The sequence below is a fragment of the Pleurodeles waltl genome, chromosome 4_1, assembly GCF_031143425.1.
Source record: "Pleurodeles waltl isolate 20211129_DDA chromosome 4_1, aPleWal1.hap1.20221129, whole genome shotgun sequence".
Taxonomy (NCBI): Eukaryota; Metazoa; Chordata; class Amphibia; order Caudata; family Salamandridae; genus Pleurodeles; species Pleurodeles waltl.
This window is the reverse complement of record NC_090442.1, coordinates 994951735-995095913: the sequence shown is the minus strand read 5'-3', so window position 1 is coordinate 995095913 and position 144179 is coordinate 994951735.

Below are 144179 nucleotides of genomic sequence, written 5' to 3'. Positions count from 1 at the left end.
CTCATCACAAGCCGGCTGTACTACGGAAACACCCTCTACGCCGGAACCACAGCCAAGCTACAGAAAAGACTACAACGCATCCAGAACGCCTCCGCCCGACTCATCCTGGACATCCCTCGATGCAGCCACATCTCCGGCCACCTGAGGAACCTGCACTGGCTCCCCGTCAACAAGAGGATCATTTTCAGGCTCCTCACCCACGCACACAAGTCTCTCCACAACCTGGGTCCCAAGTACCTCAACGACCGCCTGACCTTCCACACGCCCACCCGCCAGCTACGGTCCGATAGCCTCGCCCTCGCCGCCGTACCACGCATCCGAAGAACCACCGCCGGAGGCAGATCCTTCTCCTACCTGGCGGCCAAGACATGGAACTCCCTCCCCATCCACCTTCGGCTGACCCAGGACCACCTCGCCTTCAGGAAACAACTCAAGACCTGGCTATTCGAGCAGTAGCGGCCCCCTTCCCCCCAAGCGCCTTGAGACCCTTCCGGGTGAGTAGCGCGCTATACAAATGCTATGATTGATTCATTGATTGATTTGAATAAATACTGTTTGGGAAGGGAAGAGGCATCCATCAACATGGATGTTTACTAATATAACAATATTCTCTATAGTAGTAACCCACTAGACTATTTAGTAATAGTGGAAAATGGAAACACAAGACATCTAATGGGCTACAAGGGTACTGTATTGGACTGTACAAATGAACTCACATATGCAACACTAGTAATGATAACCTGCTATGCAGCTTGACACATTATCCAGTTTTAAGCTTCACACATCGAAAAGTCAAATTATTTCCATATACTTACAAGTTTGACCTGTCAGCCTTCCCCCTCAAACTTTTTGCTTTCTACCTCTATTTTGGCTGATCTCATTTTTTCTTGCCTTTGGACTCTGTGCACTATTATCATGCTAACCAGTGTTAAGGTGCATATGCTCACTCCTTAAAACATGGTAACACTCGCTTATCCCCAAGTGAAATATTTACTTTACTTATAGGTCCCTAATAAAGTAGTACTACATATACCCAGGCCCTGTAAATTAACTGCTGCAAGTGGACCTCCAACACTTATTGTACCACTCACTTAAATAGCTCTTTTAACATGTCTCAAGTTTGCCATTTCCCTGTGTGGGCAGTTTTAAACTGATCATTCAAACTGCCAAAATAAACCTTTTGGCAGGGCTAAACCTTCTTTTTTAATACATATAAGGTACCTAGAGTAGGCCCAGGATGGCCCTGATGGCAGGGTGCATTGTATCTAAAAAGTTTGACATTTACTTTTATGATTTACATGTCCTTTCACTCTTAAAGTTGATTTTCACTAGAGCACGGCTGTTCATTTTTGAAGGAGAACACTAAAGTTACCTAATTACAGTTAAGAAGCGTTAAGGTCCAAATGGGAACAGGTAACCAGTTTGTGTTTATGTCTTTGGAATTGTAATGAAAAATCCTCTCTTATGTTAAAGTTGGATTTTAAATTACAATTTGAAAAATGCCACTTTTGGAAAGTTGGCATTTTCCTGTCCTCGCTATTTAGTGCCTGTAACCTGTCTCTCGTTTACATGACTGGGTGGAGGTGATAGCTGGGCTTTGTTTATTACTCCTAGACAGCCACACACAATAGAGAGCTTAGGTAAGCCTGGAATGGCCATCACTGGCAGGATAGGAGAGTAGAGCTAGGTGCAGCCCTAATTACACTTTAATAGACTGTGTCCTGCACCCACACAAAGGGCTTCATAACCCTTATAGTTAGTCTGGAGTTAAGGCAGGGGAGGAAGGAAGCCTGTGCACTTGAAGGAGAAACCTCTAGAATCTTCTCCCACTTCAAAGGAAGGCCAGGTATAAATATTGAACCTCAAACACCAACTCTTCTGTGCTGCCTGAATGAACTGGTACTCTGCTGGATTGCTGCTCTGAAGGACTGCTGCCCTGCTGTGATGAACTGCTGCCCTCTTGCCTGGGAGAGAAGGACTGGACCAGCATCTGTTGAATCCAGGATCCTAGAGTGACTCCAGGGGCTAGTTGGCTGGCCTCCTGACTACAGCCTCAGGGACAGAAGGCTCCAGGTGGTGCCACATCAGTCCTGGACCCTAAAGGTGCTCTGCCAGCCCATCTGTGGACGCAGCAGAACTGATGCATTTTCTCTGCTACACGCCACAATCACGAGCGGAATCTATGCTATGTGGGATGTCTCAGTGCAAGGGCTACGCATCAATCTCACATTCTGCATTAGATCTGCCACCTGTGGGAAAGCTTTTCTGATGCAGGCCCTTGCATCTCATATATCTTGTCAGCAGCAGCCCCAACAACACAGGTTCTGACATCATAGTCTCACAGCTCCTTGGAACCAACAAATCATCTCGGCTGTGGAATGCATCCCTTACGCTGGACTTCACTTCACAAGCCCTTGTTGAGAGTATCCTCTGTGACAATGCAGAACCTTGCATAACAGGTTCACAGGACCTCCAAACCAACACATTGCCTTGGCTGTGCAATCCAATCAGCATGGGAATTCGCAATGCGGCACAGGACCTCACAACGCTTTGCAAAACAGATTGAAGGTACAATGTCTCAATATTTGAAGGTACTCTTGGTCAGTGGGTGAACTGGTTCCCTGTAGCTGGCCCACGCTCCATTGTGGTCGGACTGAACTTGCTACTTTGTCCTGGTCTAGCATGTCCAGATATCCACAGTTAGTGTTTTTTGCATTTTGTTCATATTTTCACTGAAATATTTAAGATTTCATACCTCTGGTTCTACTGATTGGATTTTTGTCATTTTGGTCTTGTTCTATTTATTAAAATTTACTGTGTTCTAAATCTGGTGTAGGGTCCCTTTGTGGTGTGTTTTCACTGGGTTACTGTATGAAGGCCTGCAGAAATACTTTACACATTGCCTCAGAGTAAAGCCTAACTACTCTATGACAAAATACCAGAGAGTTAAGCACAGCTTAATTTAGGGTTACTTGGGACTTCACCATGATAAGCATTGTGGTTCCTGCTTGAGCAGGGCTTCACCCTCCCCAACCACTGACGCTATTTCCTGCACCAGAATATGAAGGTTGTTTTGAGTGGCAGGTAGTTCAATAGTCAGAAGTGGTACTGACCAACAAATATCAATACCTATTAAAAGAATATGTTGAGGTGTGGAAGGAATGTTATTTGGTAAAAAGATGGGATAATCTACCGTTGACAGCCTTTGGCCAAGCTAATTTAGTTAAAATGTCTGTCCTACCAAAAATGTTAAGTTTTGCCAGTATATGATGATAACAGTTTTTTCAAGCAGGCAAACTATGATATCACAGTACTTGTCTGGAATTATAAAAGACCTAGACAGGCCTTGTCATTTCTTCAATTGTTTTACTCAATTTTCAGTACATTACTGGGGAATCCTAGGGAAGCAGCCTAGCAAGCACAATGATGCACACATACATAACCAAGAACTATATAAATAATATTTTTACACTCCCATGTCACATTATTTTCTGCTGAGACTGTATAGCCTCAGATTGTGACAAGAGCCTTTTAGTTGTCAAACAATAACTGTATCTATCAAGATCTGGCATGCGATGACTAAATTACAGAATGTGCCCTATATGCTTGGTAGTACGGCTCTGTGGCACAATCCAAGGCAATCATCAATATCTGAAATAATGAGAAATGGAAGCTGATAGAATAACATACTCAAGTAACACAGCATCTATTTAATAATGTGCAATTACTGATATCATGCTTTATTATGCCTGGATCAGAAAATGTTGCCAGGACCTAGGAATAATAGACAGCGACTGGAAAGTCACATGGAGTTCGTCGCTAAAATATGGTAACAGGTAATGCGTGAGGAATATATGTCTGAATAGGCACTCTCCAAGAAGGTGGGGAGAGGACAATCTTTAAAACAAGCATGGACAAGTTTTAGACAAGAGGAACAATGGGAGGGAAACTACTCAAATTCCCAGTTGAATATATGGATTGATTATCTGCAGGGCTTTTTTTTGTACTTTTGCGACGGAAGTCAACATATCATTTTAACTTTATTTTAAGAACGTATTCTATATAAGGTAGATGGCAATTAATGTAATGGAAAAAAAATTCTGCTCATTAAAAACCATATTTATAACAAAGACATTATGGGGGTCATTCTGACCTCGGCGGTAAAAGGCCCTTACCGCCGGTCAGAAGTCCGCCATTCTACCGCCGCGGCCGCGGTAAACCGCCACGGTCATTCTGACCACCAACTGTGAAACCGCCAAAAACCCGACATCCACGGAAGGCCGCCTCATCAGCGGGCAGCGATAAACTGGAGATGACCAAACCTCCACCGCCACGCCAACACAAACACGCCCATGCCATTCTGACCCACGAATCCACGCGGCGGTCTTTCAACCGCGGTATTCCATTGGCGGTACACACCGCTGCGCTCAAAATATACACACAGCTCCAAAACACAGCCACATTGGACAATTTGAAATACACACACCTGATACACATACAAACTCCACTCCCACACACCCAATTAACTATGAAACACACACCCACTTCACCCACAAACCCCTACAACCACAAATATCTGAGAGAAGGCGCAATACACTGAGAGAGAGCACAGGGAACGCAAAGCACAACACACACAGGAACACAACATCATCACCCACACTACATCTAAGCACACATCACCACGCACATCACCACAAACACCACCCCACACCTCATCCACACCACCCCATGGCACCCCAAAGACACCCCAGGTTCTCGGACCAAGAACTCAGGGTCATGGTGGAGGAAATTATAAGGGTAGAGCCCCAGCTCTTCGGCACACAGGTGCAGCACACCACTATAGCAAGGAAGGCTGAGCTATGGCAAAGGATCGTAGACAGGGTCAACGCTGTGGGACAGCATCCCAGAAATCGGGAAGACATCCGAAAGCGATGGAACGACCTACGGGGGAAGGTGCGCTCGATGGTGTCGCGACACAACATCGATGTGCAGAAGACTGGCGGCGGACCCCCACCCACTCCACCCCAATTTACAGCATGGGAGCAAGAGGTAGTAAACATCCTGCATCCTGATGGCCTCGCTGGAGTACACGGAGGAATGGACTCTGGTAAGTCGAATCTCAACTACTTCACCCCCCCCAACCACCAGCATGCCAACCCACACCCCCACCCTCACCCCCAATCTCAAACCCCCAGCACACATCCTCCCTGCCAATGTCTCACCAGCACAACCCACCCTAAACAACACCAACCTCTGAATGCCAACACAAACCATAGACACCCATCACCAAAGCATGACCATTGCACATACCCATACACCCCCCCCAACCAACCTCACAACACCTCCCACAAGGGAATGCCAGCACTGGGGGACAAGGGCACTCAAAATGCACGCCATGGCACACACAAAAACAATAACCACACTATTTTACCCCTGCAGGGCCCGAACGGCAACACACCGCCACGGAGGGTCCAGATTTGTCCATCCCACCCCCAGAACAGGCACCCAGTGAGGACAGCAGCTCTGTCGACCTTGAACCTGATGACCAGCCCGGACCATCGGGGACCTCTGGACAGTGGGTTCCCCACACACAGACCCAGGCCACAGCAGACCCAACCCCCTCTGGGAACACCAGCACAGCTCCCACCCAGCGGGCCCATGCCTCTGTCTCCAGGACAGGTCAATCAGTGGTGTGTCTGCCACTACAGGGCACCCAGGCTGACCCAACACCCCAACAACAACAGGGACCTGGGGGCAGTGGTAGTGGGCACACTGTCCAGGGGACAGAGGCCCGGGGAAACAGGGCAACTGGGAGGGCTGCTGTGCGACAGGGGGGGGAGGACATGCCCAGGGAACCCACTCTCCAAGAGGCCCTCACCACCATCATGGGAGCATACCACCACTCCCAAGAGACGATGGCGACGGTACTGGCCAGGTTCACCGAGATCCAGGCACAGCAGAAGGAACGCTACATGGGGTTCAGCAATGAACTCCGGAACATCGCTACCGCTATGGGGACCATAGTCCAGGCCCTCAACCGGATAGAAACCACATTGTGGGACCATGTGGCACCACAAAGGGCCCCTGTCACTAGCCAGGACCAGGAACAGCCTACCACCTCCACCGGCGCTCGTGGACAGGAGGCCCCACCACAACGACAGGCCACCAGAACCCCACCTCCTTCTGAAGAACAATCACCCCGCAAGAGGAACCTGAGATCTCACAGGAAGACAGAGTAGGATGCCAACACCCCCGCCAGCCTAAGATCCCCCCGGATGTCATTCCACTGTCCCACATCGTCATCCTGTCCAACCTTGAACTGCCCCTGCTCCATCCTTCCACAGGCATATGGACAATGCACCTGTGCGACCGAGAACTGGACTCTGCCATGGACATTACTCCACCCCCACCCATCACCGTTTTCATATCATGTACCAATATCTAGCACTAAAAATAAATCACTCATTGCACTGAAATCATTCAGGAGTCAGCCTGTATTATTTACAAATGTATAACACATTACTGTTCAATCATGTTCAGTCAACTTTGTGATGAAAACATACCGATGTCAATAAGCATTAGTCCATGGGCTAACCAAGCAGAAGTCATGCAGTGGGTCATACAGCACTGAAAAGGGAAGGGAAAATCAAATATCAGTTTAAAAGAACTGGGGGGAAATACAAAAAGTAAAGATGCAGGAGGCTTTCAGGAAATGTTAAATGGCGAGGGTGATTCCTACCTGTGTGCTACTGAAAATACTGTTGGATAACTGTATCCCTGTTGTCTGTGTCGTCCCCGTCGTCTTCCTCCTCTTCACTCTCCACAGGCTCCACAGCTGCTACAACACCACCATCTGGACCATCCTCCTGCAGGAAGGGCACCTGACGCCGCAATGCCAGATTGTGAAGCATACAGCAGGCCACGATGATCTGGCACACCTTCTTTTGTGAGTACATCAGGGATCCACCTGTCATATGCAGGCACCTAAACCTGGCCTTCAGAAGGCCGAAGGTCCTTTCTATGATCCTCCTAGTTCGCCCATGGGCCTCATTGTACCGTTCCTCTGCCCTGGTCCGGGGATTCCTCACTGGGGTCAATAGCCAAGGCAGGTTGGGGTAACCAGAGTCACCTATTAGCCACACACGGTGTCTCTGTAGCTGTTCCATCACATACGGGACGCTGCTATTACGCATAACATACGCGTCATGCACTGACCCAGGGAACTTGGCATTTACATGGGAGATGTACTGGTCAGCCAAACAGACCACCTGCACATTCATAGAATGGTAATTTTTCCTGTTTCTGTACACCTGCTCATCGTCTTTTGGGGGTACTAAGGCCACATGGGTCCCATCAATGGCACCAATGATGTTGGGGATATGTCCAAGGGCATAGAAATCACCCTTCACAGTGGCCAAATCAACCTCCTCAGGGAATACAATGTAGCTCCGCATGTATTTCGTCAGGGCAGACAACACTCTTGACAAAACCTTAGAAAACATAGGCTGAGACATCCCAGATGACATGGCCACTGTTGTTTGGAATGAACCACTTGCAAGGAAATGGAGTACTGACAGAACCTGCACCAAAGGGGGAATCCCTGTGGGTTGGCGGATGGGGGACATCAGGGCTGGCTCCAGCTGGGCACACAGTTCATGTATAGTGGCTCGGTCAAGTCGGTATCGTAGTATAATATGGCGTTCTTCCATTGTCGACAGGTCCACCAGCGGTCGGTACACGCGAGGATTCATCCTTCTCCTCGCAAGTCCCAGCGGACGGTGCCTAGGAAGGACAACATGGAGTACAGAGTCAAGCAAATCACAGGTACGTTCACCACAGCTTGCATAGCACACGGTTATCTATGTATTGAAAGGTGTGTATGTGTGGCAATGCAAGGCCTAGGCCTGTGTGACGCAGTTGAAATTAAGCCATGTGGGCCCTTGAAATGGCGGCTGCCTGACCTGTGAAGTGGGACAATGGGAGGTGAGGTCAATGCACTGGCGTGGCACACCGTGGCTGTAGGTGGTCGAAGACCGCTGTACGAAGCCGCATTGGTTAACATTGAAGCCTATGGGTTTCAGGAGCCAATGACGAGGTGCGCCGGCGGTCGCGGTACGCACCGCCGCGGTACGCACCGCCGCGGTACGCACCGCCGCGGGCGTGACCGCCATTTTCTATCTGATTAATCACTCGAGACCTGATCTTCCACAGGAGAGGACCTATACTGCAAGTGCTGCTGTGACCTCGGTCTGGAAGTGACAATGGCTGCTGCGACTGGGGAAAGGGCCCCTGCCTTCACGTCCGAAGAGTTGGAGAAACTTGTGGATGGGGTCCTCCCCCAGTATGCGTTACTCTACGGTCCTCCAGACCAACAGGTAAGTACACTGGGTGCACATTGAATGGGCTATGCCTGTGTGGAGTGGGGTGGATGTAAGTTGGTGGGGTGGGGAGCGAATGAGGAGTGCAACGCACGACAGATGAGAGCATGTGCCACATGGCAAAGTTGGGGAGGGGGGGACATTCACATCTAACATGCAGAAAAATGATGGAATTTCATTTCCCACCCTGTACATGTCAACTAGGTCAGCGCCCATCAGAAAGTCGACATTTGGCGTGCCATCGCCAAGGAAGTCCGGGCCCTGGGGGTCCACATCAGACGGGGCACCCACTGCCGCAAGAGGTGGGAGGACATCCGCCGCGGAACCAGGAAGACCGCCGAGTCACTGCTGGGGATGGCCTACCAACCTAGGAGGGGTGCCAGTCGTACCCTGACCCCCCTGATGTCCCGGATCCTGGCGGTGGCCTACCCTGATTTGGATGGGCGCTTGAGGACATCACAGCAGACACAAGGGGGTGAGTATCAGCACATTCTGCTATCTTTATGCGCAGTGGAGGTGTCTGGGTGGGGGAGGATGGTTGTGGGTGTCATTAGGCCAGGGCGCTTTCTGTAGTGTAGGCCTCTCCTTTAGGCATGGCCCTGTGCCCCCGCCCTCCACGTCTGTAGGGTGCCAAGTACAGCTATCCATGGTCCTGCATCACCCATGTGCGCGTTTGGTGTCCCTATACCTGTTGGCCTAGTCAGAAGTACTGAGTAGTGTACCCCGATTGCGCGGCTTAGTGCATGAGGCTCCTGTGTGTGTCCTCTCCACCAACGGTGTTGACAATGCATGCACTCAACCTGTTTTTATTTCTCCCCCCACCCTGTTTCTTCATCTTCTTGTGCATGTGTGCATTAGCATCATCAGGCGGAGGAGATTTGGCATCGGAGCACGAGGGAGCTGCAAGTCACAAGGCCCCGGTGGGCCGTGGTACAGACACCGAGGGCACCAGTGATACGGAGGGCGACGGGAGCACCACAACGGGGACCGGTGGTGACACCAGCGACACCGACACGTCCTCGGAAGGGAGCTCCCTAGCGGTGGCGGCAACATCCGGGTCCCCCGCCTCTACAGGTACAGCCGCCACCCAGCGCACCAGCCCCGCCCTCCCAGCAGCCCCTCAGCCTACGCTCCGTGCCCGCTCGTCCAAGAAGGCGGCCGTCTCCTTCGCCCCAGGCACCTCAGCCCCTGCCCCAGTTACCCCTGCTGCCCTCAGTGAGGAGGTCATTGACCTCCTCAGGACACTCATTGTTGGGCAGTCTACCCTTTTGAATGCCATCCAGGGGGTAGAAAGGGAGGTGCATCGGAGCAATGCCTACCTGGAGGGCATTCATTCGGGTCAGGCTGCCCATCAACGATCGTTCAATGCTCTGGCCTCAGCACTGACGGCAGCCATTGTCCCTGTTTCCAGCCTCCCTCTTCTAACTGCCTCCACCCTGTCTCTGTCTCCTGTTCCTCAGCCTATCCCATCCACACCATCAGACCAGCCTGCACACACCTCGACACCCAAGGGCAGCTCATCCAGACACAAGCACCAGAGATCCCACAAACACTCACCCAAGCAACACCCAGATGCAGACATACCAACAGTCACTACCACCTCTGTGTCCCCCTCCTCCTCGTCTCCCTCCTCCCTCCCTGTGACGTCTACACTCACACCTGCATGCACACCGCCATCAGCCAGTGCTTCCATCACCAGCACACCCTCCAGTACAGTCCGCACACGTGCAGTCACCACCCCCACTGCCATTTACACGTCCCCTGTGTCCTCTCCCACTGTGTCTGTCACCCCCTCTTCCAAGACACACAAACGCAGGCAGCCACCCACCCAACAGCCATCCACTTCACGACAGCCTACGGCACAATCACCTGCACCCAAAGACAGCACACCTGACTCTCCTACAACCACCTCCTCTTCCTCCACTCCCATCACCACTAATCCCACCCTTTACCTTGGTCCTAAAAAAGTTTACCTCTCCAATCTTAACCTCTTTCCCTCCCCTGACCCACCCCCTCCATCTGCTAAGAGTCCCAAGAGCACCTCAGCCACCACCAGCCCAGCTTCGAGTGTCACTGTGGTGCATGGGTTCTGGAGTCCACCCTTTGCCAGCAGTGACACTTCTCTCAGCAGCAAGGGGACAGCCAGCCCCCCCCCAGGCAAGTCAAGGGCCGCCGTGAGAGGACTGACACGGCTGCCCCCAAGGACCAAAGTTCTGCCACTTCACCTGCCACAACATCCCGGGGAGGTAAGGGCCAGAGAGCCTCTTCTAAGGAGCGAAAGGGCAGCAGGGCGGAGAAGTCAGCCAGCAGGAGCGCGGAGCAGGAGGGCCCCACAAGCCCAATCCCGGCTGTAAGGGAGGACACCAAAGGGCCCAGGACTCCGTCACCGAAGGGTCCTGCAACTGCACGGTCGGAGGGCGACTGAGCAGGGAGTCCAGGCCAGGTCTGGCTCCCTTGAATTACTGGACAAGCACCGCTGAACAGGGCCCCGCCGTGCAGAAGAGCACCGCTGAACAGGGCCCTGCCGTGAAGATAGGCACCGCTGAACAGGGCCCCGCCGTGCAGAAGAGCACCGCTGAACAGGGCCCCGCCGTGCAGAAGAGCCCCGCTGAACAGGGCCCCGCCGTGAAGATAGGCACCGCTGAACAGGGCCCCGCCGTGCAGAAGAGCACCGCTGAACAGGGCCCCGGCATGCAGAAGAGCACCTCTGAACAGGGCCCCGCCATGCAGAAAAGCACCGCTGAACAGGGCCCCGCCGTGCAGAAGAGCACCGCTGAACAGGGCCCCGCCGTGCAGAAGAGCACCGCTGAACAGGGCCCTGCCATCTCAAGCACCGGTCCGCTGGGCCCCGCCGTCTCAAGCACCGCTCCGCTGGGCCCCGCCGTCTCAAGCACCGCTCCGCTGGGCCCTTCCTGTCAAGCACCGCTCCACTGGGCCCCACCGTCTCAAGCACCGCTCCGCTGGACCCCGCCGTCTCAAGCACCGCTCCGCTGGGCCCTTCCTGTCAAGCACCGCTCCGCTGGGCCCCGCCATCTCAAGCACCGCTCCGCTGGGCCCCGCCGTCTCAAGCACCGCTCCGCTGGGCCCCGCCGTCTCATGCACCGCTCCGCTGGGCCCCGCCGTCTCAAGCACCGCTCCGCTGGGCCCTTCCTGTCAAGCACCGCTCCGCTGGGCCCTTCCTGTCAAGCACCACTGGCACAATGACAGTGCCGGATCTGTTTCGAGTTACTGTTCACGGTTCACTGTGCCCACCATGCCTCCTCCTTGACCAGTGGAGACTGTTATCCACCTGATGGACTGTGGCTTTGCACTCCCCAGGATTGAACAGTGGGCAAGCCACCCACTGTAGAGACATTGAGAGACTGTGGCTTTGCACTCCCCAGGATTGAACAGTGGGCAAGCCACCCACTGTAGAGACATTGAGAGACTGTGGCTTTGCACTCCCCAGGATTGAACAGTGGGCATGGTGTCCCCTTCGTGGATCTGGCGTCGTGGACTCATGTGGCTGTGGTGCCCCCCCTTCCCTTCCCCCTGAGGTGCCTGTAGTTTTGTCATCAGATGCCCCTGCAGTGTTCTCTCCAAAGGACTCAGGTCTCCTGTGTGGGCTTTGCCCTTGTGTTTATACACTTTGGCCCACGGACACTTAGAATGCCATCAAATTTGCAGGACTAATTGCCTCGGTTTCTCGATTGAAGAAAATATATTTTATTTTATTTTATTTTTTTTTATTGCTATTTGATCATGAGTTATCAGAGGCTATTTTTTACATAAATTTTGATTCACAATTTATTTATGTCTTTGCATTTTTCGAGGGGGTTTGGGTGGTGTCACTGTGACTTGTTGCTCTGCATTGGTGTGTACATAGTTTGGGGGGGTGTGGGGGTCGCATATGTGTGTGCTGTAACCTTTCCTTCTCCCCCCTCCCCTGTGTCGTAGGTGCAGTACTCACCGTTGTCGTCTGCGCCGGAGTTCGTACTCGTGGTAGATGAGCAGGTAGACGAGAGCAGGTAGGATGTTTAATTCGGGTTCCATGCTGTCCTCCGTCCTCGTGGAGTGCATAGAGGTGAGGGTTTTCCCGTTCGTAGTCTGTTTCCGCCGTGTTTTTATCGGCGGTGCTCCCGCCCCGGAAAAGGTGGCGGATTGGTGAGTTGTGATAGGGTGGGCGGTACATTGTCTGCCGCCTGTCTGTTGGCGGTGACCGCTGCGCTGTTTGTTTGTACCGCCGTGGCGGTCGGAGTGTTAATGTGGCGGTCTCTGTTGGCGGTTCCCGCCAGGGTCAGAATTCCATTTTTTGGACCGCCGGCCTGTTGGCGGGTTGGCCGCCGCTTTATCACCGACCGCCAGGGTTAGAATCACCCCCTATATTTGGGATCCTTTACCCTCCCAGGACAGACATAATCCACAGTAGCTACATGCACACCTCATCCAGATAGGGGTCCACTAACCAACTGAAGGAAAGTAGGGAAATGTGGATAGAGGTAGTAGTGATATACAGACAATTTAGAGAAATGGACCTTCAGCAGTGACAAGCTGAGGTCACAGGTACTGCTCAAACACCTAAACATGCACAGGCCACTGCCTTTAATCCACAGACCATAATACATATATTTTTGAACTAGTTTATCCTCACTCAGCGTCGGTGGAAAAACATTGTATAATGAATATATGTCTGTGCCTCCTAATGATGATGGTGTCAAATCCACAGCAATGGAGAAGCATATTTGCAACCAAACACCACATATGGCATTACTTCAATAGGTGTGTTACCTGAGGTTCTAAAACAAATACAGGAGGTGCATGGGGCCTCACATGAAATATACCTGAGAATGAAACTGATAGGCAACATAGAAACCATAGCAGATACACTTATAGGCCAAAGATATGCAATGACTTGATAAAATTAGAAAGAAGTGGAGTTACCAAAGATTATCTTTCAAGTTTATGCCTTAATTGGAAGACACAACCTGGTGTCAAGACTATAAGAGACTCAAAAGTCAAATCTGAAAATGAAACAAACCTGAAAGAAATGAAATAGGAAACACATCAATCCCATGGGCACAGATTAAAATAGTTAATACAATTTTACTATAAAAAAAGAAATTCCATTACCATGATTTGCTTACCCATTCTGAATCTAGAGATGTCCGCCGGCCCATATGATGTCTCTTAAATTGGAAAGGAATTGCTGTGACAGTGGTTCCTGTCAATGGATTAAACGTTTGACAGACTGCTCAGTCAACACGATGGTACTGTCCATCAAACTTATAACCTGGTTTTTGTTTTTATTTTCAAAAACAAAACCCAAAGCAGGATTTTGCTTTTGAAAATAAAAAAGACTAAGGACCCCATCACCATGGCAATTGTCTTCCATGGTGTGGGGTAATTTTTCAGTTTTCGCTGCCCTTACCACCTAGCAATGACGGATAGTGCAAACTAGCCATTTTATCGTCCACTCTCATTCTGTTGGATGGTCAAATAGCCAGTCAGAGACAGAGATGGAGAACTCACCCTTGCTGATAAACTGAAGCTCCGGTCAACTCTAACTGAGATGGGCAAAAATTCAGTTTGGCGGAGGGGGTTCACATAACTATAACATCACTTTATCCTTTTCAGTCTAGTTCTGAGTTTTTTTTTTTAAAGTAAACTAAGATATTATTACTAGACCTAATTATAACATCACTTTAAACAGTTTTTTCTGTGAATTTCTGTACGTTTTTTTTCATAAAGTAACGATATAAAGATATGTCATTTTAAGTAAGGCAGATCTACTGACATTATTAAAGAGTCAGAAAAACAAAATATAAAAAGCTGGCCTAATGGCTTTAGCAAAGGGACAGTATATCAAACTGTATGAAGCAGGCCTATTACCTTTGTAAAAGGTCACCAGAATAAGTCATATTCCAAAGTGATCATTATGATACACACATGGCAATGCATGATAAATATTTTCTCAAAGATATTCAAAATAAACCATTTCTAAATGAAACAACTCTAAATGTGTGGATGAGTCTTTCTTTAACACTCGTCAGGCACAAAATGCAGCCAAAGAATCAACCATGTGGGGTCCTCGCACTTACGCTGAAGAGCATACATATCCCTCTTGAAGTGCTTTAAAAACAATGTTAAGCTCTTCTGGGGTCATGCATTTAATGACTGTTTAAACAAATCCTGTGTCACAGTTCCGGGCGAATCTGAGCAGGACTTTGTTTGGGACACCCCTTAAAGTCACTGAATATCCTAAGGAGGTAGTATACTGGGTCAGAAGAGCAGCTAAAGGCATACACGGAAAGGACAGCTATGGACAGGCACAGGAAAGTAAAAGCAGAGCAACCCTTGTGTGAACAAACAGGAAACAGATTACTAATGGACAAACACACTGGGGTTGTACACAGAGTAGGGCGCAGAACCTCCCACAGTGACAGGGAATGTCAATGCCTCTGCGCAGTTTGCTCTTAGAGATAGTCACCCTGCCAGCCCCAACGAAAGGAGGCAGCAGAAGTGATTCTGTCTCTGGACCCTAGAGCACAAACAAGGATAGTACTTACATACACAAGACACGCTCTTGTGGGTCCAGCTGGAAACACAGTGGCGATTCCTGAGAAAACAGCAATAGCACATTGTCACTGTTAGGCACGAAAGACAACGTATAACACTAGACAAGGATGGGGTCTGGAATTGCCTCCTGGAAACCAGGAGCCAACCACAGTACAAAGGAGGACACTTATACACCTGTGAAGAGTGATAGAACACTTACCAGACACAAATAACCAAGAAGAAACGGAAACAGAAGGGACCAAACTAAGAGGCAGAGGCATGAACTGGGAACAGGGTCAGGCTGAAGCAAAGGTGGGATTAGGACTTGAAAACAGTGCGCAAACTTCTGGCTGGAACAGAGATAGGACTGGGAAACTGAGAGCAGGCTCTGGCTAGAACAGGCAAGGACAGGGCTGGAATACAGGGAGTAGGCATGAGCAGTAAACAGGACTGGGAAACAGAGCAGGTTCAGTCTGAAACAAGGCAGGAGCAGGGCAGAGAAACAGGGAGCAGGCTCTGGAAGAAACAAACAGGTACAAGGCTAAGAGATAGGGAGCAGACTCTGGCTGGAACAATCAGGAGCAGGGCAGAGAAACAGGAACAGGTTCAAGCTGGAACAGATCAGGAACAGGAACAAAACTGGAACACCATCTGATAAGGGGTCTGTAACACAAAGGAATCGAACTACAATGCACGACGGGGATCTTGAGGAAATGGCTGCTTATAAGCAGTTCCAAGCTGGGCTGCACAGGAGAGGTCTCAGGTGTGTGTAGTTTCAGACACTTGCAAGTCCTGGAGGAGAGGATCCGGTGAAAAGGAGCAACTGGAATTCTCCCACAGAAAACAATGGGAAACTGAATCCAGGATTTCCTGACTACCAGGCTGCGCATTATGGGATTTGCAGTCCCAGGAAGCAAATGTAGTACTACACAAATATACCATGGCCAAAAGAGAAACAAACCGGAGTCAGCAAGGGACTCTAGATAACTGTTCAAGGTGATTCCCAGGCTTCTGACAGTCCCTGTACAGCGCCCCGTAGAGATGGGACAACCGAGTTGTAACATCCTGAGGGGCTGCTGTGCTTCTTGCAGCCCCCCACAACACTGTGGTAACATGCTTGTGGTGCCCCTGATTGAGGAACCACAAATAAAAGACAAAACTAGGTCTCCAATTCTCCTACACATGCTGGAGCTGTGAGAATGAAACAGGAGACTTCAAACACATGCTAATGGAGTGCATCTCCACCTAAAAGTTCTGGCAGGACATCAGAAATACAATATCTCAAATACTTCATACGAAGCCGATTCCTGCTTTAGCCTCTATTACACTGGGCATCCTCCCTAAAGACATTAAACAGGCAGTAAACAAAGAGGACGACCTCCCATCGGCCATTTTAGTTACAACTGGCCCTAAAGGCATCCTCAATGAATAGAAAGACTCATCCAAACTATCCCCCACATGGTGGGAATGGGTCCAATTCACCAGAACTGCCAATAACTCACTAAATGTATACTTGAAGACAACACCAATGAAGAATGGTAAACTCTGGTGCAAACTAGACAACTTTATGTCTCACTTATCCAAGTAACCACGATCATCTGATCACTTGATCATTCATGAATTCACTCACTCATTTTCCCGCTCTTCCATCCTCTTCCCACTCTCTCACCGCCTCCTCTCCCTACCCACTCTCCCATGTACTCCATAATTTTCAGCCCTTATCAGCTTTTTCTTCTCCTCTCTCTTCTCTGCTCTTTTACTCTGTCTCATTCATCTACAATTGAGGTACCGTAACTATTTACAACAACATCAAAACTGCTCCATCACAAAACATACACTGAATAAGCTCACCTCACCATCGCAAACAAATACACTTATCTCTATCCTCTACTTTTATAAATGTGGACCAATTCCTCATGCTAAATCCTAAATTACTGTTCCCACTTGTTTTGATGGTACAATGCAATGTACTGTTTCTTTTTATTTATGTTATTTAATTTTTCTGTTGTGTAAAATCCCAATAAAACAATCTTAAAAATATTTTTAAAAAGGTAAACATCATTTTGCTTTTTTTAAGCATCTATTGTATTGTTCTGTTTTGATAAATAAATCAAATCACACATCCTTCCGATTGCGCAATTACATTCTATGCAATTACCCTAAATAGTTTGCACAATTTGTGTCTAAGGTCTGATTTGATTACTTAATAATGTAGTTCATGCAGTTGTGCCTTATAATTTCACAATGTTTAGCTTTCTTTTAAATGTGTGTTAGTTACATTATCTCTAAAATCTAATTGCTTTTGACCAGTGAATCTGGTTCTGAGCAGTGGATCAGGTTATTTTTAAAAATGGTTTTGGATAAGATCACTTAGGATTCTGCTTGTAGAATCTAATTTGTTTTACTAGAAACTAAAGCCAAAAATTGTGTTTTGAATCACAGAGTTTCACAATTTTGTTTACAAATGATATTTGAAGGCAAATTGTAGGATATGACCATCTTTTGTGATGTCCCCCAAGATTACTATTATTCACTACATAACACATGTTACTTGCCTATGGTCCCTTGCATATGGTGGTAAACGTGCACCCAGGGCCTAGAACTTAAATTAAACTTGTGGACTGCAGCATCTATTGTGCCATCCACAACAGTGGACAACATAACTTTACGCCTACCTGGTGTAGGCTGTTACAAGGTCAAATCTGCGATGCAACCAGTTAAAAAAAATGTTTTAACAGGCAACAACCTTTATTTTAAATATTAATAGGTCACCCCTATGTTGGCCTTGCAGCTCACAAGGCTGGGTGCAGGGTATTCAGCAGTAGGATATGCAGAAGTTTAAATGTAATATACTTATACTGGCTATCACCCAAAAGCTGTTCTCACTGTAGGAAACTTTGGCTGACCCATAGGAAGTGAGATTAAATACCAATTCTGCTCTCCCTGAATTGGCGCTAGCTAGAAATATGATAAAACCACTGTTTTTATTATTTATTAAACATCCAAACTAATGGAAAAGATGAACGTTTAATAAATATTAAGGAAAGGTAACTTTTTAGAACGTTACCTATTTCCTGCCTGAAGCTCCTGGAGGCTAATCTCTATTAGCTCTCCAGCAGTATCCCAGTGGCTGAATAGATCTATTGAGGTGTGAAAACTGCTCCCATTATCTCAAACTTGAAGATTAGGTGTGGTGGACCGAGGATCTTAATTTAGTTCAGAGGGGCCTTCCTCGTCACAAACAAATGTTAGGTAACACCTGGAAAGAAATAAGACTAAGGGCCTGATTTAGAGTTTGGGAGGTGGATTACTCTGTCACAAAGGTGACGGATATTCTGTCTGCTGTATTATGATGCCCATAAAACATAATGGGATTTTAATTTTAATACGGAGGACTGGATATCCATCATGTTTGTGATGGAGTATTACCCTCCACCAAGTTCTAAATCAGGCTTTGAGTCACAAGATAAAATCTCCTGATTGGAGTAACCACCAGGGATCCATCGTGGTCAGCCTCAAATTGCACATGAATCACAATCTACCTTGACTGTTTACTAGTATTGGTGCTTTGTGGCTTTCGGCTCTATGATCGCCCATTATTTTGGTGTCATTTATTTAAAATGAATTTTTACTATATTTTTCCAAATTGATTTGGAGGTTTTATTGCTTAGTATTTTGACTTTATTACTGTTTTGGCACTGCATAAACACACATTATCCTATCACTACTGTGTTAAACCCAGTCTACCAGTCCTATATTGCAATGTGCTGATGGCTGAAAAGGCAGGGTGTAGTGGGCAGCATACAAGGTATTGGGCCACATGCTAGATATGTTTCTCTTTAATGCTAATATGAAAAACGTCAGTCAAATTCTTTCTACCCAAAAAATGTAATATTAAATAAACATATAGTGGGCTTTGGGTCAGTCTTATTCAGACATTTGCTTCTTTGGCTCAGGACACATTCTATTTTCTACATTAGACATGTAGAAGGTAATTGTTTTTTATTTTTTTTGCAGTATCTATTTTTCAGATTCAGTGCTAAAATATGCTGTTCCCCAGACATACACTTACTGATTCTAAATGAAGCAGCCATCTTGAAATTATGCACATCATGTACCAATGTTTTACTGATCCAAGACAGTCGCAATTCAGTGTGGTGGCCAAATAGGAATGGTAATGATACATTACACATGGCAAAATGGCCAACATGTTTACCGTCAATGTGTTAACCCTCCTGAAGTGCTATTCTACATACTACACCACTAGTTTACAATTCTAGAATGGCTCCCACATTCAGAAACAGCACACATGGTGACCAGCACGCCATTGTAAATTATTTTTCTCCACTTCAGTGGGGTGAATGCAGCAGCAGCAAACCAGTAAAACTTTGTAAAGTCAATTCTTTTTTTTATTTGTGGTAATGTCCACTCTTTTAAAACATGGTTAGTGCAAAAATGTATTAAGCCAAAGTGTACTAAGTAGGAAAAGATTCAATTTGCATGCTAGAAACATTTGTTAAAGTCCGAGAGAACAGAGCGAGCTAAGAATCAGGGAACAATAGGGACATCTGTTACAGGCCCAGAGACTGAAAAGGACACAGAATCAGGGGTGAACAGGAGGCATTTGTGTTTTGTGTTTTGCCAAATTTGCTTCTGATACTTTTTGTGTTCCCAGAAGGCTGCTGAGCATCCACCTCTGAAAATAATTAAACCTTTTCTCTGCTCCTGAGAAGGGTTGCCATTACATGCAAAAAAATACTGGTCGTTTTCAATTCACCAGCTTGGTCACAGAGGTAATGGGTAGCATTTGCTTTGTGGATTTGGTGGTAATTATGGTGTTCAAAATCACCAGAAGCCCTACATTGATTTCTGCAGGAAATTGGATTATTATTTGGGGTGGACGACTGGCCACCTTAAGGTATGATCAAAACTTTTGTTAAGGAGAACCCTCGAATTACTAGATTAACCTGCGCTGAACCTCCTGGTAGGTATGGCAAGAAGCAGAGAGACGTACATTAGGGCAATTCAAAGTAATGTTGATTGAAACACTATGACTGGATAAAGATGTCAATTATGCCAGGATTTAAATACCACGTAGAATGGTCATAAGCAATAAATAGCAGGAAAATAATTTGGAGAAAAAATAAATACCTTTACACAGAGGAAACAAATGGATGAGAAATTAACCTTTTAGTGGCTTGGGCTCATTAATCTTTTATAGGATGTGAAGCAGAAATGAATAAATAATCAGTCTTTGATATAGCTAGTAAGCTTACTGTTATAGCCAAAAAAGGGGGAAATTAGCTCATAATAGGTTGTCTACTCATATAAAATCCATCAAATAAAGGGGCCTAGTCACAAACTGCATTTTGCAGTATCTTTAGTAGTATGGCTAGATTGCTACTAGCGTACTACAAAATGTTATTCACAAAATGATGTTCCGAGGTGCACGCCTCTGCTTCTCTTTTGTTTTCTGTGTGAAGATCTTTACCTCCTTTGCGGAGATTGTCACACACATACACATTTGTTTTAGTTGAAAATGTGGGAGGGACTGGGGTAATACATACTACTAATGGACAAGGGTTTTGGGAAAAGTAAGGAAGGGTGAAGGGAGGGGTTTAGGGAATGACATACACTCAACCACAAAAGAGTAAGCCTATTCTTATTAACAAAATGCAATGCCATATTTACTACCACAAAAAAATCACTGTTCCTTCATATACTCCACCTCAGATCTTGAGTAAGGTTAGCACCACCAATGGTCACTGCAATACCACCACACCGAACGTATCAGCAGGAAGGACTTGAAGTATAACTCCCATAGAATCTAATGTTAAAAATAATTATAGAAACTAACTATTTAACTATATAAATAGAGTTCCTAGCAATTATATTGTTATAAAATGATATATACATAAAATATTTTAATGTAAATATTGTAGACAAAAATATTATATATTGTTAAAAAATAGTGTCTAAACAAAACTAATTATTATTTTATTTCAGAATCTTTTATTAACCTTTTAAAATTCAAAGAATGAATGTAAAATAATTATTTATGATATATCATTTAATTAGTTTTAAGTAACTCTTAACATCAATGTTAACCTTTCAATATATAATAAAACATATAGGTGGTCATTCCGACCCTGGCGGTCGGGGACCACGGAAGCACCGCCAACAGGCTGGCAGTGCTTCCAGGGCCATTCTGGAACCAGCGGTTTCCCGCCGGTTTACCCCGGGCCCAGAGAATCCTCCATGGCGGCGCTGCTTGCAGTACCGACATGGGGATTCCGACCCCCTTCCCGCCATCCTGTTCCTGGCGGTTTTTACCGCCAGGAACAGGATGGCGGGAACGGGTGTCGTGGGGCCCCTGGGGGGCCCTGCACTGCCCATGCCACAGGCATGGGCAGTGCAGGGGCCCCCTAACAGGGCCCCATGAAGATTTTCAGTGTCTGCTTTGCAGACACTGAAAATCGCGACGGGTGCCACTGCACCCGTCGCACCCCTGCAAATCCGTCGGCTCCATTCGGAGCCGGCTTCCTCTTTGCAGGGGCTTTCCCGCTGGGCCGGCGGGCGATCTTTTGGAGATCGCCCGCCGGCCCAGCAGGAATGTTAGAATGACCCCCGCGGTCATTTGACCGCGATGCGGTCTTTGAGCGGTTTCCGCCCGGCGGGCGGCACCCGCCGCCCGCCGGGGTCGGAATGACCCCCTTAATTCTTTAAATTTAGGTATGATTTGTTTTCACATTTAAAATAAAAAATATATGTTTTATTTTACTATATTCAAAACAAGTGTTTTAATTTTATTTCAGATATAATAATACTGTTACTCGTTATGTTGCTCTCCATTTGCAAAAATATAAAAATTTATTAACATTAATATTTAGAATGAAAATATATTTTTGTCAAAACTGTTTTTGTTGAACTTTGCATATATAATAAGGAACAGCAAGATGGGCTTTATATAGCCCATCATTATGCCACTTATACTGTTGTAGTGAACAGTGTCTATTGTAAAGCTTGATAACTTTTAAAACATTACAGTTATGTATTAAAATGACTGCCAAGCCAAACTTATTTAGCTATTAACAGTTCCTGTAGAATCCCTTCCCTCTAAGTAGTAAAAAAAACACCCATCTCCACAACAAAAGAAGAGGGTCAGAAAAAGAAGAAGAGACAGAGGAATGGAAAAAAGTTAAATAAGGTACATGGATGTCACACAGCTTTGGTCAAACTATAAGACGTCTGGAGACTGCAGTCAAGTGTCAATCGTCGGAGGAAGACACAATCTTTGTCTAAGGGGGCCCCTTTTTCCACCTTTATAATTGGAAGAGATGGAGCGCCCTAGTATGTGTGGTGCAAGCAATTAACGGCAATCCTCTGGAGAGGTAATACACCAAAGGCCCACAAACAAATAAACGTTTTTAAAAACATCCAGGAAATTGTCTGCCATTCTTTCCATTGTGAGAGCGTGCCATGAGCTGGTATGCCACTGTGTCAGCGCTGGAGCCTCTTTCCTCTTCTAAGCCATGGCCAGCACCAGTTTAGCCACGCCCAGGCACAAACACATTATGGCTCCATCACCTTTAGTTTGGTGTTTGAGGGTGTTGTCATGCAGACCCGATAGTGCAAATCCTGGAGTATCAGGGATCGGACATCCCAGTATGCCTTTGATTTGGGCAAGGATCTCAGTCCACAATGGACGGATCGTCAGGCAGTCCCACCATATTTGGCAAAAATCATCTAGGAACCGAAAATCCTTCTAACATGTCAGAAGTGTTGGGAAATATTTTTTTCAGCTTATTGGGATACAGGTACCAGTAAATAGTATTTTAGAATGTGCCTCTCTCATTCCTAGATAGTGATTGCATTTCATAATGTTCCTCTATATTTTGCAGTCCTTTGCTTCAGATGTTTCCTCCTAGAGAATGCATTTCCAGAAAGTGACGTTGTGCGGCTGTGAGGCAGGAAGCGTAGTGAGCAATTTAAGGTAAAAGAAGGAATAGTTCCCCGGGAGGTTCCCATCCGCCGAACAAATTGTTCAACGTGGGTAAGATCTCATGTAACGTCTAGTCTGACATCAGGGTGGAGTGCCCAGTCTTTCAATTGTGTGTGGTGGTAATGTTCTGAGTCTGGAAGGTGGAAGTTCTACTGGCAGTGTCCAGAAGGTAAGATGTCCCAATTATGAAAAAGATTGGACATGGTGAGACTGCCCCCTTCCCTCCAGGTACCAAAAAGGCCTAGTAGAATAGCTGGATGGAAAACTATTATAGGGTATCAGTGTAAAAGGAGAAGGAAAAGTAGTCCCTCCTGCAACCTTAATCACCTCGTCGTAAACTTTATGGGTTGTTTTGTGGGGGTGTTCAAGTATGCATTGGGTGGGAGGTCTGCCTTCATCTTCCATAATAAGTCCCATATAAATCTCCCACTATCGCTTTAGCCATAAGAAACCAGCACTTGTCCGATTCAGAGTGACCACTGTGAAATCCTCGTTATTATCCTGCTTTAGAGTGGAGTTGAAAGTCTGGAAGTGCCAAACCACCTGCATCTTTTGTGAGTTCGGAGCAATGTGAATGGTAAGCAAGCTTTGTGATTCTGCCATGTTTTCAGAGTCACCAGGAACTCATGATCTAACACTATGGTTAGACTCGGAAAAAGATCTAGAACCCTTGGTAAGACCAACATCTTGATGACATGCATGCTTCTGAGCCAGGAAAGATACATAGGCGCCCATCGTTTAAGGTCAGCCTTCAGTTGTTTCAGGAGCGGTGGGAAGTTTGCACAATACAGATCTGCTAGCTTAGGAGTGATTTTGATGTTGAAATAAGTGATGTTTTTTTTAGACAATTGGAAGGGTGTGGAGACCACCAGGCTCTCCATGTTGGTGTTGGAAAGCATCAGGTTGTGTAGGAAAGATTTAGTCAAGTTAATTTGAAAGCCTGCTTCCTCTTCAAATTGGTGTAATCCCTCCAGGAGAGCTGTTAGTGAGGGCAGGGGAGAGATGGTTGTTAAAATCACCTTATTCACTGATGTGTTCTATATTGTTCTAGAGATCCAAAGGTAAGACCTCTGATGTTGGGCGTTGAACGTATTTTGGCCACTAGGGGTTTGTTACTGAGAACAAACAAGAATGGGAAGAGGGGGCATCATTGTCTCGCCCCATCTCTAGGTGGAAAGGCTCAGAGCGCAAGCCATTAGCCAAAATCCTAGATGGATGTGTTGCGTAATTGGCCTGAATCATTGCTATGAATTGCTCGCAAGTGCTTCAGTGTGTAAAATAAGATGGGCCAATCCTCTTGGTCAAAAACCTTCTCAGCATCAAGACTTAGCAATACTGCAGGAATATTTTTCTTAGTGGCTTTTTTGACTAGGTGAAGCATCCCTCTCAGTTTGTGGTGCATCTGTCTTCTGTTGATAAAGCCAGACTGATCAAGTTGAATCAAGTCCGACATCATTTCGTCCAGCCTGGAAGCCAATTTGTTTAATATAGTCATGATTAAGTAGTGCAATGGGCGTGTATGAGCTACAGGAGTTGGAGGTCTTTACCCTGCTTTGGGATACCCGATAACAGTGCCTCACTCATGGAGGGAGTGACCGCACCTGACACGGCTATGTGATTGAAAAGAGTGGTCAGAAGGGGCACTAGGTCAGAGCTGAATGTTTTATAAAATTGGACTATGAGGCCATCGGACCCCGGTGACTTATGGAGTTTCAAGGATGCACTAGCCATTTGGACCTCTTCTTCGCAAATAGGCCCTCCCAGTATCTCATTTTGGGATGTAGTCACCCATGGGAGGCAGTCGAGCTGGACTTGGGAACTGGTATGTTTAGCTGTGTAGAGCCTTTTGTAAAAGCTGACAAATATTTGGCCCTTCACTTATCGGAGGTCACTAGTTCACTCAATGCCTTTTTGATATCCCCAATATATTCCATTTCGCACCGACTCTGAGTTGCTACGCCAGGTGTGATCCCACCTTGTTACCCAGTTCATAGGACATGTGTTTGAGACCTAAAAGAGTCTCCATTTTGCTCTGTTAGTGTAAATGGCATTAAGTCTCCCCCGTAGTGTGGTGACTATTAGTGCTGGGTTTGCTTTATGGGACTTTTTAAGCTTTTTCAAGTGCCAATTGATATTTCACCCTTTGTTTGTTAAGTGTTGAGAGTATGGAAATGCATGTGCCTTGGAGTACTACTTTAAATGTGTTCCAGCTGTTAGAGGGAGTAGTGTTTTGGGGATTGTTTAATTGATAATACTCCCTAATGGCTTTCCTCAGGTCATCCCTAAAAAGGCGATCCTTTGTAGGGGAGCTGGGGAAGAACCAACAGCAATATCTTGGTGGTGAGATGCTCATGTCTAATGTTGCCAACACCGGCGCATGGTAAGAGACAGTGACTGGGTGAATTGTCACCATCTTCAGGTCCTGGGTAAGGGGTTGGCTAATGAATACATAATTTAATCAGGAGTATGTTTGGTGTGAATGTGGGAAGATTGTGTAATCACAGGAGTTGGGGGTGGAGTGTTCTTCAGGCATCCATCAGTCCCAATGTATGTACTGCCTATTTCAGCACTTTGGGAAAGCTTCCTGTAGTTGATCTATGGGTGTATATGCTATCTAGTCCAGAGGTCCATGTGGGGTTTAAATCCTTTTTACGAAGATCTCACCTTCTGCAAAGCCACCTAATAAAGACAAAACTGAATGTACCTTTGGGACATGGTCAGTGTTGGGGCAAAGACAAAAGCAAAGGTAGCCATTCTGCTGCGACCCTTCACCAGAATAATCCTCACCTCATTATCACTTTTATACCCTTCAGGCAAAAACTTTAGAGATGAATGGAACAAAATCGTCACACCATTATGTTTTGTGGATGCGGAGGACTTATCCAGTGTGGGATAAGCTTTAAGGCTTAATCTGTGGTTCTCATCACGTTTGAGATGTGTCTCCTGTAGCACCACTACATTGTGGTGCTGATCCAGTAGATATTTTCACAGTTTGTGGCACTAAGCTGGTGAATTCAGGCCCTTAATATTCTATGTGAGTGTACTGATTACCATGATGCATTAAGTAATGTGCCTTGCTGTCTCATTCCCAAGGTGACGTCTCAACAGACTCCTCCTCCAACCCGTCCATCCTGTCCACACCTCCTCCCCTGAAACCCATGTTATCGTTATCTCCCACTTCTCCCTCCTGCACCCCTACTAAAGGTTGGCATCCATATACCTGAAACCAAAAAAACAATACCTCAAAACGGTAACAAATGGGACAACAAGTCCCAAATCCCAAGCAGAGTGTGAGTAGAGATACATCATGGCAGGTGAAGAGGTCAAAAACTGCTAATGGTGCTCTAGAGAAGCATATTTACTTAAGGCACTCTGCAAACATTAGAAAAAAAAAACCCTTAGTAGCGAGCTCTCTGTCATGTTGTGACTGTTTCATCCCTCAGCAGCTCCCTCCACTCTGTCATGAGTGGGTACAAAGCCAACTTTTGGAGGGCAGTCTTGAAGGATAGGTGTCTGATAATAGTGGATCAGCATTTCCAGTGTTAGTATGGACAACGTTGGGAAAGCCAAAGGCTCGTGTTTTGAGTTTCGCTAGTACTGCTTCTTGACTTACCTAGGCCATTCTCGAGTTGTTGAGCTTCTGAGGCTGGGATGTCCAGGACAGCCAGGACCTCTCCAAGTTCTGTAACATAGGGGGTCATTCCAACCTCGGCTGTAAAAGGCGCTTACCGCCGGTCAGAAGACCGCCACAACACCGCCGCGGTCGCGGTAAACCGCCACGGTCATTCTGACCCGCAAAAGGCAAACCGCCAAAATCCCGACATCCACAAAAGTCCGCCACATCAAAGGGCAGCGAAAAACTGGCGATGACCAAACCTCCACCGTCATGCCAACAGAGAAACGCCCATGCCATTCCGACCCACGAATCCACGCGGTGGTCTTTCACCCGTGGTATTCCATTGGCGGTACACACCGCCGCGGCCAAAATACACACACACTTACAAAACACAACCACATTGGACAATTTGAAATACACACACCTGATCCACATACACACACCACTCCCACACACCCAATACAATATAAAACACACACCCACATCACCCACAAACCCCTACGACCACAATTACCGAGAGAAGGCCAGAGAGAGACAGCACAGAATAGAGAACACCATCACACAGAGGCACAATACACCATCACCCACACAACATCCACGCACAAAACACCACACACCACCACACTCATCAACACATATTCCACCTCACACCTCATCCACACCACTCCATGGCACCTCAAAGACACCCCAGGTTCTCAGACGCAGAACTCAGGGTCATGGTGGAGAAAATAGTTCGGGTAGAGCCCCAGCTCTTCGGGACACAGGTGCAGCACACCAGCATTGCCAGGAAGATGGAGCTATGGCAAAGAATAGTGGACAGGGTCAACGCTGTGGGACAGCATCCACGAAATCGGTACGACATCAGGAAGCAGTGGAACGACCTACGGAGGAAGGTGCGTTCCATGGTATCCATACACAACATCGCGGTGCAGAAGACTGGCGGCGGACCCCCACCTCAACCCCCAGATTTTACAGCATGGGAGGAGCAAGTCTTGAACATCCTGCATCCTGAGGGACTCGCAGAAGTAGCTGGAGGAATGGACTCTGGTAAGACTTATCTTCACTACTTCATCCCCCCACCCCATCCAGCATGCCAACTCATACCCCCACCCTCACCCCCCACCCCCATCACACATCCTCCTTGCTAATGTCTCACCATCACAACCCACCCATCCCAACACCAAACCCTGCATGCTACCACAAACCATGGACACCCATCACCTAAGCATGCCCACTGCACATACCCATCTCCCCCACAAACCACCGTCACTACAGCCCCCACAAGGAAATGCCTGCACTGGGGTACACGGGCACCCATCCATTGTACGATATGGCACACACAGAAGCAATAACCATACTCTTATACCCCTGCAGGACCCGAACGCCACCACACTGCCCAGGAGGGTCCAGAAATGTCCATCTCACCCCCAGAAGAGGCCCACAGTGATGACAGCAGCTCTGTCTCCCTGGACCCAGGTGACTAGCCCGGCCCATCGGGGACCTCGGGACAGTCGGTTCCCCTCACACAGCCACAGGAGATCTACCCCCCTCTGGGAACATCAGCACAGATCCCACCCAGCGGGCCCATGCCTCTGTCTCCAGGACACGCCAATCAGCGGTGTGTCCACCACTACAGGGCACCCAGGCTAACCCACCACCCCAACAACAACAGGGAGCTGGGGGCAGGTCCAGGGGACAGAGGCCCAGGGAAACAGGGGAACTGGTAGGGCTGCTGTGCGACAGGGGGGGGACAGGCCCAGGGAACCCACTCTCCTCCACGAGGCCCTCTCCTCCATCATGGGAGCCTACCACCACTCCCAGGAGACGATGACGTCGTGGCTCTCAACCAGATTGTCACCACATTGCGGGAGACTGTGGCACCACAAAGGGCCCCTGTCACTAGCATGGACCAAGAACAGGCTACCACCTCCGCCGGCGCTAGTGGACAGGAGGCCCCCACACAAGAACAACAGGCCACCAGAACCCCACCCCCTGCAGAAGGAGAACCACCCCGCAAGCGGGCCCTGAGATCTAGGAAGAAGACAGAGTAGGATGCCAAGACCCCCACCAGGAAAGGATACCCCCTAATGTCATCCCACTGTCCCACATTGTCACCCTATCCAACCTTAAACTGCCCCTGCTCCACCTTCCACAGGCATATGGACAATGCACCTGTGAGACTGAAAAGCTGGACTCTGCCATGGACATTCGTCCACCATCAACCATCACCGATTTTTAAACCATATCCCTAAATTCAGCACTTTAATAAAAACACTTATTGCACAAAAATGATCTGGAGTCTGCCTGTATTTTGAACAAATGTATTAGACTTAACCGTTGCAAAATGTCAAATTACATTCTGATGACAACATACCACTGTCACACAGCTGTAGTCCATGGGCAAACAAAGCAGAGGTCACGCAGTGGGGCCCACATCTCTGAAATTGGAAGGGAAAGTCACAACTCAGTTAACATACACTGGGGGAATAGGACAGACAGTAGAGAGGCAGGAGACTGTAAGTAAATGTAAAATGCCGGTGTTGATTCTTACCGGTGTGTTATTGAAAATACTACTCTATTACTGTGTCCCTGTTGTCTGTGTCATCCTCGTCGTCTTCCTCCTCTTCACTCTCCACAGGCTCCACAGCTGCTACTACACCACCATCTGGAGCATTCTCCTGCAGGAAAGGCACCTGGCGTCGCAAAGCCAGGTTGTGAAGCATACAGCAGGCCACGATGATATGACACACCTTCTTCGGTGAGTACATTAGGGATCCACCTGTCATATGCAGGCACCTAAACCTGGCCTTCAGGAGGCCGAAGGTCCGCTCGATCACCCTCCTAGTACGCCCATGGGCCTCATTGTACCGTTCCTCTGCCCTGGTCCTGGGATTCCTCACTGCGGTCAGTAGCCACGACAGGTTGGGGTAACCAGAGTCACCAATTAGCCACACAGTGTCTCTGTAGTTGTTGCATCACATAAGGGATGCTGCTATTACGCATGATGTACGCGTCATGCACTGACCCAGGGAACTTGCCATTTACATGGGAGATGTACTGGTCAGCCAAACAGACCACCTGGACATTCATCGAATGATAACTTTTTCTGTTCCTGTACACCTGTTCACTCCTGCTGGGGGGGACCAAAGCCACATGTGTCCCATCAATGGCACCAATGATGTTGGGAATATGTCCAAGGGCATAGAAATCACCCTTCACTGTAGCCAAATCGCCCACCTCAGGGAAAACAATGTAGCTCCGCATGTATTTAATCAGGGCAGACAACACTCTGGACAACACCTTTGAAAACACAGGCTGAGACATCCCTGATGAAATGGCCACTGTTAATTGAAATGACCCACTTGCCAAAAAATTGAGTACTGACAGAACCTGCACTAGAGGGGGAATCCCTGTGGGTTGGTGGATGGGTGACATCAGGTCTGGCTCCAGCTGGGCACACAGTTCCTGTATAGTGGCCCGGTCAAGCCGGTATGTTAATATGACATGTCTTTCTTCCATTGTCGACAGTTCCACCAGCGGTCTGTACACGTGAACATTCCTCCATCTCCTCGCAAGTCCCAGCGGACGGTGCCTAGGAAGGACAACATGGAGCACAGAGTCAAGCAACTCACAGGTACGTTCCCACAGCATGCACAGTACACGATTCTCTATGCAGTGAATGGCTTGTATGAGTGTCGATGCAAGGCCTAGGTATGTGTGACGCAGTAGGAATTAAGCCATGTGGGCCCTTGAAATGGCGGCTGCCTGACCTGTGAAGTGCGACAATGGGATGTAAGGTCAATGCGCTGGCATGGCACACCGTGGCGGTAGGCGGTCGAAGACCGCGGTGCAAAGCCGCATTGGTTAACATTGAACCCTATGGGTTTTAGGAGCCAATGAAGAAGTGCGCCGGCGGTCGCGGTACGCACTGCCGCGGGCGTGACGACCATTTTCTATCTGCTTAATCACTCGAGACCTGATCATCCACAGGAGAGGACCTATACTGCAAGTGCTGCTGTGACCTCGGTCTGGAAGAGACAATGGCTGCTGCGACTGCGGAAAGGGCCCCTGCCTTCACTCTAAAGAATTGGAGAAACTCGTGGATGGGGTCCTCCCCCAGTATGCACTACTCTACGGTCCTCCAGACCAACAGGTAAGTACCGTGGGACCATGCTTTATGGCCAATGCCTGGGTTGAGTGGGGTGAATGAACGATGGTGGGGAGGGGAGCGAATGAGGCATGCATCAAACGACAGATGAGAGCATGTGCCATATGGCAAGGGTGGGGAGGGGGGGCCACTCACATAGAGCATGCAGAAAATGATGACATTTTATTTTCTCTCCCTGTACATGTCACATAGGTCAGCGCCCATCAGAAAATTGACATTTGGCGTGCCATCGCCAAGGACGTCCGGACCCTGGGGGTCCACAACAGACGGGGCACCCACTGCCACAAGAGGTGGGAGGACATGCGCTGCGGGAGCAGGAAGACTGCGGAGGCTCTGCTGGGGATGGCCTCCCAACGTAGGAGGGGTGCCACTCGTCAATTGACCCCCCTGATGTCCCAGATCCTGGCGGTGGCCTACCCAGATTTGGATAGGCGCGTGAGGACATCACAGCAGACACAAGGGGTGAGTACCAGCACATTCTGCTATCTTAGCGCACAGTGGAGGTGTCTGGGTGGGGGAGGAGGGCTGTGGGTATCCCTAGGCCAGGGCGATTTCTGTAGGCTAGGCCCCTCCGTAAGGCATGGCCCTGTGCCCCCGCCCCCCACCTCTGTAGGGTGCCAAGTACAGCTATCCATGGCCCTGTGTCACCTATGTGTGCAATTGTCGTCCATAGGCTTGTAGGCCAAGTCCCAATGATTGAGTAGTGTACCCCAAGTGCGCGGCGTAGTGCAGGGGGCTTCTGTGTCTGTCCTCTCCGCCAACTGTGTTGCCAATGCATGCACTCAACATGTCTTTATTTCCCCCCCCCCTTTTTTGCTGTTCTTCCTGTACATGTGTGCATTAGCATCATCAGGCGGAGGAGAAGTGGCATCGGAGCACGAGGGAGCTGCATCTCACATGGCCCAGAGGGCCATGCAACCGACTCGGAGTTCACCAGTGAGACGGAGGGCGAGGGGAGCTCCTCAACGGGGACACGTGGAGACATCAGCGACACAGACACGTCCTCCGAAGGGAGCTCCCTTGTGGTGGCGGCAACATCCGTGCCCACCGCAACAACAGGTACAGCCACCACCCAGCGCACCAGCTCCACCCTCAAAGCAGCCCCTCAGCGTTCGCCCCATGCCCGCTCGCACACAAAGGCGGGCATCTCCTTCGCCCCAGGCACCTCAGGCCCTGCCCCAGTTACCCCTGCTGCCCTCAGTGAGGAGGTCATTGACCTCCTCAGGACGCTCATTGTTGGGCAGTCTACCCTTTTGAATGCCATCCAGGGTGTAGAAAGGGAGGTGTACCGGAGCAATGCATTCGGGTCAGGCTGCCCATCAGCGATCGTTCAACGCTCTGGCCTCAGCACTGACGGCAGCCATTGTCCCTGTCTCCTGCCTCCCTCCTCCAACTTCCTCAACCCAGTCTCACTCCCCTGTTCCTCTGCCTATCCCAGACACACCTACATACCAGCCTGCACACACCTCAACACCCAAGGGCAGCTCATCCAGACATAAGCACCACACATCCCACAAGAATTCACACAAGCAACAGCCACATGCAGACATGCCAACAGCCACTGCCTCCTCTGTGTCCCCCTCCTCCTCATCTCCCTCCTCCCTCCCTGTGATGTCTCCACTCACACTTGCATGCACAACATCATCAGCCACTACGTCCATCACCAGCACACCCACCAGAACACTCCGCACACGTGCAGTCACCACCCCCACTGCCATTTACACGTCCCCTAGGTCCTCTCCCACTGTGTCTGTCACCCCCTCTTCCAAACCACACAAACGCAGGCAGCCACCCACCCAACAGCCATCCACCTCACGACAGCCTCCAGCACAAGCACCTGCACCCAAAGACACCACACTTGACTCTCCTACAACCACTTCCTCTTCCTCCACTCCCATACCCACTGCACCTACCCTTCCTGCTGCTCCTAAAAAGTTTTTTACCTGTCCAAAATTAACCTCTTTCCATCACCTGACCCACCCCCTCCATCTCGTAAGAGTCCAATCAGCACCTCAGCCACCACAACCCCTGGACCTACAAGGACCATAGTCCAGGGGTATTGGAGTCCACCACCTTCAAGGGCAGCTACATCTGCCAGCAGTAAAGGGACAGCCAGCCCACCCCCTGGGAAGAAATCCAAGAAAGGCAAGGCCTGGCGCGAGAGGCCAGAGACGGCAGCCTCCAAAGGCACTACCCTGGCACCGTCAGGAAGTGGGGTGCCACCTGGCCCATCGACAAAGGGAGGCAAGGGCCACAGAGGATCAGGGAAGGATGGCAAGGGCAGCACGGCCGACAAGTCCGGCAGCAGGCGAGCTGCCCAGGAGGGCCCCCACCACCCCCATTCCGGGTGTGAAGGAGGACACCCACGGGCCCAGGACTCCAGCACAGGAGGGCCCCGCAAGCGAGAAGTCGGATGGCGAGTGAACTCCAAACATTGGCCAGATCTGGTGCCCTGGTGACACATGTGAAGAACCGCTGAACAGGGCCCTTCAAGACAAGCACCGCTGAACAGGGCACCGCCGTCTCAAGCACCGCTGAACAGGGCCCTTCAAGACAAGCACCGCTGAACATGGCCCTTCAAGACAAGCACCGCTGAACAGGGCCCTTCAAGACAAGCACCGCTGAACATGGCCCTTCAAGACAAGCACCGCTGAACAGGGCCCTTCAAGTCAAGCACTGCTGAACAGGGCCCTTCAAGACAAGCACCGCTGAACAGGGCACCGCCGTCTCAAGCACCGCTGAACAGGGCCCTTCAAGACAAGCACCGCTGAACATGGCCCTTCAAGACAAGCACCGCTGAACAGGGCCCTTCAAGACAAGCACCGCTGAACAGGGCCCTTCAAGACAAGCACCGCTGAACATGGCCCTTCAAGACAAGCACCGCTGAACAGGGCCCTTCAAGACAAGCACCGCTGAACATGGCCCTTCAAGACAAGCACCGCTGAACAGGGCCCTTCAAGACAAGCACCAGTGAACAGGGCACCGCCGTCTCAAGCACCGCTGAACAGGGCCCTTCAAGACAAGCACCGCTGAACAGGGCCCTTCAAGACAAGCACCGCTGAACAGGGCACCGCCGTCTCAAGCACCGCTGAGCAGGGCCCTTCAAGACAAGCACCGCTGAACAGGGCCCTTCAAAACATGCACCGCTGAACAGGGCACTGCCGTCTCTGCACCGCTCCGCTGGGCCCTTCCTCTCAAGCACCGCTCCGCTGGGCCCTTCTTCTCAAGCACCGCTCCGCTGGGCCCTTCCTCTCAAGCACCGCTCCGCTGGGCCTTTCATCTCAAGCACCGCTCCGCTGGGCCCTTCCTCTCAAGCACCGCTCCGCTGGGCACCGCCGTCTCTGCACCGCTCCGCTGGGCCCTTCCTCTCAAGCACCGCTCTGCTGGGCCCTTCATCTCAAGCACCGCTCCGCTGGGCCCTTCATCTCAAGCTCCGCTCCGCTGGGCCCTTCCTCTCAAGCACCGCTCCGCTGGGCACCGCCGTCTCTGCACCGCTCTGCTGGGCCCTTCCTCTCAAGCACCCCTCCGCTGGGCCCTTCATCTCAAGCACCGCTTGCCCGGATCTGTGTCGGGCAGGGCTGCACGATGCACTCTGGGCACCATGCCTCCTCCAGTACCAGTGGAATCTGTAATCCACTTGAGAGACTGTGGCTTTGCACTCCCCAGAATGGCACAGTGGGCAACCCACCCACTGTATAGACTTGAGAGACTGTGGGTTTGCACTCCCCAGGATGGCACAGTGTGCAACCCACCCACTGTAGAGACTTGAGAGACTGTGGCTTTGCACTCCCCAGGATGGCACAGTGGGCAACCCACCCACTGTAGAGACTTGAGAGACTGTGGCTTTGCACTCCCCAGGATGGGACAGTGGCCATGGAGGCCCGTCGTGGATCTGGCGTCGTGGACTCATGTGGCTGAGGTGCCCCCCCTTCCCTTCCCCCTGAGGTGCCTGTAGTTTTGCTATCTGATGCCCCTGCAGTGTTCTCTCCAATGGATTCGGGTCTCCTGTGTGGGCTTTGCCCATGTGTTCTGGCCCATTGGTCCACGTACAATGACTGAAACCCAATTTGGACTGGACAATTTACATATGTGTATATAGTTATAGATGTTCGTAAAAATATTTCAACTTAGCCGTACAATATATATTTCAGTTTCATGATCAATTTATTTTGTCTTTGCATTCTTCCGGAGGGTGTGGGGGGTGTCACTCTGAGTTGTTGCTCTGCATTGATGTGTGTGTTGTAGTGGGTGAGGGTGAGGGTGGGTGTGTCGCGTACGTGTGTCCCCGTAATTTTTTCCCTCCCCCTCCCCTGTATCGTAGGTGCAGTACTCACCGTTGTCTTCTGCGCCGGCGTTCGTGCTCCTGGTAGAGGAGCAGGAAGACAATAGCTGGTAGGATGTGTAGTTCTGGTTCCATGCTGTCCAGATTCCTCGTGGAGTGTCTAAAGGTGAGCGTTTTCCCGTTCGTAGTCTGTTTCTGCCGTGTTTTTATCGGCGGGGCTCCCGCCCCGGAAAAGGTGGCGGATTGGTGAGTTGTGATAGGGTGGGCGGTACATTGTCTGCCGTCTGTCTGTTGGAGGTGACCGCCGCGCTGTTTGTTCCGCCGTGGCGGTCGGAGTGTTAAAGTGGCGGTCTCTGTTGGCGGTTCCCGCCAGGGTCAGAATTCCATTTTTTTGACCGCCTGCCTGTTGGCGGGTTGGCCGTCGCTTTAACACCGACCGCCAGGGTTGGAATGACCCCTATAGTGTGGTTTATTGCAAAATTCAAAGGCTAGTCCAAATGGGCATTCCAGCGATACTTAATGTGTTTCATCTTAAATCTTAATTAGCGTCATGAGATCCTTACGGGTGAGTAGTTGTGCTTTATAAAAACTGATTGATTGATTGATTGAATTTGTTTATTACTGACTGAAGTTGTTGGTGTTAGGCTAACATGGCAGGGGCTATATTTTAAAAAAGAGAGCAGATAGCCCCCCTGAAATGTGATTGTTTCTGCTTTTCAGGCCGCCTATAGGATAGCCACTTTTACCTTAAAGGAATGTAGCTTTACCAGAATGTCATGAGGGTGCTTCCTATCATCAGATGACTGTAGGCCCACACGATGAACCCTGTCCAGTTGGATCTTTAGTGTTGTACTCCCGAGCAGCTCTGAGAATAAGCCTGTTATGAAAGCTTACAAGTCTAGACCTTCCATTCCTTCTTACAGGTCTCTGATCCGTATGTTGTTGCATCATGAACTGTTTTCCAGATCTTTGCTTTTCAAGAGAGATGTCTAGAGCTGCAAACAGATGGATTGGGTTAGGTTCTCCATTTGGCCAGCATGCCGTTCTAGATCAAGAAGTTTAGTATCAAGATCCACCAGTCTGCTACCTACTTAGTCCACATCTTGTTGCAGAGAGATGAGCTTACTATTAAGGTCAAACTTGAGAGTTTCCAGGGAAGAAACTAAGTCCACTTTAAGCTCCTCATGAAGGTTTTCTTTGGTAAGAGACATGGTGTCGCCCTCAGGTGTCTCTGGCAAAGCGTTTTGCTTCTCTGCTACTGTAAAGTAACTGGAAACTCTATTAAGTTTCTGCTTCTTCGGAGGTATAGAGACAGCAGTACCAGTCACTTGTTACTGCCCAGAAATGAGGGTGAGGACAAGTGCAGCGTCCACTGTGTGTGGCTTTAGTCCTTCATAGATATAGCGTGAGGATAGGACTGCCTGGTAGTGCTTATGACTGCACATATAGCTTTGGACAGGTGTTATGGGCATAGATGATACTGCCTGTGTGGAGGAGACCCAATTGCACTTCTAGGGGGAAGCCATCAACCCCTCCGTGTTGTTAGTAGGTAATGGAGCAGCTGCCCAGGGTTGCCCTTTTAGCCACCTCTTCCATGGGGGGGGCATTGCATGCAGCAGCGTCATTCGCACTGAGGTCCCCACTTATCTCCTCCCTGAAACGTGAGGCCTCCAACGCCACAAGGCCTATGCTTTGCAAACCCTAGCAGACAGATGTTACCAATGAAGTCCTGAACTGGCTGGTGTTTTCACTTGCAGGGTACTGGTGCCAATGTGTGCTGCACAGGCTCCCATCAAAACATCTGGCAGCTCAGTTGGTGCATTACAAGCCAGTCCTTTGCAACCAGGTCGTGTTTATGGGGAGACCCAAAGGTACAGAGCTGCCTTCTGAACCGAGACTGCTTGGCTTGTGAACACTCAGCCATCTTAGGTTCATGCCATGGGCAAGTGGTAGTGGCAGCGAGTAGAGCAAATGGAGGATTCCCTGGCTGACTTTCAATTTTGTGGTGCCTGAGGTTGACTGGTAACCACCCTGTGCTACCATCTCATCAGCTGTGAGCTGGGGGAACTGCTCATTCTCTGGGTCTTCTCACTCTGCGTGGTGGCTCTGCCATCTTTAAGTCAGACATAGGGCCTGCCCAGTCCTGGGAGTGAGGATGCCTTCTTCAGGGCCACTGTTTCTAATGGGGGGTGGGGGATGTCCGCTGACCTTTACTTCAGCCCCCCTTGCAAACTGGTGGACTTGTAATTATGAGTGAAATTCAGCTAGCTGCCTGGGCAGACATATGCTTTAGACACAATAGTGGGCCACCCGGCACTGCAGCGCCTCACTTTCCAGGGTTCCTTAAAGCACTCAGCTTAATCATTACTGTAGCATGGGGAGCTCCTAGATGCAGTGTAGCATAGGGCTCCCAGTAGACTACAGACATGAGCACTGTGATTGGGCCTTTTCGCCAGTCACTCACACTCAGAGGCCCGCGTGGGATCTGCCTCAATCCATTGCTTTGTGGGTGCAAAATTACACTCCGGTGCACAGTTGCAACTCTCCAAACCAGGCACGAGCTTTCAGGCACAAAATCAGTTCGCTGTTTACGGTAGTGCCTTACCTTTTCTCAAGTTTGCAGCAGAGCCTCAGTGGATAACATCCACTCTGCCATCTTGGCTGGCCACACTCCCTTTATAAAAGGTTTGATACACTTTTAAACTTTTCTCTATGATTTACTGTAGAGAGATCTCTACAAGAATGCAGAGGTCGCCTCCTAATGTATTGACTGTCAAACGCAGTAGTAAAGTAACTACTAGTATTAACAGTACAATTACAGTTATGTTTATGTACGTTTACACTTTTGGGCAACTTTACACTTATAAATAGTAACTAGCTAAATGTAGTAAAGTTACTCAAAATAATCATCAATCCTTTTGGCACAGGAACTCCCATGTTTCACAAAACGTAGTTTGGTGAATTCCAAAAACATAGTATCTTTTATCTTCTATGAGTGCCACAAGGGGTTAGTTAGGAACTAGTGGTGGTCTGCCAGCACAGAAAGGATGCAGAGGTGCAGGCCTCCAAACCCCTGATGGAGGATCATCTGCCAAATTTAGAGGTCCCTATAAAGTAGTTGGGGAGCTCTGTTTTTTCTGTGGAGCTCTCTAAATGGAGTGAGATGATTACCACTATAGGCTGACAGCCCGGAATTGGACAAGCCATCAGGTCAGGTGTTTTCCTGTCAGAGTCAGCTGAGACTTTTCCAGTGTAAACTTTGCTCTTTCCCCATCTCTAAAAGGGTCTGAAGAACTGCATGTTTAAGTTGGGTTTACCACTCTGCCAAACTCTAAATGATGCCCATATTCATTTCACTTGCCACCACTGGCATTTCGCTTTTGGTTTTTACAGTTTGCTAATACCCACTTTAGGACTTGTAGCTGCATTTTTATTTGCACAGAAATGAAATGCAAACGATTTATCATTCAGTGGTCTACTTGTAAAATCAGTAGTCTCCTTGGTGTGCAGCTATAGGGCGATGATTTGTGTTTGATCAAGGATTTAGCATGCAGGTGAAAAAGTAGTTGGGTGAGCTATCACTGTAAATAATTATTTTTACCATTTCCTTCCAGTCATTAGAACATGGTGTTGTGCTCTCCATCTTGTGTGAATTTATTTTAATTTGTGCAATGTGGCCTGGGAGCTACACTTTATTTTGTTACTCTTGGTTTCATTCAGTCTTGGGATTCGGCATCACACTCTCAGGACTTTCCCTGAAGCATTGTGAGCTTTATTAGTTTCTCCTCAGCAGATGGTAGATCTGCATATGTCACATGACTCTTTTGGAGAAACCCCTCTCCCACCAGTTCTTTTTCAGTTATTATCTTTACCACACTTTGAGAAACTCTTCATCTGCTTTTCATGGCTCTCGGGCAGTTTTCCAAGTTTTCTAAAAACTCATACAAGCCTCAAAGTAAAGACCACCATCTTCACATTGCCTCCGTACTGTTACCAGTTTGTATTAAAAGGCAAATAGCTGGAACCCCTCACCCAAACAACCAAAACCAGAAAGCCAAATGGCAGAGAGAACCCTCCCGCAATGCTAGACTCTTTAAACCACACAAGCACTAAACACGGATCAAACTCCACTACGAAAACATAGGTTCTCTCCTGCCATTTCACTGCTCTGCATATGACCACACACACGAGGACTCCAGCCACACAAATCTAAAAAATATTTACACATACAATTATTTCTATTTACATACATGTAACCTCCCACACAAGGCTAGGAGCCTCTTGTGGCTAGTGTCGGTCCATATAATTATATTAATGATACATCTGCGTCACCACAGCACATAATGTTGAAGTTCTAAAATAAGTCAACTGTATTGGAATGGAAGCAGCCTGTGACAGACTGAGAGGAGAGTTGCTATTACTCTGCTCAACACCCCCACCTATTCAATGTCCACCCAGGCTAACCTATGTGTTGGACTTTTTTGCTTATGAAGGGTCATCCTCAATCTTTTTGCCTCCTGCCTCCTATTTTGTCTGACCTGTTGCTGTTGGCTTTTGAACTCTGAGCACTTTACCACTACTAACCAGTGCTAAAGTGCATATGCTCTCTGTGTAAATTGTATGTGATTGGTTTATCCATGATTGGCATATTTGATTTACTAGTAAATCCCTAGTAAAGTGCACTAGAGGTGCCAGGGACTGTAAATCAAATGCTACTAGTGGGCCTGCAGCACTGGTTGTGCAACCCACATAAGTAGGTCTGTAATCATGTTTCAGACCTGCCATTGCAGTGTCTGTGTGTGTACTTTTAACTGTATATTTGACTTGGCAAGTGTACCCACTTGCCAGGCCTAAACCTTCCATTTTCTTACATGTAAGGCACCCCTATATAGGCTCGAGGTAGCCCCAAGGGCAGGGTGAAGTATATGGTTAAGGTAGGACATACAGTAATGTGATTTATATGTCCTGACAGTGAAATATTGCTAAATTTGTTTTTTTCAGTTGTTGCAAGGCCTGTCCCTCTCATAGGTTAGCATGGGGGCTACCTTTAAATCCAAATAAAGTGTAGATTCCCTTTGGGAGCGGATGGACGTGTGGAGTTTGGGGTCTCTGAGCTCACAATTTAAAAATACATCTTTTAGTAAAGTTGATTTTAAGATTGTGTGTTTGAAAATGCCATTTTTAGAAAGTGAGCATTTTCTTGCTTATACCATTTCTGTGACTCTGCCTGTTTGTGGATTCCATGTCTGGGTCGGTTTGACAGTTGGGCTGGTTGCACCTCACACTAGACAGTGAAAGAAAAAGAGCTGGGGTGTAGTCTACATTTCCTGATGAGCCATCTGTGCTAGGAGGGAGAGGAGGAGTGGTCGCTTACACCTGAAAGGGTTGTGCCTGTCCTCACACAATGCAGTCTTCAACCCCCTGGTGAATGTCTGGGGCCTGGTCTGGGCAAGGCAGGATTTCACATTCAAAAGAGACTTTACTTTGAAGTAGGCCTACTTCAAAGGAGAAATTGGGTATAAGAAGGACACCCAAAACCACAGACTTTAGATCACTTCTGGACATCAAGAGGAACCTCTGCCTGGAGAAGCGCTGAAGAGCTGAGGAGAAGTACTGCCCTGCCTGTGATTGTGCTTTGTGGAGCTAACCTGCAGTTGCTGCGTCTGCCACAGTAAGATGGCAAAGACTGGACTTTGTGTGCCTTCCATCTTGTGAAGAAATCTCCAAGGGCTTGATTTAGAGCTTGCCTCCTGTTGTTTGAAGTCTCAGGGACAGCAAAGACTTCTCTCTGCCAGCACCTGGAGTCTCTGGAGAGACTCCTGCTCTGACAAGTGGTACCCTATCCAGTCCCTGGGCCCTTGAAGGGAAAGCTGGTGGAAATCCAAGGAAATCGACTTTGGACGACTTTGGACCGACGCTGCTGCTGAATCTGGTGACGCCGCCTGCAACCGACTCTGTGATCTGCGCTGGAACGCGACGACCTTCGCAGGCCCGACGCCCCTGCAGCCCCGCTGAAGTCAACGACTCCGTGGAAGTCACTGCACCACGTCGTGACCGACGCCCCTCGAAGTGCGCAGATTCAAAGTTTCGCACAGACGCCGCGATCCCCGACTTCGCGCATTGGCTCGTTTTCATTTTTTCACCAAGGTACTGTACCTGGGGGTCTACGCGACTCTGTGTCCGGCGCTGCTTGTGTCAGCTTGTTGGGAATGACTCCTTTTACGACACCGTGTTAACACCTCATCGAATCATTTTGTGTTTCTAAGCGCTATTTTTTAGTTTAATCTTTAAAAATTCATAACTTGACTTGTGTATGTCGGATTTTGTCATTTTGGTCTTGTTTTGTTAAGTTACTGTGTGTGTTGGTACAAATACTTTACACCTAGCACTCTGAAGTTAAGCCTACTGCTCTGCCAAGCTACCAAGGGGGTAGGCAGGGGTTAGCTGATGGTGATTCTCTTTTACCCTGACTAGAGTGAGGGTCCTTGCTTGTACAGGGGGCAACCTGACTGTCAACCAAGACCCCATCTCTAACACTATGCCTTGAGCAAACAGTTTGTTTAGTAAGTCAGATTCAGCTGGAGAGTTGTGCCAGCAGGTGAATCCGCTTCTTGGAGGCCCACTACTGGGGCTACAACAACTCTTTCTTTAATTTACAGTTTTTTGCTTATATATAAGAAGATTTGTGAACATTACAAAATCTCTGGAAACAACTCGGCAGAAGGATCCAGTTGAAATAAATAAGACGCAGAACAGATCGCCTTTGATTTCCATCTGTGGTTGACATTTTTCAATTCTGTATATTTTTAGGCAGTTTTATTTTTATTACATTGTTCCAATGACACAAAGAGAAAATTGGAAAGAAAATAATTAATAAGGATATAATCTGAAAAGAGTGGGGCGGCAGCAGCCCAAGAATTTTTAATTATTGAACAATGGAAACGTACTGAAGGCGAACACTGTTGCAAATCGATTGGAAAGGTTTAATCACTTGCTACAGTAATAAACCGCAATCAATTGCACATATTAGCTTTCTTCCCGTGAAGGGCTAGTCATAAAAAGGTCAACTAAATCTCCACACAGCTCTAGAGGACATTGATCTCAAATACACCTGCTATCACTTCAGAAATATATTACTTTTATAAACTAGTGCCAGATAGAGAGCATGATTAGGCGTTTAATAATCTGTGTTAATGGTTATGCTTACAGCACAGGTGGACATTAGCTACTCAATGCTTGTTGAGTTCATAGTGATTGTCGGGACATAAACACTCAACACCATAGTGTAAAAGGCCATTTATTAGGACAGGCTTGCTCCATAACATAACATTAACATAACTGTAACTTGATTGAACACTTTTTTCTTTTCTCTTTAAACTCCCTTGTCTTCCAATCTCACTTCCTTCCCCACGTCTCTGTTCACCCAGCATCCCCATGCACATGCATCACATCACATGCATCACCCTTTTGCATTTGTCTCCTGCCTGAAAACAGGCATCCCACTCTGTCATCCTTCACCTGCTTCTTTTTCCCCAGTGGAAGGGTGGCCAGGCCCGCATCTGACCCTCCACCCTTCCCACCTACTGCCACCCAGCATAAACCCTTTTGGCGTTTTGCTGCCCCACCAGCGAACCCACCGCAACTCGAGAATCAGACATGCTCAGTCCTCCACAGCTTCTCCCCCCACAAATTAGTCAGCAAAAAAGGCAATTCCATCATGTAATGTGCGTTCCCCAGGTCCGACAAATGTACCCCATCATCTCTGAAAAGTCCCTGTTCACTTTCTTGAATCCCTTCGTGCGCAACACTTTGATATCCTGCGTCCCACAGAACACCCGCATAGCCCGATTAAGCTTTCTCCTGGCCAGCTCAATGGCCCCATGCTTCAAAGCTCCTCTCCATTTCCTTCTGGGCACAAACTCTGTCCATACCACACAAGTCCCATGCATTTTGTGTTTCAGTAATGCCAGGTCCCTCTGCATGTGCTGCAGTAGGGTGAGCCCCGATAATCGGACCAGATAATTTTCCCCCATGTGCAATACAAGAACATCATGACAACCCCATGTCGGCAACATTGCAGTTATAAAAGGAAGCAAACATGCCATTCTTCCCCCACCACAACACCTCATGTCTGCTACTCGGAAGTCCCAATGAACGGCCATAAACTTGCTTTTCAGCATATTTTGCAGCCCAGTGAATAAACAAATGTCCAACCAGCCATGTCACCACTTTTTCTTTCTCCAGGCCGTTTACACAACCTAGAAGGATAAATAAATGTCAGTGTAGGACAAAACTTTTCCTGTCCTCGATAATACTCCCTCTCAAGCCCTGGCATAACTCTCGCAACACTTCGATCTCCATCTCCCAATGAGCCTGATTCGATCCCAGTCCCAGCCCAAACGAGCTGCCTCAGTTGCTGCTCCAATCCTGAAAGAATGAGTTCCAAAATTACCCGGCTGCCTTCCAACCCGCCTCAAAGCCATCCTCATCACAGCCAACAGCTGGAAAGCCGTAAGCTTCTTCCCATCCATGTGAAAGAAAACACCCCCAGCCTACTCTGAAATGTGTTTCTGGAAAGACTCCCAGTCCTGCACTGGACATGCCTCCCCCTCCCACCTTGATCCAACCACATCCACTTCCCCTTCCCCAACTGGTCCGTTTTTGAGCGCCTCAACCAGATGCCCAAACGCGCACCCTGCCTTCGCACATCTTCCTTCCGCATTCCACAAGCTTTACCCACACCTAGCAACTCAGACACTCGGAAAGCCCCAAAAAACATCCATATCATACATAAACGAAAAAGTGCCACTTCATAAGCATCCACACAACAGACCAGCAACACATGTAACAGTTGTACCAATAGTTCAAATGTAACAGCCTCAGGCACCATCCTTCCTGCCCCAGATTGCGCCCTGCCCCAACCTTTCAACATTTTCACCAAAATATCATCCTTTGCAGGGTCCCTGCCAAAAAACAACTTCCCATAGAAAGACACACCTGCCAGCTTACCTCCGATCGTGGCTGGCGACCAACACTTGTGAATCAGGAAGAACACAAAACGCACCACTCGCGTTTCAAGGCCACCCCTCCCTTGCCACCAGAAACGATCCCCATTTGCCTCAAAATCCTGAAATTCCAACCATGCTAAATGGTAATTCCTCAGCGCGAATTCAGCCAGAAATTTCTCCACCAGTTCCATGACCACCACTCCCAAATGTATGCTGGAACCGCAGTCTTGTGCTCCTCTGCGCCTGGTGCCAATGCGCGGAAACGCTGCCACTGCGAACAAGACAGGGAGTCTGTGATAGAATTGTTGACCCCAGGAATGTGGGCCCACCCCATCAGCCAGTGCAGAACAGGCCTGAAGCAACAGTCTAGAGTGCCAACTCAGACCGCCCATTCACAGCATGGAGGTGGCGCCGGCCCGAGCGCCATCCTGGGAGCCACCATTTCTGTATCTTGCCACCTCTCCTCCTGATTGCCTACTGTAGAAGGATGGTTATATTATGTGGTATAACTGGTGTTTTACCATGTAATACTAGCACTCTACCCATAAGTAGACCTCAGATTCACACCAGTACTCCTGAGCTCAGTCCTGGTAGAGTGGCAAAGAGCAGTCAGGCTACATAGAGGAACAGCATTTCATAACACCAACATGAATGATAAGTAATTGACACAATGAAAGAAATCCAACATCAATTTATAAAAATTAAGCACATTTTAATAATTTTTTAGACACCAAAACGAAGTTGATACTTTGCAGATAACCAGAGTTATCTATTTTAGGGTATTAAATAAAATTTACAGAGCTGGCAAACTCTATAATTGCAGTCAATGGTGGAAAACACAGAATGCAGTCAGTCACTTGTGGGGTCAGTTCTATGGTTAAGGTCCTGTGGGTCCCTAGACCAAGTCTCAACAGGCAGAGTGTTGTGACTTTGCCCAGGGTGTCTTGCTGCAGAGGGGCTCTGGCTGTCCTTTGTGCTGACTGTGTCCGGGGGCGCTGTCAAACTTGCAGGACTTGACAAAACCACACTTGGAGATGGAGTTAAACTCTACCCTCTGAGAGTAGAGGCCCTTTGGGCCTCAGGACCTTGGCTGGAACAGCTGGATTTCTTCTACCTTGCTGTGCAGCTCTGGGTGCAGGGATGACTGGCAGCTGTCAATTACCGGGGCAGGTTGCACCAAAGATGTTTTGCCACAGACTCAATGACACCTCCTTCAGGATGCAGGGGCACAGCAGCGGGGTAGTTGCAGATGTAGGTCACTGTTGCTGTGAGTTGCTCTTGGGCTGAGATGTCACCTTAGATGTCGCTCACCCGACTGGTGATCACCATGCCTTGGCTGCGGCAAATGTAGTCCACAGTTACTTTGGCAGCTGGTGGGCAACAGTGGAGTAGCAGCTTGAAACTTGGTGAAGACTTAGCTACCATTCTGGGTTTGCAAGACACCACTTCACTTCAGGCTCACTCTCAGCAGGCCCAGTGGGTTGCAATTCTCGCCACACAGCATGTCGATTGCAGGGAGCAACAAGTTTGTGCCATGGACACCAGTCATTCACACAGTTTGAGTATATGATTTCCTTAGGGCACTTTCTCTTTGGGCTGCGGCAGAGTCCAAAGTCCTCTTGTCGGCGGGCTCTTCTTCTTTGTGACTCTAAATGGGTGGTGTGCTGCGGGGCTGGTTGGTGGAGGTGGGGGCAGAGCAGGTGTGTGTTGCATTGGTGGTGTTGTTGTCACGGTTTTCACTGGGCTTACCGCCGAAGTTGATGAGGGTTGGGGATGACCCCAGAAAACCGGCAGGTTCTGCTCTGGCCGAGGTAGGGGCGACCCCTTCCGGTAGCCACGGTGCTGTTTGACAATAGCAAGCCACTACAGTCCGTGCCCTCCAGAAGGAGTCCCAGAGGAAAAACCCCAATAGGGTAAAAAACCTCCAACAGGAACTCCCTGAAACAGAAGGAGGACACCAAGGCGTTAGAACTGAAGATCCGAGAGTACAGGAAGACTGGAGACGAAGACAGGTCAGGAAATACTGGATCCACAAGAAGAAACCAGTCGGAGCAAGACTACCACCAAAGGAGTGTTGCAACTCAATGAACAAGCACCCGAATTCCCCTTATATACCCGTAGACAGGAAGTAGGAAACAGGAAGTAGAAACACCACCATCTTGGATTGGGGAAAAGAGTATAACATTGACTAAAGAACATGCGTCCAACAAAAAAGAAACAATGCATGCTGGGAAGAGAGGAAGTGGGCAGCATGCTGGGAAAGGGAAAAGGCATGTATATAAACACCACCATGCGCAGGTAACCGGCTTTTGCCTATGAATAATGGTAAGTGCAGAAGGTTACCTAATGCCTAATGTAAAGCAACAAATGCTCTAAGAGCGGCAGGACCTAGACCCGACTCGGGGTCTTATCTCCTTCCGCATCTGCCCTTTCTGTAGAGACAAAAGAGAAGGGGGCGTGGCGAGTGCCGCGACCCCTGGCCGGACTCGCGGCTTCCCCCGCAGCCTGCATGCAAGCCGCGGCTTCCCCCGCAGCCCGCAAGCAAGCCGCGGCTTTCCCCGCGGTACGCATGCAGGCCACGGCTTCCCCCGCGGCCCGCATGCAGGCCGCGGTAAAATGCTGCGTAGCGGCCATCTAAGCCTGCGGCCGCCGCGCCCGACGCTGCGCGACAGTAGGTCCCCCCCCCCGAGGCACCAGGTTTGTGAGGGAAGAGTCGGAAAAAGCGGCGGACCAAAAGAGGGGCATGAACTGAAGGGGCATCCTCCCAGGAACACTCACTCATAGGGTAGACTTTCCAATGAATAAGATATTGGAGGCGCCCATGGAAAAACCGAGAGTCACAGATTTCCTGGTCCTCATACTCGGGCACGTTATCAACCAACAGAGGGGAAGGACAGGAGAATTGTCTGTGAAAAGGATCAGGAAGGTAAGGTTTAAGTTGAGAGACATAGAATACAGGGTGTATCTTTCACGTCCGGGGCAGGCGAAGACGCACAGACACTGGATTAATCTTTTTAAGAATCAGGAAGGGACCATAAAAACGGGGTTTGAATTTGTTCTGAGTGAGTCGGAGAGGTAGGAATCTAGAAGAGAGCCAAACTTTATCATGGACCTGAGAGTGAGGAGCCTCACGTCTCTTATCAGCTATCCTCTTCATGCGAGACTTAGTGGCCACAAGGTTGGAATGGATAACACGTTGGACTCCCCGTAATTGTCGGACATAGGAGGAGATGGCAGGAAGATTGGAAGTATCTTTCAGGGGAGTCGGAAAGGCCTTAGGATGGAAACCGTAGGAGCCATAGAAAGGGGAGACCTTTGAGGCGCTGTGTATGGAGTTGTTGTAGGAGAATTCTGCAAGTGGTAAATAGGTAGCCCAATTACTCTGTGTAGCATTGCAGAAGCTACGTAAATATTGTTCGAGACCTTGATTGAGTCGTTCCGTCTGTCCGTTAGTTTGAGGATGGAACCCTGATGATAAGGCCACTTCGATTCCCAAGGTCTTACAGAATTGTTTCCAGAATCGGGAGATATATTGAGGACCCCTATCCGATATAATGACCTGAGGTAATCCATGAAGTCGAAAGATTTCTTGTGTAAAGATTTGACCTAAGTCCTTTGCCGTTGGTAACTTTCTTAAGGCCGTGAATTGAGCCATCTTAGTGAAGGAGTCCACGGTTACCATTATTACGTGATTTCCCATTGAAGAGGGTAATGAGTACATGAAATCTGTGGAGATGGTGTGCCATGGTCCTGGGGGAACTGGTAGTGGGCGAAGTAAACCTACTGGTTTAGTATGGGGTGTCTTGGCTTGAGCACATATGGGACAGGATGATACATACTTTTCCGTATCTGTCTTGAGAGTTGGACACCAAAAGGAGCGAAGCAGAAGTTCTTGAGTAGCTTTCATTCCTCGATGACCTGCGATGGGGGAATCATGGCACATACGTAAGGCTTCAGTCTGTACTAGTTTAGTGGGTAAGAACAGGGCCTTATCATGATAGTAATACCCTTGATCTATATGAAGTTGCAGCCGCAACTTATTCAACTCTGTGTCTTCTAGACAGGCATATTCGGACCTGACTTGGTCTAAAAAAGTCTGTACTAAACCAATGACTTTGTTATTGTCAAATAGGTTCTGAACAGGAGAATCACTAAACTCAGGGTAACGTCGGGACAAGGCATCCGCCAGGATGTTCTGCGAACCAGGGATGTATGTGATATAAAAGTCATATTGGCTGAAAAAGAAAGCCCATCGAGCCTGCCGGCTATTCTGACACTGAAAGTTTCTTAAGCACTGTAGATTTCTGTGGTCTGTTCGGGCTTCAAAGGGTTCTTTCGAGCCCATCAGAAAGTGTCTCCATTCTGTGCATGCAGTCTTTAAGGCGAGTAGTTCACGTTCTAGCACGGAATAGTTCAGTTCTGAGTCGGATAAGATATAGGAAAGGTAGAATACCGGGTGCTCTAAATCATCATCATCTTGTCTTTGCAGTAAGGCAGCCCCAATGGCTCTTTCGGATGCGTCTGCGACCACAATTAATTGTTTGCTGGTGTCTGGGTGTCTTTGAATGGGGGCTTGAATAAAGGCTTTCTTTAAGTCTTGAAAGGCTAACTCTGCGTCTTGTGTCCAACAAAAGCCCTTTTTTAGATGGTCTTTTTTAAGGGTTTGAGTAATATAGCTGGTTCTCTGTGCAAAGTCTGCTACAAATTGTCGATAGAAATTGGCTAATCCCAAAAAACACTAAGAGGGACATTCTGACCCCGGCGGTCCATGCTGGCGGTGCTCCACAGGGTATTCTGACCGCGGCGGTTCAGCCGCGGCCAGAAAGGGAAAACCGGCGGTCTCCCGCCGGTTTTCCGCTGCCCTGTAGAATCCTCCATGGCGGGATTCTGACACCCCATACCGCCAGGAACAGGATGGCGGTATGGGGTGTCGTGGGGCCCCTCGGGGCCCCTGCAGTGCCCATGCCAATGGCATGGGCACTGCAGGGGCCCCCGTAAGAGGGCCCACTTTGTATTTCAGTGTCTGCTTTGCAGACACTGAAATACGCGACGGGTGCCACTGCACCCGTCGCACCTTCCCACTCCGCTGGCTCAATTCTGAGCCGGCGTCCTCGTGGGAAGGCCGTTTTGCACTGGGCTGGCGGGCGGCCTTTTGGCGGTCGCCCGCCAGCCCAGTGCAAAACCCAAAATACCCTCAGCGGTCTTTCGACCGCGGAGCGGTATTTTGGAGGGGGGAACTCTGGCGGGTGGCCTCCGCCGCTCGCCAGGGTGAGAATCACCCCCTGAGTCTCTTTGATGGAAGAAGGAGATGGCCAATTCAATATAGCTTGCACCTTGTCTGAATCCATGGCGACTCCGGTTTGGTTAATGCAATACCCCAAGTATTTTATTTCCGTCTGGTCAAACTCGCACTTTTCCGGTTTGCAGAATAAATGGTGTTGTCGGAGTAGCTCCAGAACTTGGAGAACATGCTTAGAGTGTTCCTCTGGGTGAACAGAAAAAAAAAAAATATTGTTGAGATAAACCACTACTGTTTGTTGCAAAAGATCGGAAAAGATAGAATCCATGAACCTTTGAAAAATGGAAGGGGCATTGGTGAGTCCGAATGGCATTACTCGATATTCGTAGTGACCAAAAGGTGTTCTAAAAGCAGTCTTCCACTCATCACCTTCTTTAATTCTTAAAAGATGGTAGGCTCCTCTGAGATCCAGCTTGGTGAATCTTTTTGCCCCTCTGACTGCTTCTAGGATGTCCTTAATGATGGGTAACGGGTACCGATCCTTAATAGTGATCTTGTTTAATCCTCTAAAATCGATACAGGGACGCAAATCTTTAGTCTTCTTAGGAATAAAGAAGAGAGGAGCCCCTGCAGGTGAAGAGGAGGGAGCAATCAACCCGCTCTGTAGGTTCTCATCAAGGTATTCCTTAAGAATCTGCTTCTCAGGTTCTGTGAGAGAGTACATTCGCCCGAAAGGAACCACTGTATTTGGTTCTAAAGGAATGGCGCAATCGTATTCTCTTTGGGGTGGCAGATCAGGTTTTTCTGGCTTCTGGAATACGTCGGCATATTCCTGATATTGTCTGGGAACTCCCTGTAGGAAGTTAATAGAGCATCCCACCTTAGGGGGTGCGGTTAGAAGACCTTTTGGGGACCAATAATCCCCTGCTAGGTAGCAGTGGTGCTGGCAAAAGTGAGAGGATAAAGAAATAGTTCTTGTTTCCCAGTTGATGTAAGGGTTGTGTCGTGTGAGCCATGGAATTCCCAGGATCATGACATGGTGTGGTGATGTAATTAAATCAAACGAAAGGTTTTCTTGGTGTTTCCCAAACTGTAGGCAGAAAGTAGGGGTGGTATATTGTACGGGTCCTGAGGCCAAGAGTGACCCATCCACCGTGTGTACTGGTTCTGGTACTTCCTTCGGTATTTGTGCTATCTGTCGTTCTTTGGCCCACGCTTCATCTAAATAGATGCCACTGGCTCCGCAGTCCAATAAAGCCAGAGTTCTTTCTTCTCGGACATCAGTCAAGTGAAGGATAACTGGTAAAAGAAAAAGAGCAGTTCCTTCCTCCCTGGAAGAACAAATGGAAGGTATTTCCCGATATATCGTCCTCACCCTTCTCACTGAGGATGGGAGTTGGCGTTTCCCAAAGTCTTGGTTGGACGAATGGGACAAGTGCGAATTAGGTGACCAGCTGCACCACAATATAGACAAAGTCCCTTCCTTCGTCTGTGTTCCCTTTCACTAGCTGATAAAGGTCCTCAAGCAGTATTAATTTGCATTGGCTCTTCCTGGGTTGCCCCCTTAGTTTCAGGACGGATTTCCTCGGTACGACGAGAGAAGGTGCGAGATGTCACTGAGTGTGATGACAAATGACTCTTCCTTTTCTCCATTCTTCGTTCATTCAACCGATATGCTATCGTCAGAGTCTGATCCATCAATTCTTTAAGGTTCTCTATTCTAGCAGAGTGTACCAGTTCGTCCTTAATGTCCTCTCTGAGACCTCTGCGGAACAGTGTCACCAAGGTACGTTCCACCCAGGATGTTTCTGCTGCTAATTGTCTGAAACGGGTGATGTATTGTAATACATCTTGATTCCCTTGTTGGATATCGCAAAGAGCTTCTTCTGCCGAAGCCTCGAGTCCAGGGCGTTCAAACATCTGTTTAAAGGTAGTGACAAAGGTGGAATAATTAGATAGGCAGGGATCATTTCTTGTCACTAACGGAGTGGCCCAAGCCAATGCTGGCCCCGATAAGGCGCTAATCAAATACCCCACCTTGGTCTTGTCTTGCACAAATTGCGAGGGGCGAAAGGCAAAGTAAACCGTCAAAGCATCCAGGAATTCTCTCAATTTGTTAGGCTCCCCGGAGAAACGAGGTGTAGTGGCAGATAGTGAGGGGACATCAGTGGTCCTGGATGCAAAAGCTTGTTGATAGACGGTATTTTCAGTACGTAGCTGTTGGAGTTCTTGAGCATGTTGTTGTATTGTCATGAGCAGGGTCTGGCTGGAGGGTTACGTATTAGCCACTGGATTATCCATGGTTCCGGACTGCAACTGGATTTGTGGGCGTTGCAATCTGTCACAGTTTTCACTGGGCTTACCGTCGAAGTTGATGAAGGTTGGGGAACGATCCCGGTTCCGGCAGGTTCTGCTCTGGCCGAGGTAGGGGCGACCCCTTCCAGTAGCCACGGTGCTGTTTGACAATAGCAAGCCACTACAGTCCGTGCCCTCCAGAAGGAGTCCCAGAGGAAAAACCCCAATAGGGTAAAAAACCTCCAACAGGAACTCCCTGAAACAGAAGGACACCAAGGCGTTAGAACTGAAGATCCGAGAGTACAGGAAGACTGGAGACGAAGACAGGTCAGGAAATACTGGATCCACAAGAAGAAACCAGCTGGAGCGTGACTACCACCAAAGGAGTGTTGCAACGCAATGAACAAGCAGCTGAATTCCCCTTATATACCCGTAGACAGGAAGTAGGAAACAGGAAGTAGATACACCACCATCTTGGATTGGGGAAAAGAGTATAACATTGAATAAAGAACATGCGTCCAACAAAAAAGAAACAATGCATGCTGGGAAGAGAGAAAGTGGGCAGCATGCTGGGAAAGGGAAAAGGCATGTATATAAACACCACCATGTGCAGGTAACCGGCTTTTGCCTGTGAATACTGGTAAGTGCAGAAGGTTACCTAATGCCTAATGTAAAGCAACAAATGCTCTAAGCGCGGCAGGACCTAGACCCGACTCGGGGTCTTATATCCTGCCGCGTCTGCCCTTTCTGTAGAGACAAAAGAAGGGGGCGCGGCGAGTGCCGCGACCCCTGGCCGGACTCGCGGCTTCCCCCACGCCCTGCATGCAAGCCGCGGCTTCCCCCGCGGCCGCACGCAAGCCGCGGCTTCCCCCGCGGTCCGCATGCAGGCCACGGCTTCCCCCGTGGCCCGCATGAAGGCCGCGGTAAAATGCCGCATCGCGGCCGCCTGAGCCTGCGGTCGCGGCCGCCGCGGCTGCCGCGGCACGACAGTTGTGTGTGTTGTCGGGGGGTAGCTATGGTTGGTGTGTGTTGTGAGGGATGAGGGGCAGAAGAAATGACAGGTGTGGCAAGTAAAGGGGCCATGAGTGTGTGTGGTGTTGGAAAGGGTGCAGGTGGGGCGAGGGCCTGGGTTGAGTGGAGGGTGAGGGGGGAGTAGGTTTGTCTGAGAGGGCCAGGGGGACTGTCGCTGGGCACGGACTTGGTGCGGACGGGCGCAGATGGGCTTGCTTTGGCGCGCCTTCGCCGCGCCAGCGGCACCTCCGTGCCGTGGCTACCATAAATGGGGGGGAGGGAGGGAGTGACAGCTGGGAGGAGGGAGGGCTGGCCGAATGGGAAGGCTAGGGGGGTGGGGCCGCAGGGGACGCAGCGGCAGGGGAATATGGAAAGAGATGAAGGAAAGGACGGTGAGGAGGAGGGAGAGGCGGGTGGGGCCGCAGGGGACGCAGCGGCAGGGGAATTTGGAAAGAGATGAAGGAAAGGAAAGGACGGTGAGTAGTAGGGAGGAGGTGGGAGATGCCGCATGGGATGCAGCGGCAGGGGAATTTGGAAAGAGATGAAGGAAAGGACGGTGAGGAGGTGGCGCTGGGTGGGGAGCGACCTGCCTGCTAAAGCAGGCAAAGAGAAAGTCAGAGGGGGCTAGCGAGGTGCCCTGGGTTTGCGGAAATTGGGTATGAGTCCCGGCAGAAGAACAAGGTAGGGAGAACGAGGCTTATGCGGCCGGTGGGGCAGGCAGCGCGATAAGCACACATGGCACATATGGCCAGGTGCGGTGCGGGGAGTCAATGGAGTAGAGGTTGGCAGAAAGGTGGTGAAGCCAACAGGGCGCATCATGGCCCCTGGATTTTGGTCCAAAGCACTAGAGGGGCCCTCGGCGGCCTTCTCTACACCAGAGGATTGCACAAAATGCTCAGATGGCAGATGCCATGAGGGTCTCGGGACGGTGTGCGAGCGTGAGGCAGTGGATGTTGAGGTTGACAATGATGCATGGGATATGGACGAGGAGGATGTAGTGGAGTTGGACTATGGCGAAGAATTGGAGGAATGGGAAGAAGGGGAGATACCTGACAAAGAGGTGAGCGGGGTCCAGGGAAGGGGAACAGGGCACAGGAGTGGCGCATCCCCCTCTTCTTTTCATGTTTTACAGACATCTAAGAATGGTGCTCGAGCACAGGAGGTGTTGCGCATGGGAGGCAGCGGGCCTAAGGCCTTGTTGGAGGTGAGTACTAGGGCTCACGGAGAACAAGGTAAGAAAGACTGGTGGGCACCGTCGGGTGAGTGGAGGGGCAAGGCTGGTGCAGCCCAATATAAGTCTATTGGAGTGGGGGATGATTCATTACATGGCACACTTCGTACCAGTGCGGTACCTGCCGGTGATAAAGAGGCTGAGAAGGTTGTGACACCACAGGAAGTAAAGGGAGACGCAGTGGTCAGTGGGGACAAGGAAAGTGACATTAAAGAAGGGGATGGTCATAAGAAGCGGCTCCCCTACATGGGTTTAGCGATGTCACTGGGGTCTCACATGGCGGAGAAGACAAAGACTCGGCTATGGAAGCATGAGTACGGTGACGGTTTTCGGCTTCTACATGGAGATATTCAAGCTAATGAAGGCTCCAAGGAGGAAGAGTTGGAACTAACGCGTAGGCCTATGGTACCTATCACGACGGATAATTGGACCTCGGAATTCCTGATTTATGCCAGTATTTACTGTGAAAAATACGTGGACAGAGCCATTGCCATGTTTAAATACATATTATTCGCAAGGCCCAAATGCATTTTGGAGGTTTTGCATGGTTGAGTTATGATGAGGAGTTCCGGGCTAGAGTGAGTGAGTGTTAATCCTGAGAAGCCGTGGGGGGGCAGGGACTCAGAGCTAGGGATGCAGTGGATGGCTTCTTCACAGTCTGCTGCATCCACCCATACAGCTAGTAGCCTTCCGGTGGTCTATAGGCCTTTTCAACAGCATCCCGCTCTGGCCGAGGCGGGTCAGGTACCAAGAGCACCATTGCCTAACTCAGGAGCATGCTGGAACTTCAACAAGTGGTTTTGTTCTAGGTACCCTTGCAAATTTAAGAACGAATGTTCCAAAAGTGGGTGGAAATACCCAGTCACACAATGTTTTTCATTGGCCAGTCCAGCGGAGCAGTGGAGATCTTCCAGGGGCAGAGGAGGCCATGGCACTCCTGGGCCAAAGGGCGCCTACTCCAATTAGATTGGATAGGTTACTGCCCTGGTTGTGCATGTACCCAGATACGGACATGGTGTGCTGATTGGAAAGGGGTTTCAGACAAGGTTTTCGAGTAGGGTAGCGCGGGCCGCAGGCAAGGAGATGGGCGGAGAACTCACAGTCAGCATTGGCCATGCCGGACGTGGTAGCTACAAAACTGGCCAAGGAAGTGGCAGAGGGTAGAATTGCCAGTCCCTTTTAGGGGTGGCCTATGGATGATCTTATGGTCTCACCTTTGGGTGTGGTCCCCAAGAAGGCAAAGTGGGAGTTTCGTTTGAATCACGATTTGTCATGGCCAGAAGGGGCACCAGTCAATGATTTTATTTTACCAGAGGATACTAAGGTGGTACATGCCTCTGTGGATTACGCTATCTGGCTCATTAGGGTATACGGCAATGGTGCAGAGTTGACCAAGTGTGACATTAAGGCAGCCCTATTCACCCTGAGGATTTCTCCTTGCTGGGGATGCAGTTGGGAAGGGATATTTATGGGGACAGGATGTTGCCCATGGGGTGCGCAATTTCTTGTGCATTGTTTGAAACTTGCAGTACCTTCTTGCAGTGGGGTTTTGTGCAGATGAGTGGGCATCGGATGGTGTCACGCAGTGGGAAGGCCTTGCTGTGTTTTGAGAATTTGGCACAGGATTTGGGGTGCCTCTGGCACCTGAAAAGACAGTGGGACCTAGTTGTGTGCTGTCCTTTTTGAGTATTGAGCTGGACACAGTGGCCTTCATAGCGCGTTTGTCTGCAGACAAGGTTGCTGAAATCCTGTAATTTTTGTGGCAGATCAGGTTGAGATGGAGAATAGAACTACGTGTGGCACAACAGCTCCTGGGCCACCTTAATTTTGCATGCAGGGTGGTTCGGGAAGGTAGGACCTTTTATAGATGCATGGGGCTGGCGATGTTTGGAGCATCCCTCCCTCATCACAGGATTCGGCTGACGGTAGGTTTGAGGGAAGACATCAGGGTGTGGGAACGTTTCCTGACACAGTTTAATGGGGTCTCCATGGCTTTTCAGAAGGAGGACACAGTGTGGCAGGTGCAGATGTTTCAGACACTGCATTGGCCTCTGGTTTTGGCCTTTTTTGGGATGGTCGGTGGTATATGTAACCTTGAGTTTAAGACTAGGCAAGGGCATTATATTGCCAAGTCAAACTGCAGCTTAAAACGGCATGCAGGTTGCAATGGCAGACCTTGGACATGTTTTAAGGGGCTACTTATGTGGGTGGCACAATAAGTGCTGCAGGTCCACTTGTAGCACCTAGGTTACAGACCCTCAATATATGGTATACCAATCTATAAGGGACTTAAAGGTAAATTAAATATGCAATCAGGTGTAAAACAATTGAACCATGTTCAAGGGAGTGAGCACAAGCACTTCAGCACTGTTAGTGGTAAAGTGAACAGAGTCCTAAGGCCAAAAAAACAAATACATTAAAAACATAGAAGGTAAACAATGGCCAGAATGGGAGGGGCAGAGCTTCCCCAGCCCCATTTCCTTTTCAAAGGAGCTGCCTCAGAACACGCACAAAGAACATCATACCAGTCTTTTGTTACTGTAGACCTCTTGGAGCTTGGGCAAGGAGGAAGGAAATACCAGAATCATATGTGTGTGTGTGGGGAGAGGGGGAGAGGCTCCAGACATTTCTTTCACTTCAAAACTGGCCCCAGGTATAAATATAGGGCTCGCAGACCCTCTCTTCAGTTCACTCCTGGACCTGTGGCAGACACTCAGAAGGCCTACCTTGTACTTCATAAGAGTGCCCTACTGTTTGACACCTGCCTTTTAATTCAGAGGACTGCACTGCTTCTTGACTGCTGCCTTTCTGCTCGAGGACTACCTTGCTGCTTGAACCCAGGACTACCAAAGTAAGTCAAGAGGTAAGTCAAGACCGGACCCAATCCACCTCGAGTATCTGGACCGTGCTCTATTGCAGCAGGCCATACCTTTCAACTTTGCCAAGTCTTGCTCAGCTAAATGTCTGCTTTTGGAGCTTTTATCTTTAGGTGCTAGTTTTTACTAAAAACAGTAGAAATTCATAACTGATTGGATTTTTGTCATTTTGGTGACAATTTATAATAGGTGTGGGATTTTTCTTGTGCTGTGTTTTCACTTTAGTGCTGTTTGTATGCTGCATACAAACTTCACCATTGTCTCTAAATTAGGCCTGACTGCTTTTGGAGCAAGCTAAAAGAGGGTTAAGCACAGGTTAATTTATTGTCCTTTTGTGGTTTATTCTGACAGGGATTGTGATTGTTTCTTGAGAAGGGTCTTCATTTCCTCAAACAAAAACCCAATTTCAAAAAGACACAATGAAAAATATACCTTGCTGTGGTCTCTAAGCACCTCATCTTTAAATGAGAACTGGTGCAAAAGTGAATATTGTCAAAGAAAAAAAGCTTAGCAAAAGGTGACAATAGACATGCTCCACTACATAGATTAATTATGTGCGCAGTTTCCAAGCTGAATTCCTTATTCCCCATGTCTGACTATTCAATTCAATTTCAGCTTTATTTTGGTACAAAATAAAATAAAAGCACAACTTACACAACCACTGTTGATAAATACAAATACAGAAAGTTAAAAAACAGCAATCAGATCCTCTACATAATAAAATGAATCATCCAAATTAGTAATATATATCATAAACAGAATCTAGGATAGAGGTAAAAATATAATATATATACAAAACCAAAACAAATAAATTTTAAAACTAAGTAGTAGGAGCAAACCCTCATAAGAGCAGCGAATAACTTACCTTCGATGCTCTGCCTCGCTTTCCAGAATCCATGTATGATAGAACATTACGAATGGCTACATTCTTCCATAAAAATAAAAAAACAGCTCATTTGTCAGAGCACAATTAAGGACTTATAAAGTATACATTGGCACTCAAGATTGTAGCTCTAATGTGCCAAATTGGCTCTAAGAATTTTGCCAATGCACATGCTACAGTCCCATGAGGGGTTGTTTTGCAGATCCTAAGGGCCAAGAGCCGATTCCTAAGGCCCAAGGATCTGCAGAGTGGAGTAATCCAATGAGCCCTCTGCTTGGAATAGGCAGGACAATGGAATAGAACATGAGCGATGCACTCATTGGTTTTGCATCCAATTGGGCAAGGGTCTATATGGCCATCAGATTGGTTCCATCGGGAAGTGAGAACACGTAATGGTAAAGATCCTATTCTAAATGTGATATAAAGTGCACCTGCTAAGGGTGATATAATCAAATCCATATAGTGCTCAAATTCATAATGGCACTTAACTGATATGAAACAATCCGTCATGCTAGGAGAAGGAACCAATGCTAGCTTTTCTACTTGCAAACTTAGCGAGTATGCATCCTTTAGGATCTGTGTAGCATTTTTTGGAAGATGAGAGGGATCTGACCAGTAGAGGCCTAGCCCAAGTTTAATAAAAGTATTTTGATGTAACTGCACCACACAATTTTCTTTGATTGAAGGGGTGTCCAGCAAAGCACTCAGCCATTCTCTAAACGGGACCAGGGTATCCGTAGACCAGAGCCCAATCCAATACAGCAATGGACTTAGAGCAGCTATGTCTGAGATGGAATGTAGATTCGGATCCATTCGAATGGGCAATGTAGGGGCGCTTACAGGGATTTTTAACAAAGCTTTTATGAAATAATTCTCTGCTCTCTCTAGATCTTTTAGATTGCCATGTCCCCATAGCTCTACATCATATAAAGCCACCCCTCTGACTTGACTTTTATGTATTTCCATCGCAGGAGTGATGGAGAATCTGGGAGATCTACCAGCAAATCTCAAGGTACAATCCCATAGAGCACTTCAACAGTTGGGCTATCCATTTGTGTGAATCCTCCAGCCTGATTCCCAGATAATCAAAGTCAGAAACTGTTTCTCATATTTTGCCATCCAACAGTATCTTTTTCCACCCTTTGTGTTTTATATCACAAAAAATAAACATATATTTGGTGGCATTTATTTGTAAACCGTACTCCATACAGAATCCCATAAACTTCTCAAGTAGCCTAACAAGGCCAGAAGCAGTTTGCGATAGCAGTAAGGTGTCACCAGCGAACAATAAAAAACGGGGTCTTAGCCTCACCTACTTTAGGAGCATCATTAACACAATCAACTAAATAACGAATACAAGCATTTATAAACAGTAAACAAAGTGTGGGAGCCAACGCAGATCCCTGCCTCACCCCCTTCTGTATTGGAATCTTTCCCATTAGTTCCCCGTTTGTTCCCCACCTTATTCTGGCATAGCTCTCGGAGTACAATTCTTGAATCAAGTTTAACAGAGGTTCTGGGACTCCGGCCCTACCTAAAACCTCCCACAGTTTATGTTGAGGGACTAAATCGAAAGCAGATTTGAGGTCCACAAAGGCAACAAAAAGTCTCCCAGAATCCAGGTCCTCCATCTTCCATTTAATCATAAGGAAGCGGAAGACCTGGGCAACTGTGCTTGTCTTCTGTCTAAAACCCGCCTGCAGATGGCTTAGGGCATCCAGTCCTTGAGCCTACTCAGGACCTGATAGGAAAATATTCTTTGCAGGTTGTCTAACAGACTAATTGGGCTGTAATTACCCGTAACTGACCTATCCCCTTTTTTATAGATGGGAACGATTATCGTTCCTTTCCAAGAACGGGGAAGGTTGTCGCCCGTCAGAACGGCGTTAGACACAGTGTATACATAGGGGCCCCAGCAGTTAAGGTTGAATTTAAACAGATCAGAAGGTATTCCATCTAATCCAGGCGCCTTTCATGGTTTTTGGGCCTTATTGGCTATCTCAATTTCCCTAAGGGTAAATGGTGTAAGCCTGCCTACACAGGAAGGGGCACACACTTTTGCACTGTCTTTACCTTTGAAAAGAGCAGACTCCTGACAATACAATTCAGAAAAATTACCGATCCAGTTGTCAACAGGAATGTGGCAGTCGGGTCTGCGGTTCTCTTTCCGCCCATTTTGGGCCACCAAAGACCAACACCGTTTTGGATTGCTATCCTTTGCTGCTGATAATAATTCCTGCCATGTTGTCTCCTCCCAATGAATCTTGCTAGTCTTCGTTACAAATATGTACTCGCGCCTTGAAGAGATTATCATGGTTCTCTCATTTTGTTTCATTGCTTCCAAGAGTCCGCGCTTGGCTTCTATACATGCCTTATTGAACCACCTGTGATATTTGCCTATTTTACGTAGTTTGTTCCCTCTATTGGTTCTAAAAAATAACTCTTTTAAAGAAGAAAAAAATTCTTCATGCAAGGCCATTATCTGGTTAGGTGTATATGTGCAAAGTGTGACAAATGGTTGGTGGGTCAAAGCTAAGTCGTGCATTTTTGCCACTAATTTATTTGAACTTATAAAGGAGTCCCATTTTATTGCATGCCTATAATTTGATACCACTAGGGGGAAGCGTACCTTCATACTCTTGTTGTACGTCTCCCTTAGCAAAAAAATGCACACCATATGCTACCAAGATAAGAGAGTGGTCACTATTATATTGCTTGCCCACCCTAAGATCTTTAATAACATGCCAGATCCTGACGTCAATAAGCACAAAGTCAACAAAACTACTATAAGATCGTCTAAAAAAATGAAGGTTTTGCTGGAGTATCTGGGGGAAAGTGCCCGTTTCCTGGCCAGAGACCGTGTGTTATCATAAAATCAATGACCTGCAGGGCCCTAATACTAGATTTGGGCTGTTTTCTTGAGGTCGAGAGGGCTAGAATCCTCCATATAGAATCCTCTGCCTGCGTTATCTCAGAAAAAAGAGAATTTGGCTCTAGGGAAACATTAAAGTCTCCAGCTACAATAACAAAGTGTGAAGAAAGAAAATCTAACACAAGTCATTTGACTTGAGGGGCCTGGTCTATTGCATATATTGACACACAGAAGCAAGTGTCCCTGGCTTAGCGGTATAGAAACTGCCAATATATCAACCGAATCAACATAGATTCACCCACCTCAGATATTTTTGTCCATGTAATAAGACCCCCACCCGCTCTCCCAGCAGTGGATGGGCTAGCCTCTTAACAGAAAGAGCTATAACCCTGCCTATAGACGTTTGAAATGGCCCAACTTCCCAGGAATAAACAAATGTTGAAATTGTCAATAAACAGCCCCCAATCAACATCATCAAGCTTATATCGTATTCCAGCTACATTCCATTAAATAAATGCCGAATTTGAAGGCCCCAATCCCATGTGGTCTCTCTGGGGGAGCTAGGGGTGGGAGTTCCTATGGAGCTCCTAATGGATTCTGACGTATTTAAGTTATTGGCTAGGTCGAGACTCCTAGAAGTAAACAATTCTAAGTATTCTTCGGTTTCTTTCTAGAAATTTCCCACAGCAGAGGATGAATTATTGATCCGAGGGATTGTTGATAAACACAGTTAGTCAGTGTCTGAAAGAATATATGCTTGCGTTGATTCCTGTGGGATCTTCTTCTCAGTTGAATTCGCACGCTCCCTCCTAGTGGTCATAGGATGCACCCCACTGAATGGGGCAGAGTCCCCACTTCCTGCATTATGAGGCCCCTTGCTCAAGGTAGTGGGTGACTCCTTAATCAGAACACCACTCTCGGGCCAGAAACTTTTGAAGCTAATATTTGAGCCATTTTGTAGGGGATTACGTGTCTCCAGAGATATCAGGCCTTCTACCATCTTGGGGCTAGATAGCATTAGCTTAATATTATCCCAACACCCTGCCTTCATTGTAAGACGTTTGGCAGATATTATGTCTGAATGTACAATACAGCTGCATTGCCTAACATGTCTTATCCAATGGATGACTATTTTTTAACGATAAACTGTCTTCTTGTATATTGATAGATAGTGGAGTTACTTTACACATATAAATTGGATAGCCCCTGTTATAAGGCTTATCAGAAATTGCACAATGGTAGAATCCCAAACGGTTTCGCATGAAAACAAGATATAGGTAAGGAACAATTTTAATCCGTAGCCCTGGGGAGTATACTGGGACTGGCCTGGGGTACCCTCTCCACACAGGTGGGCCTAGTAGCTGAGCTGGAACAGCCCTCACTCCTCATATTCCCCTGTTCTAGAGGAGTAAGGGTGATGGAGCTCATCCCTTCCTTTTGGGTCGGTGCAGTATCCCTCATCGAAGTAATAGGTCGAAGGATATTATTACCTCCATCATTATTTGTTTCAATTCCCTCATCTCCTCTTTTATGTCAGTAATAAGAGTAACCACTTCCTCCTGGGAGAGCTCTGCAATGGGCTGATGACTAGAAATTTGTGAGGTTGGAATAGGTCTTCTTGATTCAAAGGATTGGTCAAGGACCTCCAACGCCAGAAAACGATTTGTGCAAAGGATATCATGGACAGTTACACTGCATGTTGGAGCGCTCTCTAGAAGTGGGGCACTACTTTCCTTGGCCTTTGCATTCAAACCTTCCCCCTGAGCCACCAATGCTACCGGGGTGTCTCCTTTACAGACAGTATCTTCCTTACTAGGCAGTCTAGTCTTAAAAAAAGGAGAAAGGGAGCAGCTTTTCGGCCCCTTCAGAGGTCGCTTTTCTTTTTTCTTCAGCATAGATTCTACTTCTTCTTCTTCAATCAATGTGTCTATTTTATTAGTTACACAATTTGAGAAGTTATGAGAGATTTGATGGAGCTTAGGGATTTTTGTTAAAACTGTACCCACTGCCGAACTTCTTTTTGTCATACACTTTAACATCCTCCAGCTATAAAGCTAACAACAACTCATTAATACCATAGCAGGAAAATGTTGAGAGGCAAGTTCCTACCTTGGGGTTAAGGGGGGTGGCCCAGCCCGGCCTCAGTCGGTCTCTGATGGGTACGGACGGGCCCGCCCTTGGCACAAGCTTCGTCTGGGCACGTCCCACGCGGGTCCAGCACTAGGGGAATGCTGGAGCGCTATGAAGCATGTCAGGTGTGGCTTCCAGGCTGCTAAACGCCACCCCCTCGGTACCTGGAGCAGCAAGTCACACGGCAAGGGTCCCGCGCAGTATCTGACTAAAGGTTTTACTTGGAGATTTGCTGATGTAGGATATATCTGAGATTGTAGATTTTTCACATTTTCCGTTTTTATTTTTATGGCTATTAGTTAAATCTCTAGAATTTCCTACTGTTTTATGAATATGTAGGTCTCATCTTACCCTACAGAGATCAAATACTGCTTTCCCCAGTCTCTCACCAAACATCTGCAGTTTCATTGCATTGTCCCAGAAGAAAGAACACTAGCAATTGCATTAATGTGAAATAGGTTAACAAGGTTCATTCAATAGTAATTAAAATGTATGCTGATTTTCAGATCATGTTTTGTCAGTGTTTGTACTATGTTCAACCTTAGTTTCAGAACAAAGGGGGTCATTCTGACCCCGGCGGTCTCTGACCGCCGGGGCCAAGGTCGGCGGGAGCACCGCCGACAGACCGGCGGTGCCCCGCAGGGCATTCTGACCGCGGCGGTTTGGCCGCGGTCAGATGCGGGAAACCGGCGGTCTGCCGCCGGTTTCCCGCTGCCCTGCAGAATCCTCCATGGCGGCGGAGCGCGCTCCGCCGCCATGGGGATTCTGACAACCCCTACCGCCATCCTGTTCCTGGCGGGTCTCCCGCCAGGAACAGGATGGCGGTAGGGGTTGCTGCGGGGCCCCCGTAAGAGGGCCCCACAAAGTATTTCAGTGTCTGCTATGCAGACACTGAAATACGCGACGGGTGCCACTGCACCCGTCGCACCCCTGCAACTCCACCGGCTCCATTCGGAGCCGGCATCCTCGTTGCAGGGGCATTTCCGCTGGGCCGGCGGGCGCTCATTTGGAGAGCGCCCGCCGGCCCAGTGGAAATGTGCGGTGCGGTCATTTGTCGGCGGGACCTTGGCGGGCGGCCTCGGCCGCCCGCCAAGGTCTGAATCAGGCCCAAAGTCTGATATGCCAGGGTGAGCAGAACCATTGGAGAGCTCAGATAAGGAGTACTATTCAGTATCACAGGCAATTGTGTTCCAGCTCAAAGCCTCTAGACATTTCCTTAACTTCCCACATTTAATTCTAATAAGGGCAATTTTGGCTTCAGCATAAGTGCTACAACAGCCATAAACGAGTAGATGTCCACTTCTGATAAACTCATGCTCTCTGCATAGTTTGGAGCTGAGAGAATCACATGGTTTCATATGGCAGAGCTAACACCATTCTTGGAAACCTTTACTGGTAGCCCATCCAGCAGAGCATTACTGGGAACAGCTCACCAACCACCTAGAAAGAAACCACCCACTCGATGCATCAAAATCAGGTTTCTGGGCCAATCATAGCACAGAGACCACGCTCATCTCTGCAACAGATGACATCAGAACCCTCCTGGACCAAGGGGAAACAGTAGCTTTGATTCTGCTCGACATGTCTGCAGCATTCAACACCGTCGCCCATCACATCCTCATTGACAGACTCCAAAACATCGACATATAACAACATGGCCTCAAGTGGATCATCTCATTCCTTTCAGGATGCACCCAGAGCATCTGTCTACCTCTTTTCACCTCAGCTCCTAAGAACATTATATGCGATGCGCCCCATGGATCATCCTCAGTCCCACTCTGTTCAACATCTACATTACCTCCTTGTGTACATCATCAGATCCCACAGACAGAACATAATTTCCTACGCCAATGACACTCAGCTCGTCCTCTCACTCACCAAAGACCCCTCTAACTCCAAAACCAACTTTCACAATGCCATGACCGATGTAGCTGACTGGATGAGAGACAAAACTGAGGTACTGATCTTTGGAAAGAACGCCTCTGCTTGGGGACACAGCTGGTGGCCAGAAGAACTCGGACCCACTCCCACTGACCATGCTCATAACCTTGGCATAATCCTGGACAGCCAACTGACCATGAAACAACAAGTCAATGCCGTTGCCTCCTCCTGTTTTCACACCCACCGCATGCTCCACAATATCTTTAGAAGGATACCAGAAAACACCAGAAGGATCATCGCACAAGCCCTTGTCACCAGCCGCCTACGGCAACAGGCTCTACACTGGTATCTCCTTCCAGCTGGGAAATAGTCTTTACTATGCAGCTGTAACCATGCAGGCTGGAACCACACATGTGCCTCAACCACGCGAATGCATGGATAAGGCAACATGCACATGCTTGGTTCAGGCACACAGCAGGAACAGCAGAGAGAGGAACGCAGTGGCTGGGAAAGCAGGGCTGGGATGCGTGTGGGGCATTTAGGACAGGACGGGGTAGGTTTTACCGTTGCGGGTGGGGAGTCAGGTTATTTTTTTGGGTAGGGTAGGGTATATTTTAGGGTTGAGGCCAGGGATTGGGTAGTTTTTAGGACAGGGCAAGGTAGATTTTAAGGTTCAGGGTGCGGGCAGTGGGGTTGGGATCATTTTTAGGACAGGGGTTAGGTTTTAATGTTCAGGGCAGTGGGTCAGGGTAGTTTATAGGACAAGGTGGGGTAGGTTTTAGGTTTCGGGTGGGGGGTTTGGGTAGTTTTTAGGACAAGGTGGGGTAGGTATTACGGATGAGGGATGAGGGTGGGGGGTTTGGATAGTTTTTAGGACAGAGTGCAGTAGTTTTTAGGGTTCAGGGCAATGTCTGGGGGACCAAGGTAGTTTTTAGGACAGGTAGGGGTAGGTTTTAGGGTTTAGGGCAGGGTGGAGGACTTGAGGTAGTTTTGAGGACAGGTGGGATAGGTTTTAGGGTCCAGGGCATGGGTGAGGTGGTGGGTCAGGGTAGTTTTTAGGGCAGGGTGGGGTAAGTTTTAGGGCTCATCGCTGGGTGTCAGGGTAGTTTTTCGGACAGGGCGGGATTATTTTAAAGGCTCAGTGCAGGGGGTGTAGGGCTAAGGGCAGGGGGTGGAAGGGTCAGTTCTAAGGGCTGGGGCAGGGTGAACTGCAGAGTGCGGTATCAGGTGTAAGGGAGCAGTCCGGGGGATAATCTACCACGCATTTCCCTTTACCAAACATGCTTTTACAACAACATTTGTTGTAAAGGCATGTGTGGTAAAGGCGTGCTTGGTAATGATGCGATCGTTGTTGTGACTACATCACTGCCAAAGCCTGAAATTACCTCCCCCTCCACCTCTGAATGCCATCCTCCCTGGCAGACTTCAGAAATCAACTCAAGACCTGGCGTTTTAACACAGACACAGCAACCTCAGCACCCATTTACCCCTGGGGTGACAGTGTTGCACTTTAAAAAAGACTGATTGAAAAATACATTGGAAGTGTGCTGCTACAAACTGTGCATGCCCGTGACCACCATATAAATCATAGAGGCTACAAACACAAAAATATTCTGAAATGTTATAACCCCTTCCTACTCATGCTAGGGGAAACTAAGTTCCAGTGGGTTAGGGATAATTATTTTTGTTTTGCCAAAAAAAGCCCTCCTTAGGGAGTTTGTTTCCGTAAAAAAACCTAGGGCCAGATGTACGAAAAAAGCAATTTGCGACTTGCAAATTGCGAGTCCCTGCGACTCGCAATTTGCAAGTCGCAAATTGCTATGCAGTACGGTGTCTCAGACACCGACTGCAACTCGTAATGGGGTCGCAATGACCCACCTCATGAATATTCATGAGGTGGGTCGCAAATTGCGGCCCCATTGCGAGTATGGGCACTCGCTAACATGGAGGCCTGCTGACGTCAGCAGGCCTCCATGTTAGCGACCTGCTTGTCAATAAAGCAGGTTTTTTTTTTTTAAATGTAGCCCGTTTTCCGTAAGGGAAAACGAGCTGCACTACAAAAAAAAAAAAAAACTTTAGTTTCGGATTTTTCAGGGCAGGGAGTGGTCCCTCTGACCACTCCCTGCCCTGAAAAAATATTTTTGGGTGCAATCACAAACTGGAAGGGGTCCCATGGGGACCCCTTCCAATTTGCGATTGGGTTACCATCCACTTGAAGTGGATGGTAACTGCGATGCCATTTGCGACCGCATATGCGGTCGCAAATGGTATTGCATCCCAATGCGGCTCGCAAATAGGAAGGGAACACCCCTTCCTATTTGCGAGTCTGAAATGCATTTTGCGAGTCGGTAACGACTCGCAAAATGCATTTCTGCATTGGGATACGCGTTTTGCGACTCGCAAACGGCAAATTTTGCCGTTTGTGAGTCGCAAAACGTTTCGTACATCTGGCCCCTAATGTGGAGTGAGGCCAAGCAGGCTGCTATGACAATCTACTTACACGAACGGTTTGCTTTCAGCAATGATTACTCTCCCGAACAGTGAAATGGTAGTACTTTGTAGGATTTAGTAGTGCTGGCAGAGGTGGGGCCTCTCCCCCGCCACCAGGCTTGTTGCACCCTGCCCCAATCCTAAATAGCTCCTAAATCTGATACTGCAGTAGTTGTCCTTGCCATTATTACTTTACATATTTGTGTTTCCCAACCACTTCTTCTCATGGATACATCTCAAAGCTCCATTGCCCTTAAAGAATTGGCACAGGGCTACTACTGGAGATGTGCCAGTTTAACTGGGCCATTTGCTTTGTGGGTATCCAATTGCTTTTACATAAATGTAGTGTTGAGGCGCAATATGTCATACTACTTAGTGGCCTCTTGAGAGCAGAAACTAAAACTAACTCCTTCACTTGTCGGGGGGAGATGTTCTGACGAATAAACATGCACCTTTAATTGTATTATTTTACTTCCCCAAAACCTTCTTTAGAGCTTGGTCTCTTCATATTTGTCCCAAAGCATATACCTTCTACAGAGTCGCAAATTTAGTCATTCTTTCGTGTCACTTTAGATTTTTGTTTGCTCTTATTTGGTCGTACTGAACATGCTGGCAGGGTTATCCCCAAAGTAAAGAAAATCAGTTTTTCCTCTGACAGAATATAATGTTAAATTATTTCTTAAACACAAACTAATGCTCAGAAAGATTTAGGAGTGAAGAGACTATCAAGCTTAAAAACATGCAGCTTTTTGTTAACAAGTCTTCAGCTCTTTCCCAAATTTAAAATGGTTAGGAATAGCTCTCCAAAAATAAGGTCGTTGAAACCACAACTTAGCACCTAGCATGGCCTAGTGTACTCCTCTTCTGGACAGCTGAAATCTGGTAGGCAAAGGACAGTGGACACTGGAAGAGGTTAAGGATCTAAATGGAGAGTAGAGCTTTTGAAGCATTTGTAAATTGGAAGGGCCGTAATTTTTAAATCGCTCTATGAATAAAAGTTGAATGTGGATAACAATTCCCAGCCAATGAAGGCCTTTCAGCTTTAATGAATAACTTTGATTCCAGCAAATTAAGAAGTAGTCTGGCTGTTGAATTTTGTACTAAGGGAAGTTTACAAAGTAGATAGGCAGGTGGACCGGAGTTGGAGGGGATTGGAATAATCCATTCAGGCCATGACTAAGGCAGAATAGGATCAGCCTCCTAGATGTGCATAGATATTGAGCAACTGGGGCATTGTGTTACTTATTATGCCTTTATTTGTTATTTAACTTTTCGAAATGCCAGAATTATTTCACCACAATACACCCATGCTTTTGAAACAATTACCGATTTTTGAGGCAGCTTGGTTGCAAAAATAGCTTCTCCTGTTAAAATAGAAAGATTGGGTGACTGTGATAATATTGCATTTTTGCAGGCTTATTTAAATCTTGGCATAATTATATTTGGTAACTGTTGGCTTACTTTACATGCTCGTGCTCTGTACTTTTGAGGTCAAAATAGTGTCTCTGTGTATTTATTCTTCAGTATGTGCAGTCACTATCTGCCTCACAAAAAAAAACAAATGAGTGCTTCGTGTAGGTTATGCTATGATCCTATCAGATTCCTTAAGCTGGAGGAAAATATATTTTAATTAAAGTCAATGAGTGACTGTGCTGTGTGGATTTACATGGTAAATGTATTGGAGCACTGTAATGACAAATTGTTATTTTGTATAAGATACACCACCAGGTTAATTCTTGCATGTTGGTGGTCTGCAGAGAATTAAATATACAGAGATTTGCATATTTTCCTGATGCCATCAAATTAATAGAGTACACTTTGTCTGTCTAGCTACATATCAATGCAAAAACCTTTTGCAGACAAAATAACCTCAGAATGCACTAACCTTGTGCTCAGGATCCAGTGAAACCAATGCTTCTCTCTAAGTGTCCACTAATGAACACATGCAACAATAATATAAGAGTCAACAGTAAAAACAGGGAAAGGGAAATGGGATAAGAGAGAAAACAAAGATTTGAGAAACCACCTCTTGTCACTTCTGAGGGGCAGTGATGTTTGCAGGTCGAAATGGACACTTAAAGACACCAGGGAATCTATTAGTGACCACATATGGAAGTTCTGCATCTAACGCAAACAGTGAAAGGATTTAACTTAGCTGTATGCCTCTCTCTCCAACACTCTCTAAGTAGTTATAGTTAGGGCCTAGTTTCTACAGAAAAAGCATTTTTTATTTCACTATCTCTTTGGCAGCAGTTGATGAAATGTCACAAAATGTTCCCAAAAACATTGACATTCATGTCAGGTGCCATCTGGAAAGTTTCAGGGTGATCTGTGAAACGGGGGATCAAGAAAAAGGGAGCGAGGGGGCAAAATGAGGTTTCTCCCATGTTAATTCCCATAGGGCTTTTGAACAGGTCTATAGCCCTCCCAGCTGGATGGAATTACACCAAATTTGGCACAAAGATAATGCTTGGTCTAGGAAGTGCCCTTTTTGTGATTTGGTTTAATCCAGTCAGTGGTTTTATGGTTATTAAGTAAAAAAAACTAATTTATATTTATATAGAGATGTAGATCCATTGTGAAGCCTGCATGAAGAGTCGCAGCTCCTTGAGCCAGAATCAGTACTGTGCAGAAAGTTGCAGCCGCCATTTCATGAATAAAAAGAATAGAATGCGTCAGGGTAGAGGTTCTATGACTCAATAGGGGGATTTAATGGGTACCTGAGGGACCCTTCATTAGTTTAAAAAAGCTCAAAACTCTTTTTTTAATGTGTGTGGAGTCTCGACTCTGTGGTGGCACTCAGCATGCCTCCCCTTGTAACATTGCGACAGTCTCGAACCTTGCTGAAAAATAAATATACATTCACACACTCACTCACACACTAATACACACACTCACAAACCTACGCACCCACAAAGAGCCCCACTCCCACATCCACTCAGACCCTCCCACTAACAGATCCACTCACACACTCATGCACCCACTCACTCACTCAGAAACCCACTTAGATACTCACACATCCGCTCACACACTCATCCACCCACTCACAGACCCATTCACACTCATACACCCACTCACAGACACACACAGACACTCACAGACTCACACACCCATTCAAATACTCACATACCCACTCATGCACCAATCACAGACCCACTCACACTCATACGCCACTCACAGACCCACAAAGGCACTTATACACCACTCACATGCACACTCAGACACTGACACACCCACTCAGATACCCACTCAGACACTCACACACCCACTCACAGACCCACTCATGCACCCACTCACAGACCTACTCAAACACTCATGCACCCACTCCCAGACCCACTCAGTGACTCATAAACCCACTCACAGACCCACTCTGACACTCACACACCCACTCTGACACTCACACACCCATTAATAGATCCACTCACACAGTCATGCACCTATTCACAGACACCATTGAACACTCATGCACCCACTCACAGACCAAATTAGACACTCACACATCCACTCACAGACCCATTCCCACACTCATGCACCCACTCACAGTCTCACTTAGTGACTCATGTACCCACCCACATTCCCACTCAGACACACACACCCAGTCACAGACCCGCTCACACACATTCACTCAGTCACAGATCCACTCAGACACTCACACATCCACTCACAGATCCACTCATACACCCACTCACAGACACACTGAGACATGCATGCACCCACTCACAGATCCACTCAGGACTCACACACCCACTCATAGAGCCAATTAGACATTGACACAGGTATTAAGCAAGCTATTGGGACAGGTATAGAATAAAACAAAGACATATGAATAATAAGTTTGGTGTTGTGCATTGAATGTGTGCTGTTGGTTTGGCAATCCATGAAGCAGTCACAACTCCAACATTTTGGGAAAAACGAAAATCCGGTTATGCTCAATTTTGTGAAAATTAACTAGTGTTTGGAAAACAGGGTAGCTCTGAGAAGAGACTTTGGGGCATATTTATAGTCCCCTAGTGCCACCTTGCACCACATTAACGTCATTATTTTTCACATTAATGTGGCTCAATAAGGCCGAAATCTCCACACCATATTTACAAAGTGGCGCAATGCATGCATTGTGCCACTTTGTAACCCTTTATACTACATTATGCCTGCGCCAGGCATAATGTATGCAAAGGGAGCGTTCCTCCATTAGGGGAGCCGGTAATATGGTGCAAGGAAATCTATGAAAAATCTTTAGAATGGGCCACTATGTACTCTACAGGAGAAGCACCAATATTTTGAGCTACTCCTGCAGAGTACAACAATAGGGTTGAAAAATTACGCTATTGCCCCCTACCCTGCGCTGTGGTGCACCGTATTTTAGATACGGCACACACATGGTGGCGGTAGGGGGGTGCTAAGGGGCGCAGGGAAAGTGGCGCTGCGCTCGGTGCAGCGCCACTTTCCATTAATATGGCCCTTTGTGTTTATTGTGTGTATATGATTAGTACACATAAGAGCGGATGCAGCGTTTCAGGTTGCTCAGAAACACCCTGTTGCCTTCGTCTGTGAAGTGAACACCATCTCTTCCATAGATTCCATCCATGTCAAAGTGCAGGTTATTATTGTAGATAGAGCCCATGTTATGGTCTCCGAGGAATGCTCAAACAGTTATATTAGCATGTTTCCTAGCTTTGTCTGTCTGTGGTCACAATTCCATTGACCACTTCCATTTCTGCCTTCAGCATATGTTAGAGAACACCAAGGCAGTATGAGGGAAAAGTTTCATTAATTGAACAAAGGTATCCTTCATTACGATTTTCAGTCCTACCTCAGTCAGTGTGCCCAGGTCATTATCACCACAGTGCACAGTCATGAGGCAAGGGGGTTGGGAATCCACAATGCTTTCAACCAATGGCAATTGCTGCCACTTCAACACTCTCTGGCCAACCCAAGTGATATCCAAATGATGTAAACCCAGGTCCCTGTCAGTGCCACTCTTTCTAGCATACTCACTAGCCCAAAAACATAGCTATAACCTATAATCCACACTCTAACCATTTTGAAGGGAAGGGACAGTAGCACACAGAAGTCTGGATCTTAATGAGGCAGCTTTCAAAATGTGAAGTGGTTAAAATGGAGGTTAGATCCTGGTGTAAAAAAACACACATTTCATTGGATGTTGTAAATACATTGGTAGATTAAAATAGGTAGTGATTTAAAACATTAAGTCAGTAGATCTGTGATTGGCTCTGATTATTACATAAACAACTAATGCTATTTTGCAGATGCTTACATTCTGTAACAGTCAAACACACCTGCTACAAAACAATTAAAGGTATTGTGCTGCTGACAGCCAGATGGCATTGTGAACTTTTGAACTACTGGTACAGTGGAGTGTTCTAAAGGAGGTTGCTATGGCAGCTGAGGTGAAAGAAGACTGTGGGGGAAGGGCAGTTATTAAATCAGAATTAAATTCTTCAAATAAGAGAGGTTTTGTTACAGTAGCAATGGGAAAAAATTACTTTTCTAATTCAATATCATTATTGTATTCTAAATGTACCTGAAAAATGACCGAAACACAATGGTAAATAATTTGCGAACCCCTGTCTGGAGTCCTGACACTGTAGCAAAGCTACGTGGGGGTAGATGGCACGCTGAGCTCCTTGACAGACTTACGACTCCAGCCACACACACAACCAAATTGGGCTTCTTTCTGCAAGAAAGGGTAAACAGCTACTAACCATTTACTTGTGGGATAAGAAAAATAAACTGTACAACACAGTTTTTGATTTATTAAATAAGACAGTATCCACGAGGCTAAAGTTGAATAGCTTGCTATTGATTGTTCCTTAGTGTGAGAGTGGTGTACCATTCTTATGCTGAGATTTCATGCTTACAAAAAGAAAAGAGAAAGTGATATTGTGACAGTATTTTATCTATCAACGAAATCAATGTAATACGTATATGAATTAGAGTGTATGTTTACAACAAGTATGCATTAACATCTGTGTCTGTAGATAAGAGGGATAAAAGTGTATATGACATAGACAAAAGTATAGAGTCTCAGGTACAGCCAGAGAGGTATTGATACTTTTATTCACATGTGTAGTAAAGTATTTATTATTTGAGAAAAGGGCTAAAACAAGTAGATTTTAAACCAGACCTTTTGTGTGGTACAGCAGACTTTGGGGGTCATTACGACCCTGGTGGTCTGAGACCGCCAGGGCTAAAGTGGCGTCCGTACCGCCAACAGGCTGGCGGTATGGAGACCCATATTATGACTGCGGCGGTAGCGCCGCAGTCGTACCGCCGGGGCCGGCGGTTTCCCGCTGTTTTAGCCCCAGCAGTGATAATCCGCCAGGGCAGCGCTGCAAGCAGCGCTGCCCTGGGGATTATGACTCCCCTACCGCCAGCCTGTTTCTGGCGGTTTGCACCCCCTGTATTTGGAGACTTTTAGTTCCAAGTTTGTTTTCATTTATAACTATTTTCCAAGACTTGGAGTTCATTTTTACTAGATATAAGTTACGTCTAAAGTAGATTTATGTAGGTTGTAGGAGTGTAGTATGTGCTTATAAGATAAGAGATATAGGGCCAGATGTAGCAAAGGGTTTTTCCCATTCTGTGTCAATGGGAAAATGTGTTGGTACATATGGCCCATAGTTTGAAGTTGTAGTTTATCACTTTAGCACTTTCAGTTCCAGATCGGATGTTCTAGGTCCAGTGTCCCACCTCTACTGTGTGTCACAAACCTGTTCTGAAAGCATGGTCGTAATCATCCACCCAATCAAAAAGATATTTTGGATATTATATATTTGAGAACATATTCACAGAGTACACCCAGGCACACACTCATGCATACACTAAGACAGCCAGGCACACACTCATACATACACTATCATGCCAGGTACACACTGATAGTTACACTGAGACACCCAGAGACACACTGATGGATATAGATATACCCCCATATACACACTTATATATACAATGACACACCCAGGAACACCTTGATATATGGACTGACACATAGAGGCACACACTGATGCATACACTGACACAACCAGGCACATACTGAAGCATACAATGACAAAACCAGGCACACACTCTTGAATACACTGATACACTTAATCACACACTCATACATACAATTGTATTCACAAGCACAAAATAATACATACACTGTAGCACCCAGGCACACAATAATGCATACAATGAGATACCCTGGTACACACTAATACATACAGTTATACACTCAGGCATACACAGAAACATGCACAAACACAATCAGGTACACACTGACGCAGACAGTGATACTCACACACTCATGCACATACTAATACACACAGACACACACTCATGCATACAATGACACACCCAGGCACTCACTCATGCATATGCTGACACATCCAGGCAGATATTAGTACATTAACTGAGACATTCAGACATACACTTATGTATACACTGAGACACCCAGGCAGACACTGACATACCCAGGCACACACTGACACACCCAGGCACACACTGACACATACACTGACACCGCAGGCACACTCTCATATGTGCTGACACACCCTGCCAGATACAAATATCCAGGTACACACTGACGGATATCCTGACATACCCAGGCACACACTGTTGCGTACACTGAGAATCACAGCAACACACTGATGCATACATTGAGACACTTAGGCAGACAATCATGTATAGACTGACATACCCAGTCACATACTGACCGGTACAGTAACACACCAAGGCATATACTTATGCACATACAGACACACCCAGAAATAGATGGACTTATATGATGACAATCCCAGGCTCACACTTATGCATACACTGCTGTATCCAGAAACACACTGCTGCATGTGAGCAGGTACTGAGGCACACTGTGATCCATACTGTGAGAGACTGATGTTCACACTGATGCATCCGGTGAAACTCTGAGTCAGTGACACATCCAGACACATACTGATGCATACACTGACAAAGCACTGATTCACACACTAACACATTTAGTCACACACTGACCCATACTCTAAAACACAGAGGTAGACACTGATATATACATTAATACACACAGGCAGGCACTGCTGAGAATCTCAGCACTAAGTCTCATGTGTGTACTACATACACCCAGTCACATACTGATCCATACACTAACACACCCAGACACACACGTATGCATAGACTGACACACCCAGGCATAGACAGGTGCACACGCTGACACACCAAGAATCACACTTATGTAAACCCTAACGTACCCAGAGACACACTGATGCATGTGATAAGATGCACAGATACACACTGAGATATGCAGTGGCACACCCAAGTACAAACGGATGCATACAGTAAAACACTGAGTCAGACACTGATGCCTATACTAACAGAGGCATGCATACTATGAAAACTAACTGACATGGCGTGTCTTCAACATACTGATGTGACCATTTGTATTAGAATTAAATGGTTATGATGTATAATAGAACAGTACACAATGAAAATGCAAATATGATCTTTTTTCATTTCATACATGCATTTGTATATACAAACAGACATTTAAATTCCAAAAAAAGAAACACAGACTAAACTGTGCAAATCACACTATATACTTGCAACAGAGAAACAAAAGGGACAACATGTGGACAATGTGGTTAAAGCGAAAAGAGCTGCTATTAAGAAAACCAAAAACGTTGTATGTGGGAAACTGCAAAGTCTGCAAAATCAAGTCAATAAAAAGGAAAGTTTGAAATCAGCCAACAAAGGACAAAAATCACATCCGTCAGAATAACAGTAAAAAATTAATGGAGAAAGCAGTTTAAGGAAATTAGAGTTAGAATGTTCTGTGGCAGGGTAATTCGGAATCTTACTAAAACCATGAAGTAGTAAAAAAGAAGAGACTTAGTGAAACAAAAGCAATGTGTTGAGGCTGTAGTTGATAAAAAGCTACCTCCTTAAAGCGAATGCTTTATTTTGACTCTCACAAGAATGAGAACACTGGATAAAACTGTATTTTGTATGAAGAGATGCAACAAAAGGAAAAGACATTAATAGAACTCATTTTTGTAAAAATGTTTGTGGTGAAAGGAAGTATAGCTCCAGTACAGAGCCTTTCTTTAATGAAGAAGGGTAGTTCCAAGAGAACACATTAGTCCATGCAGTTGATTCAACTGGTCGATGCTATGAGGTGAAGGACTGTAGTCCCATTGATAAAGAAGAGATTGTTACTAGAAATGTTGAAGAAGTGATATCTGAAGAGCTACAGAGTAAAAGTATACACGCCCCTGTATACACATGGAACTGCAGCAATATTTGTAGTATTCAGCAGATTTAGAAGTTTTGTACGTGATTTTCCATGCAGAAGTCTGAGATAAAAATATTTTTTTTTTGCAAAGATTAGATCAATGTAAAGTAAGAAAGTATAGTAATTAACAAGGACATTCACTAGCATGTCTATCATAGAAAATGTGCCAAAGCACCTTTCATCTCTTGAGAATGTTAGCAATTCACCACTCAAAAATATGAAATTTAGTTAGGGGGCTTTACTATGTGAAGACTCCAGCCTTATGTTTAGGAGAAATGAATATAGTAATTTTGCATGGTGCAGTTGCAGAGGTAGAAAAAGTTTGTGAGGATGTGCAGTTTTGTTTCTTTGGTCCAGAAGAGGAGTATAGGGAAAATGAGGAATTTGTACCTACAGGTGTTGAGGAGCAGAGTACAGGTATTAGTGGTGAGAACTATGTACAAGAGCTTATAAAGTTTAACACAGTGTATTCTGAAAAAAACAAACTGTGTTTGTATTTGTTATCAACACACTCACTACAAAAATCTCACTCGTAATGTAGATGTATTCCTTAAAACTGAAGAGTAAAACAGAGATAGGTGGCAGGATTTTGCTTCTTAACTATTAGTAGAGGAGTGTTTTGACTTGTCCATGTAGCAAACTATACGTAAGTACTGATATGATAAGTTAGAGGGTAATAAAATGCTAGTTGGAACAGTACATAACAAGTTAGAACTAGTAACTGTTCCAGAACAACTACAAGATTTAAATGTCTATGAATCTATACTTATACAATCTGTACATCCATGTCAATCAATTATACAATTGGAACCAAAAACAGGTAAATCACATTCAATAGAGTTACAGAAAGGCCTTAGAGGAGGAGCAGTGTATTTGCGGTTAGACTTTAAATTTTAAATGGAATAGTGAAACTGTGGGGGTAGACAAAGGCATTGATGAGCCAATTATCATTTCAGTAAATGGTGTGCCACCTGAGAATAAATACATTTTGGCAAGAGTTAGTTGATGTTAGTAAAGTAAAACAAGCAACATTATACCTGGTACAAAATAATATTTATTATAAAATGTTGATGTTTAACAGGCTATAGCAAAGTTGATGATGAAACTTTAATAGCAAGTGGTCAGATAGAAAAAGTGGATGGATCCAGATCAGAAGAACTTTATGGGCACTTCAGCATCCATCCCTTACAATTTAAAGAAGTCAATGGTGATGCTATTAAGCTCTTTCAAATGTAACAAGCAAAAGGAGGACATACAAATACCAGCAGCTGAATACCAATCAACATGATTATATTTAGAGGATTCAAGATTTTGCCAGTGTATTCCATATATATTTCATGTTCTGTTTGATAGTGACTTGCCTGGACTTTCACATGCAGTAAACCACATTCCAAAGAGAAGAGCTAATCTTCAAAATCTCTCTGCAAGACAATTTGTGGACAAAGTTCATGGAAAGGACAAAAACTTAGAACACAACTTGATGAATTCAATGGTGTGCAAATGTGGTACCAACAAGTATTGGTATCATCGTCATGGAGAACTCAAGTGTATGCTGAGAAACCTGGGGGCACCTACCTTGTTTCTTTCACTTAGTTGCGCTGAGTATGCATAGGATGACCTGCTTGAATTATTGAGAAATGTAAACTCCAATCTAAAGGATATCAGTGTAAAGACAGCTGGAGAACTTTGCTCACTAGATCCAGCTAATGTTTGTAGATGTTTTAACTACAGGTTCCAAGCTATGCTGGCTTTCATCTGCAACAAAAGCAACTGATTTCTTTTGGCGTGAAGAGTACCAAGCAAGAGGTGCGCCTCATAGTCATATGCTGGTATGGTCAAAAGACGCACCCAAATTTGGAGCCTGTACTTTCTTTCATAGAACAGTATGTGACAAGCACCATACCGAAAGACACTGGTGAAAGAGGTCTCAGACAATTTTTACATTTCCAAACATATATATGTGGGAAGTACTGAAGTCATAAATACAGCTCCAAAGGAAAATTTTACACAAGATGTCGATTTGGATTTCCACGATCTGTCATTTATAAAGGAAGAGTAAACAGCTTTTTGTCTTAAGTCAGACATACAATGACATGGAAATCACCAAAGAACACATATAACCTGAGAAGAACAAAGGCTTCCAAATATATTAATGACTATAACCCTGTGATTATGGAAAAAGTGGAATGCTGATATAGACATACAATTTGTTGCAGACAACTCCATCGCTGTGGCTCGTCACTTCATACATTAAAATATCAATAAAGACAGAGATGAAGGAGATGTGGGAGGAGATTTCTGCATAGAAAACACTCATCAAGAAATTGTACTCCTTCAGCTTGAAAAAGCTTTCCCATAAAGAAATTGGATCTTCTGAAGCCTGTAACAGGTCAAGTTCAGCAAGTTTGTTCTCAAAATTGAAGGGATTTGCTTGGTTAGTCTAGGCTTAGCTACAACACGAAATAGAGTGTTAAAGTATTTTCCAGAAATTCAGTACCTAGAAAAGTTTGGCCCACAAAGTACAGACATTGTAAAATCAAATGTGTTGGATATAGTGCCTTAGTGAATTTTTTCAACACTACAGATGTAGAAGCAATGTAAGTGAAACATAAAAGAAGGAAACTATGCAGTAATTGGATGTGATGGTTACTTTGTCAAACACAGAAAAGAAAATCTAATTAACTATCAAAAACTTAGTTACCAAACTCCTGACAAAAAATAGTTTTTCTAATTGGCTGTATTTCAACTGTTCAAGCTTTGGCGCAGTGAATTCGAATTACTTGGAGACTATGACTGCTACAAAGATTCTTTCAGTGCTGTCAAAGATACTATTCAGTGTTTAGTTTTCGCAAACCATTTACAAATGTTAAATGATGAGATACAACAAGAAGAATCAATTGCTGCTGAGGTAGCTAAGGATAGTTCTCAAAGTTCTTGACCTCTGAGTCAGGATCCACTTGGACAACCTATTATTAAAAATGAAGCTGCAATAGCTATGAATGAAATGGAAACTGTAATGGAGCAAGCGAGACAGGAATCTGTAGGTCTGGAACAGTTAGTTGCACAACTCAACAATGAACAGAAAATCATTCATATTGAAGTAAAAGACAAAATAGAACATGAATTTCTACATGAGAAAAAACAATGCAGTTGCTCATCATTCAAGCTAATACTTTTATATATCAGTGGCTAAACTGGTACAGAGAAAAGCTTTTTTAATTAAAGTTTCTCCAGTTACCAACACAAGTCTACAGAATCAAACTCATCATGCTTAGTAACAGCACCCACTGGATTAGCTGCACACAATATCAAAGGAATCACTTTGCATAGACTACTTATGCTACTGGTTGAACACAACAATAAACTGGAATCCCTAATGTTTTCTGATGAAGCTTGTCATGAGGTGGCAAGAGTTTTGAAGAAATTTAAGGTTTTAATTATTGATGAGGTAAGCATAGTTTCAAATTTAATGCTTGCCTTTATTCTCATGAGCATACAACAGATTTACAAAAACTGAATACGACGTCTTGTTTGGAGGGCAGCATTTAATTGTTTTTGGTGACCTACTACAGCTTACCCCTGTGAAAGGACAGCCTAATTCCAAGACCCATTCACATGAAGAAACTCAGAACTCATTGGGAAGTATTGGCAATGTAAACATTTGGCAATATTTCAAATACAATGAACTTGTTGAAAATATATGTGTAGCTTTTGACTGGGAATATAGAACAATCTAAAGGACATTAGAGTAGGAGTTCTGACAGAGGAAGGAAAAACATACTTTGGAAAATCGACTTATTAGGAAACTTTTTTTCTCTAACAACAGCAGCCGAGATAATGTTTAATTTATGGAAACCTATAGTTTCTATGATGCCTACCCTTGAAGAGTGTGCTGATTTTAATAAACGATTACTAAAACTAGAGAAAGGAGATATTTTAGAGATTACAGCTATCAGCAAAATGTAACACAAGGAAGTGGCAGTTCTGTTCAGTGAAAACTGTAACTCTTTGGAGAAATCTTTATCTAGGACTGCTGTACTAGAGAATTGTTTATGTGTCTGCAAAAACGGCATAGTAATTTGAAGATATAATTTAGGTGTTGAAGAAGGATTAGTAAATGGTGTGATAGTTAAAGTTATTGATTTCATAAAATTTTCTAACCGTGATGGGGTTGAATTCTTAGCTTTAAAATTTGATCAGGTTGATGGCGTAAAGCAAATTGGATGATGTATTGTATGCTTCTTGACTGTAAAAGACTTATCTGTCCGACAGAAGCAGTACCCAGCCTGTCGGAAGTATGCTCTAACTATCCATAAATCACAAGGTTTAAGTGTGGATGTTGCATTTATAATAATGGAAGTACAGTTTTTAAACAAGGAATGTCATATGTAGCATTGTCACAAATTCAAACACTGTCCGCTTTGTTTCTGGTTGATTCTGATGATAAGAAGCTTAGTGCGGATGCAAAGTGTGTAAGAGAGAACAATAGATTAAGAAGTATATATGCTTCTCATTTAGGATGGTATCCTGTTTATGAAAAACGGGTATTATGTCCTAAATGGAAAATTACAAAAGAATCACATATTCCTGCAAAGACGGTAAACTAGGACATGCAAAAAAGCTGTAAGAAAAGAAAACTGGAAAATGATAGAGATATTGTAGGTTACCAGTTGGATAACACTAATGGTGTGAACTGCTATGCTAACGTTGTTCTCTGTGTTCTCTTTCATTTACCGCATGTTGTAAATGCAATTCAAGAAACCCCATAGAACACATTGTGTACAACTCTCTTTCTTTGCCTTCAATGCTTATCTGGTGATAGAACTGTAATACATTTTGCTTCAGGCATTCAAGAACTGGTAGACAAATATAGAGGCTCTTTAGTATGTCCTGTACACGCTCAACAAGATACACATACATTTATTGTGGTGATCCTTGGAGTTTTAGAAGAAGAAGATGTTAATATTGATTGCATATTTGGACTAAGTTATTCATGGAACTATGAGTGTGAAGATTGCTCTTTCTCATCTACCACTGAAATCCAATCTGAGCAATTTCTCTACTTACCTCCGCTGGATTCTAAAAGTGTGCCTAATAAAAAAAAGAGTGAATAAAACATGACCTGCTCAAATTGTAAATCAAAAGTATTGTCTACAGTGATTATAAAGAGAAGTGGTAAATACATTATAGCAATGTTTCAATGATGCAAAGCAGATTAGTCATAATTGGACACTGAAATTACAAACTTTAAAGCTGGACACATATCAATTTCAGGGAGAACATACTGCACTTTCTTCTGGCTAGCATCTTCCATAAAGGCCTTAATATTACATCTGGACATTATTCTGTATATTTAAAGACTCAAATTGGACAGATGGAATGCAATGACAGCAGGCTGTGTTTCAAACAAAAACTACCTTTCAAACTTCTAACTCATACCTATTTTTTCTTTAGCCAAAGTCCTAATAATGATTTATGAAAACATGTGGGATAAGACATCATTCGGCCTCTGAGGGGTGATGTCTTGAAAAAATGTCGAAAAATGAAGCATGCATCAAATGTGTTCAAAGGATTTCTGATAAAAAACAAATTTACAGTCTTCTCTCTACATCGATCATCACTGATTAAACCATCATTCGGCCTAGCAGGGGCGATGTCAACAAAAGAATATCCCAAAATGAAGTGTGGGTGAAATATGTTTATAAGGTTTCTCGAAGAAAAGGTCCAAACGGTCTTCTGTCTATGTGGATCATCACTGTTTAAAAAATCTTTCGGTCTAGTGGGGGTGATGTCTACAAACCGATGTGAAAAATTCAAGTGTGGATTATATTTGTTCGGAATGCTATACCATGTATAATAACATGCAAAATATTTTTAACATATAGTGTTTTGTTTAGTGGTGTAACTGTAGCTTAATTAAATAATTTACAAATTGTAGTGAGTGCAATTCACCTTATCACTCATTTCAGAACAGAAAAAGTAGGAAAGCAAAATGTTTTACTTTAATGTTTTATAGTGTTGCAGCGTAAGCAATGTAGACTGTTTTGTTTCACAACTCTTCTAAACAAAATACTAAAATATCTATGTTCTTTTTTGTTAGAAATGGGGTCTTTGGTTGACAGTAAGGTTACCCCCTGTTCAAGCAAGGACCCTCACTCTAGTCAGGGTAAAAGAGAATCACCCTCAGCTAACCCCTGCTTACACCCTTTGGTAGCTTGGCTGAGCAGTAGGCTTAACCTCAGAGTGCTAGGTGTAAAGTATTTGTACCAACACACACAGTAACTTAATGAAAACACTACAAAATGATACAACACCGGTTTAGAAAAATAGGAAATATTTATCTAAACAAAACAAGACCAAAACGACAAAAATCCGACATACACAAGTCAAGTTATGAATTTTTAAAGATTAACTCAAAAATAGCGCTTAGAAACAAAAATGCTTCGATGAGATGTTAACACGGCGTCGTGATGGAGTCATTCCCAACAAGCCGACACCAGCGGCGCCGGACATGGAGTCTTGTAGACCCCCAAGTACAGTACCTTTGGTGAAGAGTGAAAACAAGCCGATGCGCGAAGTCGGGAATTGCGGCGTCTGTGCGAAACGTTGAATCCGTGCACTTCGAGCGGCGTCGGTCATGACGTGGTGCGGCGACTTCCACGGAGTCGCCGACTTCAGCGGGGCTGCTGCGGCGTCGGGCCTGCGAAGAGTGTCGCGTTCCAGCGAAGGTCATGGCGTCAGGTGCAGGCAGCGTTACCGGATTCAGCAGCGGCGTCGGTCCGAAGTCGATTTCCTTGGATTCCACCAGCTTTCCTTTCAAGGGCCCAGGGACTGGATAGGGCACCACTTGTCGGAGCAGGAGTCTCTCCAGAGACTCCAGGTGCTGTCAGAGAGAAGTCTTTGCTGTCCCTGAGACTTCAAACAACAGGAGGCAAGCTCTAAATCAAGCCCTTGGAGATTTCTTCACAAGATGGAAGGCACACAAAGTCCAGTCTTTGCCCTCTTACTCTGGCAGAAGCAGCACTGCAGGAAAGCTCCACAAAGCACAGGCAGGGCAGCACTTCTTCCTCAGCTATCAGCTCTTCTCCAGGCAGAGGTTCCTCTTGGTTCCAGAAGTGTTTCTAAAGTCTGTAGATTTGGGTGCCCTTCTTATACCCATTTTAGTCTTTGAAGTCACCTTTCTTCAAAGGGGACTCACACCTACTTGTGTAATCCTGCCTTGCCCAGGCAAGGCATCAGACATACAGCAGGGGGTTGGAGGCGGCATTGTCAGAGGCAGGCAGAGTCATTTCTGATGAGAGTGACCACTCCACCCCTCCCTCCTAGCAGAGGTGGCTAATAAGGAAATGCAGGTTACACCCCAGCTCCATTTGTGTCACTGTCTGGTGTGAGGTGAAAAACAACCCAACTGTCAAACTGACCCAGACAGGGAATCCACAAACACGGCAGAGTCACAGAATGGTTTAAGCAAGAAAATGCCCACTTTCTAAAAGTGGCATTTTCAAACGCACAATCTCAAAATCAACTTTACTAAAAGATGTATTTTTAAATTGTGAGTTCAGGGACCCCAAACTCCACATGTCCATCTACTCTCTAGGGGAATCTACACTTTAATCATATTTTAAGTTAGCCCCCATGTTATCCTATGAGAGAGACAGGCCTTGCAACAGTGAAAAACAAAATTGGCAGTATTTTACTGTCAGGACATATAAACCACATTACTATATGTCCTACCTTATCCATACACTGCACCCTGCCCTTGGGGCTACCTAGGGCCTACCTTAGGGGTGCCTTACATGTAAGAAAAGGGAAGGTTTAGGCCTGGCAAGTGGGTACACTTGCCAAGTCGAATTTACAGTGTAAAAATAAACACACACACACTGCAGTGGCAGGTATGAGAATGGATTACAGAGCTACTTATGTGGGTGGCACAACCAGTGCTGCAGGCCCACTAGTAGCATTTTATTTACAGGCCCTGGCACCTCTAGTGCACCTTACTAGGGACTTACTAGTAAATCAAATATGCCAATCATGGATAAACCAATTATATACAATTTACACGTAGAGCATATGCACTTTAGCACTGGTTAGCAGTGGTAAAGTGCTCAGAGTTAAAAAACCAACAGCAACAGGTCAGAAAAAAATAGGAGGCAGGAGGCAAAAGACTGGGGATGACCCTGCATAAGCAAAAGTCCAACATTTTTCAACTGTGTTTGGAGAGATATGTTATCAAATGTGTCAAGATACTAGTAGTGGCAGATAAATATTTCTTTGAGATACTAATGGAGAGAGTCTTCTTGCACAGACAGTGTTTGATATACATTGTGACCAGTATGTTTTCTTGTCACACACCCATCCAGTACTTGACACACACACTCAGGCCCTCATTACGAATGTGGCAGTCTTAAGACCGCCACACTCGTGGTGGCGGTCGGACTGCTGCCAAAGTGGCGGTCCGACCTCCACATTACGACCATGGCAAAAGCGCCACGGTCAGACCGCCGGCACCGCCACTTTTAGGCTGACTGATGGCCCGGCGGTGCTGGTGGTCTTAATATACCAGGGCAGCGCAGCAAGCAATGGTGCCCTGGGGATTATGACTCCTGTATCTGCCAGCTTTTGAATGCCGGTTCCACCGAGGCTGGCAGAGATGGGTGCCTGGGCCCATTGGAGGGGTCCCTGCACTACCATGCATTTGGCATGCGCAGTGCAGGGGCCCCCCTGGACAGCCTGTCACCCTTTTCACCTCCTGATTTACAGGCAGTGAAAAGCGCAACATTGTTGCAGGCTCGATTACGAGCCGGCGTCAATGTTGTGGTGAGTTTCCTGCTGTGCCAGTGAGAAACTCTTAATAGGGCCAGCGGGCGTAAGACCGGAGTGGTGATCTTCCGACCCAAAGAGTTTGAGCCACCCACCAAACTCATAATGAGGCTCTCAGTCATTCTACAATGTAAACACTCACACAGCTCTGCATACACCACTTATACACTCACTGACTCACTCACTCACACAGTCATACTCTTACTCACTCATCCATACACCATTCATGCAGTCATTCACTCACCCATACATCACTCATACAATCACTCACCCATTCACCACTTGTGCATTCACTCACACACCCATACACCACTAATGCACTCACTCAGTCACCCATACACCAATAATACACTCACTAACCTATAGATGCATTCATGCACTCAATCACTCATGCACTCATTCACACATACCAACACTCATGGACTCATTTAATCACCCATACAACATTCATGCACTCACTTAATCACCCATACACCACTCAATCATTAATAATTTGTGCAAGTGCAGACAGAGCTTGCTCGCCTACACTGAGAGTAGCAGTAGACTTGGGACAGAAAATGCCAACTTTTCCAAACTCCTGAATAGTATTTGGTACATGAGAAACTTGTGGGCAGCAGAAGATGTTCAAGGTTCTTTGTTTCCACCTGTAGTAGTATGTTGCTGGTTTTTAAGTCTCTGCATTTCTACTCATGCCAAACGTGTGCCATGGATGGTGCTGAGATGTTTGTACATGCTAGATTTACCACATGGGAACTTCTTGTCTCTGCCATGCGAAACAACTTTCTGGCACAAATTGCATGTCACTTTCCTTGCATTTACTTTCTTTTCTCCGTCTGGTATACTGAAGAAAACCCACACAAAACTCTCCTTTTTCTTCTTTTGGGGCTCTTTATCTTTCCTCAGAACATTCCGTTCTTCCTTCTCTACATGCTCTAGTGCAGATGCCATTTTAAAAAGGAAAGAATCCACACAAACAAACAATTCAAATTCAAAGTGGGAACTGCTAAAAAAAACTGTGAAAATTCACAGTGACTCCCAAAATAACTCCCAAAATAATGGGGAAAAGGGGTGGGACCTTCCTGTATTTATGATAGGAAGGTGTTCCACTTATAAGATCTATTTGTTTATGTGTAACATGTGATGCACAACCCCAGCGTGGCTCCATCACGCCTGGGTTGTGACTCTGTAAAATGGATTAAAATGACCTTAAAAATAAATGTTCTATCTTATTATACTTTTTTCTTTATACTATTAGTGAACCTCTTTCCTTCAAGTAAACTTCAAAAGTGTCTATAAATGTATTTTAATATTGGGGAAAAAAAACGCTGGAGTTGCATATCCACCACGGCTCCAGGAATACCTGCCAGAAAGGTACGCAAAGGCATAGCGACTCTCTAAAAACCTACTAAAATGACCATAAAAATACTTTTAATTTGTTATTAGATGACTTTCTTTATCGTATTACTGAACATCTTACCAAAAATTAAACCTTTGAACTGTATATATGTATTTTACTACTACCAAAACTACACCGGACTCACGTACCTTGCACGAACGGTTTCGACGGGTGCATGATTCCTAATCTTTTCGATAACAAATAAATTGAAGTACCATATCACTATAGACAGCTCACAATCTTTTGTGTTTTACAAAAGGGATGGGCAGCAGAACAAAACATCCACCAGTGGTCATCTAGCAATCTTAGTTGCCCTAGGAGATCTGCTCTAAATTAAATCCATAATCCACTCAGAAGACTCTAGGATTAGCGAAAAATGGATTCCCATCAGATTTGTTACAAAATGGTACAATGATACACCCATTACTACTAATATTTGCATAACAATGGTTCTTTGCAGAGATCCTTATGTTCACAGCTAACTTTAGTTTTGGCTTCCAGTGCATCTGGTAGTAAATCGGATTTAACAATACAAAAATGTAAAAAAAAAAGAAACAAACAAAACTAGATAGGATAACAATACAATTATACATACAATATAGAAGAAGTCAAGCAAAAGGTCCCTAAAGTATGACAAACTACCAATGTCAATAGTCATATATATTAATCAAACACTCAGCGCCTTTTAAGAATTAAAGGGGGTCAGATAAATTGTTAATTTTGAAAGAATGCCAACAAGGTTTTGAACTCCTTTCTAATTTGGACTCTCATCAGGAACAATTGATTTAGAGGGCACTGATGGACTGTTGAAGACAAAATGGAACATAATATAACAAGTGCACAGCAACAACGTGCTGTAAAGGGCAAGGGTTGCTCACACAGGGTACGATTCATGTACTGACTCAGCCACCCTCTCAGAGCTTCACACACCCACTCACAAAACTACTTAGAGACTCATCCACCCACTTGCAGACCCACTCAAAACCTAATGCACTCATTCAGAGACTGCCTGACACACACATGGGAGCACTCACTAACCCAATCAGACACTCTCATACCCTCTAGCAAACCCACTCAGAGATTCCGTCAGACACTCATGTAACCATTTTTACATCCACAAAGACACTCACACATCCACGAACAAACCCACTCCAACAGTCACGCACCCACTCGCACACCCAGGGACACACTTATGCAGCTACTCCCAGCCCACTCATACACTCACTCAAACACCCTTTAAAACACTCATGCACTCACTCACACACTCACTGAGACACACACAGTCACTCTCAAAGGTTACAAGTTTCAGTTAGAAAATAAAACAATCAAACTTCACTGAAGAAACTAAAGGTTACAGGGACATTATAGTTAAGCAATAGTAGTTTTAAAAAACATAGAAATTCACTGAAAAAAACAAAGCTTATAGGGACAATATAGTTAGGAAATAGAATTTAAAAAACCTTAGAAATTCACTGAAAAAACAAAGGTTACAGGGACGTTATAGATAGGCTCAGATTTCAATTGTACAAAACCATAGAGATGCAACAGTTATAGCTAAGTGAGCTAACTGTAACTTATGTCCCCCACAAGGCATTGCTTATGACTTCATAAATTACATTACTCATGACATAGTCAGTGACAGCACTCATGACATCTTAAATGACATCACTGATGACATCATCCAGTCTGTATAAGTGTATGAGTGGGTGTGTGAGTGCCTGTATCGGTAATAAATGGTTTTGTGATTGTATGGGTAAGTGAGTGTCAGTATGAGTGGAGTATGGGTGAGTGACTGGCTGTGCTGGTATGTCTATGGGAGGGTGAATGGATGTGTCTGTGATTCAGTGGCTGAGTGAGTGGCTTATGAGTGAATGTGTGGGTGAGTATCTGTATTGGGGAGAGACTGGGTGTCTATGTGGCTGAGTGAATGGCTTTTAGAGTGACTGTATGGGTAGATGAGTGGGTGTACCATTGGTGTATAGATCAGTGAGTAGGTATGTAACAAACTATTATTTGACGGAGTGGGTATATGAGTATGTGTAAGAGTGAGTGACTGAGTGCATAACTGGTGTTGGGGTTAGTGACTGTGTGTTAGTGAGTGTATACATGAGTGAGTATGAGAGTGACTGATTGGTCAGTATGTGCTTTTGACAGTGGATGTATAGTCAAATGAGTATTTGTGTTATCTGTAAGACTAAGTACGTCAGTGTGTGAGTAGCTGTTCTGGTGAGTGAGTAAAAGTCTGAGTGGCTGTATACATGTTCGGGTGGGTGTGTGATTGGCGGTATGAGTGAATAAGTAGGTATATGAGTAACTGTATAGGTGAGTGAGTGGTCAAATGAGTTGGTGTATTGCTGAGTGAGTGGGTGTTTTAGTGCTGGATGGGTGAGTGAGTGTCAGTGACTTTATGGGGGTCAGTGGCTGTGTTAGTGGCTATGGGTACATTTCTGGCTGTGTTAGTGACTGTATGGGTGAGTGTTAGAAATGGGGTTTTTGGTTGGCAGTCAGGTTACTCTCTGTCCAAGCAAGAACACTCACTCTAGTAAGGGTAAGTCACACATAATCCAAATTATCCTGTGCCCACCCTCTGGTAGCTTGGCACGAGCAGTCAGGCTTAACTTAGAAGGCAATGTGTAAAGCATTTGTGCAATAAATCATACAATAACATAATATAGCACCACAAAAATACACCACAAAGTCTCTTTCAAGCACTAAGTACCTGGTTTGGAGTGGAAATTCTCCGCAGAGGGCCGCAGAAGAGGAGATGTGTGGAAAAATGGTGTGTGCATCGGTTACGCCCCTTCACACATGGACTTGCGTTGTTATTTTTCACGCTGGGAGATGTGCGTCGTTCTACAGGAGGAAAAATGGTGTGTGCGTCAGTTGTGCCCCTTCACACACGGACTTGCGTTGTTATTTTTGACTCGGGATGACGTGCATCATTTTCCGGCACGCGGACCATCTCCTTCTATGGATCGCGGGATTACCAGATGTTCCAGGGTCTGTGCGTGGATTCCTCGGCTTGTTATCCGGCTGCGTGTCGTTCCGGGAGGCTGTTCATGGAATTTTCTTTCTCTCGGCAGGCGTTGCATCGATTTCCTCTCTGGAAGTCAGGCGGCGTTGTCCATGAGAGGCCATGCGTCGAAGTTCCGGTCGCACCTCAGGCGTCATGTCGAGCGGCGTCTTTCTGGATCGGCGTGCGGCGATTTTTGCACCGCAGAGAAAGCTGTGCGTTAAAGTTTTCGGCGCACGAGGAGTCCAAATGAAAAAGAAAAGTCTTTTTGGTCCTGAGACTTCAGGGAACAGGAGGCAAGCTCTAGCCAAGCCCTTGGAGAGCACTTTTACAGCGAGACAAGAGTTCAGCAAGGCAGCAGGCCAACAACAAGGCAGCAGTCCTTTGTAGAAAGCAGACAGGTGAGTCCTTTGAGCAGCCAGGCAGTTCTTCTTGGCAGGATGTAGGTTCTGGTTCAGGTTTCTTCTCCAGCAAGTGTCTGATGATGTAGGGCAGAGTCCCTGTTTTATACTAAATTGTGCCTTTGAAGTGGGTGTGACTTCAAAGAGTGGCTAAGAAATGCACCAGGTCCCCTTTCAGTTCAATCCTGTCTGCCAGGGTCCCAGTAGGGGGTGTGGCAGTCCTTTGTGTGAGGGCAGGCCCTCTACCCTCCCAGCCCAGGAAGACCCATTCAAAATGCAGATGTATGCAAGTGAGGCTGAGTACCCTGTGTTTGGGGTGTGTCTGAGTGAATGCACAAGGAGCTGTCAACTAAACCTAGCCAGACGTGGATTGTAAGGCGCAGAAATATTTAAGTGCAAAGAAATGCTCACTTTCTAAAAGTGGCATTTCTAGAATAGTAATATTAAATCCAACTTCACCAGTCAGCAGGATTTTGTATTACCATTCTGGCCATACTAAATATGACCTTCCTACTCCTTTCAGATCTGCAGCTGCCACTTCAACAATGTATGAGGGCAGCCCCAATGTTAGCCTATGAAGGGAGCAGGCCTCACAGTAGTGTAAAAACGAATTTAGGAGTTTTACACTACCAGGACATATAAACTATACAGGTACTGTGATGCTATTAATTGTGTTTGACCAATGACTTTGTGTTTCACCATTGCGCATATTAGTTGCTCAATGTTCACCAGTAGCACATTATATGTTTTGTTCAATTTAGCCGCCTATTGGCTTTGACATGGCATTAGCCATCACTTTCTGTATTCAGTTTAGCCGCCTATTGGCTTTGACATTGCATCAGCCATTACATTCTGTATTCTGCCTACTGGCTTTGACATGCTGTATTCAGTTTAGCTGCCTATTGGCTTTGACCTGATATTAGACATTACATTCTGTATTCAGCTTAGCTGCCTATTGGCTTTGACATGATATTAGACATTACATTTTGTGTTCATCTCAGCTGCCTATTGGCTTTGACATGACATTAGACATTACATTTGATATTTAGGTTAGCTGCCTAGTGGCTTTGACATGACATTAGACATTACATTTGATATTTAGGTTAGCTGCCTATTGGTTTTAACGTGGAGTTAGACATTGCAGTTGAAACATCACAGATGTCTGTATTCTTCTAAGCTTTGTTTTTCCACAAGATGAACCAAGCTGTTTTCTTCACACCAGACTAGACCTGATAAGAGAGAGTACATTTGGTGTTTTCCTTTCTGCTCAGGCTTGGGAAGAGGAGAAGTCTAGGAGATCTGGCCCGTCTCCAAAGGCTTGCGTAGTTTTCCCAAATCTGAGAGGAGGGGGCACGCTTTTTGTAAGGATGACTCGGGGCTACAGTGAGTTAGATTCGAATCTGCTTGACTTCAGGCTGGAACTAGGCGCCAGTTGCCAGTCTCCCGTGTGGGTAGATAATCTCTTTCTCACAGTTGACCGGAGTCATCAACTTGCAGACCCCAGAAAGATAAAGATGAAGCTGAAGATAGGTCTCATACGGTGATGAATTTTATTTTTATGCTTTGCATTGAATATCTTATCTATATGCTGTGTACATTGCAACTGAGAAGTACTGTGATATATTTTGTTTTCATTGCTGCGACTACTTTTACTCATTTGAACGTGTGCTTGAAGTCTATTAATTCATCTCTCAAGAACTTGTGGGTGGGGAAGAATTAACAACAATAAAGGTCTTCTTTGAACTCAGAAGTGCATTCCAGAGTGGTTCTGTAAGCTCTGACACGAGATAAGTAGGAAGGCAGAACAGGTACATGTCCTGCCTTTTACCCACACAGCACTCTGCTCTAGGGGTTACCTAGGGCACACATTAGGGGTGACTTATATGTAGAAAAAGGGGAGTTTTAGGCTTGGCAAGTACTTTTAAATGCCAAGTCGAAGTGGCAGTGAAACTGCACACACAGGCCTTGCAATGGCAGGCCTGAGACAAGGTTAAGGGGCTACTGAAGTGGGTGGCACAACCAGTGCTGCAGGCCCACTAGTAGCATTTAATCTACAGGCCCTAGGCACATATAGTGTACTCTACTAGGGTCTTACAAGTAAATCAAATAGCCAATCATGGATAAACCAATCAACAGTACAATTTACACAGAGAGCATATGCACTTTAGCACTGGTTAGCAGTGGTAAAGTGCCCAGAGTTCAAAAGCCAACAACAACAGGTCAGAAAAAATAGGAGGAAGGAGGCAAAAAGTTTGAGGATGACCCTGTCAAAAAGCCAGGTCCAACAGTGAGCCAATGGGCATGTAAGGGGTTGTATGGGTGTGTGAGTGGCTCTTTTGAGAGGATATGTGGGTGACTGACCAACTGGCACATTTAATTTACTTGAAAGTCCCTAATAAACCTGTACTCCCTACACTCAGGGACTGAAAATGAAGTACTAATCGTTGGCCTGCAGCACTGATTGTGCTACCCTCCAAAATGGCCATTAAAACATGTCTCAGGCCTGCTATTGCAGTCTGTGTGTGCAATTTTAAACTCCCATTATGACCTGGCAAAACAAACCTTTTGCCACGCCTAGACCTCCCTTTTTAATACATACGTCATCCCTATGGTAAGCCCTAAACAGTCCATGGGGCAGGGTCCATTTAAAAAGCTGGACATGTTATTTTATCTTTTGCAGCTTCTTGCAGTAAAACAAAATCCTAAATATTTTTTTTTCCTTACTGCAGGGTCTTCTTCTCCCATTGGATAGCACGGGTTACCTTACAACATTTAATAAGTGATACATTTCAATTGGGAGTAGGTAGGAATGTTGAGTTTGGTCTCTAAAGAATTGTAACTTGCAAAGGGAATGTCCCTACATTATAAATATAGCATATGATACATACCACCAGGTGGGGTAATATTAAGGAGAGTGGAGTGGAACCCAGATTTGCACATGTGGGCAGACAGAAGAGTCTCCATTTGGGTAGGGGGCGTGTACATATGTGTGACATTATGGAAACAGTGATATGTCCCTTACACATTCTACTGTATATTTCACAGCATTGATACAAATTTGACATTACCCCAGCAGAGAAAACACACATGCTGATTGGAGGTATCTTACATATCACTAATCGAGTTATGTGATTGCATTATTGTCTAATTTAAAGGAGATGATACCAACCTCTCACTACAATACTCTGGGGGTTATTCTAACTTTGGAGGAGGTGTTAATCCGTTGCAAAAGTGACGGAAAAGTGACGGATTTACCAACAGCCGTATTACGAGTCCATTATATCCTATGGAACTCGTAATACGGCTGGTGGTATATCCGTCACTTTTCCGTCACTTTTGGGACGGATTAACACCTCCTCCAAAGTTAGAATAACCCCCTCTTTGCCTTGTTAGGTGAAATGTCAAACATCATGTTTGTCCTGAAGAGACCCCTATGAAATAGTAAGAAGGTTGAAACGTCAACTATTTTATTGGGACTGCCAGATTGTTCAAAGTACATTGTGTGTAGTAATCAATGATTGTATCTTGGACTGTTTTGTTCCACTGCAAAGCCTCAGACATCCCTTTGTATTTATGAATTATTGTAAATGACGCATGTCGCTGCACTTTCTGAGCATTGCGCCTTATACAATTCATTTGATTTTGATGGCATTCACATGTTTGGTTAAGAATAAACAGGTCAATACTATTGGATAATGTAAAGGGTGGATTTAGTTTGGTTTGCGTACAGATAAAAAGAGCCCACTGAACCACTGTTGTTTTATTGCACTTTTAGAAAGCTGGCATTAGCTTGTCCTTACCATTTGGTGCCTGCAGCTTGGGCACTGGGTCACATGACTAGGTGTAGCTGGTGGTTGTTGTTTGTGGAATGCTCCCAGCCCAGACATGAGACAAAGGGTGAATAGGTGTTGTCAGGATGAGCCATCTCTGCCTTGACTTGCACATCACAAAGCCTCTGCCTTAGCACATTGATGAAGGCCTTCACACTAGTCTTTTGTGCCCCAGACAAGCTGGGGCCAGGGCAGTGAGGCAGGAATTTCCAGACACCTCTTTAAGGTAGGGGCTCTTCAAACTTCTACTTCAAAGCTCGTACCAAGTATAAATACTGGACACTCAGACCCAACTCTTCAGTACACCTCTGCACCTGTGGAAGGTTTAGAAGGACTTCTATGATGGTCCGCTGCAAGAAGGACTGCTACTTGGTGGCCCTGCTACTCTACTGCATTGTTGCCTGAGTAAGAAAGACTGGACATGCATCTTGAACCCAGGGCCACCAGAGTGACTCTAAGGATTAGTTGTCTGGCCTCCTGATTACAACCTTAGGGACATAAAAGGGACCAACCACCTTGACCTGCACCTGGACTCTGTCTGCTGTGAGCCTTGCCCCCAAGTGGTGGCACCCAGTCCTGGACTCTTGGATGTGGGCCTGAAGGTGATATGCATCCCCGGCGGAGGACTTTGCAGCTCCTTGGAACTGCCACTGAGTAAATCATCCTTTACACAGGACCTCGGATGGCAGCCCTGCAGCTTCTCTGAATCGCTACTCTGTGACGCATCCTCAATGTAATACCTCACACTGCCGCCCCAGATCACTGCTGCACGAGGTATCCTTGATCCGTGATCTCACACTGGTCCGCAATCAGAGTTCAAGTTACTTCATTCAGTGGGCCTAACTTGGTCCCTGCAGCTGGCCCTTGCTTCATTGCGGTCAGCCTGAACCTGTGATTTGTGTCCTAGTCCAGTGTGAACAGATAAGCACACTTAGGGGGTCATTACAACATTGGCGGTAAAAGGCGCTTACCGCCATGCAGATGACAGCCAATACACCGCCGCGACCGCGGAATCCCGCCAGAGCTATTATGACCCACATCTCGGAATCCGCCTAAATTCAGACACCCACACAAGTCTGCCACAACAAAGGTCAGTGTTAAACTTGCAAAAACAAAACCTCCACCTCCAGGCCAACAGAAACACGCCCATGCTATTACGACCCACAAATCCACGTGGCGGTCTTTCTGCCGCGGTATTCCATTGGCGGTACACACCGCCGCACTCAAAATACACACACATCTCCAAAACACCGCCACATTGGACAATTCAAAATACACACACCTGATACACATACAAACAACACTCCCACACACCCAACACAATATAAAACACACACCCACATCATCCACAAACCCCTACGACCAAAAAATAGAGATGAAGGCCAGAGAGAGAGCACAGAATAGACAACCCCACCACACAGAGGCACACAACACCATCACCCACACAACATCCACGCACAAAACACCACACACCACTACACATCACCACACTCATCAACACATACACCACCCCACACATCACCTACACCACCCCATGTCACGCCAAAGACACCCCTGTTTTCCGAGGAGGAGCTCAGGGTCATGGTGGAGGAAATCCTACAGGTAGAGCCACAGCTATTTGGCTCACAGGTGCAGCACACATCCATAGCCAGGAAGATGGAGCTATGGTGAAGAATAGTGGACAGGGTCAACGCTGTGGGACAGCATCCAAGAAATCGGTAGGACATCAGGAAGAGGTGGAACGACCTACGGGGGAAGGTGCGTTCAGCGGTCTCCAGGCACAACATCGTGGTTCAGCGGACTGGCGGCGGTCCCCCACCTTCTCCCCCACAACTAACAACATGGGAGGAGAAAGTCTTGACCATCATGCATCCAGAGGGCCTCGGAGGAGTCGGTGGAGGAATGGACACTGGTAAGGCAAATCCTAACTATCATATCCCCCACCCTACCTGCATGCTATCACACACCCCCACCCTCACACCCTCCCCTATCACTTCAACTCCTCACAAATGTACTAATAACACAAACCACATTTTCCAACACCAAGCCCTCAATCACACAACTAAGCATGGTCACCCCTCACCAAAGCATGCTCACTGCACATACCCAGAACACCCCCCCAACCATCATCACACAAGCCCCCCCACAGGAATGCTTGCACTGCTGTACACGGTGAGCCACCCATTGCACACCATGACACACACACATGCAATAATCATGCACTTATGCCCCTGCAGGATCACGAAGGACCGTCACCGCACCGGAGGGTCCAAACAACTCCACTCCACCCACAGAAGAGGCCCACAGTGACAATAGCAGCTCTGCCCTACTGGATCCTGATGATCAGCCCGGACCATCGTGGGCCTCGGGACAGTCGGTTCCCCTGGCACAGGCACAGCCCAACACTGACCTTCCACCCTCTGGTAACACCAGCACAGCACCCACGCAGAGGGCCCATACCTCCCTACCCAGGACACGTCAATCAGTGGTGTGTCCACCACTACAGGGAACCCAGGATAACCCACCACCCCAACAACAGGGACCTGGGGGCAGTGGTAGTGGGCACACGGTCGAGGGGACGGAGGCACAGGAACACAGGGGAACTGGGAGGGCTGCTGTGTGACAGGGGGCGGACAGGCCAAGGGAACCCACTCTCCACGAGGCCCTATCCTCCATCATGGGAGCATACCACCACTCCCAGGAGACGATGGCGACGGTCCTGGCCAAGTTTCGGGACACCCAGCGCCTGCAGGAGGAACAGTATTTGGGGTTCAGGGAGGAGCTCAGGACCATCAGTTCCGCCCTGGGCACCATCGTAGGGGTGCTGAAGGACATACAGCAGACCTTGAGGGACACAGTGGCACTCCAAGGGGCCCCTGACACTAGCATGGAGGATGAACTGCCCACCACCTCCGCCTGCGCTAGTGGACAGGACGCCCCGCCACAGGACCACCACACCAGCACCCCACCCCCTGCAGACGGACAACCACCACGCAAGCGGTCCCTGAGATCCAGGAACAGGACTGAGCAAGATGGCAAGACCCCCGCCAGGAAATGAGACCACCCTGATTGTCCTCCCACTGTCCCACTTTGATACCCTGTCCATACTTTAACTGCCCCAGCTCCACTTGCTTTGCCCAAATGGCCAGTGTACCTGTGTGACCAATGGACTGGACTCTGCCATGGACATTCCTCCGCCGTCCCCCATCACCATAGTACAACCCCCCTCCATTTTGAGCACTTCAATAAACACCCTTGAACCACAAAAAAATCTGGAGTCAGTCTGTAATTTGGTCAAATGTATTATCAATGACAGTGTCAAAATGCGTTTCTAGTTGTAAAGCCAACATACCTATGTCACACATCACAAGTCCTTGAAGGATGCAAGCAGATAACACACGTTGGTAACCACACCTGTGAAACCGTAATGGAAAGGTACAACTCAGTTACCAAATAACGCTATAAAATTACACACAGGATAGAGGAAGACGTGTGACAGTGAATGTAATGGTAAAAATGAAAATGTTCTCACCTGTGTGTCACTGGAAATATTGCTGTATGACTGACTCCCTGTTGTCGTTGTCTTCTTCCTCAGCTTCCTCCTCATCACTGTCCACAGGCTCCACAGGCTCCACAGCTGCCACAACACCGTCATCTGGACCATCCTCCTGCAGAAAAGGCACCTGGCGTCGCAAAGCAAGATTGTGAAGCATCGAGCAGGCGATGATGATCTAGCACACCTTCTTTGGTAAGTAGAATAGGGAACCACCTGTCATATGGAGGCACCTGAACCTGGCCTTCAGGAGGCCGAAGGTGCGTTCGATCACCCTCCTAGTCCGCCCATGGGCCTCATTGTAGCGTTCCTCTGCCCTGGTCGTGGGATTCCTCACTGGGGTCAGTAGCCAGGACAGGTTGGGGTAACCAGAGTCCCCTAATAGCCACACACGGGGCCTCTGGAGTTGACCTATCATTTAAGGGACGCTGCTATTGTGCAGGATGTAGGTGTCATGCACTGAGCCAGGAAACATAGCATTTACCTGCGAGATGTACTGGTCTGCCAAACATACCATCTGTACATTCATGGAATGATAACTCGTCCAGTTCCTGCACACCTGTTCACTCCTGTGGGGGGGGACCAGAGCTACATGGGTCCCATCAATAGCACCTATGATGTTGGGGATATGTCCAAGGGCATAGAAGTCACCTTTCACTGTAGCCAAATCCTCCACCTCAGGGAAAATGATGTAACTCCTTACATGTTTCAGCAGGGCAGCCAACACTCTGGACAACACGTTGGAAAACATAGGCTGGGACATCCCTGATGCCATGGCCACTGTTGTCTGAAAAGACCCACTTGCAAGGAAATGGAGCACTGACAGCACCTGAACGTCAGGGGGGATTCCAGTGGGATGGTGGATTGGTGACATCAGGTCTGGCTCCAACTGTGTACATAGTTCCTGGATAGTGACACGGTCAAACCTGTAGGTGATGATTAAATGTCGCTCCTCCACCGGAGGATTCCGCCATCTTCTCAATTGTCCCAGCTGACGGTGCCTAGGAAGGACAACAGCGACCACAGAGTCAACAAATTTCCAGGTATGTACCCACAGATACACAGAACACGACACCAAACACAAAACCATACCTGTATATGTGTTGAGTGTAGGCCTAGCTATGTGTGACGCAGAAGTAAATGAAGCCATGTGGGCCCCTGAAATGGCGGCTGCCTGACCTCTAAATTGGGACAATGGTATTGTGAGGTAACTGCGCTGGCGTTGCACACCGTTGTGGTAGGCGGTGGTAGACCGTGGCGCAATGCAGCATTGGTTAATATTGGACCCTATGGGTCCCAGGAGCCAATGAACAAGTGCGCAGGCGTTGATGATACGCACCACTGCGGACGTCACCGCTGCGGACGTCACCGCCATTTTCTATCTATTCAATCACTCGATACCTGACCTTCGACAGGAGAGGACCTACACTGCAAGTGCTGCTGTGACCTCGGTCTGGAAGCGACGATGGCTGCTGCGTCTGGGGAAAGGGCCCCTGCCTTCACTCCTCAGGAGTTGGAAAAGCTAGTAGACGGGGTCCTCCCCCAGTACACGCTACTCTACGGTCCTCCTGACCAACAGGTAAGTACACAGGGAGCACGTTGAATGGGCTAAGCCTGGGTGGAGAGGGCTGGTTGTAAGAGGGAAGGGGGCAGAGTTCAGGGAACATGAATGCATGTGAATGCATGTGCCACATGGCAAGGGTAGGGAGGGGGAACACTTACATCGACGGTGCAGTTGGTAATGACTTCTCTTCTTCCCTTGTGCATGTCATGTAGGTCAAAGCCCACCAGAAGAAGGACATTTGGCGTGCCCTAGCCAAGGAAGTCCGGACCCTGGAGGCCCACCAGAGACGGGGCACCCACTGCCGGAAAAGATGGGAGGACATTCGCCGCTGTACCAAGAAGACGGCAGAGGCTCAGCTGGGGATGGCCTCCCAACGTGGGAGGGGTGCCTGTCGCACCATGACCCCCCTGATGTTCTGGATCCTGGCGGTGGCCTACCCTGAGTTAGATGGGCGCTTGAGGGCATCACAGCAGACACAAGGGGGTGAGTACACTATCATTCTGGGGACTTTGCGCGCAGTTGAGGGGTCTAGGTGTGGGAGGAGGGCTGTGGGTTTCCCTAGGCCATGGCGACCTCCATAGGCTAGGCCCCTCTGTAATGCAGGCCATGTGGCACTCCACCCCACCGCAGTAGAGTGCCAAGTACAGGTATACATGCCCCTGTGGCATCCATGTGTGCAGATGTCCACCATAGCCATGTAGTCCAGATCCCAGGAATTGCATCTGTAGAGGCCAGGAGCACGGCGTAGTGCAGGGGGCTGCTGTGTCTGTATTGTCCGCCAACGGTAGCGGTATGCCATGCACTCAACCTGTCTTTCTTCTGTCGTCCCCCCCCTTTTTGTGCTCTTTCTGTTCTTTTGTGCATCAGCATCATCAGGCGGAGGTACAGTGGCACCGGAGCACGAGGGAGCTGCATCCCACATGGCCATGGAGGGCCACACCACGGATTCAGAATGCACCAGTGGGACGGAGGGCGAGGGGAGCTTCACATCAGGCACCGGATCACCAACCAGTGACACGGACTCGTCCGCCGATGGGAGCTCCCTTGTGGTGGCGGCACCATCTGTGCCCCCCACTTCTACAGGTACAGCCGCCACTTCCCCTACCAGCACCGCCCTCCCAGCAGCCCCTCAGCGTTCGCCCTGTGCCCGCTCACCCAGGATGGTGGGCATCACCTTCGCCCCTGGCACCTCAGGCCCTGCCCCAGTCACCCCTGCTGCCCTCAGTGGGGAGGCCATTGACCTCCTCAGGTCACTCACTGTTGGGCAGTCTACCATTGTGAATGCCATCCAGGGTGTAGAAAGGGAGTTGCAACACGGTAATGCATTCCTGGAAGGCATTCATTCTGGTCAGGCTGCCCTTCAGCGAACCCTGCAATCTCTGGCCTCAGCACTGATGGCAGCCATTGTCCCTGTGTCTAGCCTCCCCCCTCCAACTTCCTCCACCCAGACCCAATCCCCTGTACCCCAGCCCATCCCAAGCACACCATCAGACCAGCATGCACACACCTCAACACACAAAAGTAGCTCAGGCAAACATAGGCACCACACATCCCACAGGCACACACACAAGCATCACACACATTCAGACACAGCAACATCCACTGCCTCCACTGTGTCCCCCTCCTCATCGTCTCCCTCCTCCCTCCCAGTGTCGTCTACACTCTCACCTGCATGCACTACATCTACAGGCACTAGGACTCGCACCAGAACACCCAGCACCACACCCCGCTCACCTGCACTCACCACCCCCACTCCCATTTACACGTGCCTCTCCCAGTGTGTCTGTGATGCCCCCTCCCCAAGTACACAAACGCGGGCCCCCACACACCCAACATCCATCCACCTCACGACAGCCTCCAGTACCTGCACCTGCACCCAAAACACCTAAAGTGACACCTCCTACAACCACCTCCTCTTCCTCCACTCCCAGACCCCCTCCAGCTACCCATCCCAGTGTTTGTCAGAAACTGTCCCTCTGCAAAGTTGACCTTTTTGCCCCCACCCCCACCCCTCCAATTCATCAGTCCCGTCGTAGCGCCTCAGCCAAACAGCCTCCAGTACCAGTGGTGCGTATTCAAGGTGTGTGGAGTGCACCGGCCACCAGGGCAGGCAGTGTAAAACGGAGCCAAGACACTGCCAGTCCACCCCCTGTAAAGGCTCTGAAGGTGGAAAGTGGCCGACGGGACCGGCAGAAGACTCCTGGAGGCAAAACAACTCACAGGTGTCCCAGGGGGATTGCAGAGTCAGCTGTGACTCCTCCAAAGGTGGGGAAGGGCCAGAAGAAGTCTGCACAGCCTGCTGTGAGCATAACGGCGGAGAAGGGCGGCATCCTTCCCGGCGGCCGGGACGCCACCGCCGGCACCGTCATCACTGGTCAGGAGACCACCGCCATAGGCATTGCCCAGGATGGCCCAAGTATTGTCACTGGTCAGGAGACCACCGCCAGAGTCATTGCCCAGGAGGGCACAAGTATTGTCACTCGTCAGGAGACCACCGCCATAGGCATTGCCCAGGAGGGCCTAAGTACCGTCACTGGTCATGAGACCACCGCCAGAGTCATTGCCCAGGAGGGCCCAAGTATCATCACTGGTCAGGAGACCACCGCCATAGGCATTGCCCAGGAGGGCCCAAGTATCGTCACTGGTCAGGAGGCCAACGCCAGAGTCATTGCCCAGGAGGGCACAAGTATCATCACTGGTCAGGAGACCACCGCCATAGGCATTGCCCAGGAGGGCCCAAGTATCGTCACTGGTTAGGAGACCACCGCCATAGGCATTGCCCAGGAGGGCCCAAGTATTGTCACTGGTCAGGAGACCACCGCCATAGGCATTGCCCAGGAGGGCCCAAGTATCGTCACTGGTCAGGAGACCTCCGCCAGAGTCATTGCCCAGGAGGGCACAAGTATCGTCACTGGTCAGGAGACAACCGCCATAGGGATTTCCCACGAGGGCCCAAGTACTGTCACTGGTCATGAGACCACCGCCAGAGTCATTGCCCAGGAGGGCCCAAGTAACGTCACTGGTCAGGAGACCACCGCCATAGGCATTGCCCAGGAGGGCCCAATTACCGTCACTGGTCAGGAGACCACCGCCAGAGTCATTGCCCAGGAGGGCCCAAGTACCGTCACTGGTCAGGAGACCACCGCCAGAGTCATTGCCCAGGAGGGCCCAAGTATCGTCACTGGTCAGGAGACCGCCGCCAGAGTCATTGCCCAGGAGAGCACAAGTATCGTCACTGGTCAGGAGACCACCACCAGAGTCATTGCCCAGGAGGGCCCCGGCAGCCACAGCCCTGCTGGGAAATGAGGGACTGTCATGCCACACACCAATGCCCAGTCCAGAGCCCGCCATGGCAAAGCACCGCTGAACAGGGCATGCACCACTGAACAGGGCAAGCACCGCTGAACAGTCCAGAGACCGCCATGGCAAAGCACCGCTGAACAGGGCATGCACCGCTGAACAGGGCAAGCACCGCTGAACAGTCCAGAGACCTCCATGGCAAAGCACCGCTGAACAGGGCATGCACCGCTGAGCAGGGCAATCACCGCTGAACAGGGCAAGCACCGCTGAACAGTCCAGAGACCGCCATGGAAAAGCACCGCTTAACAGGGCATGCACCGCTGAACAGGGCAAGCACCGCTGAACAGTCCAGAGCCCACCATGGCAAAGCACCGCTGAACAGTCCAGAGCCCGCCATGGCAAAGCACCGCTGAACAGTCCAGAGCCCGCCATGGCAAAGCACCGCTGAAAAGGGCATGCACCGCTGAACAGGGCAAGCACCGCTGAACAGGGCATGCACCGCAGAAGAAGGAAAGGACCGCCACATCAAGCATCTTTATCCCATGTGCAGCTGGAACTGTGACGAGACAGGAACTGTCACGGGGAGACTAATCCAGTCTGGGCACCATTCCCCCTCCAGAACCAGTGGAGAGATCCATCCACTACCTCTGTCCTTCACAGGATGAAACACTCTGGGCACCAGTCCCCCTCCAGAACCAGTGGAGGCTGTTATGTACTTGTGAGACTGTGGCTTTGCACTCCCCAGGATGGAACAGTGGGAAAACCACCCACTGTATAGACTTGTGAGACTGTGGCTTTGCACTCCCCAGGATGGAACAGTGGGCAAACCACCCACTGTAGAGACTTGTGAGACTGTGGCTTTGCACTCCCCAGGATACATCAATGGGCATGGAGCTCCGTCGTGGATGTGGCGTGGTGCTGTAATCCGGCTGAGGTGCCCCCCCTTCCCTTCCCCCTGCGGTGCCTGTTGTTTTTCTCTCTGATGCCCCAGCAGTGTTCTCTCCGTTTGTGGACAGGTATCTTGTGTGGGCCTCACCCATGCACTTTTGGCACGGACATTGAGATGTGCATATCTGCACTACTTCTTGTACTGTATATACCTTTCTATGAGTTTATATATATCTGTATATAATTGACACATGTATATTGATACATTACAATGTTTGAACTGATTTTGTTTTGTCTTTGCATTCTTCCGGGGGGGTTGGGGGTTGTTACTATGATGTTTGTAATTGCATTGGTGTGTGTGTTGTAATATGTGAGGGTGGGGGTGGGGTGGGGGTGGGGGTGTTGCATGTGTGTCCCCCTGACTTTTGCCACCCCCCTCCCCTATGTCGTAGGCGCAGTACTCACCGTTGTCTTCGCTGCCGTCGCCGCTGGTCTTCGTAGATGAGTAGGAAGAGAAGGGCAGGTAGGATTTGTAATTCCGGCTCCATGGTGGCCTCCTTCCTCGTGGGATGTGTTAAGGTGAGCGTTTTCCCATTGCAGTAACTGTTTCCGCCGTGTTTTTATCCACGGTGAATCCGCCCCGGAAAAGGTGGTGGATTGGCGGGTTGTGATACTATGGGCGGTACACTGTGTTCCGCCTGTCTGTTGGCGGTGACCGCCGCGCTGCTTGTCTGTACCGCCGTGGCGGGCGGTGTGTTAAAGTGGCTGTCTATGTTGGCGGTTTCCGCCACGGTCATAATTCCCTTTTTTTGTCCGCCGGCCTGTTTGGGGTATTACCGCACCTTTAACAACGTCCACCAGGGTTGTAATGACCACCTTAGTGCTTTGTGCTTTTAAACACCATTTTTTTTACCTAAATCTTTCAAATTGCATACCTCCATTTTGCTGTTTTGATGCCAAAGAATTTTACATTTTACTTTTTTTTTCTAAATTGGTGTGTGATTTTTCTTTTGTTATTATTGTTTGTGTGCTACATAAATACTTAACACATTGCCTAATAAGCCTGAAGGAATTTGTACCAAGCTACCAGAGAGTTGAGCACAGGTTACTTTAAGGTTTGGTTGTGCTTCACCCTGGCAAGAATTGTGGTTGCTGTTTGAGTACAGTTTCACCCCCCCTTAACCAGTAGCCCATTTTCCTACAATATGCATTGTAAAAAAACAAACAGACATTTATTGCCTTGCAAGTAATAATTATCGCCATATAACATCATATAATGTTTACAAAAATCATTAAAAATTCCCCAGGAAAGATATACAAAATCACAATTGATGGGGCGAAGTGCTCCCAGAGTTGTCAGGCAGCCGCCAGGAAATGACTGCAAAAAACATTTGTCCTGAAGTGCATTGTCGGACTGGGACAGAAACTAGACCAGGGCACCAATAGGACAGTGGGTCCCTTAGTAAACTAGAAAGCAAAAACAATGTCCCACGGTAGCAAATTGGGGCAGTTATTATATAAAGGAACTATTTCTTTTCCTAACTAAGCAGGTACTCAGAAAGGTGATGTAGCAGCCCCATAGCATGAAATTGGAGTAATGTAATCAGCCGGCATTTTATCTGGACTGGCTGCTTTCTCCCATTGGTGCCTCTTGATGTAATCACCATTAACAATGTTTTACTTCCGCAAGTTGGTATCATTTAATAAACATTAGGAATCTAGAAGTCAAAGCAACAGGACGGCTCACATGGAACACGTCCGTTCTTACTCTTAATCCGAGGCGTTTACACACCATATAAGCTTATTATCTTGTAAGGCTGAGACAAATACTGTTTTCCTTCCACAATGGATCGGAAACCACCTTAGAATTGTTCTTCCCAGGCTACATACACAAACAGATCAGGGCTCAATCGAAATAATACATTAACAGATCTAAATATATTTGCTTCAGCAATAACACAGCATGATACTTATGAAGCCATAATTAGCTCTAATCTTCCACCTAGTGTCGAAGGGAGTGTCTGACACAAACTCTACCTCCATGTGACATTGCAGTTGTAGGACAAGATAAGACTAGGCTGCCCCCTAGAGCAGCGCTAGCAGGGGTCAAATTACTTTGCCAATGTTTTCCAAAATCCTTTCACTATCCCTGAAAGTGGTCTCAAGGTACAGAATCTCAGGGGTGTATAGCCCCCCTTGTCTGAAACGTCTGGGCCTTGGGCCTCGCCATAAGGATGTCACAGTGAGACGAGCTGTGTACCCGCGAGAAATGTTTTATTCTTGGAATTCTTGACTAACACACTAGTAACTACGTCTAGGGAAGCAAACCTCCAAATGGTTTCTGCAATCCAGTGAGGAATGAAAACATGTAAAATAGAAAGAAAAACACACTATGCTGCATCTAATGCGCCACGCCCTCACGTGCCGGAAGTCCGGTAGACCGCACATTCTTCAAATCATACAAAAATTCAAAAGAGTGAAGTTCGATAAAAACTAGTCCTCTGAGGACCACTAATAATTGATATAACTAATGTGAGAAAACATGTTTTATGATAGAAAAATACACGTATAACTACCGCGCGGTGAGGCAAACATGGCCTTTCTTCTTTTCAAGGTTAATACAACGCCAAGAGCTGTGTGGGGAACCACTGATAAGATATCCAGCATGTGTGAGAGGTGATTTAAGGCCACACAATACGTTTTAAGAAACTAACAAGACTTCCTTATTCCCAATAATGTCAATATTTTCAATAGGAAAACAACCATCGCAGTTACCGATTGAACCTGTATAACATTATAGCCTTTATTTACTAATGATTTGTGCGGGCTCTGGCATGTCACACAGCGTTTCTGAGTTGAGTAAGTGGGCCTTTACAACAGTAAGTAAATTGACGCTATCTTTTGCGTCGTGCAAGCACTAATGCAAACATTTTGTAAATCAATCAATCAATCAAGGAATTTGTAAAGCGCACTACTCACCCGTGAGGGTCTCAAGGTGCTGAGGTGGGAGGGGGGAGGTGCTGCCACTGCTCAAACAGCCAGTTCTTGAGAAGTCTCCTGAAGGTAAGGAGGTCTTTGGTCTGATGCAGGTGGGTGGGAAGAGTGTTCCACGGCTTGGTGGCGAGGTGCGGGAATGATCTGCCACCGGTTGTAGTTCTGCAGATGCGTGGGACGGTTGCTAGGACGAGGTCGGCGGAGAGAGTTGCCGGATTGGGATGTAGAAGGAGAGCCGTCTGTTGAGGCATTCTGGTGCGATGTTGTTCAGTGCTTTGTGAACTCTCAGATGGACTGTGATGTGGCAGTGGCGGGGAATGTCCAGGATGAGGCGTGCGGAGGCACTCTGGATGAGTTGCAGCCTCTTCTGGAGTTTGCCCGTGGTTCCTGCGTAGAAGGCATTGCCGAAGTCCACTTTGCTGCTTACAAGGGCTTGAGTGACTGTTCTAGTTTTGGTGGGGATCGAGTTGAAGAACTTTCGTAGCATGCAGAGGGTGTTGAAGCAGGAGGAGGAGATGGCGTTGACCTGCTGGGTCATAGATAATAATGAGTCCAAAGATGAATCTTAGGTTGCATGCATGGTCGGTGGGAGTCGGAGCGGATCCGAGGGTGGTAGGCCACAAGGAGTCATCCCATGCAGAGGGGGTGGAGCTGAAGATGAGGACTTCTGTCTTGTTGGAATTGAGTTTGTGGCAGCTGTTCTTCATCCATTCGGCAATGGCCTTCATTCCTTTGTGGAGGTTTGTCTTGGCGGAGTCCTTGGTGAGTGAGAGGATCAGCTGGGTTTCGTCAGCATATGATATGATGTTGAGGTTGTGAGATTGGGTGATGTTAGCGAGCAGGGCCATGTAGATGTTGAAGAGGGTCGGGCTGAGGGATGAACCCTAGGGTACGCAGCAGATGATTTTGGTGGCTTTGGAGCAGGATGGGGGAGGCCGGTGAGAAAGGAGGTGACCCAGTCCAGGGCTTTGGTGTGGATTCCTGCATTACCGAGGTGTGTGCGTAGCGTATGGTGGCAGACGGTGTCGAGCGCGGCTGAGATGTACAGGAGGATGAGGGCCCCGGTTTCGCAGTTGTCCAGTATGGTTCTGATGTCATCAGTGGTGGCGATGAGGGCAGTTTCGGTACTGTGGTTGCTGCAGAATCCTGATTGGGAAGGGTTCAGGGTGCTGTTCTCCTCGAGGAAGTGGGTCAGTTGACTGTTGACAGCCTTCTCAATTACTTTTGCCAGGAAGGGGAGCATGGAGATAGGCCGGAAGTTCCTGAGGTCCTTTTGGGTCCGCCTTGGGTTTTTCGAGGAGGGCGTTGATCTCGGAGTGTTTCCAGCTCTCTGGGAAGGTGGCGGACTTGAAGGAGCTGTTGATGATTTTCCGTAGTTAGGGTGCAATGACAGAGCCTGCTATGTTGAGGATGTGGTGAGGGTAGGGGTGAGATGGAGAGCCCAAGTGGATGGTGTTCATGATTTCGATGGCGTCGTTGTTGTTGACGGGGGTCCAAGAGAGCAGGAGGCTTGTCAGTGGTGAGTCTGTGGTGCTGGTGGTTGCGGGGGGGGCTCTGAGTGCTGAAGATGTTGTGGATGTCTGCAATCTTGTGGTGGAAGTAGGAGGCTAGGGATTCGCACAGGTCTTGAGATGGCGGGATGTCATTGGCATTGGAGCTGGGGTTCGAGAGTTCCTTCATTATGGTGAAGAGCTCCTTGTGGCTGTGTGCGTTGTTGTTTATTTGGTCTTTGAAGGCAGTTCTCTTGGTGGTTCGGATGAGTTGATGGTGTCTGTGGATGGCGTTTTTTAAGGCTGTGTAGTTGTCCAGTGTCTGATCTTGGCGCCACTTCTTTTCGAGTCTTCGGCAGGTAAATGTACTCCCTCATTTCAGATAGGCATCCATGTGACACACAAAACTACGCATTGGCGGCCATCATACAGAAACTTTGTATTGGTACTTAAATACAGGGCAATCCCACTTACACCATTGTGTTGCTTGTGTGATAACAGAACGGAGAAAACAGTATGTTCACTAGGCTAATGTGCAACAAATTGGCTTTCGCAATATTTCTCCTGTGTTTACATGTTTATTTATTATATTTTAAATTGCAAATACGACTCAATATGTGCCAGAGTACTTTACATAAGTGAAGAAAATAAATGTGTTTCACTTGGTACTATCAATTTCATTTTGATAATTTTTGTTATCACATAACTTACTTATTCTTTGAGTTTTCAAAATCTCAGTGAACCAAGTAAAATGATGTCTAAGCAAGAATATGTTAGTGAATATTTAAGAGCAGTTCTACAATCCTTATTTTTTGATCTGGGGTTAGCGAAGACGTTTTGATTTTACTAAAATAATGTGCATAATATACTCAACAAAAGGGGCTTTCAGCCACCTCTCTTCACCCATTGGTATATTGTGTGAATTTTGTTTTTATTCCGCCAGCGGCAGCATAGAGCAATGGGTCAGCCTACTTAATCTTCTGGTTCTTTAATAAACATTGCCCAGGAAGCAAACCAAACTTTATGGTGTTTCATTTGCAGGACAGCTGTAATAGTTTTATTAAAACATAGTTGGGATGTAATTTGGGTGTTAGTATTCAATATTTTATACCGTGAACCTTTCTTTCTTTCTTTCTTTCTTTCTTTCTTTCTTTCTTTCTTTCTTTCTTTCTTTCTTTCTTTCTTTCTTTCTTTTTTCTTTTTTCTTTCTTTCCTCTTTTCCCTTTTTCCTTTGTTCTTGCCCTCTTTTTTCTTTTGTTCCTTCTTCCCTTCTTTCTTTTTTGCCTTTTCTATTTCCTCTCTTTCTTTCCTCCCATTTTTCTTTCCTTCTTCCTTGCCTTCTTTCTTTCTTTCTTTCTCCTTCTTTGCTTCTTGTTTGCTTTCTGCGTCTTTTTCCTTTATTTATTTTTTGCCTTCTTTCCCTTTTTGCGTCTGTTTCTCACCTTGCTGTTTTCCTTCTTTCATTTCTTACTTTACTGTTCTCCTTTCCATCCATTTGTGCCTTCTTTCCTTCTTACATTCTTTCTTTTTGCCTTCTTATTTTCCTTATTACCTTATCTCCTTCTCTTTTTTTTTTTTTTCTCCTACTTTTTTGCCTTTTTTCTTTCCTCCTTTCTTTCTTTCTTTCTTTTTTTCTGTCTTTCTGAGTGCTTTCTTTTTTCTTCGCTTGTTTCTTTCTTTTTGTCTTCATTCAACTTTACTTCTTTAAATTTTGCCCTCTTTCTTTTTAGCCTTCTTTTACTTATTTTTTAATTTTAATTTTTTAATTTTTTTAAGTCACAAGGTACACAATGTAAGGGCTCTACCTTTATTTCTATCGAAAAGTATACAAGGACTAATTATCAAAATATAGGTTTTTTGTCCACAGCATGGAAAGCAAAATAGCACAGTTATAAAAGAAAGGCCAAAGGAAAAAAAAAGCATAGATGCAAAGGCCGACATAACTGAACCAGATGATAGACATAAAACATTCTACAAATAGCATTTCTAATTCAGGGGATCCTAATTAAAAGCTGTCCATATTGGATCAAATTTTAAATGGGACAAGAGCCCTCTAGCTTTGCCAATGCCAATTCAGACTCATATAACTGTCCAAGTGCCCACCCCTCCCCTTGGAAGGGAAGGAGAATCCTATGATCTGGTGACAGAGAGTCGAACCAACACAAATATTATAGCTAGCAAATGCTTCAGACCCCAGTCCTGTTCTAGCTTGACTCCCATCATGATCTCTTTAGGGGAGAATTGTACTTTAGAACCCAAAACAGATGAAGATAGTTTGGAGATCCCATCCCAAAGTCTATGAAGGGCAGGGCATGTAGCAAAAACATGTACAATATCTGCTGCTAACAAGCCACACTTAGAGCATCTGGACTTGTCACAGCCAGGACCCCCTCAATTTTGAAATGTTCTCCAGAGTCTGATACAGAAAACAGATTGTCCTAAATTACTGTAGCTTTAGATTTACAGGATGCACCGAGCAGTCAACTGTGTCAGAGCACACTGATTTCAGTTGCTGAAATCTCTAAAAAGAGTGACCTACTCCACTTAGCTGCCAGTAAAGTATCCATGCTATACGGACAAAAACCTTGATAAAATATACTTATTGAAGGAATCCTATTAGCTTTGTAAAAACACTTATATTAATTTAGTGCCTTCAAGATCAGTCACAAGCTCACATCCTAAAGGAGAGAAGAAGTCATCCCTGAGATGCAGGTATTTGAAAAAGAAATGCTGGGGGAGATCAAATGAGGCCTGGAGTCCCACAAATGAACAAAATCCATTTAAATCATAGAGTTGTCCAATCGTTCCCACTCCCAAGTTTGCCCAAGCCTTACACACAGGATTGTGAAAGACTTGAGGAAGAGCAATGTTATCCCATAGTGGTGTATCTTTATTTAGCAGTGATATTGAATATTTGGCAGAGATCTTATACCATATGCGAATTATGCCCCTCATTCTAACTTCGGCGGGCGGGCGGGCTTTCGAATTCCGAAAGGGGAGTTCAGAATCCCCATGGCGGCGCTGCAAGCAGCGCCGCCATGGAGGATTCCCCCAGCCGGGGGAAATCAGTCGGGAAACCGCCGGACCCGGCTGGGCGACCGCGGCTTCACAGCCGCAGTCGGAATACCTAAGGAAGCACCGCCAGCCTGTTGGCGGTGCTTCCGTGGTCGTCGACCCTGGCGATCGATGACCGCCAGGGTCAGAATGAACCCCTGTGTCCTTTATCATTTTAAAGCGGACACTTTTGCTAACCTATAAAAACAGAGCCTGATTTCTGACCCGAACACTAGTTGATAGCCATAAGCCGATATAGCTGGTTCTGCTGGAATTAACAAACTACGCAAACGACCGGCAAATGCTACCAAAAATTATATCTTAAAATCTGAGAGTTGTAACACCCCAACGGAGTATATGGAAGTTTCAGTTAGTGGATAGGACTTCTAGCACTCTTATATCCCCATATGAAGCTACTAATTGCACCTTCCAAACGCTTACAAAAAGAATCTGGGACCCGAGGCGGGATTGCCCAAAATAAGTATAGAACTTTTGGCAGAATATTTATTTTAATGATGTTGCAACGACCCAAGGGGGGTGATTCCAACCCTGGCGGTAAAAACCGCCAGGGCCGGGGTCCGCGGGAGCACCGCCAACAGGCTGGCGGTGCTCCTTTGGGCATTCTGACCGCGGCGGTACAGCCGCGGCCAGAAACGGAAAGTCGGCGGTGTACCGCCGACTTTCCGCTGCCCATGGGAATCCTCCATGGCAACCGCCATCCTGTTCCTGGTGGTTTCGGCCGCCAGGAACAGGATTGCGGTATGGGGTGTCGTGGGGCCCCCGTAAGAGGGCCCCACTTTGAATTTCAGTGTCTGCTTAGCAGACACTGAAATTCGCGACGGGTGCTACTGCACCCGTCGCACCCCTTCCACTCCGCCGGCTCCATTCGGAGTCGGCTTCATCGTGGAAGGGTGTTTCCCACTGGGCTGGCAGGCGGCCTTTTGGCGGTCGCCCGCCAGCCCAGTGGGAAACCCAGAATGACCGCAGCGGTCTTTTGACCGCGGTACGGTCTTCTGGCTGTTCCCGCCGCCCGCCAAGCTTGGAATGACCCCCAAGGTGCTAATCAGGAGCCTATTCCAAACCTTTAATTTTGAGATAATTGAAAGTAGAAAAGGTTCATAATTCAATTTAAGAATATTGTCGACCAGACTACTAAGTTTAATGCCCAGATACACAGCTGTGGTTTGTCTATCTGGAGCAAAGTTCAGCAGCACCTGAATTGTATTTAGCTTATAGCCAGAGCATGTTCCAAATCTTTCGGCTTCATTTATGATATTGCCCAGCAATGGCAGTGGGTTTGTGCAGAAAACAGCAAAGACATCCACATATGCAGTAAGCTTAAGTTCGCAGCCTCCAAACCTCAGTGACTGAATACCCGTATTAGTATGGAGCAAATGCAAAAATGGCTCTATATAGAGAGCAAATCGTAGTGGGGATAATGGGCACCCCTGACGTGTAGCCTCAAAAAATTAGATAAGCAAACCTGAGATATACTTTTGGTAATCATAATTAGAGAGAAGATGATGGGGAGATGAGAACTGGGGCCGTTCTACTCTGCATATAGTAAGTTTGAGGGACAGTAAGATAGGATTATGGTCAGACGTGATCATAGAGCACACCTCCATTACTGCATCCTCAACCAACAATCTCCTAGCAAATACCTTGTATATCCTAGAGTAGTGTTTATGCGGAGCCAAGTAGAACGTGTAACCTGGCTCAGAGGGGTGCAAAATCCACCATTCATCGGACAATCCAAATAAGCCGGCAAGCCTATCAAGAGCTGACCTAGTTTTAGTTCTTGAATATCTTCCTCTATGTGTGCTTCCATGGGAGCCACTGGTGTGGAGCAAACAGCAGGGGCACTACGGGAGGTATCAAAGCTGTTGCAGGGAGTTAGCCCATTTTCTTCACAAGGTGTAAAAGGTGTAGAAAGGAACTGCCGCTTGACAAGTTGCTTGTTGGTACTGCTTGCTATGTGAGCTGCTGAAAGCCGATACATTAACGCTTTGACTCCTCCCTTTGATGTAACTCATTTCTGAAGAGGGGTATCTTTGGCAGAAATGCTGCCAGCTGTATATGCCTTGCTTGTCATAACAATAGATTCTGGTTTTCCAAACTGGGAGAGCTTGGAGGGCAGGAGCTAAGGAGCTTTCTTTGTATTACTGTGATTATTTAGGGCACATTGCCTGCCTCTCTTCCAATTGGGTTCCTCAGTTTTGATAGTTATAGCACTCAGGGATGTGGCCAGGGTATTAAAAGTGGCAATACTATCATTGGGGTGGGCAGAAGGAGAATCAAGAGGCTCCGCAACATTGTTTCCTTCCAAGTCGGAGCATGTAGCAACAGCAGCTCTCAAACTGCCCCCACCGGTGGTAGATCCAGTCATCAATGCTTCTGCTATAGAGCAGCCTTTATCGTGAGCTGGCTGCTCTTTAGTGGCGGCCTAGATAACACCGGTTACTGTGCCGGATTTGAGCAATTTGAGTATGAACTTGGAAGCAGGACAGTCCACAGGAGTAGCCAGAAAGTTGCTCCCACCCTCGGTAGCCTGGATAGTATCAACATCGTGCATCTTCGCTGGGGCGTCACCTACCATGGAGAGCCTGTTGCAGGACCATGCTATAAGGCATCTAAAGAAGAGTGCGCAGGGCACAGTGCACCAAGATAGCATGCTGGCTCCAGGAAGAAAGCATTGGGAGACCACGGCAGCTCCAGCTGCACAGCTGCCACATCAATGTCCTTAGGTGTGAGAGGACCAACTTCTGTGGCTCCTTGGGCTGGCACAGCCGGCAGGTAGCATTAGCATTAGCATGGAAGCAGTTGAGTCGAGGCTGCCGTTGGGAGTGGTTCAGCGAGCATGGAGAGGAGAGTGCTCTCAGCTGCGGATATATCAGCCCGTCATCTTCCTCAACAGTTCATAAACCCAGCCTTCTTTTATTCTTTCATTCTTTTTCCTTCTTATTCCTGCCTTTCCTCCTTTCTTCCTTTTTGCCCACTTTCCTTCCCTTTTTGCCTCCCTCCCTTACTTCCTTCTTGCTTCTCTTTCTTCCTTTGTTTCCTTTATTCCTTTTGTCCTTTCCTTCTTTCTCAAAGTTGAGGCTAGCAGTGAAGGTCTGTGCTAGCCAAGACCTTTTGATTTTACTAACAGTATGTATAAACGGCATGGTTACTTTTCGGAGTTTTTAGACCGACTGTGATGGGCTGGAACCTGCTCGCCCGCACTCGGACTTCACTTGTGCTGACACTGCCACTGGTGGGCCCCGGCAGCCCAATTTTCCTTCACGTGATTGGCTGGACGCTTTAGAGCGACTGGAGGTCAGGAAGTTAAAATCGGTGCTACCGAAGTTTTCGGCGTCCGGGGTTTGCAAGGAAGGAGTAGGAGGCGATCGAGGAACCGTGACCTATTATCCAAAAGAAGAATCGGAAGGAAACAGTGCGGACGCCGAGAGCAGAGGATGGAGCCAAAGGACTGCACAGAGGCAGTTGAAGCACTCGTATCCTGGAGGAGACGGCTGGAGACAAGCATCGGATGCCCCGAAATCCAGGGACCGGGAGGACGAGCTGCTGCATCCCGCGACGCTTCCGGAGAAGCGTGGCAGTACAGGTGCGTGGGACCACGACCCTGAATCTGAGTGAAAGAGGAGAGAGAGAGAGAGAGAATCAAATAAGGGCACAAGCACAGCACAAACAAGGGAAAAGGGAGGGAAAGGAAGGGAGGGGGAGGGCTGAAAACACTTACCTCTGAATATTGTAGAACACAACAATAGCCTAGATCACTGAAACCATCGCGCACAGGATAACGAGCACTATAGAAGGGGGGAGCTCAGAAAGCATAGATGTTAATCATACAAAGCACTGAAAGGACTAGTATCTTTAAAAGAATAGTGAGGACAAGACGAAACAAAATAAATACTTACCGTAAGACAGAAGAGCCTAGTCCACTTACCACTACTGTTCTCTACTTTCTGCATGTACCTCCCGGGGAGCCCTACGGAAGAGGAATAGGAAAAAGAGACGAGTGAAGACCAGACCACGGACAACACCCTACCACCTTATACCCAGCAGTTAAAGACAATAAACACGTACCTGCACTTGTTCATCTATCTTATTCCAATAAAACTTCTTTTTTTCACACTTGGAACTCTGTTGGAGTAGTTCATCCCCTACCATCCGGTCACACCGACTTTATCCATTAGTCTGCAAGTCTCTTATTCTGTTATTCACATTTTTCTTCCACCACTCCCCCATAAATCAAGGGGTAATGGTATCCGACTTCAGCCATTGATTGACTTTACAATGACTTACACATATGCCACCCCTTTCACAAGGAGCACATCCATGCACAACGTAGCTGCCTTCAGTGCCGGATGTAGTGTGTACTTCTTTGAGACCAGGAAATAATTTAGGTTTGGGGTGCAAGAGCACACTTGCACCCTGTGCTTGTGCGTTGTGCTTGCAAAATCTTTTGTAACTAAAAAAAAATCTTAAAAGGTGATTCGAACCCACCCACTACTCACCTGAACTTACTATTGGCTTAGTCTAATGTCACTCTAATTTACATGCTTCTGATTGGGTAGCATGTCATCCACTTCCACTTTCTGCTCTCTGCTTTGCCTTGCATGCTGTCTTGTGGAGCTGGGACCAATTACTCTTTCCGGTCACCGGCCGCTGGCTACTGAGCACTGTCCTTCCACTGACCACTTGCTTCCCAAGGTACCTTTTTTTAACTTTTACAAATGCAGTCTCTAGGAATGCAGGTGTCACCAGTCCATCTGCTCAAACACACTGTATTTGCTTTTCCGACTTCATTATTAAAGTCCCTGTGTTTCCCCAAACCTCTCTCCCCTGCCCACTTATGTTACTTTACTTGCTCTTTTTTTAATATACCATGACAGTTTTCGTGGTTCGATATGGCCAGGGTCCGTTCTGAAGCCTACAGAGGGACCTTTAGTCTGCTGATGCTTGGCAACACAATAAGCCTTTTGTGCTCTACATTCTGAGGGAAATGTGTTAAAACAAATATTGTGGAAGTTAGTGCATGAAGTGCTACAGACTTTCAAATGCTGTCCAGTTAGATAAAATGCAGCTACATAACCTACAATCTTCTAAATTAATATTTACCTTTACAACATTTATGGTGCCCCTCAGTGTTGCGCTTGGAATAGTTCTTTCATTTAAGGCACACTCTCAGTAGCAAGCACTCAACAAACTGAGATACCTCTCTCAATGGTGGTGCAATGTATATGTATGTTTATCTTTCTCCAAAGCACATCTTTCCTTTAGGATCTAGGTGTTATGATCTTGTTTTATTAAAAAATTTGGGCCCTCTTTACATGTGGCTATGGCCTGCTCACAGCGGCAGGCCTTTCAACCACTGAGCTATATCACTCATTGGTGGCTCAATGTAGATGTGTGCAAATCTTTTACTAAAGCACACCTTTCCTTTAAGACCGTGGGAATTAAAAAGCAGCCCCTCATTTGATTATAGATTTCAGACCCTCTATACAAGTGGATTATTAGTAGTAAAAGTTTTGCGGGAATGCTGCTAACTTTTTCTCACACTAAAAACATAATTTAATAGCTTTCTATAAATGGATTGCAATATAATAACATTTTCAAAGTGCGAACCAAGCCCGAGGGCTTTGGAGGTCTTTATATGGACACCAGTTACTTTACCCAATGCCGTGAGACTTAATAACTAACAAACATCTTAATTAATACTTCAAGCTACAGGTAACTAGCAACCTGTACACCATTTATAGTGGGCTTTAGAGTTATGCTTGGGCTTGTTGTTTTATTTATGGTCTGCCCACACTGGCAGACACACTATTAACTGTGCATTCTCACTTACTGGGCGCGCAATAAATGTCTACTCTATATTTGTGTCCTTCTAAAGCAGAACCTTGCTTTTAACTAGCATTGGCGAAGCCAATAGGTTTAGCCTATGTGAATTCTATTGACACTTGTTTTTTTTACATACTGCAGAGCGGTTGAGCTTAAAGTTATAAAAAAACACAGTGACACAGACAATTGGCAAAACCTGTTGGTTTTGCCAATGCTTGTTACCTTAGCCAATGCTTGTTACCTTAGCTAATGCATTTTTAGGTTTAATGAGGGCCCAGCAGCTTCCCGAACAATGACGAGCATAGCTTTGGGAGGACGGGTGGGTGTTACACTACCCTAAAAATGTACTCTTAAGTAACTAGTTGGTTGCAAGTGTTTTCAGTCAGATATGGTGAAGTGTCTGTCGGATTTCAATTAGAATTTTAACATGCCCACGCTGACAAAAACACAGACACACAATCTCTCTCTTGTCTCTGTCTTAAAGGCCTTAAAATGTTGATTAGTTTGAAAAATATTGTGTTTTAAGTACTTCTAAGAATTTACCTTCCTCTCTCTTTCCACTGCCCCTTAAGCCCCCTTCATGTCCTGCTTCTCATATAATGTAAGATATCACAGTGTGATTGTTGGAAACTCTGAAGTTCAACCCTCCACCCCATCCAATCATCCTGACCAAGCTCCGCCGCTGAGAACAATAACGTTTTGCAAAAAACGTGTCAAAACAAAAAAGAATTGCCAAAAGGCTGACTGCCAATGCCAGACCTGTTGGCTTTGCCAATGCTTGTTTATTCTTGTCCTATTGCAAAGGCCTTTTAGTAATAGAAACCAGAGCAACATTTGGTGGCTTCATCCACGTTACACAAGCAGCAAAACTGCACAAAATGTTTTGCCCTGTATTTGTATCAGTGCAGGTTTCTATTTAAAGCCTGTCTCCAGGCAGCGCCTGTATCTATGTGTATTGTTTCCCAGCAAGGAAGCAGACAGTGTGAAAAAAATATTAGCATCAAATATTAAACTCTCTAGACTTTGGTTACAGGTACTGAAATCATTGTAAGCAAAATATATTTTGTACAGAAAGTACTAATTCATATTTTCTCTTTGCAATATCTGCCGAAATTAGACAGCTTTCGTCTGCTGTTAATAACTTATATTAAAATTACCGAACAAAGTGCTGTACATTTTATCACTTTTAAGTAAATCACTATAAAGCGCAAAGTCTACACAAACGCAAAGACACATCATGACGCATTACTTGTCACAAAAACGCAAATACATACGATCTACAACACAAGCAACATGCATGAGAAAATCGTAATTTCTAGCCAAAACCATGTAGAAAACTCCCAATAGTCAACCCACAATAAGCACATTACAAATAGTTTCTATCTGTATACAGATCTATGCTTATTAGTTATGATTGAAGAATAACACTGCACAAATATAAAAATACATATCCTTGGCTTAGACTTACATATCTAACAAGAAAGCCAATTCCATGTGGACATGAGACCAGTTAGTTAGGTGTGGCACACTAGAGGTCCCCCAATTAACTACAGGCATGTTGTCCTCTTTACCATCCCTTTCTTTCCCAGTTTCAACCCCTGATGTTGGTAGAACTACATATTGGGGGAGATTTCACTGCCAGCCATGACTAACAGAAAGTTACGTAATAGATTTGCACAAACATCCATTCCTGGGCCACTCTTCCACCCTTTTTGGTACCGACCACCATCCTACTGCTTAAGGTGCCCTGGAACCACCAAAATGCCTCAGGAACATAGTAATAGGGCACTCAACTTTGCACTAGAAGAAGTAGACAGCCTTGAAAATAGGGTTCCTGAGTGCAGGAGTGGGCAGACACTGAGGCAAGCAACACTGCGTCCCTGGCAATATGGACCGAGATGACAAGGAAGTGTTTTGCAGTCAGAATTTTAATTTGAAAAAACATGGACTGATGCAACTACAGGGAGAACCTCCAGCACTGAGGCAGGATCAAGACGCAGGGCATCTTGTGAACAATCACAACCCTTCACCAGACACACTCAGCTCATCCCACAGCAGAGTAGTGTCCTGAAGAAGACGTAGCAAGACCTCCATTGAGGCACAACAGTAGCAGCATGATGGTAAGTACTTTGTCACTATAAACATGGATTCGTATATAGGTCATTCAAGTGTTGTCATGTGAACTTGAACTTGTGAAGTGGTTCATGTAGTCAGGCATAGATGCATCATTAGGCCAAGTTCCTAATGAAGCAACATGCCCTGATGCTAATTGTCAAATTGTTGTCACTTCCAAGTCCTCATTTGTGTGTACATACAAGATACAGGTTTAGGGAGGCAGATGCCTAGCATGAACAGTGTAATCATGGCCAGGAGAGGTGTATTTCTCTAATGTATTCCATGATCATATGCATCTGGTCATGCACAATGTGTCAATGAATGTACCCGTCATATGGTATACAGTGAATAATATTATTGCCCCTTAAATGTTTTCCAGTAAATTAAGTGGATATGTTGTACACTGAATGGCACTGTTGGCTGCAACAATGCATGCCTCGAGTTCTTCTCTATTACAATACTTTCAAGCTGCCAGGCTCACTACAAATATCTTTGGGATAATGGGGTTCTCTGTGTTGGGCTCATTTTTGCATGTACAAGCATAAGTTAATGCCTGAATGACATGGCATGATTACATGGAGCCATCGCTTCTTAGAACTACATCTGAACTACAATGATAAGGACAATCATGTTACTAATATGGCATGGGGTGAAGTAGAATGTGCCACAAAATAATACTTTTTTTACATTCCGCCCTGTATTGCACAGTGAAGTAATCATGATGATCATGGAAGTATAGCTTACTGTACATGCAAAATGTAATATAGATCAGTGACAAACATGAAGAAGTGAAACAAAAGAACTCATGAGTTCTCATCCTATACCTTTGTAGCAGACAGCCATGATGTGGGCACCTGGAGTAGCATCCACAGGATGTCCACCTCCGGGCATTTTTGGGCGGGTGGAGAGTTCCAGACCTGAAGGTCTGTCATTGATCAGTTCAAAATAGTAGTGAGGTTAGGTACCAGTTAGGTGGAATCGGCGATTTTAGGTCATTCCGACGCTGTAGTCCTGAAGAGAAGGCAGTTAGGTTATTTGTGTGAGAATTAGCAGAAGGTTAATGTCAGAGCAGTCGGAAGCGGTTAGAAATGAGCTTCAAATAATATGCGAGGCAGGCAGAGCTGATTCAATTCAGCCTGGTGTCCTGTCTCAAGTGTGGGTCGGCATGAAGCGACCGAAGCATGCTGCAGCTAGCGGTGTGGCAGCGGCCATTTTTGGTTGCTCACCGCCTGTCAAAAAACACAAAACGGCGTCAGGCCAAATTCAAGAGGCTGCACAGAATGAAGGGACAGGCAAGTGTATAAAATGTGAAGTTGAGCGCTTCTTTCGTAATGAAGATGCAGCACGAATTGAAGCTGCAAAACGCTGTACAAATGGAAAGCCGCCCTGGAGGATCATGGCTGTCAAAAAAGAGCATGTTATGCGCAAAGTCAGCGCTGCCTCATTGTGGGGAGCGTCAGCAGATATGAGGGGCAGCAGTGAGCACAAATGCATGTTGCAGCGCGAGTGAAGATTACAATGTAGTGCCCATATTTAAAACTACACTGAAGAAAACGATTTTGAAGGGTGAATCACTAGCAAATCAGGAGCATATGTTGCCAGCTATGAAATGTTCTTCAGAAGGGCAAGTTACTGCCTGCTTTCATTCAGAAAACCAGTTGTTTACAAAAAATAATTCAACAATAGACCTAGAAAAGGAAGAGAAAAAGAGAGTAAGTGAAGAAAAGAAAGGGAGTAAGGATACAGGGCCTGATGTTGGCGAGGGGAATACTCCGTCACAAACGAGACGGATATCCCATCCACTGTATTACGATCCCATTATTTCCTATGAGGATTGTAATAGGGAGGACGTGATATCTGTCAAGTTTATGACAGAGTATTCCACTCCACCACATCTAAATAAGGCCCATAGTAATTTTAATGAGCCCAAAAGCACATGTTGTCAAGGCCAAAGAGGTTTTTATTACTTTAGATAGCAAAAAAGTAGTAGGAAGATGGGGTTGGCTTTCACAGGATGAGGATTCGCTTAAGCCTATTGGAAGAAATTTAGGGAACAGGACCACAACCCCTGCAGGATGTAGCGACCTACGGGACAACAAAGGGAGAATACTGCTTTACACACAGAAGAGCAGCACTGTCCATCCGGCTGGGTATCCGGCGTCCCAGGTCGACTGGCCAGAATAGAGGGAGTGGCTTGGGGCAACCATCCCGATAGCACGGGAGAAGAAGATTGCTGCAACCACGAGTGTGATTCATAACAAAGTTTATTGGAAGCGTTATGATGGGGGTGTCAGGTATGGGGAATATCCTAGTGGGAGTGTTGTGCAAGTGGGAAGTGATATTGATTGTGAGTTGGATTATGAAGATGAAGATGAGGATCTAGAGGAAGTGGAAATTCCGGTTTGGAAGAATCAGAAAGGAGAGCAAAAGGGTGAGATATCAAACAAGGGTGGGGATAATAAAAGTTTGTCCAAAGTTCATGTCTTTCAGAAAAGAGACTCACAAAGGGGATTTCAAGAAACAAGTCAGGTGTTAAGAGGCCACAGAACAAGAAAGGAAAAAGGAAAGCCTCGCCGGAGCCAAAGAACAGATTGAGAACAGGTGAGACTTAATGATGGAATAGCTGTGGGGTTATTGAAGAGAGGGCTCCACAAAAAATGGCAGATAAGGGCATGAATACCATACTGATTGATAAAAGTGTTGAAACAGATCAAGACATTGGAGAAAGTTACAAGAGAAATAAAGAAGGTGATTCTATGGCAAAGTCAGTGGGTGATGAATCGAGTGGAGCAAGCATTGCTGAAGAGAAACAAAAATCAGGGGTAGGTAAAGAAGAAGAAAAGAAAGATAGTGGTGAAAAGAATAAACATAAAGGCTTAAAAAGGATAACATACATGGGTTTGTCCATGCCTTTGGGTGCACATCTTAGCACGGGCACAAAAGAAAAGATTAGGAAGGGAGAGTTTGTAGATGTGTACAGGTTATTACAGAGAGAACTACAATCCAAAGAGGGCTTCAGAGAGGAGGCTTAGGAATTGGCGAAAAGGCCCAGAGTGCCTACAACAATAGAAACTTGGATATCTGCATTTTTAATCTACGCTAGTGTATATTGCGAAAAATATCCTCACTATCCATATTTTAATATATAGACACAATTTGCAAGGCCAGCACGAAATTTGGAGATTTTGCGTGGTTTCACTATGATGAAGAGTTTAGGGGCCGTATTGGGTTTTTACCTGAAAAACCTGGGGTGAGGTAGACAATTGAGTTATGGGTTCAGTAGATGAACCCTCAAAGGGCACCTCCAACTATGCATAGGGCTAGCGGTTTAGCAGTAACACATCGGCCCTTTCTTGGGAAACCCAACTTTTTGGGGGTTGGATCATGGGGTAGAGGTCAAAGTCTTAACTCTGGTGCATGTTGGGGGTTTAGCAGGGGATACTGCCCAAGGAACCTCTGCAAATATAATCATAAATGTTCAAAATGTGATAGAAAGCATGCAATTTTACAATGTTTCAAAGAACAGGCAAGTTTTGAAGGGAGTGGTCAAACCAGAGGTATGGGGGGATCATTTCAATCTGGTAACAAAGGCTTTTTCGCCAATCAATATTGAATGTTTGTCATTTTGGTTAAAGATCTACCTTGACAGAAAAGAAGCTACAAAGTTGGAATGGGGTTTAAGAGAGGGTTTTAGACTTGGTTATCAAGGTCCGAGATACAGAAGGTTTGCAGTCAATATTAAATCGGTAAGAGAGCACCATCAGGTTATTAAACAAAAACTAAAAAAGATGTGGTAAAAGGGAGAATGGCTGGCCCATTTTCAGATTGGCCTTTAAATGATTTAATGATTTCTCTGGCTGACGTGGTTCCTAAAAAGAATGAAGGCGAGCTTCGCATGATACGTCATTTATCATGGCCCCATGGTATGTCAGTTATTGACTATATAGCAAAAGAGGATACTGCAGTGCAATTTGCCACAGTTGATGTTGCTTTTGCTCCGATCAGGCAGGTATATTCTGGTGCTAAGCTAGCAAAATGCAATATTAAATCAGCTTTTTGCCTACTGCTAGTTCATCCTTTGGATTTTCCTCTGTTAAGTATTCAGTTTGACAATTACCATATGTAGACAAAGTGTTGCCTTTGGGTTGTGCTATTTTATGCAGTTTGTTTAAGGCTTTCAGCTCATTTTTACAGTGGTGTTTTAGTTTCAGGTCAGGCTGTGAACTAGTGACACATTACCTGAATTATTTTTTTATTGTGGGTAGGGACAAGACACACGATTGTGAATGGGTGCTTCAAGAATTCCAGGATATGGCAACTGAGCTTGGTGTACCCCTAGCCACCAGAAGTTCCAAGTACCTGTTTGGTCTTTCTCAGAATTGAGATGGATACAGTGAAAATGGAAGCAAGATTACCTGAGAAAAAAGGTCAAACAAATTGTAGCTTTGCTAGAGCAAGCACTGGCGGCATCAAAGCTTCAACTAAATCAAATCCAGTGCTTATTTGGACATCTTAATTTTGCTTGCAGAGTGGTCAGAGCAGGCAGATCTTTTTGTAGACGCCTGGGCTTTGCCATGTCAGAAGTTCAGTTGCCGTACCATAGGATCAGACTTTCTGCTGCAATGAGAGCAGATACATAAGTTTGGTTAATGTTTTTGAAAGATTTCAATGGTGTGAATATGTTGTCACTGGATTTAGATTTTCATTGTACAGTGCAAATATTTTCAAATACAGCTAGATCCACAGGTTTTAGATTATTTTGGGAAGGGAGATGGTGCGCTGAACAATGGCCGCTACAATGGATTAGAGAGAAGAGGAGCACTGAGGGCGTGGCTAGCCAGCCAAGATAGCGAGTGCCAGTTGATAGCGCTCAGTGGTGGAACCCCGTTTATCCTTAATATTATCAGGATTGGAGAGCGGGCCGGAGACTGCAGCAGCACCTGCCCGACCGGAGATCCCTCTGGCACTGAGGGGGACCGATTGGGGGTGTGCCGGACCCGCCTGTTTGGCACTGTGAACTCTTTACACAGGACCTGTGGGGAGCAGGCTAGCCTGCAGAAGCCACGCCGGCCAGTCTGGAGATGGCTGGCCCTTTGTAGCCGATCCCTCAAGCGGAGAGGTGACGGTACCCTTGGCAGAGCCGTGGGAGGCATCTGGTCGGATGCCGCCTGACAAACTGAGCTGCGTGAGGAAACGCTGGATCTTACCTGTACAAAAGGTAGACAGTGGCTCACCTGGCAGCTGGGGTAGGGTGTGACATCGCTGGGCTGGTGGTGACTGGGCGTGCGGAGCCTGTCAGCCCTGGACACCCTTGGTGACAAGACAGTCTGGAAAACTGCAGCAGTTCGGAGGGCGGACAGTGAGGAAGCCCTTGGACCTATTGGCAGTAGCAGGCCTGCGGAGACATGTGATCCTGTGTACCTGAACAGAAAGAGGAGGGAGGCTGCTCATGCTGCTGCGCCTGGACTGTAGCTCGCGCACGCAAGTGGGCCTCCTACCTAGACAGTAATACGCGAGCACCCACATTTTAATCTGGTTCCGTGGCGCATTGCCTTCTTCTAGGCGACAACATGGCGGCTAAGGGTCAACTCCGCTCTGGTACTGGCGCCAAACCCCAGGCGCCACGATCGGAACCTACGTCCCTAGATGACACTAAATTAGATGCTATGTTGGCAGTGGTGGAGCGCATAGGCACCTCTCTGGAACAAGCTCGGACCTCATTGGAGGGAAAAATCGACAAGGTGGCTAGTGATCTCACCCTACTACATGCAGACCACCGCAAGTTAGCAGATAGAACCTGCATACTAGAGGACCAGCTTCAGGACCTAGCGCCTAAATCTGATCTGGGCGGATTCGCCCAGCCGGGGCAAAAACGGCGGGAAACCGCCGGCCCCGGTTTTTTTTCGACTGCGGCTTTACCGCCGCGGTCGGAATGGGCTTTGAAGCACCGCCAGCCTGTTGGCGGTGCTTCCGTCGTTCTGCGCCCTGGCGGTCCAAGATCGTCAGGGTCAGAATGACCCCCAAAGTGTCTTAAGTCTTTAAAAAGCAAACAAAGGGGGTTATTCTAACTTTGGAGGAGTGTTAATCCGTCCCAAAAGTGACGGTAAAGTGACGGATATACCACCAGCCGTATTACGAGTTCCATAGGATATAATGGACTCGTAATACGGCTGGTGGTAAATCCGTCACTTTTCCGTCACTTTTGGGACGGATTAACACCTCCTCCAAAGTTAGAATAACCCCCAAAGTCTCTTTCAAGCACAAAGTACCTGGTTTGGAGTGGAAAATCTCCGCAGAGGGCCGCAGAGAAGGAGATGTGTGGAGAAATGGTGTGTTCGTCGGTTTCGCCCCTTCAAACACGGACTTGTGTCGTTATTTTTCATGCGGGGAGACGCGCGTCGTTCTGCGGGAAGAAAAATGGTGTGTGCGTCGGTTTCGCCCCTTCACACACGGACTTGCATCGTTATTTTTCACTCGGGGGAGACGTGCGTCGTTTTCCGGCACGCGGGCCGACTCCTTCTGTGGTTCACGGGATTACCAGATGTCCCAGGGTCTGTGCGTGGAATCCTGGGCTTGTTAACTGGCTGCGCGTCGTTCCGGGGGGCTGTGCGTGGAATTTTCTTCCTTACGGCAGGCGTCACATCGATTTCCTCTCTGGAAGTCGGGCGGCGTTGTCCAGGCGAGGCCGTGCGTCGAAGTTCCGGTCGCACCGTAGGTGTCGTGTCTTTCCGGATCGGCTGCAGTGAATTTCTCACGCGGAACAAGATGTGCATCGAATTTTTCGGCGCACACGGCATCCAGTTGAAAGAAAGAAGTCTTTTTGGTCCTGAGACTTCAGAAAACAGGAGGCAAGCTCTATCCAAGCCCTTGGAGAGCACTTTTACAGCCAGACAAGAGTTCAGCAAGGCAGCAGGCCAACAGCAAGGCAGCAGTCCTTTGTAGAAAGCAGACAGGTGAGTCCTTTGAGCAGCCAGGCAGTTCTTCTTGGCAGGATGTAGGTTCTGGTTCAGGTTTCTTCTCCAGCAAGTGTCTGTGGTGGTAGGGCAGAGGCCCTGTTTTATACCCAAATGTGCCTTTGAAGTGGGGGAGACTTCAAAGAGTGGCTTAGAAGTGCAGCAGGTCCCCTTTCAGTTCAATCCTGTCTGCCAGGGTCCCAGTAGGGGTGTGGCAGTCCTTTGTGTCAGAGCAGTCCCTCCACCATCCCAGCCCAGGAAGACCCATTGAAAATGCAGATGTATGCAAGTGAGGCAGAGTACCCTGTGTTTGGGGTGTGTCTGAGTGAATACACAAGCTGTCAACTAAACCTACCCAGACGTGGATTGTAAGGCACAGAAAGATTTAAGTGCAGAGAAATGCTCACTTTCTAAAAGTGGCATTTCTAAAATAGTAATATTAAATCCAACTTCACCAGTCAGCAGGATTTTGTATGACCATTCATACTAAATATGACCTTCCTACTCCCTTCAGATCAGCAGCTACCACTTCAACAATGTATGAGGGCAGCCCCAATGTTAGACTATGAAGGGAGCAGGCCTCACAGTAGTGTAAAAACGAATTTAGGAGTTTTACATTACCAGGACATGTAAACTACACAGGTACATGTCCTGCCTTTTACCCACACAGCACCCTGCTCTAGGGGTTACCTAGGGCACACATTAGAGGTGACTTATGTGTAGAAAAAGGGGAGTTTTAGGCTTGGCAAGTACTTTTAAATGCCAAGTCGAATTGGCAGTGAAACTGCACACACAGGCCTTGCAATGGCAGGCCTGGGACAAGGTAAAGGGGCTACTTGAGTGGGTGGCACAACCAGTGCTGCAGGCTCACTAGTGGCATTTAATCTACAGGCCCTAGGCACATACAGTGCACATTACTAAGGACTTAAAAGTAGATTAAATAGTCCAGTTGGGTAGGATCCAAAGTTACCATGTATAAAGGGAGAGAGCATATGCACTTTAGCAATGGTTAGCAGTGGTAAAGTGCGCAGAGTCTAAAAGCCAGCAAAGACAGAGTCCAAAAAGTGGTGGGAGGCAGGCAAAAAGTTAGGGGTGACCACCCTAAGGCATGTCAGGTCTAACAGGCATGCAGTGGAACTTGTGGAAGTCTATTGAGAGTGACTTGACTAGAGTGGAGAGATCCCTGATGGGATATGAATGTAGGCAATCTCATTCTGCACCCCACTCACAGCAATAAACTGAGGCCAGAGCTGAACGCACCTCCTTATTAGAGAGACTGCGCTGCCTAAATTACGCAGCTCACTCGGCTCGCACACATGCTCTGGCGGATCATTCGGGTAAATTGCTGGCCTGACTTATCCGCCAAGACCACAATTGAAGCCCCATTATGGCAATCTATTTGATAACTGGGGACATGCTTCATACGCCTCAGGAGATTCACTCTGAATTCACTGAGTACTATCGGTCACTTTATTGGTCAGCGGTGGTAGATGACCTGGAAAAGAGAGTTGATTTTTTTTCAGCACTCACCCTACCCCAATTGTCAGATGATCAGTGGGCAGAACTTGAGGCACCCCTGACATTGGAAGAGGTGTGCTAGGGAATACGGGCCCTATCAGCTTGCAAAATGCCCGGCCCAGACGGACTCCCATCTGAGTTCTACAAGTCTTTCTCTGCGACGCTTGCACCCCGTCTTCTTTCTCTTCATGCAGGGTGCGTTATTGCCAGCTTCGCAGAGCAAGGCACTCTTGGTGTCGCTCCCTAAGCCGGGCAGGGATCCATCTGAGCTGGGCTCCTATAGGCCCTTGGCAAAGCTTAATACGGACCATACAATTCTGGCCAAGATTCTAGCAACGCTTTCGGCGCCCTTGGTCCCACAGTTGGTGCACTCAGACCAAAATGGTTTTGTCCCTGAACTGGACACCTCGAGCAATATCCGGCATCTTTTTAGAGTCATGCAATATTCAGCATGGGATTGTCCTCGTGCAGGATGCCTGGTCCTTGATCTGGAGAAGGCCTTTGACTCCTTGGAATGGTCCTACCTGTTTGATTCATTGCGTTGCTTCGGGTTGGGCCCATACTTCCTACGCTTGACCCAATTGTTATATACTCGGCCACGCTGTAGGGTTAAAGTTGGCACATATATATCTGAGCCGATCGAGGTGGGTAGGGGTACCAGGTAGGGCTGCCCCCTAACCCCAATGCTGTTTTCTCTGGTGATGGAGCCTTTGGCTGTGGAGTTACGTAGGGACGGGCGGACCGGGGCATTCCGTTGGGTGATGGTTTGCATGTTATTTCTTTATATGCAGACGATCTCCTTTTGTACGTCCGTGATATTGACAATGTCCCTCCCGACATCTTGCGCTGCTTTGCTGCATTTTCCGGCCTCCATGGTAATTGGGCGAAATCATGTCTCTTACCTTTTGACCTGGGGCGGTTGGACCTGAAACTAAGAATCTCTGGCATAGATGTCCCCTGGCAGTCGAGTTCGTTTCGCTATCTGTGCATACGGATATTCCACACGGAGAGGGACCTGCATGATGGCAATCTCCGCAGGGCAGTGTCATCCATCCGATCAAAGATGATCAAAGATGACCTTCTGGCAGACTCTGCCGCTGTCGGTGACCGGTAGGATCGCTCTCCTGAAAATGGTAGTCCACCCTTGCCTTCTATGCTACTTCTCCAATTTGCCTCATTATGTTCCAGCTGGTTTCTTTAGTGATTTGGTGCCTAGATTACGGGAGTTTGTTTGGAATCGGGCCGCTGCAGGGTGGCGTTGAAGAAGCTCTATTCGTGCGGGAGCACGGGGAGTACCTCAAGCTGATGGAGAGCTTCATGGTGGAAGAGGAGGGGCTCGACGAGGGATTGACCGAGGCGAGTCCAGAAGCTTCCTGACAGAATTTGTTAATTACCCCTTTCCCGAGGTGGCGCCTCGGTTCCAAATATGGAACATTATTACCTGGCCTCCCTGTTTCAGTGGGTGGCGCACTGGCTAGCAAATCTTCAACTGGCTGACACTGCAACCAATTCCCGCCCTGGACACTAACCCGTATTTCACATCTCTTTCACCCCCTCACTAAACCGCAGCCCCCTGCGGAGCTCCTGCTGAATGTAGCTCACCGCTGCTATCGCAGATCCCTGCGCCTCACAAGTGACACTGCTGCCTACGCTCCAGCACTCACGTTGCTGGGTACACGTCGTGGCGCACGACTCACAACCACCACGGAATTGGGTCCTTGGCATGCAGCTGACATACACACTTTGGGTGATCTATACAGCAAGGGTGGTCTGATTCGGTTTACGGTTCACAGGAGACGGGATTGCCACTGGGACAATTTATTTTGTACAATTCGTTGCTGCAGGCACTATCACACGGATGGGGAGATATGTCCTCTGAACCCCCTACACACCTGTTGGTGCAATACTTACAAGTTACGGACAAGGCAGACACTTGATTCAATGGTTCACTGATGCCCTCAGAGCACTTACAGCGGGACCCTCACTGCCTTGCAAACCACTTGGGAGGTTGATTTAGAGGGACCCTTCACTGAGGCCACTTGGTCGGGGGCACTGTCCAGCCATATTAATGTCCCCTGTAACGCCAGATTCTGTCTCATTCAATTTTACATACTCCACAGAGCTTACCTCACACCAGCCTGTATTAACAGGTATTTTAATCAAATGGATTCCGTTGCCCTCGCTGTAGTGAAATTGGGGAGGACTTCCTCCACATGTTCTGGGCTTGTCCCTCCTTAAACGCTTATTGGCATGGAGTTACAACATCCCTATCCAAGTTTACATAGCGCCCACTGCTGTTAGATTGCGGCTCCTGCCTCTTAGGTCTTTTCCCAACAGCCAAAAAGCATAAAGTGTCCACAAGATTCCTGGACTTGGGTCTTTTGACAGCTAAGCGTCTCATTACTAAAAGATGGAAGGACACCGAACCCCCATCAGTATTAGCTTGGAGACGCTCCTTTATGGTATGGGCGGAGGCGGAGGGGGCTGCACTGCGGCGCAAGGATGCTATGGGCCTGGGCACGTATCCCATTTCGACTGGTTGTGTTGAGATGTCGACTCAGTTGCGGGGGAATATCAAGTCGTAATCAATAGTGATCCAATGGTGCCAGACAACAAGCTAGCACCCGCTTAGCCGCATTGTGACACACGTCTTTTGCCTGGTCACCTACTTGTATGTTCTCTCCTATAAGTTTCTGCTGCTCTCACATGTTCCTTCTTTAACTGATGTTCATGTATTGTTCTACCCGCGAGTGTGGCTGTGGGATCGCTACTATCTGTTGGGTCCTCTGGCCTCTAGGGACATGGGAGGTTGTGGGTGGGCTCTAACGTTTTGTTACTAGTTCTGTTTGTATTATGCAATCTTTTTTCTCTCACCATTGTTGCTCCTGTACACGTATTAATATCTGCTTGCATGTAGGGCCTCATTTATATTAAAGCTGAGCTGACTCTAGCCTGGCTGGAGATAGATTCTGATGTGTAGGATGCCACCTCTTGCCTATCAGGATTATCCGGTGCATTCTTGGTTTCTGGTCTCCTCATGGCACCTATGCATGTGATTCTTGTTATTATCACTCTATGACGCTGACAGCATTTTATTGGTCCATCCACATGGAATTTGTACATGCAAATTGTAAGACCATGATATGTATCTGACTGGTGGCAATGCCACTGCAAAACTGTACGATGAAAACTGGAGATCCGTTAAATAAATAAAAATCAATACTGTAAATATTTCTGGGGTTTGAACCTACAGCAGGAGAGATGGGCAGAAGGATTTTACGAGGGTGGGCCAAGGAACATCAAAGAGGCATATGTGTAAGGGATCCTATCTCTATGAAATGACTGCTAAAATTGTTTGAGACATTAGATGTAGTGCGCTTTTCTCCGTTTGAGCAAACATTGCTTAAGTTATGTATGTGAAGAGAGCTCATTCAGGTGGTTTGAATGTTGAAAATGTAACAGTATCAGACGATAAGCTGCAAATTTTATTAGAATATTCAAAACCAGGTCAGAAAGGAAAGGGAGCAAAGGTGTTGCTTGGCAAGATAGGTGGTATAGCGTGCCCGGTGACAGCGTGGCAGATGTTTAAGGAGCCTGGTGGGGGAGTTTCTGGGAATATTTTTGTCCACCAAGATGGATCCTTTTTGACTGTAACACAAGTTCTAGGTGTTTTGAGAAAAGCCTTAATTTGTATTGAAGAAGACCCTTTACAATATGGGACACACTCTTATCGGATAGGCACTGCTTATGAAGATGCCAGGTTTGGTTTCTCTATACAAGAGGTAAAAAGATTAGGTAATTGGTCTTCTGACTGTTGCCTGTGGTACATTAGGGAGCTTGAAGATTTTTAGTTTTTACGATATGCTAACTGTTGTTTTTCTTTCAGGTTGTGTGGCGGGACCAGCAATGGCTTTCCTATCGATTTGGATAGTTGGACACTCTTTTGCAAAATGATCAGCGAAGCAAGCTGAGAAGCATCCTTTCAGGAAGAACCTGAGCTTCGGACCGATCAGTTGAAGATTGAGTAGTGGGGGAGGGGAGGTATGAAATGGGGGCAACTTTTGTCTTGTTTCTCTAATCTGTTGAGTGTTCAAATTTGCCCTGATGTGTTGTTGTTTCATCTTGGTGAGAATGATCTAGTACTGCTATTGAGGCTTGGGCTTATTAAAAATATGAATAAAGATTTGAACAATATTTGTTAATCTTGGAGTGGAACAAAAATCATTCTCACTGGACTAGTTCCTAGAAGAGTTTGGAGAGGTGCTGTAAAGTTTACTGCAATAGAACGAGCCAGGTGTAAAGTAAATGGAGAAATGCAGCATTTTTCTAGATCTAAGAGTATTGTTTGGTTAGAACATTTTGACATAAAAAAAAAGATTTTCATTTTTTTCGGAAAGATGGTGTACATCTTTCTTTTGTTGGGAATGAATTATACTGACTGGAATTCAAAGAAAAGTTAGCTTCATTTTTGACTATTCAGTGTTGGTGCTGAGAGGTAGTGTAGGTTGTTTTGACAACAGCTTATCTTTTTTACGTACTGTTTTAGCAACAGACAAAAACAAATATTCAAAGAAAATTTGGGAGGGGGTCAGGAAAAATGCTTTAACAGCATTTTTCTTGGTAGCAGGAAGTAAGAAGCTCAGGACAGGCCGGAAGGGTTAGGGGCACTGCAGAAGTAACTTTGGATGTGGGACATTGGGGATCCAGGGTGAGTCAGTTGAGGAAGGCTGTGCAGTGGAGATTGGAGGTGGTAAGAATGGTTTTGATGCATTTTACTGTTGGGGGAGGTTTATGTGTGATGTGTTAGGAGATTTTCTTTGTATTAGTGAGGTAATTAATTTTAAATTGAAAAATGTTAATGAAATTTAGAGCTGCATGCCTAATAACAGCGGCGTTTTACTCTTAAACTGGTCTGGTCACTCGCCATCTCATCTGATCAAGGTGAGAACCATCAGGACATGGTGTAGAGGAGATGCCAAACTTCATAGGAATGGTAGTCAGCAGAAAACACAACCAGAGTGCAGGAGGAGTAGGAGAAACACTAAACGCATAGAATGCACCAACCCGGAGGCAGACAAGGTCCCAGATCAATGAACTCCAGGTGGCGACTGAAGTCACTGAAGTGGGTGTGGTGAACCGGCAAGAACAACATGTTGTGAAAAACAGGCCTGTCAGGCATAAGACCCTGATGCCACACCATTCATCATTGACCATGCCTCAATTTAACTGGGCACTGATGCCTGAGGATGCCCCTCCCATCAACCACATTCCACCCAGAGGGTTCAACTAGAAAGCAGGCTGACGATGCAATTCACCACAAACACTCCTAAGTCCTTATTATTGTAATCGTCACGTACACAGGTGCGAATTCACTCTTCTTTATTCAAGTACAATACTGCAACCTCCAGCCAGCTAACAGCTGAACAAACTGTCAGCCTCTAGAATTCTCACTGTGCTTACATTCTACATTACATCACAAGTAGGTAGATGCTGTTGGCATAAACACGTCTCCTGGCAGTGTTACAAAAAGCAACAGAGAGATGATTCCAAAAGTCGCTCAGAATAGAGAAGTCGCGTGAGGTGGCGTGCTCACTTCAAGAGCTGCAAGATGCACAGAGGTTGCATATCACAGCGCTCTCATTCTAAGAGGCGCTCGAGACCTAGAGGTCACATGAGGCAGCGCGCTCACTTCAAGAGCCACTCGAGGCACAGAGGTAGCATGAGTCAACACTCATTGAGGAAACCAACAGGTACTCGAGTGCGTATCCTTAAGAATTGTCACTTTCAATAATGAATAATCACATTTGGCCCAATATCACTGCATTAGTAAATAATCACATTTGGTCCAATAGCACTGCATAGTTTGACATTGTCCCGTACCACAGATAAGTTAAACTTGAATCCACTGAGCATACATATATCCTGTCTTCTGTTTTCTGTAACTCCCAAGGTGCATCAGTTGGCTCAATAGCTCTGTTAAATATTTCAGGATCAAGGCTGTAGCAGCTCTTCAGTTTTTAAAAAGTAATAAATAACTTACAGTCTTCCACAACGGCCAGAGTGAGCTTTCCTCAAGCTCTCCAGATGTGGAGGTCACAGATCAGAGGGCCGCCCACTGCACAGCAGCTTGTCCCCTAAATATGTAATCTACACATGCACAGGTACAAATTCTTTTCTCTTTATTCAGGTGTAACACTGCAACCTCCAGCCAGCTAATAGCTGAATAAACTGCCAGCCTCCAGAATTCTCACTGCACTTACATTCTACATTATATGACAAGTAGGTAGATAGGAAACATTCCTAGACTTCTGTTCCCCCTTCCCATCAATGTGTGCCTCATACACATTTTCAGAATGCCACATAGCAGGTTTTTTCAAGGGAGCAGGCCATTTTGCAGGGCATGGGCAATGTTTGCTAAATTAAGTGCCCTGTAAGATGCACAGTTTGTCCAGCACAGGGAAATCTCATACTTGTAGTTCCCCTGGACTTCTGTCCTGTATTCCCTCATTCAACCCACACTTATCCACCCACCGTCTTTGTTATTCCCTGTTCATTTTCTACCAGATCACTCCCATTGAGCATTCACACTCCTGAACAGTCACAACCTGTCCCACCGTGTTATGACTGAAAAGATGGTTGAGCTAATAAGAAGCCTCAGTATCTCCTGCCTCCATCACAGGACACAGACAAGGATACCATGCTCGGAAAGAAAGAATTACTTTCTATTAGTATTAGACTATAGGATATTTTAATTGTCACAAACTCTTTGGACTTTTTATTTGGACAGATAACTTAGATGTACTGTCTTTTAGCCTCTGGATGGTTTTAATATACTTTCTACTGACACCATACTTTACTCCATTGCGTGCATTCTGTCTGCTCATGTCGCTCAATGAATATGAGTGAGAACCTGATGGTCCTTAGCCTATGATAAACAATGACCCTTACCTTCCATTCCAGTTGAAACATACTTTCACCCTTAAGCGCAGGTACATAAAATGACACACTGCAGAAACCTAGGAGGAAATGTGCCCACATTGGTGTCATGATCAGGTTGTGCACTGGAGGCAGGCAGATTGGAGAGAGTGGTAGCCTCAATTATCTGAGGTGCATGAGTTAGCCTGCAGCTTGAGATGGACCCCTATGAGCCATAATCTTTATGAGCTACATGATATGAACATGCTTTCTTGAATTTTCTCTTTCAGAACCAAGAGATGTTGCAATACAACCCAATTGGGTATATATACCCTTTTGTCTATGCTCTCCAGGGCCTGGTTCTGTCTTCCCATAAACATTTGAATGTTCTGCTGATGGGTGTTAATGTTCACTAGATGGACAGAGATGGTGCATATTTTTTGTACCAATTCACAGAAGCCTGTTGTTCAAGAAACGAGTTCTCACAGAGCACAGCTCTTGCCCATACTACTCCTCTCAACATGCGTGACTTAGATGACCATTATGCCCTCCACATTGAGAGTAAACACCTGTGTGGTGGTTGGTTGTGAGTGTGCCTGCAAGCGATACCTGTCTCACCTGCAGTTTCCTCTCTTTAAAATGAAACAGAGAAGTTAGGAGTGGCACTTGGGTTTGAGGGTGGGAAAATGGGACTCAACTGGGCTACTTGGAAGTTAGGTGATGGGTGAAATCAAGTCCTGTTTAGACAGGGTAATCATTTGCGGCCTTAATTCTTGTGCCTGAGAACTTGCAATCAAGATGTTTGTCCAACCTGCATGGATCCAACAATCTCATCATCTACTGCAGATTTGGAGGCTGATGATATGGTGGACTGCAGGACTAGGGGCATACTTCAGGATGACTTCAGCTGTATGGTGGATGTGAATCATTATCAAGCTCTTCACCTGCAGGTGCTTCAAAGTATTAGATACGTCAGTTGAATTTTTGTCGTTTGTGATGATGCAGAAACATGTTGTCTTTAAAAGCTAGACATTATGGGACGTTACTTTGGGGCACAAATGTCACTTCAACATAGATAGCACATGACATCAGCAGATATGGGTAGTTACTGCTTGAAATTGGCCCAAAGGTATGAGTTAGGATTGTGGCTTACCTGACAGATGCTTTCTATCTGGACAAAAACGTTGATGTCAGCTGCAGCTTAGAGGTGGTTGTGGAAGTGTGTCCATTGATGCAGTGGTAGCGGAAATAAATAATGACAGACAATAGAGGAATGGCAATGTGACAGAGGACAGCCATAATAGGTGTGACAACTTGAGCTGATGTGGATACATGTTAGTGGGGGGTAAATTTTGTTCCTTACACAGAGATAACTTAATAATTGGACATATATTTGTTAACTGTAATAAAGGCGGTACTGAGATTTAGTGGATGTGCTAAGGCCTCAGACTTACATGATTGATGGATGACAAAAGACCAAATTGTTGCTAGAAGGATGTGCTCTGACATAGGTTGATAGGTGGTTAATAGTGCAGTTGCCGGGGGATGATGAGTCACTTCTGCTGTGGAGAGAGACACAGAGAGTTGTGAAATTTCACAACACAAATACTATGTGGATATTTAAACATGGCAGTGTTACACCATCATTATGCATCCACAGTTGTGTCCTGTGTGACAGCTACTGGGACCACTGAGCAGTTTGAGGAACACATTCAAGTGACTTTTAGGTAGTGGTAGTTATTGTGACAAAATACATACCACACTATAATTCTCAGTATGGGGACAATGGTGCAATTAATGGGTGACAAGAGACATTTACATGTATTTACAACTCACCTATGGCAAACGCATGCTTAGACGTCAACCTGTCTGCTGTGGCAAATCAAAGACACCTATCCCTAAATATTATAAAATACTTTAATTTGCCAAGCATCCTGCAGAGACAGCATCCACCTTCAGTGAAATTGTGAATTCACAGATTGTCCTGTAACTGTGTAATTAAGAGGCTCCCAAAGACCTGGGGTCAATCAGAAATGCATTGGAGCGAGTTATTAATTCTTCATAGAGAAATGGATAAAAAATTAAATGAAGAACATGATGATAAAAGAACAGGACCATTAATGTACATAATCATTATAGGAGTAGTTAACAATTTCAAAGTTGGTTGCAGCTGTTCAACAAGGGCCATATATCAGTGTATGATTTGTGCAGTTGAAAGAGATGGAAATCTCACAGCTGATGGCCTCATATCTTGTGCGCACATTTAACAGGAATAAACTAAATCAGTTTCACAGATGTAATAGGAGTGTGAATACTGAGGAACTTCCATCACTACTAATGGGAAATGAGTTAGACACATAAATAGAAAAGAATGTCTTGGTGCTTTAATAGAGGACACAAAGTGTTCCTTCACATATCTGGGAGCCAGTCTATCTTTATATTGTAGGTGTCACTGACACTCTATTGGTTCTTCTAGTGTCATAAAAGGCAATAAACCCAGGAAATCTCACTAACAATCAACCGTCACGCATACCACATGCATCAAAAGGAAAGGAACTTCATGAGCCATTTATTAATCAAACATAGTCCATACTTCCTGATGTGAACATGCTACAATGTAATCATTAATAGAACCTCAACAGGGCTAACCATCTCACAACAACAGAATATTAATCTAGGCTATCTATTTCACTGTTGCTAACTCCTTCAAACACTGTCCTTAAGTATCAAAACTAAGCGTTTTAGCTCCATCTCACTATCAGAAAATCAGATGTGGAGGTGGAGTAATTAGGCAAACTGCAGGGAACACAGAACGAGGCTCTGTGTCTTAAAAATATGTTCATGGGTTTAAGGATTATTCTCTGTTCACACTGCAGCATCTCCTTCCAGCAAGAGACAACTCTAGAGAAAAGTGTTGTACATTTCATTTTCATTATGAAATTGATTCAGTGGAAGGCATTGTCATTTTCAATCATTTTGTAAGTTATGTGTTAGGAGTTTGCTATTTTCCACTAAAAGTTGTACGAAATTATCAGCGCAAAATCAATATTTGCACCAACCAACAACTGCTAAACTGACAATTGCTTCCACCAACCACTGCAAAAATTGCATTTTCAAGATGTTCGTGTCATTCTGACTGCTACTGATTGGTAAGTTACCTCACACTTTATGCCCTATTTAGGGCAGACATATTATTTTCCTGTATGTACCACCATGCAAAGCCATAGATGACCCAACCACTCTGGAAGAAACCCAAGCATTTTTTTGTTGTTTTTGAAATGCTGTGAGGGCACACTAATTTTGTCACCCACAGAGCAAAGCTTCAGTGCCTTCAGAGTAGCTGTTGTGGCCAGCGGGACCCTTAAGGCAAAAAATCAGCACCAACTCTGCCTGTCCCTTTCTCAGATAGCTAATCCCTACCAAGTGGCCAGTATTAACACCACTCCTGTCTTCCTACTGCCATAGACCGAATCATTGTCTTTTAAGAGGAGAGTCATCCACAGCCAGCCAGGGAAAGTCTTTGAGGCAAGCTGGTTTTGAACGAGTTTCCTCTCAGACAGCACAAACTACAATTTTCTAAAGTTTCTTTTCTTTTACGATTATCAAACATATACTTTCACCATGAATTTACATTTTGAAAACTAAATGGAAAATAACTTTTCATCTTAATAAACTTTATTTTGGTTAAAAACACCCTAAAAATACAAGTAAAAACATCCAATTAAAAAAATATGAAAGATCAGTGCATACAAAACACGAAGCACAAAAAACAACTAGCAGCAAAGAAATTGCAAATATAAAATGTCATACTCTTATTACAGTATAAATGCAATGCTAAGGTGAGAGCACCCCAATGTACGTTTCTTTTTTTTTTTAGGAGAGGAAAAGCCGGTTTGAGGAACTAGCAATAACTATCCAAGTTAGTATAAGAAGGAAAGGGCAAAACGAGAGCCACGTAGCAAGAAGTGTGGCTAAATATATAAAGCTAATAAATAATCTAATTGAACGTCTAGGGCTGTTACAATTAAGTTAGAGAGTTTGACTTTATGCACCAACTGTTGTGTCAATATTTGAGACCGCACATACATACAATTCAGAGGTTTCTGCGATCAACAATCTGAGTGCCCTATTACAATTTCTAGATTCCAGTTACCTGCAAGCTGGAATAATTCAGCATTTCCTTCGAGACCCATACCCTGGGCAAAATAAAAAAAAGTGACTGAGGGATTCATTGGCCTTGAGGCAGACTGGGCATACAGAACTGTTATTGGTAGTTTCCTTCAATTTTTTTGTAAAACTCGTGAAGGGAATGGTACTGTAACAAAATGTAAGGGGTAATCACTTGGCTAGGAAGCCAATAATATAATCAAGAAAGTCATCAAACCCACTGCAGTTTTGATGTCCATAAAGTCTGATGTGAGGGAGCCTGAAATCGGTCTTTTGACTTTCATAGCCCAAATATGCTCCCAATAGACTTCCTTAAGTTGCACTCAGGGGACTGGTTTAGGTTCTTTTCCCCAGTACTTCTCAAGGCCCAAAGCTGTAAGAGAGGCTTTTAGACCCACTGCACTCATCCAAATCTACAATTTCCACAAAGGTGCTTAAGTAATTTTCCATGGCTGGGGTGTTTCTGAGTGTTAGAAATGGAGGTCTACGGTTGGCTAGGGTTCACCTAAGCTAGGCAGAACCTACCACTCTAGTCAGGGCATGTAAGTTACCCACCAAAGACAACCTCTGCTCACCCCCTGGTAACTTGGTACAGAGAAGTCAGGCTTATCTCCAGAGGCAATGTGTAAAGTGTGTGTGCAACACACTCACACCAGCGACACATGCACCACAAAAGAGACTCCACACAGTTTGTATAAAAATATATAGTGTAGATTGTATATACCATAGACCAAAATTACATTATTCATCATACTGTGTGTACTATGGAAATCCAGAGTCATTACTCATTAACTTGCCCATGCAAAAATCTAACTGCCATACATCACAACATTAGGGCATGAAACGCAGCAGATAGGTTATAACAGAACCAGGGGCGGCTCCTCCGCAATGGTGTAGGACCATCGCCCCGCTGGCCAAGAGCCAGGAGATTAAAAATTAAACAATAGTTACACTATTGTTTCATTATTCATCTTCTGGCTCAGCCATCATTAGAGGGATGGGCGGGGATGGGTCACGGGAGGTGAGAGGAGATAGTGCACTCTCTCAAGCCTTAAGTCTCAAGCCTGCCAAACACACATGCGCACTTAGGTTTCTCCAGCCTGGCTGTGTTCAACAACCGGGCTGGAGAAACTACACAGACCCCAGGGCTGTTTCTTAACGGCAGTGCAAGCCACTGAGACCAATCCTGGTGCTGTTTCATGCTAGCACTAGCAGGAATGCAGCTCCAGGATTGCTGGGGAGCCTGTGCTGGTGTCCCAGTGAATGCTGGGACATCACAAGTAGAGGAGCAACGAGCGAGGCAGCAGGAGACGGCAGTAGCGGAAGGTAAGTGTCTTTTTTAATAGTTTTGTTTGTTTCTTTCTCCCATCACCTTTGCCACCCCCATTGATATTTGCAGCAGCTGCCACTGAACAGAACACAAATGGATCCCCATAAAGACTGTGCATCTGTAACAATCATTGTAATGGCACTCAGTATCCTGATAATCTAAGAATCAATATATGTATCCTAAAGATCCATAAAGGCTCAGATCATGAACATGCATGCAGCTTGGAAATATCGACATACAAATCACTGCATGTCACCATTATCACAAGATATTCCTATGAGATCATAGAGTGCACTCCGATCATGCATTAGACAATAATTAGGAGGTCTCATGCAGGCCACAGGGGCACCTGCGTGCCTTTTGGCAGCAATATATGGTCGCCTGTAGAAATTCCCTAGCACCTGTTTCTCACCACACTAGGGGGCCTCAAATAAAGCTTCCCAGTGCTTGCAGGATAAATCAGGCCAATTGAAAATCCAGTGGGCTCCCCCATCGAGCTTGGGGACCTTCCAGGTCACAGGGTTGCCTGAAAAAGAGTGTGGGTGGCTCTTGCTCTTTCCCAAAGACCCTAGGCAGTCCCACAGTACCTGGTCACCACTAAGAAGAGATCCACAATGCTGCTGAATCACCTGCGCAGGGTGAGGAGAGTGAAGTTTCCTCCCAACTGTTCCAATGCAGCAGGGAGAACTCCTGACACAGCCGTTCCTCGTTCTGCAGCTGGGGAGCCTGGCTCTCCATGCTTCACATGGCACAGGGCCCTCACATGGGGGGTTCTTTATGGACAGAGTGGTCAGTTCCTGGCAGAGAGATGGTGCAGCGGGACAGTACTACCTCTTCCCTCCTTGTACAGTGCAACCCCCCCCTTCCTGGAGGGAGGGCTGTAGTGTTGAAACCACTTATCACTCTGAAAGAATAATGAGCACTCGTCACACCCTCCTCGAGGACCAGATAAAGCACTTTCCACATGCTGAAGTGCCAGGGAATGCACAGCGCCTGGCACACCCTGATGGGCAATAACTGAAGTGCATACCATGCGCCAATGGAATAAAGTTAAGTTGCTCAACCTCAGAGACCCACAATACGTCTGCTAGTGCAGTGGCTCTGAGGGAGAAAGGATTAGTCAGTAAGCCTCTAGAGAACACTTGCAGTTGGGCACAAAGCAGGCAGGCCAGCTCATCCAGATCAATGCAAGGAGTGTTAATCCCTCCTGCAGCCTGGTAATCAGCAGGTGGCAGGCCCACTCAGCTCAGGAGATGACAGTAATGGCAGTTCCTCCTCGCCATGTACATAGGGTAGGGAGCTGCTGGCAGCAGGGCAAAAAGCAGAAAAGCAGTCCAGTGAGTCCTTTAAGCCACTCAAAAGTATCAGACAGCAGGGGAACAACAGAAGAGCAGTCCAGATGAGTCCTTTTGCGCAGCAAAGCAGTCCTTTAGACAGAGGTTCAGTCCCAGTTCCAAAAGTGCTGTAAAAATCATGGGATCAGAGCCCCAGTACCTATACTTCAAAATGTAGGGGAGACATAAAAGGAATCCTTTCAAGTGTAACACAAACCCTTTCAACCCAGCCCTGGCTCCAGACATCAGTATGAGGTAAATCCGCTCATTGTGTGAGGCAGGGGCACAGTCTATACAAATGTAAGTCAGCCCCTCCTCCCTCTCTCCCATCCCAGGAAGGCTACCAGTATGCAGATGCACCCAGCCCCTACTGTGTTATGGCTGCCTGGAAGGTATGCACAAAGTGTAGTTGTCACTCAGCCCCAGATGTGGATTGGAGCCAGGCTGCAAAACTCATAGAGTTAAAAGAACAGAGAAATACCCATTTTCTCAAAGTGACATTTCTAAAACACGAATGTTCAATCCAACTTCACCAGTAAGCAGGATTTCTCTCTACCATTCCAAAAGTACCAAACATGCCATGTTACTCGTTTTAGATCGGAAATTACCACTTAAATATATATAAGGGGATTCCCAGTGCTAACCTATGAGAGGAGCACCCCTCACAGTAGTGAAAAACGAAGTAGGCCGTTTGTCACTACTAGGACATGTAAAACATTTAAGTACATGTTGTACCTTTTACATACACAGCAGCTTGCCCATAGGGCTATCTAGGGCCTACCTTAGGGGTGACTTAGGTGTACTAAAAGGAGGGTTTAGGCAAGTAGTTTGAAATGCCAAGTCAATGTGGCAGTGAACTGTGTACACATCAACTGCAGTGGCAGGCCTGAGGCAGGTTTGAAAGGCTACTTCTTTGGGTGGAGCGATCAACGCTGCATGCCCATATCCCACATTCAAGGTAACCTAGGGCTATTCTGGGGTAACTTCACTAAGGATCTTAGATATTTATGCCAATGATATGATCCCAGGGTACCCCATAATTCAGCTCCATATAGCGCGCTTGCTACCTCAGTTGCCTGAAGACCTCTATGGCTGGGACTGTCTGTTTATGAGGAATTAAGCAACTTCATCATCCAACATGCATGCTGGCACACATTTAGGCCACTCTCTAATTTGGGGAGACCAGGACATGTTGTCAGTTGATCTAATACCCAAATAATCAAAGTCAACAACCCTCTCCAGGTGGTGGCCATTGATATTAATGGCTCCTTTAAATTCTTTGGGTGGATTAATACACATGAACTTAATTTTCCCCAAGTTAATGTGTAATCCTTGGTCTAGACAAAAAGCAGCAACGTTATTCATCAGGGTTTGAAGGCCTGCCATAGTCTTAGAGGATGTAAGGCTGTGATATGCAAAGAGAAGTATTGGTGTTTTAGAACTTGCAGTCGTTGGGGCATCACTCCTACACTGGACCTTCTGTGACACTACATCATTTAGGTACAGGGAGATAAGAGTGAGGGGCAAGCATGCAACCCCTCCAAACCCCACTCTCAACTCCAATGCGTTCTGTAAGTTCACCTTGCTGTACTTGCCTCACCTGCTCATATGTGCCAGAATTTAACCAGATCAGGACATCAAGTAATGACGTGGGGATGGCAATTTCCCTTGGTAAATCCCAAATCTTGCTCCGGGGGACTAAATCAGAGGCAGTTTTTAAGTCTACAAAGATTACAAATAAGTGGGCTTTCTGAATGACCGCAGTTTTCCAAACTACAGACAGAAATCTGAACACCTGATCTATGGTGCTCACAATTCTTCTAAACCTGATTGCAGATCCGCAGAATGCCTGCTTCTTCCATCCAGGATTCGAGAGTGCTCAGAACCTTTCTACAGAATATATTCTGTGAAACATCTATAAGGTTGTTTGGCCTGTAATTCAGTGGTGAATCATTAGGGCTCTTTTTGTGGATTGGTACACTTTCGTCAGCTTTCTAAAAAGGAGGGGCCTGGGCGCTAACAACTATTGTGTTTGTAAGTATATGAAAGTATATAGTCCAATTTGCTATCTCAGATTTTAAGAATTCACCCAGGATCACATCCAGCCCAGCCACTTTGCCTGACATAGTGCTAGTAATAGCAGACCTGATGACTGAAGGATTTATATGAATTTCAGCTTTAATTATAGGGCACCCAACCTTTGGACACTCGTGGGGGTCATAGTGGCCTCTCCTATTATGTCATAGAGGTCAGAAAAGTGTTTCCACCATACCTTAGGCTAAATGAAATATTTCAGTTGCATTTCTGCACTAATCCCCAAAAGCTTCCACTATATTTTTCACGTCCTTCGCCTTTATAGCGTCAGAGTCCCAAGGCCGGTATGGCTGAGGTTTTTTGTAGTGTGTCCTCTTTGCTCTTATGAGGTCACCTCTGCCAGATTTAAGTGCATGCAACAGATTGAGTTTTGCAGCCTTACAATCTTTGTTGAACAATGAGGAACTTTGTTTAAAAGTAGAATGGTCCTTCCTGGCATCTTTGTGGAAACAGGCTCCAACTTCATGAAAGGGAGCACTATGCATTTCAAGGATGGCAAGGTTTTTGGCCTCCATAGAGTCAAAACTATCTATGTTCTCTGGGGCTGTGTTTAGTGCACGGTTTATGGAAGCCAAGGTCTCGGGTTTAGTGGATACTCTGGCCCATTTTAGAGTACGCCTATTATTGGCTGGCTTAGCATCCATATTTAATGATTTTGGGGCAGTTTCCAGGCATACCACGAAATCCCTAATTGAGCAGTGTAAAGCATTATGAACACTGTCTTGCCTTTCGATCACTGCCAGGTCCTTCACAAACCTCCATAGGGCCAGAGAAGGGAAGACATTATCTATTCTAGTAGTGTGACTTGAATGGTTATATATATGTTGAGCTTGGAAATCAAATTCTGTGCGATTATTACAAGCCCTAAAACTATAGAGCAAAGACAGAGACATTAATTCTCTGTGCGCCGCGTAACTGGAGAGATCTCAAGAGCAGGAATACCCCATTCACCATCCTTGGCCTCAATAGGCTCAAAAGTTGTATAAAAATCCCCTGCAGCAATAAGGACATCATGCATATAAAAATCCCCCCTATGTGACATGAATTGCCTCAAAGTAGGGTTTCCCTAGCGCCTTGTACCTCTTTATTGTCTATGTTGTAAATATGCATAAGCCTTGCTCATGAAGGTAATCTCCAAGATCCAAAGAAATCCAAAGTATGATTATATCAATAAGCAAGGTTGATCTGATCCCTATACTGAGGCCACCCAAAGGGTGACCCATCCCAATGTGTCAGGCCACAAGAAATAAATTCAAGTAACCTGGCCTATAAACAGGTTCCAAGCACTATGTCTCCTGTAATAAGCAGACGTCAAAAGTATCAATAAACATACCAAACTATGGTTTGGCAAGTTTGTTTTTCAGGCCTGCAGCGTTCCATTATGCAATATTTATGTTTCCCCCATCTGCAGCTTGGACTTGTGATTG